At 45.3% G+C, this 135,025-nt stretch overlaps 1 protein-coding gene across 1 annotated transcript; it reads left to right on the forward strand.

Annotated features, from left to right (window-relative positions):
- The first annotated feature begins 47,036 nt into the window (after nt 1-47,036).
- On the forward strand, nt 47,037-93,747 carry MFSD2A (MFSD2 lysolipid transporter A, lysophospholipid). The gene is made up of 14 exons (XM_060258353.1): nt 47,037-47,431; nt 55,638-55,763; nt 57,139-57,263; nt 69,062-69,185; nt 70,217-70,295; nt 72,265-72,440; nt 72,886-72,976; nt 77,165-77,286; nt 78,206-78,289; nt 82,574-82,657; nt 84,036-84,148; nt 86,829-86,972; nt 89,127-89,303; nt 92,942-93,747. The coding sequence occupies exons 1-14, from the start codon at nt 47,342-47,344 to the stop codon at nt 93,003-93,005; spliced, it is 1,599 nt and encodes a 532-aa protein (XP_060114336.1). The 5' UTR covers nt 47,037-47,341; the 3' UTR covers nt 93,006-93,747.
- The last annotated feature ends 41,278 nt before the right edge of the window (nt 93,748-135,025 follow it).

Consider the following 135,025-nt stretch of genomic DNA (forward strand, 5'->3'; position numbering starts at 1 on the left):
TTTTTTTTACATTCTTCTAGGTTTTGTCATTAAAAAATCCATTTCTGCGGCTCGTACAGAAAGGTTTTGATTATTTATTTATACCCACTTTTCTCCTCAACCGGGATCCAAAGTGGATAACAACACACACACACACACACCTTTGTTTTGATGGCACATGTAGGGAAAACTTCCAGTTTTCTTTCAAGTAGAGCAGGTAGGTAAGTAGATGTAAGGAATGGGGGGTTGGTTACATGGGAGTATTGAAAATGTGATTCCCCGAGCTGCTTTTCGAAGGATTACAGTTAGGGTTGTCAAGTTTGGATTGGAAAATACCTGAAGACTTTGAGGGTGGAGCTGGGAGAAGGAGGGGTTTCGGGAGGGGAGGGGCCTCAGCATGGTGCAATGCCATAGAGCAATGCCCTTCCGAGCAGCCATTTTCTCCAGGGGAGCTGATCTCTGCCAGCTGGAGATCAGTTGTAAAAGTGGGAGATCTCCAGGCCCCACCTGGAGGCTGGCAACCCTACGACAGTCCACATCATCATCTCACTGCTGGATCAAGTCTGAAGTCTCTACAGCCTGCCATGTGCTTGCCCCCCAGGGACAAGGCTCAGAATTGTTCTGGCTTTCCTAACCTGTCAGGGAAATAGACAAGGGGACTTGTCTGAAGCAGATGAAGGATCACTCTTGGAGAAGGTGTTTGTTTCTTAATTGCACAGCAACCCTCTTCTCAAGTTCTTTTTGTCTCAGACTGTGCAAACATTTGTTTCTGGAGAAGCCAGAATGTCATGTCCATGAGGCCTTTCATCTTAGGGCATTATGACTTGAAAAGATGGAGGGGGAGGGGACTGTTTAGCTCTCCTTGACTGGAAGACAGGTAGCTCTGACCTGGAGTGGGACACACAGTGTTCCAGCTTATGTTGATCCTGGCCGCTCTCTCCCCTGGCTTTCCAGCTCATTGGCTCCTAGCAAGTCAGCACACAATCTGGGAAGGTGATTGGGCTGCTGTGCTGTGCAGATACTCTTGGGTTGGCGAGCATGAACAATGAACTGCCAAGTTCTCCCCCAAATTGGCTCTATCCTGATGTTCAGCAACCAAGGGCAACTGTCCCAAGCAAATCTCAGACAAGCAAAGCTGGGTTTTGGGGAAAGTGCTGGGCACTTCAAGTCGTTTCTAGTGGTCAGTTTTCTCCAAGTGCCATGGTGCTTGACTCACCCCTCATGTGCCCAAACAGAAGCGTTACCCTTCCCGACAGGGACATTTGTCTGTGCCAACTTGGTCCAGGTTTCCTTCTATAACCGCAGCCACTCCTTCTTCTTCTACTGATGCAGAAAGCCACCTACAAAACTAGGAGGTTTGGGGCAGGATCTGCAGACCTGCAATCTCTTTTTACACATCCATTCATTCAAAGACTTGATGGCAGTAGCTCTAAAGGTGCACCAAATGACACACTTCCAACACAATAAATAATAACAAATAAGATATACAGAATGGTGGCGGAAAGTGTTGTCAAGTTGCTGCTGACTTCTAATGACCCCGTAGGGTTTTCAAGGCAACAGATATTCAGAGGTTGTTTGCCATTGCCTGCCTCTGCGTAGCAACCCTGGGCTTTCTTAGCGGTCTCTCCTCCAAGTACTTCCCAGGGCTGAACCTGCTTAGCAAGATCAGATGAGATCAGGCTAGTCTTGGCCCTCCAGGTCAGGGCAAAATACAGAGTATATCCAAATATATCTAAATCATAACTAAAATCCCCAAAGACGCAGTCTAGTTTTGAGGAATCCCCAAGGAGACTAACAGTGCTTCATTTGGGGACCAGTGATGTTAATGGTTTCAGGACCTGGGGGTGGATCCAACCATGCTACAAAAATTGAAGGGCCCTTGCTTAAATTAGGGCTGCCAATCCCCAGGTGGGGGCAGGGGATCCCCCAGTTTGCAGGCCCTCCCCCCTGCTTCAGGGTCATCAGAAAGCGGGGGGAGGGGAGGGAAATGTCTGCTGGGGACTCCATTATTCCCTGTGGAGACTTATTCCCATAGGAAATAATAGAGAATTGATCTGAGAGTATCTGGGGCTCTGGGGGGGGCTGTTTTTTGAGGTAGAAGCACCAAATTTTCAATATAGCATCCAGTGCCTCTCCCCAAAGTACCCTCCAAGTTTCAAAAGGATTGGACCAAGAGGTCCAATTCTATGAGCCCCTAAAGAAGGTGCCCTTATCCTTCATTATTTCCGATGGAAGGAAGGCATTTAAAAGGTGTGCCGTCCCTTTCAATGTGATGGTCAGAACTCCCTTTGGCATTCAGTTATGCTTGATCTTGGCCCCACCCCCAAAGTCTCCTGGCTCCACCCCCAAAGTCCCCAGAAATTTCTTGAATTGGACTTCGCAACCCTAGCTTAAGCAGAGGGTTTTGATATTTGTTAATCCCCCCCACCCTACTGTACACACCTACTGTATTGTTCCTGAAGGTCTGCTAGCCCCTAAGTCAAAATTTTGGGGGCTAAGTCAGCTAGAATGGGAGGGAGGAAGCAATAATATTTGCTGCCACCCCCACCCCTCCTTAAAAAAACTTAAGGACAAACAAGTTGGATCCATCCGACTGCCCTCATGGGCTGATCTGTCAGCATCTAATCACAGAAAGACTTGAAGCCACCTGTCTGTCGTTGTGACGCCTCAAGAGGACTGAATGTTTCTGTGGCCTTTGGAACAGCGTTTGACAACACAGATGGACTTTGAAGCTCCAACTTGATCCTCCACTCGCCCAGCAGCTGTGCTGTATTTTGCCTCCCTGACTCTTCTTTACCCTCCCTCTCTACCATGTGCCCCCATTTCGTATACTCCAGCATTTCAGAGATGCAGTCTGGGACTCTCTCATGTACTGGCCACACCCCCATTATTGCCCAAAACTCTCCTGTCCTACTGTGGCACATTAGCTGCAGATGTTTCTCCACCGGCAGCACTGACTCTACGACTGCACACTGCCTCTGGATACTGAGTGGCTGTAACTTTATCCTGCCACAAGGAATTCAACGCTGGCTTTGGCTGCCAGTGGACATCGTGATGTCTGCCAGCAGAGCGCAGACAGGTTCATGGAGGAGAGGTCCAGCAATGGCTACTAGCAGCAACAATGAAAAGAAGCCTTCTCATTGCCCTGACCTGGATAGCCCAGGCAAGCCCAATCTTGTCAGATCTCAGAAACTTAGCAGGGCCTACTCTGGCACATACTTGGATGGGAGACCTCCTTGGAATACCAGCAATCAGGAGATGGGGGCAGGCTTTATTCAGCCACCTCTCTGAATATCCTCCCGGCCCACAGTAGGGGTCAGTCACCAGAAGTCCCCTTGACTTCGGTGAACTCACACACAAAAAACAAAAAAATGAAAAAGGGACCTTCGCATCCTGAGGCAATCAGCCTCTGAATCCCAGAGCTAGGGGGTGACATCACGGGAAGGCGTCAACCTCTATGCCCTGTTAGTTGGCGCTCCAGGGCAAATCATATGAAACTTGATCGACTGGCTGGACCACTAGTCTGAATCAGCAGAGCAAGAATTTATGATGGTGCCTTTGTTGTGACTATTCCAGACTAACTGTAGTTCATACCCTATTAACTTTTACTGAGGTGAATCCAACCATGATCCTATCATGCAATGCAAAGTATATTTGCATGAGCCAGTTTGGTGTAGTGGTTAAGTGTGCGGACTCTTATCTGGGAGAACCGGGTTTGATTCCCCACTCCTCCACTTGCACCTGCTAGCATGGCCTTGGGACAGCCAGAGCTCTGGCAGAGGTTGTCCTTGAAAGGGCAGCTGCTGTGAGAGACCTCACAGGGTGTCTGTTGTGGGGGAGGAAGGTAAAGGAGATTGTGAGCTGCTCTGAGACTCTTCGGAGTGGAGGGCGGGATATAAATCTAATATCATCTACCTCACAGGGTGTCTGTTGTGGGGGAGGAAGGGAAAGGAGATTGTGAGCCGCTCTGAGACTCTTCGGAGTGGAGGGCGGGATATAAATCCAATATCTTCATCTACCTCACAGGGTGTCTGTTGTGGGAAAGGAAGGGAAAGAAGATTGTGAGCCGCTCTGAGACTCTTCGGAGTGGAGGGTGGGATATAAATCCAATATCTTCTTCTACTTCACAGGGTGTCTGTTGTGGGGGAGGAAGGTAAAGGAGATTGTGAGCCGCTCTGAGACTCTTCGGAGTGGAGGGCAGGATATAAATCCAGTATCTTCTTCTACCTCACAGGGTGTCTGTTGTGGGGGGAGGAAGGGAAAGGAGATTGTGAGCCGCTCTGAGACTCTTCGGAGTGGAGGGCGGGATATAAATCCGATATCTTCATCTACCTCACAGGGTGTCTGTTGTGGGGGAGGAAGGAAAAGGAGATTGTGAGCCGCTCTGAGACTCTTCGGAGTGGAGGGCGGGATATAAATCCAATGTCGTCTTCTTATTATTATTATTAAAATCTTTATATCCCAGCTTTCCATTTGGTTCAAGTTGGAAGCCTCTGTCCAATCAAAGGAGCTTTCCTCAAATGTATGTGGCCTTTTCATTGGGCACAAGGTTCCTTGGAGGATGGTTGGATGATTCACCCCTTATTTCTGGAGGGAGGGGGCTACAAGAGGGATGGGACAGAAGCAGCCCATTGGCATTCTGCCCATTGGCATTTTGCACCTGTGCATATAGATGTGCTTGGATGGGCATCATGTGCCTCTCAATGACTGGACTCAGAGATTCAAGAAACAGCTTGACATATTTTAGGGTAGCCAGATTCCAGGTGGGGCCTAGAGATCTCCTGGAACAACAACTAATCTCCATGTTACAGAGATCAGTTCCCCTGGAGAAAATGGCTTCTTTGGAGGGTGGATTGTGTGGTGTTGTACACTCCTGAGGTCCTTCTCATTAAACCCCGCCCCTAGACTCGAGTTGCCAGGTCTGCGTTGGAAAATAACTGGAGACTTTGGGGTTGGGTCTGGGAGAGGGTGGGGTTAGGGGAGGGAGTGGCCTCAGTATGGTACAATGCCATAGAGCCCACCCTTCAGATCAGCCATTTTCTCCAGGGGAGCTGATCTTTGCCAGCTGTCGATCAGTTATAAAAGCAGAAGATCTCCAGGCCCCACAACAACCCTGTGAGGTGGGTTCATCTGGCAGAAGGTGGCCCGAAGCCACCCAGTGAGCTTCTTGGCAGAATGGAAATTTGAAACTGGGTCTCTCAAGTCCTAGCCAAACTATGGCTCCTCAGTGGTTCCTTTGCTGGAGTTTCCCATGTCAAATCAAGAACACAGCACTAAATTGTACAAAGGGGTGTGTGGTGTGTGTGTGTGTGCTGAGCCATCGAGGATGTGAGTTCAGCAAATGTATAAATCCCAGAGACAAAAGCTGCCGGGCAGTGCAATCCTAGGCGGAAGCAATTCAGTCTAAACTCTGGCTTAGACCAAAGTAACTCTACTTAAGTTTGTACTGCCAGTCTGTTGTAGCAACCAAGAATGCTGTGGAACAGCTTTACTGAGGCACAAGTTTCTTTACAGATACACAGACTTGTAGAAGAAGAAGAAGATATTGGATTTATATCCCGCCCTCCACTCCGAAGAGTCTCAGAGCGGCTCACAATCTCCTTTACCTTCCTCCCCCACAACAGACACCCTGTGAGGTAGATGAAGATATTGGATTTATATCCCGCCTTCCACTCCGAAGAGTCTCAGAGCGGCTCACAATCTCCTTTACCTTCCTCCCCCACAACAGACACCCTGTGAGGTAGATGGAAATATTGGATTTATATCCTGCCCTCCACTCTGAAGAGTCTCAGAGCGGCTCACAATCTCCTTTCCCTTCCTCCCCCACAACAGACACCCTGTGAGGTAGATGAAGATATTGGATTTATATCCCGCCCTCCACTCCGAAGAGTCTCAGAGCGGCTCACAATCTCCTTTCCCTTCCTCCCCCACAACAGACACCCTGTGAGGTAGATGAAGATACTGGATTTATATCCTGCCCTCCACTCTGAAGAGTCTCAGAGCGGCTTACAATCTCCTTTGCCTTCCTCCCCCACAACAGATACCCTGTGAGGTAGATGAAGATATTGGATTTATATCCCGCCCTCCACTCCGAAGAGTCTCAGAGCGGCTCACAATCTCCTTTCCCTTCCTCCCCCACAACAGACACCCTGTGAGGTGGGTGGGGCTGGAGAGGGCTCTCACAGCAGCTGCCCTTTCAAGGACAACCTCTGCCAGAGCTCTGGCTGACCCAAGGCCATGCTAGCAGGTGCAAGTGGAGGAGTGGGGAATCAAACCCGGTTCTCCCAGATAAGAGTCCGCACACTTAACCACTACACCAAACTTGCTCTGTAGCCCTGTGTGCCAACTGCGGAATTTGAGTATCCAAACCACAATGTTGGGAATTCTGCTCACACACCCATACATATGTGCCATTGCAACTGTGATGGTGATCTCAGCAAGGGGCTTTCAAGGCAAGTGAGAAGCTGAGGTAGTTGCCATGGCCTTTCTCTGCAGAGGCTTCCCTTGGTAGTCTTGCTTCCAAGAATTGATCGTGCTTAACTCCTGAGAACTGATGAGAGAGAGAGACAGAGGCTTTTAATTCCTTCGCTCTTTTCTCCTCCCCCACCACATGCTAGGAGGAGACCGTGATGGGGGGGGGGGGGGGCAGGTTGACTGGAGAACTTGACACATGAACGAAACTCAGCAGCCAAAATCCACACTCCAGTGTGCAATCATTTAGTCTTATCGCAACTGGCTTTTCTGACCTGACCTGCTGGGAGAAACAAACAAACCCTGTCCAACCTGGCTAGATTTCCAAGAATCCTAAAGATCAGCTTCCTCATGATCTGGTGAGAAGGTCCTATAGTGGTATTCCTGTCAGCCGGGCCTGACCACTGGGAAGAAAGAATCAGAGAAAGTAGCTTACTAGGCAATAGGAACACAATTTGAGTTTACTGATCCTTCACTAGAATACCAACCTAAATGTATTCTCCAGCCTTAACATAAGGATCCTTTTGGTTTATTTGTTTGATTGATGACAGACAGTGACCAAATTGCTCCTGTTCAGAAAATAACCAGCATACCAGCTGAAGGTAGTAGAAAGCACTCTTAGTCACCTGGGCATTCAAGAACAGCACCAGATCTGGTATGTCTGCCACTTTCCAAATATGGCCTAGAGCTCTCCTGGAATTATAACTGATCTCTGGACTAAAGAGATCACTCCCTCTGGAGGAAAGGATAACGTCAGAGGTTAGATTCTGCAGCATCACCTCCCTGCTGAACTTCCTCCTCAGATTTTGCCTTCACCAGGCTCTGCCCCCAAATCTCCAAGCTCTGCCCCCAAATCTACAGGTAGAGGGTTTGGACGGGGGGGGGGGGGTGGAGGAGGAGGGAGTGTTTCCTTCATCTGTAATATGAAGTTGCATTTGTTTAAAAATAATATGTATCTTCCATCTTCCATCAGGTTTTCACAGGAAAAACACATAGTCAAAAAGCCAACCTCGCCTTCTTCTTGACTGGCTTTTTTTGTGTGTGTGCAAGAAGTTTTTGTGTTGAGGCGGAGGGAGAACATTCAGCCATGCAACTGCTCTCCTGTAGCCCACAGTTATACTATCCAAGGAAAAAAACCTACCAATTATATAATTTAACCCTTCATTAGACTGTCTTTGAAAACTTAAAAGTAAATTGTAAAAATGTTAATCATCCATTATTATTGGGGTGGGTGCATGCTTCTCTTGTGAGAAGGCATTTCTCACGCCTAAGGTACTGCATGTTGTTTAAGTCGCCTTAACTGATCTGCAAAAAAACAAAGATCTTGCAAATATATCTGATTTTGGTTGCCACTTTTGCTGTTCATGAAAGAGCAGCAAAGAGGAAAGCCAGAGGAAGCCATAAAGAAGATAAACTCTCCAAGTCTGTGTGTGTGTGTGTGTGTGTGTGTGTGTGTGAGAGAGAGAGAGAGCACACTGGGATAAACTGCAGACTGTCTTGTCATATCTACATGATATGTGTGTATGTTATGTGGATATATATGATATGCATGCACACACACACACACACATATATATACACGAAGACATGTCTTCAAGCACATTTTTTCATACGCTGCATGCAAGAAACATTTCCTCGATCAGTTCAAACCTTTATTTGGTTGAAACCCTAAGTCATGACAACAGCAGAGACCTCATGGACAAGAATCAGTAGCAGAACTTGAAACGTAGAATGTTTCTCAACAAGAAAGTTTCCTGCAGTGTCAAAACTGAGATCAGAGAATCTCCTTTGGCAACAGTATTAGATTCAAATCCAGCATCACCTGAGAGGCCAACAAGAGTTTCAGGGTGTAAGCTTTGGAGAAGCAAAGCTCCCTGTGTCAGACACAAGTAGGAATGGAGATCTCTGAGTCTTTATGTCCCAGTTAGAAGATGGGAAGTGTGTTGTGAAGAATGCCTGGTAGATCCAAATAGGCAGCCCTGTTGGTCTGAAGTAGTAGAACAAAATAGGAGTTAATTGCACCTTTAAGACCAACTTAGTTTTATTCAGAACGTAAGCTTCCGTGTGCATGCACACTTCTTCAGACAAGGAATGAGGTACAGTAAGCAGAACCACACATAGCTGGTGGGGTTTGGAATGCCGAGTGGTACAAAGTTAAAAACCAATAGCAGAATAGTAAAATTAACAAATTCAGAAAATCTTTGATCTGGGTTGAATTAGTGTGGGAAACCATAAAACAGTAACATGCCAGAATGTGAGAATGCCTGTTAATTATTCCATTGCTAATAAACCTGGGTCAAAAAGAAGGCATTTCTTTCCCAGAAGTTTTTCCTGTCCGACTAATTTACCTTTTAACATGTAACATAAATATATACATCATTCTAGTTTGCCATTAGGAAAAATACATTAAAATATATAATTACATATATAATTAAAATATATAAAATAAAAAATCCATCTTCCACTATATTTTAATGTATTTTTTCCTAATGGGAAACTAGAATGATGTGTATATTTATGTTACATGTTAAAAGGTAAATTAATCGACAGGAAAAACTTATGGGAAAGAAATGCCTTCTTTTTGACCCAGGTTTATTAGCAATAGAATAATTAACAGGCATTCTCACATTCTGACATGTTACTGTTTTATGGTTTCCCACGCTAATGCAACCCAGATCAAAGGTTTTCTGAATTTGTTAATTTTACTATTCCGCTATTGGTTTTTCACTTTGTATCACTCGGCATTCCAAACCCCACCAGCTATGTGTGGTTCTGCTTACTGTACCTCATTCCTCGTCTGAAGAAGTGTGCATGCACATGGAAGCTTACGTTCTGTGAGCCGCTCTGAGACTCTTCGGAGTGGAGGGCGGGATAGAAATCCAATATCTTCATCTACCTCACAGGGTGTCTATTGTGGGGGGGAGGAAGGTAAAGGAGATTGTGAGCCACTCTGAGACTCTTCAGAGTGGAGGGTGGGATATAAATCCAATATCTTCATCTACCTCACAGGGTATCTGTTGTGGGGGAGGAAGGGAAAGGAGATTGTGAGCCGCTCTGAGACTCTTCAAGGTGGAGGGCGGGATATAAATCCAATATCTTCATCTACCTCACAGGGTGTCTGTTGTGGGGGAGGAAGGGAAAGGAGATTGTGAGCCACTCTGAGACTCTTCGGAGTGGAGGGCGGGATATAAATCCAATATCTTCATCTACCTCACAGGGTGTCTGTTGTGGGGGAGGAAGGGAAAGGAGATTGTGAGCCGCTCTGAGACTCTTCGGAGTGGAGGGCGGGATATAAATCCAATATCATCATCTTCTTCTTCTTGAATAAAACTACCTTGGTCTTAAAGGTGCCACTGACTCCTATTTTGTGAAGAATGCCTGTAAAGGAGACAAGGGTACCATGCACAGTGTAATCAGCTTGATTAGAGCACAAGGGGAAAATGCTTTGGGGCAGAAAATTAGCATCTGTAATGAGATAAGATTCCCATGTCCCTATCTATTCAGTTCTTGGGGGGGGGGGAGGGTCCATTGTTCTGAACTTGTGAATGAACTCATGTTCTTCAATCTCACATGGTAATTTTCCCTTGGAATTTCTTTGTTTGAGAACTGCCACTCCTTAGCAACTATTTGTATCCAGCTTCACAGAATCATCTCTTGTTTTAGCAAAGCACCTACTGGCAGTCAATATAGCAGCATGAGGTTTCATGAGCCCCTTTCGTCAAATGCAAGCAAGCTCCAGCTTGCCAGTGCTTGTGCCAAAATCGATTCATTTGTCTTGATGGTGCCACAAGACGCTTTGCTGTTTTGGTTGCAGCAGACGGATATGGTGGCTCCTTCTGGAATGTCTAATTTTTACATGTCATGGTTGAAAGCGGGGACGCCCATTGCATGACTATTTGCAAGCCCACATTCACTGCCAGCTGCCTCCCCCTCCCACAAGGAAAGCTTGTTGGATGCTCTGCTCTGGTTAGGGAGTGCCCTAACAGTATCCTGCAGTAGCCAGCCTTGAAACAACTGACTTGGAAACAACAGAGTGTGCTTCCGATTAAAGGCATCCTAAAATAAATAACACAGTCATTCTAGAAGAGGTTCTCAAAATAAACCTGCAGAGAGTGCCACAACAGGATGTGCATTACAAAATAAAGCAGCAGCCATGTTTTAGGACTAGCCAGCAGTGAGAACAACAGGCCTGCAGTCATCCAGTGAATCTTCGTATGCCACTGATGAAGCTCTGAGAGCCCTTTTTGGCACTGCTGGAGTACTTGAGGCTACGTCTGGCTTGCTCCTGGCCTCTGGTGACCCTCCTTGACAGCGGCCCATTGGGAATGTTGCTCCTGGAAAGTGAAAGGGACTCCCCCCCCTGCCCTTCAGCGATTTAAATATTAGAATAAGGTGAAACCTGGAGACTGAGACTTCTAACAACCAACACAAATGTGTAAGCCGAAATGCCCTCAAAACAAGGTTGGGGAATTGTCAGGTGGGCACCTGGCTTAATCAGGATCTTTTACCTGTGTATACAGGATTCCACATCCAGAAATTAATGCTTAAAAATATTAGGGACTCTAATTAAGTAAAACAATTAAGATTTATTCCAGAAAAATATAGGCTTACATACAAGATAAAATACTCATAAAATCATTCATACAGTCCTAAGAAAAATAGAGAGAGATATAGAGACAACACATGGGTAGACAAACAGGGTGATAATTACGAATCGTAGTCTTCAAGGAAGGCTCCAATGGCGACGAAAGAGGATGGGGGAAATGGGACCCTCAACTGGCCAAGAATCGGGGATGGATCTAGACAGCGGAGATAGGGTACTGCTTGATTCACACCTGCGTGGAGCTGGCTCAGAGGTTAAATAGATTACCTTGGACCCTCAGGGGATGGGAGGTACGGGAGGAAAAAGGGGAGGCTCTGCAGTGACCATAAGGGCTGGACTTCTGCAGTAGCCAATAGCAGGTTAATTGGTGGCACCTAATTGGGTGCCGATAACTGACCAATGAACAAGCTTGGGCCCAGGTTACCTGATTGGCTGAACAGGTAACCATGGGTCAAGGGGGAGGCTCCAGACTGACAGCTGGGGAGAAGAATGGGAGAAATTACTGGGTGGAGGGGTGCTTAAGATTATTATACTTATCTAAAAAGGTGACAATAGATGACCAAATTACTACCTAGGTAACACCCGGTTTGCACAAAGGAACTTGGCTCTGGCTAAAGATGGTCTTCCTCTTCTTCAGTGTTCTTCTTGCCACCAGTCTTTGTCCTGGGTTCCGTTGGACAAATGCTTGGGTGGTTCGGCAGGGTCCACGCCTGGATAAGCTTGATGGCTCCATGGGTAGGTAACATCTGTTGCGTACATGTGCTTCCCGTTGTGCTAAAATGGATTCTTGGCACTGCTGGAAGATAGCAGGTATTAGCCTCCCAAAGTGGATTCTATGGTCAAGGCTGAAAACCGCATGGCCTGGATAGCTCCTAACGGCGCACTTTCTTCCGCTCCAAAACAGAGATGGCGTTCGCCCAAAGCGACTGGAAACCATCCGTTCTCCTTGCTGGCGCTCTTCCAGAGACATGGAGCGCTGCTTTAGCGTTGTGGCTGTTAGTACTCATAAGTCCTTTCCAGTCTGGTAGGCAAACCCACGTGAGAGCTCTGTCTCCAGGCACTCTGGCAATCAGACGGGTGACTATGATGTTCTGGAAATTAGGGGCATTTCCTTACAAATGTGGGGCTACACTCCAAAAAGTGCAAGAGGGAAATGTGATTTACCAAGGACAGTGGCTGCAGGACAAGTAAATCCCTGATTCAGAGGGTTGTCAGCCTCCACATGGGGCCTCGAGATCTCCCGCTTTTACAACTATCTCCAGCTGGCAGTGATCAGCTCCCCTCGAGAAAATGGCTGCTGGACTCTATGGCATTGTACCATGCTGAAGCCCTTCTCTTCTTCAAACCACATCCTCTCCCAGATCCACCCCAAAGTCTCCAGGTATTTTCCAACACAGACCTGGAAACTCTAATGATTCAGATAGACCATCAGAGCTGGGCCTTAAAAAAAAAAAAAAAGCTCCATTCCAAGGCAATATTGCAGTATCCTGTGTGCACAGGGCCTACCACTGTTTATTATTTATTTCTGGGATTTCTATCCCATGTTCCCACCCATTCTTTCCAAGGTAGGCTCAGGGCAGGTTACAACGTAAAGACATTTACAATGAAATCATAAAATTCCCAATTAGCAACTGTAATCAAAACAAGAATAAGTAATTAAAACACAAGATGGTGGAAGTTTTTGGATCTGCACAATGCCTTCTACTAATCAACGTCAAGTCTTGGGCATTTGACACATGCAAACATAGAAACAACCAGAAAACAGTTCTGGGACAATTTACAGCAGGAGAGTCAGATCATATCAGATGTCTGTTTGCATTACAGAAGGAGGGGAGAAATCTCTCCAGTGTACCACAGAAAGGGAAGGTGTAGCCTGCATGAAATGGAATAATAGCCTGCAATCAAACATTTGATTATTTGTGTGAATCTGGCCTTCCTTCTCTCTGCAGCTCTTGGAAAGGTGTAACTCTCCTTTCTGCACTTTCTCTCTTCCCACACTAATTTCCTCCCTCTAGATTACACCTCCTTCCTAACTTCCCGTCCCAGCCACACACCCTGTCCACCTTTTCTTTGGCCATGCTTCCTTCTTGAGTCTTGTCTTCTCTTTTCTTCTCCCACCCTAGGATGAAGCAGTATCAGCTAGGGTCCTTTAGGGGCAAAAATAGCTCAGCCAATTACAGGCAAGATCCCTCTGCCTCCTGTGCCCCTCTATGACATAAGAGCAGTTCAGCCAATTATCATTGGAGACTTCATCCCCACCATTTACCACCAAATCCCTTTGGGGGTGTGTGTGACAATGTTGGTAAATAAATGGTATCCAGCAACAGAAAGTGCAGTCTCCCTGCAGCAGAAACACAGCTTGTAGGGAAGACACCTGGACTGTGTGCAGCCAGGTAGTAAGATTCACACCTTGACTGCACAACCCCCACCTTAAGCTTCTGGAATGACCTATCTGAACAGAGGCAGAGAGTTCACCTAGTTGTGATCAACCTAAAACTTTCTTCCTAGAAAGCAGAAGCTGAATCAGATGGGAAGTGCTGAGATCCAGAATGTGTCATGTCTGCCTCACTCCCTGGCTGAGATCCCAAATAAAAATGCCTTTCTAACAACACATCTGAAACCTTTTCACCCCGTTTCCGTTCAAAGATTGGCAACACCATCCCTTCAGGAGAACCGATCCCAAAGTCTCTCCCCCCCGCCGCGCCCTGAGGATGAAATATAATTCAAATGTCATTCTTAAAAATTCCAGGGCTTCCTACACGTCAGCAGCCCTGCCCATTGCAAACCAAGCCCACACAGGGCAAAATGAGACACACCCGCCTTCCTTCACATCTTTCCTTGCAGAGGATAAAAAACTAGAGGGCATGAATCCCTGAGGACAGCACAGGGGAGTTCAGGGCAGGAAGAGGCGGAGATATTTACAGTCAAACCAAGCAACAAATAAAGGAGTGTATTTCTGCCTTAAAGATCTAGCATTGCTCAAGACTGCATGGTTTAGAATCTACTTCATCAAGTGCAAAAAGTATGTTTGCAGATGATACATAAACATGACAATTAAGGCTGAAAACTGAAGTCAAATTTCAGTATGACATTGCTGAAGTTGAATTTATTGGAATGATACTATTAGGGCTGTGCTGTGCTTATCTTATATATATTTGAGCTTTGTGCACACTGTACCTCTTGCATTTCATTGCCTTTTGAATGCACTGTTTACATTCTTTTTTCTCCGGGCCTCCATTGCTGTAATTCTGGGGCTGCGTTTGTTTAATCTGCCACCTGAGGACAGACGTCATACATCTGATGAAGTGTGTGAGGCCTTCTGCCTCAGGAACAGTGATTTCCCAAGCAGAGATGTATTTTCTTCAAGTTCAATGTTGTTGGGAAGTGAGTTTTGTTCCCGGAGCATTGTGATGTTTTTGTACATTTCCTGGAGCTGGCTTTCCCTCTGTCTTTCCCAAATCTCATGTATTTCAAAGTTTTGGGAAAGATTGCAGAAAAGCCTGGATGTATATCACATAGGTGGGAAAATTCAGATCTTGCCAACTGGGCAGCCATTTTCCCTAAGCTGTGGTCACTATCCCCCCTCACCTCCAGCGGGATTTTTTGTTTTAGTCAGCAATCAGATATCATTACACTGATGTAACATTATAACGGACTGTATAACAGGTCCTCTGGATTTCCAGCTTTAATTTTTTGGGAGGGGGGGGAGAGAGAGATTCAGATAACATATTACACAAATTGTTATAACATTATATCAACATCATCGAGGCACTGCTGTTGAAGACGCAGCTGCGCTGGGCAGGGCATATTTCTAGGATGGAAAACCACCGCCTTCCCAAGATTGCCCTGTATGGCGAACTCTCCACCGGCCATCGAAATAGAGGGGCACCAAAGAAGAGGTACAAGGACTCCTTGAAGAAATCCCTTGGCACCTGTCACATCAACCATCACCAGTGGTCTGACCTAGCCTCAGATCGCAAAGCATGGAGGCACACCATCCACCAGGCTGTCTCTTCCTTTGAGAACGCACGCATAGCTGGTCTTGAGGACAAAAGGAGATTGAGGAAGAATCGCACTGCTACAGGACCAACCCTAAATCAGACTTTTCCCTGCAGCCGCTGTGGCCGGACCTGCCTGTCCCACATTGGTCTTGTCAGCCACCAGCGAGCCTGCAGCAAACGTGGACTATTGCACCCTTCTTAAATCTTCGTTCGCGAAGCCAAGCCGAGAGAGAGATATCAATATAATAGTTAATTGCAGGTTATTTAAAAACTGGCAAAAGCCCTGAGGGGGAGGGGGGTGGCCACTGTCCGGAGTCGGGCAGGGAAGCTATGGGGAAACCTGCAGTGTAAATCTGTTCATCTTTAAGGGGACTTTTTCGTTCCAGCCAGTAACAGATTAACATAAATCCTCTTCTGGGTTTCGGTGTATTACTCTTAGCACTCCGCAATTAAGAGGAATTTGCACACCTATCTCCAATTTTGACATATTTATTTGCTTCACTGTTTTCCCCCCCCAGCATTAAATCCAAAGAGTGACCATATAAACTTAGCTTGTTATTCCTGTTTGCATCTATTAAAACATCTTCATTGTGTTGTATGCTAATTTGCTGTTCAACCTCTACCTATGTGTATAGACTGGGAACTTCCATTTCAGTGTACTTGAGGAAGTGTGCATGCACAAAAAAGCTCATAACTTCAATAAAAATTTGTTGGTTTTAAAGATGCCCCTGGACTCTAACTTTCTTCTACCTCTTCTGGAATGTTTGCTGTTGTAACTGCTACAAAACATCGCATTTGGCCCTCAAAAATTAGCTATTCCTGTTTTTCATCTCTGGGCTTTGGACCAGTTTTTTTGCAAGAATTTCCCACTTCACCTTCATAGGAAGCCGTATCCTCCTTTGAGATTGAACTCGAAATAGATTCCACACAATTGAGGGTGCTGTTTTTGCAAATCAGGCAATGGGTGTCTAGTTTATATGCTGAAACAAAAGGACTTGTATTCTGGGAATGAAATAAATGTGAAATGATTTTGGGCAACACCATTGTTAGACATTTAATTAAAAACTCTTGTCTTTTAAAAACTTCTCTTGCATTAAGGCTGTTTGCAAACATTTTGAAAAAGATCTATCTGCTGTTATGCTTGTGTGAATTACAGATAAGACAAAAGCAGAAGAATAAACATGAATTCTATGGCACCTTAAAAACAAAAGACAATTTTAGCCCAGCATAAAGCCCACATTATCCTTTTTTCATTCAATTTATAGAGTGGCTTCTTGTTTTTCCTCAATTCTATTTTGGGACTTCTTGTGCTCCATCAGATTATATGATGGCAGAGTTGTTTTTTTTAACCTCCAAAACTTGGAAATTGCTTTTGGGAATGAGACCAAAGATGCATGTAGTCCAGCCTTCTTGCCAAATATATTTTTATTGAGTTTAGGTTTAGGAAGGGGAAATTGGAAGGAAAGGGAAAGTTGGGGGTCATATATCATCATCATTATAGCTCTACAAATTTCCACTATATAATTCGATTATACTATCGTTTCACCAATAATCACAGTAATTTCTATAGTTCTGTTAACAATTTTTCTATCATTAGCCAGCTTAAAGTTCAAAGTTAAGAGTCTCATTCATACCACTGAAAGAAGTTGAGTTCAATCATTTGTATTAATCCAGTGATATAAAGGTTGCCAAAGTTCCTTGATGCTTTGTTCGCTGTTCTCTCTCAATAAATCAGTCAGTATGTCCATTTCAACTGTTTCCAGAATTTTTGCTAGGAGTTCCTCTCTTGTAGGAGTTTCAACCTTCTTCCAATACTTAGCATATGTTATCCTGGCTGCCGTTATTATATGTAAAATCAAGTGTTTGATATCTTTATGTATAGTTTCAGACAATATGTTCAGAAAAAAACAATTCAGGTTTAAAAGGCAACAAGAATGACAACATTTTTTAATCCAGCCTTCTAACAGTCAGCAATTGGTCCAGTGTTTCTTGAGAGTTCACAATCAAAGCATGAAGGTGAAGGTAGGGATGCCAGCCTCCAGGTAGGACCTGGGGAATCCCCTGAAATTACAGGTCATCTCTGGACTACCTCACCACCAATCAGATGGCCAGTGGGGGAGGCGAGTCCCCACAGCCACCATGTGCCTTTACGTCTCCACATGTTTAGAAGCCTGCAAACACCTTGTGTTTTAAAATGTGTGTGTGCACATTTACCTTTGAGCAGGAAGTGAAAGCTGCAACGTTGGGGAAGGATTGGGCTGGCAGGTTGGGAACCTCCCAGGTGGGGGAATCCTTGCCTGGCCTGGGAACTTGGCAGCCCTTGTGTGTGTGAGAGAGAGAGAGACCAATCCTAAATCAGACTTTTCCCTGCAGCCACTGTGGCCGGACCTGCCTGTCCCGCATTGGTCTTGTCAGCCACCAGCGAGCCTGCAGCAGACGTGGACTATTGCACCCTTCTTAAATCTTCGTTCGCGAAGCCAAGCCGAGAGAGATTCATTCCATGTCAACAATTGCACAGTTTGCTGTCTTCCCTACTTTCCCAAGGAACAAGGGACCCTGAGCAAGACTGCGATGCTTAAAACACACACTCAGATTCCAGTCCCATTGATTATGGGAGACACGTGGCACTTCGTCAGATCGACGCACACCACCAGAGGTTGATCTTACGCTCAGAAGAGAAACAAGCATCCCTCAGGCTGATGAACAGATGGTGAAAAAGGATTGGCTGACAATCAGGAGATGCAGGCAGGAAGGTGTAGTGGGAAGAGACTGACACTAAAGTGTCTCAGTATCAGCAGCAACAGCAGGAGGGTAGAAGGTATCTCTCAGTTAATTCAAGCAGGATGGAGGCCTGAGGATGCAAACTTATTTGTGAGAACTCCACCTGTCCAAATCCAAAGGACCAATAATTAGGTGAAGTTGGGTCTAGTTTTCACCACAGGTGGGGTTCACACCACACCTACCGTGCACATGCAAAAGTGCAAGGTAGAACAAAAGGGGGTAGAGACACCACTGCTACCAAGCAGTCACAAAGCTGTTCAACTGGTGCTCTTGGCTGATTAAGGCCAGGTGAGGAGATCCAAGGGGAAGTTCATGAGTGATTGAACTCAGAATGTTCACCTCCCAAGCCTGTCCATCACAAAGTTTGCAAAGCCGCAAGGTTAAGTCCACAGCCCAAACATGGGGATAATTCTGGCCCACCTTACTGCGACATTGTAAGGATTTTTAAAAAATTAAATTATTTTTGGTTTAGTTGTTCTTTTTGTATTTTGTGTATGTGTGTGCACCTGCCCCTGGAAGTCATGGTGACTTCTGATGACTGACCCCTACTGGGGGCCTGGAGGATATTCAGAGAGATGGCTGAATAAAGCCTGCCCCTGTCCTCCTAACTTGGTATTTCAAGGAGGTCTCCCATCCAAGTACTAACCAGACTTGACCCTGTTTATCTTCTGAGATCTGACAAGATCAGGCTTGCCTGGGCTATCTGTCAGACAATGGAACTTCAAATCAACCAGACTCCATTCGATACAAAGCTTAAGGCTTTATTTGAGAGTTCATAGTTTCTGAGCGTGAAAAGATTGGAACTGATACATTTATGTCAGTGAGGAGTTACTTTAAGGAATTGCACATCAAAGGTTTCTAAACAAAACTACATTCCCAAGCATTCTTAGTATAAAGTGATACTTTTCACACAGCAACTTTCTCTTATCTCTTTGAGGTCCTTGATCTCACAGGATTGGCCAAACTGCCATCCCCGGAGGCATTTTATCTTCAAAGGGGAATTGCCTTTGTTAGTTCCAGGGACAGGAATTCACACCAGTGTTAGTAAATACTATGCTTCTACTTTGATATGCAAGGTCTCTTCCCATGGTTAGTAATAGAGGTTAGAAAATGGAGTCAGTTAAGCTAAGCACATTCATTTAAGCTAAGCATTTCATTACAGTATTTTTCCATTGTCTGACATTATCCAGGTCAGGGTATAAGGATTTCTGAGATGTACGTGAAGAAGTTTGAAACATCGCAACAGTGTGTTCTGATTATAAATGATAAGTTCTATTATTAGGTGAAAGAGAAACCTGCTGTCCCATAGCATGTCTCACTATACTACCTCAGAACTGCTGCTGTCTCACGCCTAGCTAGTAGCCCTTTAAAAATATTCCCTGCATGCAGAAAGCTAACTTTTAAGAAAGAAGGCAAACAAGACCAGTCCAAGTACTTTTGGTGCCCTAGTCAAACGATCATCCTTCTCCACATTGCACTGAGGCATGGTAAGGTATTTTCACCTGTCTACCCTCCTTGCTCCCCATCTGCCTCACAGCAAGGCAGTGAGGGAAGCAGGAAGATGGGCCCACTGCTACCCTGCCCCCTTGATGGAAGAAGAGAAGAGAAGAGAAGAGAAGAGAAGAGAAGAGAAGAGAAGAGAAGAGAAGAGAAGAGAAGAGAAGAGAAGAGAAGAGAAGAGAAGAGAAGAGAAGAGAAGAGAAGAGAAGAGAAGAGAAGAAGAGAAGAGAAGAGAAGAGAAGAGAAGAGAAGAGAAGAGAAGAGAAAGCTCCCCACAGCCATCCACCATGGCCATGGGGTGCCTCCAAGGTTGCTGCTTGTCGCAACAATCTCAAGCACTGTGGACAGATGGGAGGAACAGGGAGGGGGCCACATAGCTGGTTGGTGCCCATCCATCTCTGGAGACCCAGGCAATTGCCTATTGCCACCTAGTGGCCAGGACAACTTTGAAGGCGAGCTGATTGTTCTGTGTGCAGGGACTTGAGAGTGGCATCTCATGCCCCTCCCCCCTGTTTCCTCTTTTTCCTTCCCTGAAAACCCCTATAGCTTCCTAGGATTACCAGACCATAGGCAGCAACCTCTGCAAGCAGTGCTTTTTTATAGAAAAAAACCAGCAGGAACTCATTTGCATATTAGGCCACACACCCCTAACACCACCATTGTTTCACATAGGACTTTTTGTAGAAAAAGCTCAGCAGGAACTCATTTGCATATTAGGCCACACCCATGACACAATGCCACCTGGAACGTGCATTCCCACAAAAAAAAAAAAAGCCCTGGCTAGGAGCATCTAGCATGAAAACAGAAGTCATGTGTAATGCTCTAAGGCAGGGGTGTCAAACATGTGGTCTGGGGGCTGGATCAAGCCCCCAGAGGGGTCCTATCAGTCCTGAGAGCAAATCAGAAGTAGGTTTGCAACTTACAGATACACACCTGATCAACACCTGAACAGCATACTCAAGATTGCTACAGCACAGACATTGTCTCCAGTTTTTGATGCAATAATTCAGAACAAGAGGTGCCCATTATCAGAGACTGTTAAGCAAACAAAATACTGCAAGAGTGCTAATGTTTTAAGCATGTTTTAATTAAAAAAAAATCTTTAATTGAGTTTGTCTGTGTCCACTGTCTGGCATTACATTTCATGACACATATGGTCTGGCCCAACAAGGTCTCATTTATGTCAGATCTGGCCCTCATACCAAATGAGTTCAATACCCCTGCTCTAAGGTTTGCAAAACTTCTATGATAAATTATATAGTTCTTGAAAATCCTGATGTATTCCATGACATCACATCTGGCTTTTGCTAGAAGTAACATCTCCCTCCAATTTCCCCCGTGTCTTCTTGATCTTGTTTTTTAGAGAACAGAAAGACGGAGGGGAAATTGGAGGAAGCTGTGGGTCAAAATGCAGCTGTGCAGCAACTGGTGAGGAATCAATCACTTGATCTAGGGAAAGCAGAGAGAGCCCTGGGGGGCAGAACAATTGCTACTGTGGAATCGGTATCAGTTTCATTCACCAAACTGAGCAAGGAGGTTTAAATGAAAAATGGTTATTGGATGCAACTGCATAAATTAAGAAAACCTTTTGACTCACGTGTCACAAGTGACCTCACCCGATTAAGGGAAAAAAGCAGTTTTTTGGTTGTAGATGAAGAATAAATGCACAGACTACAGAATAAATACAATAAAGAAAAAAAAGCATAGTACACAAATCCAAAGTCAAGCTTAAAAGCTTGACTGCTTGGATTCTCCGGAGTAAGACATCAGTGCATAATGAGTTTTAGATAGTTTGATGATGACAGAGAAATATTCAGCCATGTGTCTGCTCCCAGTCTGAAACAGTACAGCTCAGTACAGCTTTCCGTCTCATAAGAACATAAGAGAAGCCATGTTAGATCAGGCCAATGGCCCATCCAGTCCAACACTCTGTGTCACACAGTGGCAACACACACACTGTGGCTAATAAGCCACTGATGGACCTCTGCTCCATATTTTTATCCAAACCCCTCTTGAAGGTGGCCATGCCCGTGGCCGCCACCACCTCCTGTGGCAGTGAATTCCACATGTTAATCACCCTTTGGGTGAAGAAGTACTTCCTTTTATCCGTTTTAAACCCGTCTGCTCAGCAATTTCATCGAATGCCCACGAGTTCTTGTATTGTGAGAAAGGGAGAAAAGTACTTCTTTCTCTACTTTCTCCATCCCCATGCAATGAGAATTAGGAATTCTTCTCATGCACATGACATTGAAGGTACATTTGTGGGCACTGTTGACGGTAACAATGGGTTAGTTTAAAGATTTCCAAGTGATGCAAGAGATTGCTGATCTTGAACTGCTGGTTTGTTTCCTGATTGGGAAATATACACCATGAGTAGCCAACAGATTGCCTTCACCTATTATTTGTTTTTGATTAGCGAGTGACTACTTCTTTAAATCACCACCATCCCTTTTACCTGAAAGCTTTTAGCAGGACAGCCCAAGATGGTTCTGCTTGGTGCCCCACCCAATCAATTTCAGTTGTGAGAACTTTAATTTCTAACATCTTCCAGTGGTACAGAATCCTTCTTTAACTCCCTCTGCTGTGCCTTGTGTGGTCAGGGCACAGAACTAAGTCACAGAGTTGTGACTGAGAAGATAAAAGGGGAGAGGGAAACATTGTGAGGTCCATGTGAATAAATATATTTCTGCTATCATGATTGGCCACAGGTGACCTTTGAATAACCATCCTAAGATTATTTTTTTTTTCTTTTTGACAACTGCTGTGGTAGTTTCTTGCATCTGACCACTTTGTTTGACATGTTAATGTTCCTAGAATGCTCAGGAGGTGGGCTTGTTGCTGTTTTGGTATTTGGTTGTGATTTTATTCTGTGAGCTGTTCAGTAACGTTTTTAATAATTGAATGCTTTATGGTTTAATGCGCTGTTTGGAAACTATCCCAAAAGTAAACTGGATCAAGAGGGTGGAATATAAATATTGTAATAAGCATACAATCTTCGCTCTTTGAGTGCATATTCAGTGTGTGTGTGTGTGTGTGTGTGTGTGTGTGTACATGTAATTTTTTTGTGTTGGTACTAACAAGACTTTTTCAAGGGACAAGTAAATCAACAATAGAAGAATTTAGTGCACATTGGAAAGACCACGAGAAATAAAAGCAGAATGTCCCCAGAATCACTCATGCCATCGTTTTGAACTCACATGTAGCTTTAGGTTAGGCAAGCCATCTCAGACTGCTGTTTACATTCTGGGAATAATAATGCTGATCTACTTTACAGGGTTGTTGTAAGGATTGCCAGATAATGGCCTGTATCCAACCACACAATTATGAAAAACTGTACTCTTTTCTTAAGAGAGAGCAGCGGATATCCCCCCTCTTCTGTTATAGCCCACTGAGCATGTGTGTGTGTACACACACATCAATTGGGTGATGCCTGGCTGGCAATGCATCCAAGGAAGTTTACACTGTAAAATAATTGATCGCAGTCTTTAATAGTCATGATGCAAAAAAGTGGGAGAGTCTGGCAGAAAAAAGGAAAGCGAAAAAGTAGAGAAGAAGAAGAAGAAGAAGATATTGGATTTATATCCCGCCCTCCACTCCGAAGAGTCTCAGAGCGGCTCACAATCTCCTTTACCTTCCCCCCCCCCCCACAACAGTCACCCTGTGAGGTGGGTGGGGCTGGAGAGGACTCTCCCAGCAGCTGCCCTTTCAAGGACAACCTCTGCCAGAGCTATGGCTGACCCAAGGCCATGCTAGCAGGTGCAATTGGAGGAGTGGGGAATCAAACCCGGTTCTCCCAGATAAGAGTCCGCACACTTAACCACTACACCAAACCGGCTCTCCGGAAAGAGGAAAGGCAACCTGATATAGTCCTGTCTCATCAGATCTGGGCAGCTAAGCAGGGTTGGTACTTGGAAGGGAGACCACCAAGGAAGACTCTGCAGAGGAAGGCCATGGCCAACCACCTCTGCTTCTCACTTGCCTTGAAAGCCCCTTGCTGGGGTCGCCAAAAGTCAGTTGCAACTTAATGGCACTTTACACACACAAACAACATTTGAAAATTGATTCCTTGCTATCATTTATTGACTCAGCCAAAACATTTAGCATGCAAGTGTCTATATGTGCGTGTATATAAATTTAAAATAATAATATAATTAATATAACAATTCCAGCATCCGAAAATAAAATCTCAGATAATATTTATTTATTTACAAAACACAGAACCGTCTTTTACTCCCATTGTGGCACCAGGAGGGCTATAAACCACAGTTCCGTCAAATAGTGTAACTTTATCATATAATTACATGTTAGCAAGTTGTTGCTGTAGTTGATTCGCTCACTGAGGTTCTGCTTCTCTAGCTATCCTCTGATGTCCTGTGTTGGTGACTGACAAAATATTTACCATTTTCAACCTATACCAAAGGATGTTATGAAAAAATGTAAAATAAAGAGTGGGGTTAGAAAGTGGGGGAGTATATCAATCACTACCTCATGGAAACAGCTTGGGAGAAGGCGGGAAACAATGAGTCATGAGTCATTGCAATATCCTGGGGGAGGGGGCATTCGAAAAACCCCAATAGTGCAATTTCATCACATAGCCACTTCTCCAAAAGTGTCCTTGTGAATAATCTGTAGGAAACATTTACCACGTACTTTAAGGGGGGAGAACCCTTTGCACAACAATTATTTCTATTTGTGGTGTGGTACCCCCTGAGTCATACATTTTATTTCCATTTCCTCTGCAGGTCATTAGAAGGGCTCCAGATGAAATCTTGCATTTTATCCACTGCAGGACTCTAGGGGAACCTCTGGAAAATGTCTTTGTGTTTCTCTTGTACTGGGTACCTGCCACTCTGCAAGGAACCAAAGTTAGGTTTTACACAAGCCTCTTTAAGCCTTTGAAAGTCTCTGGGTGCATTCTGACTACATTAACTCATGTGTTTTACATCCAGATTTCGGCTATTCTTACACAGTAAAAATCCGGATGTAAAACGCATTAGTTAGTGTGAATGCACCCTCTCTCACACAGACAGACTGGAGTGTGAAATGCTTCCAACTGCCTGGTCCAGGGTGCAATGCTGGCTCTCTGCTTCTTTGTGCAATCCTGGGGGAAACTCTGAGGGTGCGTGAGGATGTGCCACTGACTCCTGAGTGGAAGCTAGTTGTGGTGGAAATGGCAGAGGGTCTTCCCCATCCCCTGAATACTCACCAACCTCCAGATGGAGCTTGGTGTTCTCCAGGAATTACAGTTGATTTCCAGACTACTGAGAGCAGTAGTACCCCTGGACAAATGCAGTGTCAGAGGGCAAATTCTATAGTATGTCATTGGTTCGGGGCAAAATCTTTCCTCAGATTCTCCCCTCCGTAGGCGCCACTCCCTAGGTGCAGGAAGCCTCAGAAGTAGTGGAGATCACAGGGAGAGGAGCGCCTCAGCTCTTCAGGAGCCTCCCTTTTGCTTCAAGGAGTCTTCCTCCTGATTCAAGGAGGGGGCCATGACACACCTGGGCAAGCTTACACATATCCGAACGATATAAAGCTGAACGCAGCTGTTACCACCTGTGCTCCCTTTCATGTGCATTCTTAGACATGTGTGGCCTCTCTAAGTTGGGTTCAGAACCAGAACCAGGTTGGGGGAATTAAGCTTAGTGTTGGGGGGAACCTCTTTCTGCATCCATAGCCCAAATAGCTTGAAAATAGGGTCGGATCTAGGGGGACAGAGGGAGTGGCTTGCCCCCGGTGCCACTTGGGGGGGGCACCGAATTGGGTGCTCCCTGGGGGATGGGGGGGAGCATGCCAGCAGCCCCGCAGATCAGCTGTTTTTGTCACCTCTCTCTCTTGTGGAGAGGCAGCAACTCAGCTGCAGGACTGGAGAAGGAGCAGCGCCTTGTCATCCAGGAATGAATCTAGGTCAGGGGTGGCCAAACTGTGGCTTGGGAACCACATGTGGCTCTTTCACACATATTGTGCAGCTCCTGGAGGTCAAGGAGGAACTTAATATAGGCTTACTCTCAAGTATGCGCACTTAGCATTGGGACCTCAGTAGAGTTGTCAGGTCTGTGTTGGCAAATACCTGGAGACTTTAGGAGTGGATCCAGGAGAGTGCAGGGTTTGGGGAGAGAACAGGCCTCAGCATGGTACAATGCCATACAGCCCACCCTTCAAGGTAGTCATTTTCTCCAGGGGAGCTGACCTCTGCCAGCTGGAGATTGGTTGCAAAAGTAGATCTCCAGACCCCACCTGGAGGCTGACATCCCGAGCAGTCAACCTTTAAGCACTGACCCATAGGTAGGCAACTATTTCCACCATGTGTGAAGTGGGGAAGGAAGGGGAAATAGGCAGGCTTACAAAATTTCCTCCACCACCACAGAGAGCTAGAGAACACAAGAGCCAAGGGAGCTACTGGAAGGGGGGGACAGAATAAAGAGGGTAGTGCAGGGTTCCCTCTTGGTTTCTGTTGTGTATTAAATCAAGAACATTCAAGGATGTTCTGCCAGAGACTCGAGTTTGAAGCTCCATAACAATAGCCACATGGACTATGGATGGTGGCCAATGGGGACTAATGGCTTGGTTATTATACCAATAATTGTGTGTAACTGGGAATAGGGTGTGGGTTTTGGAGGCTGCTTAAGCAGGGCCTGTGTTGCCCTGAGTTCAGTCTTTTGTGTTGCTGATTTTTCTAAATAAAGCAGAGCTGTTTCACTGTTATGCGTCTTGAACCCAGTATTTAATAGTTTCATAGCTCTTGGAGTCAAGGCAAAGAGAGATGCAAACAGTGGTCAGTGTCATATGTTTGTTTCCTTCTCCCACTGGTGCCAAAAAATAATTCCCCAACCTTTCTCTATGCTGGTTTTATGAGGACTGTTATTCCCAGCTTCTTTTTTTTAAGTCTCCTTCTAGCATGGTTGTGTTGTAAAGTGCATACATGCGTATTTTATCTTTCTGTGCAAACAAAGTATTAAGAGTTTTAATAAAGATGTGTGTGTGATATTTGTTCATTTCTTTCAGCTCTGCACATCTGATGTTTATTCTATGTGGCTCTTATGTTAAGCATATTTGGCCAACCCTGATCTAGGTGTAGTCCTCTGTAATGAGAGCTGCAGAACTTGTGAAGAACCCTAAGAATGACTGCATTTCTGGGTGGGTGGATGTGTTTTCAAGCAGGTTTTTAGCCCTCAGGGTTGCCCAGAAGAACCTGAAAGCATGCTGATACATTTGTAGGGTTGCCAGCATTCACAGGAGGAAGGGGGTTGGAGATCTCCTAGGATTATAACCGATCTCCAGATATGAAGTCAGTTCCACTGGAGAAAATGGCTGATTCAGAGGGTGGACTTTATGGCATTATACCCACTGAAGTTCATTCCCAGGTTCCACCCCTCACTCCCCCAGTTCTCCAGGTATTTCCCAAGTGGTAATCCTATGCTGTGTGCTAGAACTCTGTCTCTTAGCAGAGCTACCAGTCTCTCTTGAGCAGCCACCAGTCCCAGAACCTTTCCAAATGGCCTGGAAGATGCCAAACCTGAAGTAAGGCACATGAAAACATGTATTGTTGTGTAACTGCAGAATTATCCAAATTTATACAATGTGTGGTTCTTGCAGTCTTTTAAAACTCAGAACTCCTGCATTTTCTTTTCTTTCTAATTGTACTTCTTTATTCTGCAGCTTATTTATTTATCTTGCAAAATGTAGATCATACATTTTTGCCCTCACAATGAGAAGGCGGCTAACAAATTAAAACATACATGATAAATCACATTTTAAAATCATTATAACCAACCCTTCCCCACTCAGCACACACCATTAAAGCAATTAAAAACAGAGCTTAAATACATACAAAAACAAATACATATGAACAGCAATTAAAATATTGCCCAGGTGTGCCTCTCAAGTTGGTGGGACGTGTCTGCAAGTGACTTCTCCAAACTGTAGTGGAGTTCTGGCCTAGAACCTGTTTTGAAAGCCTGAAGTCAGAGCCTGGAATATGTAAGCATGTGCAGGTCAAACCAAGTATGTATGGGAGGGCATTGTTGTCCACACTTCGATAAACCTCAGCTACATCTAGGGTCAGGGAATAGGAAAGGATGTGTGCATATTTTGTTTGTTTATTTACATTATTCATAAATTCACCTTTCTCACTGGGGAGATTATATAAAACAAATCAATACAATCAACACAGTGATTCTTTTTAAAAATGCAAAATGTGATAATAAATGAGGTCAGCTCTCACTTTTCTGTGAATATCAGCTATCACTTTTTTTTTTAAAGCAACATTTGGATCCCTATGGTTCCAAAGGTATGCTGAAAATGTGCAGGCAATTCCTGCTGAAATCTCAGATTCAGAGGACAATAAACTCTCCAGTGCTTGTGCAAAGTCCCACAATGTCCAGAAAACTTCTTTCCCCTACTCTGTACAAGAAATAATTTGCCTAACATATGCATAATTTAGAAGGTTTTGTTTCCTCTGTTACAGAATTTATGTAGTATTTTGACCCCTCCACTACACAACTCTCCCTGCTTCCCTGTTCCTGGACTCAGGCAGAAGTTCCCCACTCTTCAGGGGAAGAAATTGGAACATGCCAACCCTTTCCCCAGGTGAGCAGAAAACCTCTCCTTGCATCCCAGATCAGGCACACAAAGGGAAGTTGGGGGTCATCTATTTTCTGGACTTAGGGACAATGTCCTGACATTCCCAACACGAGAAATTTCTCTACTGCACTTCAAGGCTCATAGACACAAACCCATGAGATGCAACAGAGATATTTCTCTGTTGCATCCCAGGTGCTTGCATTTCTGTCAGGATGGTCTTAATGCTACCTCGCTGCCCAGAGAACTACTGAGAGACTGCATTCTGACCCCCCTCCTCCAGTGGTTAGATGGGCCAGAATGCAGCCATGAGGAAGAGCCAGGTGATATCACAGAGTGGAGGCAGGTGATGTCATGGAGCTGCTCTCTTAGCTCCATTCAAGATCCATTCTGGCCCAGCTGGAAACATGTACTTGTTTATTCAAAACCCTTGGGCTTCTATTTCAGATTCTGTTTTCACAGCAGGCTCAAATTCTGGCCTCTCTCTTCTCAGAAACCAAATGCAGTAAAAATGTCAGATCCTCACCTTGGACATACAATATACCGTAAACATTTATCTATCTATCTATCTATCTATCTATCTATCTATCTATCTATCTATCTATCTATCTATCATCTATCTATCTATCTATCTATCTATCTATCTATCTATCTATCTATCTATCTATCTATCTTGCTATATTTTCAGTCCACCTTTCTCACTGAGATTCAAATGTCAAAAATCACAGAGGACATTTCTGAGGTGCATGTTGCTATGCTAAACTCTCTTGGCCTGCAAATGTACAGAGCACTGGAAATGAGATGCTGTTCCAGGGCCTCCCCCAACAGCTATTGGCCAGTGGAGATGTTTTGCCACTGTGCCACACGTCTCTTTCCTGAGCAGGCGTACAGCTTATCCTAGTGAGTGTGGCTGCAGTTTTTCTACCCTGGGATTTCACATCCCAGAACCTTTGGAAGTCCTGCAGGTAGCCTGAGTGGAGCAGAGGTTGAAATGTTGTAGCCAAGGCATTTACAGTCTCACTCCTTTGCAAGGAAGGAGATAGCTGCCCTCTCACACACATACAATGCCGCACGGGATTCAGGAACTGCTCCTTAGCCTTTGCTAAGGTGAATGAGGCTGTACACAAGGGCACCTCTGCCAGATGTCAGGGCAAAGGGTAAAGATATGTGCTGATGCTGGCCGGACCAGCATGATAAAATAAGTACATTGACTATCACCTTGAGGATTGCTGTCCTCCCCACTCCATCACAGTTTTCCAACTAGGGTTGCCAATCCCCAGGTGGGGGCAGGGGATCCCCCGGTTTGGAGGCCCTCCCCCCGCTTCAGGGTCATCAGAAAGCCGGGGGAGGGGAGGGAAATGACTGCTGGGAACTCTGTTATTCCCTATTGAGATTTATTCCCATAGAAAATCATGGAGAATTGATCCGCGGGTATCTGGGGCTCTGGGGGGGCTGTTTTTTGGAGTAGAGGCACCGAATTTTCCGTATAGCATCTAGTTCCTCTCCCCAAAATACCCCCCAAGTTTCACAAAGATTGGACTAAGGGGTCCAATTCTATGAGTCCCAAAAGAAGGTGCCCGTATCCATTATTTCCTATGGAAGGAAGGAATTGAAAAGATGGCCAGAACTCCCAATTATGTTTGTCACAGCCTTGATCTTGGCTCCACCCCTAATGTCTCCTGGCTCCACCCCCAAAGTCCCCAGATATTTCTTGAATTGGATTTGGCAGCCCTATTTGGCTCCACCCCTAATGTCTCCTGGCTCCACCCCCGAAGTCCCCAGATATTTCTTGAATTGGACTTGGCAACCCTATTTCCAACCACTGGCTATATCCAGAAGGCAATTGTTTTCTACATTCTTCCCAGTGCAACGCCAGTGCAAAGGCATTTGTGGCACCAACGCAACACCCACATGGGTTATTTCCCCCACACTTCCCTTGCCTTCCTTCTCCTCCCCCCAATATTCCCAAAGTGCTTTTTAAAAACCTATAATTGACATACCACTATAACAAGTCCCAACCAGTGTTCCCTCTAAGCTGAGTTCGTGCGAGCTAACTCATTTTTTTTAAGGAATGGCTCACACGTTTTTGTCTTAGCTCAGGGAAAATAGCCCCAGAGCAAACCAATTTATGCAGTAGCTCACCAATTTAATGTCAGTAGCCACGAAGTAGAATTTTTGCTCACAAGACTCCACAGCTTAGAGGAAGCATCGGTTCCAACGCTATCTCCCTTACCAATTTTAAGATACAGAGATGTGCCAACGACAGTCAATATTGTCTATCAGTTTCCTTTTGGGTCACTGATATCTTGCTATAGGGCTATGTCCATTACTGAATTTTTTTTTAAAAAAAGTTCTTCCGTGACATGGCAGAAGGGAGAAGAAAAGTGGTGACTGAGGAGGGCTCAGACAAGGAAAATGACACTCATATGGGGAAGACCCACAAAGATGTGCTCCTTCTTGCCTACACAAAGCAGGGTGACTGTGCTTTGACTGCTGTCTTACTTATTTGTAAAGTGTATGTGCTGCGTCTCCAGAGAACCTTCCTGAACGATAAAATGTTTCCCAAATGACCATATCAAGCCAGGTTTGTGAAAGCAAAACAGAGCAAAACACTGAGAGTGGATGATGAGGGGATGGCATTGTGTAGATGCTCCACAAATCCGCATTCCAGTTCAGATACCATAGTGTAGCAAAACCTCCACATGGAAGCAGCCCTTGTCGATTAAATGCACTGAGGAAAGAGTTACACTTTATACACAAATCTCTAACATCAGCTTTTATGGCATACCATGTCAGTTTCCTTCACTATGACTCCAAAATCTGAGATTGCCAACTCTGGCTTGAGAAATTCCTGGAGATATTGGAGGTAGGTGTTATGTATTGAACATAAGTGATCAGGCCGCATGGCGATCGCGACTGAAGGTGACCCCTGGGTCCCCGGATGGAGCTTGCCAGACACCCCGCCCATCACGATCTGTGGCAGGAAGTTTCACCAACCCGGATTGGCCTGGTCAGATGAGGGGGCCGTTCCGGGCAATGTATATAAGCGGGGCCCAGCCCGCGTGTTCGCTCTCTTGTAATGTGCTACCTAATAAACTATGTTGCCTTCAAACCGTCTCGGTTCTCAGTACATTACAGTAGGGTTGCCAGGTAGTGCCTGGCAACTGGCAGGAGGGTTGTGGGTGGCATAATGGGGGGAGCTGTGACACCAACTGTTGCATCACATAAATTCCAGTCAAAATCCAGAAGTGACAGAGGGTAGTTCCAGCAGTCACAGTTTTTCCATAGAGTTTCCTGTGATTCCTAGAGCTACTCTCTGTCACTTCTGAGTTTTTGCCAGAAGTGACATCGTGCAGCATGCCTTGCTGCCTTTTTATTTTATTTTTTTGTTCATTGCCACTTGGCATGACAGCAGGCAATAGGAACAGGAGTCAGGGGAACACAGCTGCTACTGGGGTTTGGCAGCCTTATTTTGGGGCAGTGCATGGGAAGGACAGAGTTTAGGGAGGGAAGGGAGCTGAGTGGGAACTTGTTGTTGATCTAGGACTTTCATTTCTCCTGTACTCTATGGTATACCTTAGCTTTGGAGCTCTGACGTTACTAGGGTTGCCAAGTCCAATTCAAGAAAATATCTGGGGACTTTGGGGGTGGAGCCAGGAGACATTGGGGCGGAGCCAGGAACAAGGGTGTGACAAGCATAATTGAACTCCAAGAGAGTTCTGGCCATCACATTTAAAGGGTCAGCACATCTTTTTAAATGTTTTGCTTCCATAGGAAATAATGAAGGATAGGGGCACCTTCTTTTGGGGCTCATAGAATTGGACCCCCTGGTCCAATCGTTTTGAAACTTGGGGGGTACTTTGGGGAGAGGCACTAGATACTATACTGAAAATTTGGTGCCTCTACCTCTAAAAGCAGCTCCCCCAGAGCCCCCGAAGCCTCCAGATCAATTCCCCATTATACCCTATGAGAATCAATCTCCACATAGGGAATAATGAAGTACTCAGCAGAAGTTTCCCCCTCCTCCCCCCCCCCAGTTTCTGGCGAATCTGATGCAGGGGATTGGCCTCTCTACTCAAGAGTTGCTGCCAGCTTCTTCATAGCAACACAGACACACCATCCCAAGAGGTAGCCTTTCAATCAGAGACTGAAGACTCCGGCGGTGCAAAGGCACATGGTCCTCTGGGGGCGGGGCTTCCCCCCGCCACCGGCTGACTGGGGGCAGGAAGCAGCCTGGGAAAGCGGAAGAACCCCCGCTGGGACCTGGGGATTGGCAAGCCTAGAAGTTACCATTTCTTCCAAGGGAACTGATCTCTGTAGTACTGAGATCAACTGCAATACCAGGAGAACTCCAGACCCACCTAAAAGCTGATTTTTATTTTATTTTATTTTTGCTGCCAGTCACAGCCAACTTATGGCAACCACATAGGGTTTTCAAGGCAAGAGATGTTTGGTTTGTCATTGCCTACCCCTGCGTCACTACCTTGGTATTACTTGGTGGTTTCCCTTTCAAATACTGACCCAGGGCTAGCACCAGGGTTTGTGGTGCCCTAGGCCCCACCCCCACCCCCGCATTGGGCAGACCAATGTGAGAGCAGCAGGGTGGCATGTGCACTCAGATCCTGCCCTCCCTTGCTGCGGACTTCCGCAGCAAGGGAAGGCAGTCTCTGAGGAGCACTCACTTGGGGGGAGGGGGCGCCCAGGCCCACACCTGTGGTAAGGTGGTGCCCTAGGTGGCTGCCTACCTGGCCAACTGACACACCAGGCCTGTACTGACCAAGGCCAACTCTGCTTAGCTTCCAAGATCTGATAAGATTGGGCTAGCCTACCTGACCTGGATAGCCCAAGCAAGACCGATCTCATCAGATCTCAGAAGCTAAGCAGAGTCAACTCTGTCAAGTACTTGGATGGGAGGCAGGGGCAGGCTCCATTCAGCCACCTCTCTGAATATCCTCCAAGCCCCCAATAGGGGCCAGTTACCAGAAGTTGGCACCATGACTTCCAGATGCACACACACAATACAATTTTTTTTAAAAAGGAGATTGGCTAGTCTGGGCTATCCAGATGTTTTCAAGGTTGTTAGAACTACCAAAATCAAGAGCTCTGATCCGGGGAATCACTGTTGAGACTACTGATCACCGATTGGTGGCTCTTCTCTTGTTGTAGCCTGCAGGGTAGTTTGAGTCTCAAGAGGCAACCTTGCCAGTTTTCAGTCCAAGTGTGGCTCAGAAGTTTTGTTGTGGCTTTCCTCATAAGTAAAGGGGGGAAATGTGTTCAGGTTATAAGGAACATGATATGCTCCACTTCAGTGTGGCTTATTCCCTTGGATCTTGCATGTAACTTGCTTGCAAGGTGGAAATGTGCAGTTTTGTAGTAATGTTCATGAGCCCCATCTTTTGTTTTAGCCTTCAAATGAAAGAAATCAAGTCAGGCTCACCTCAGGTTTACACCATCACCTCCCACCCAAACTTGAAAACTGAAGTACTGTTGGATGGCCTTTACAGAAACAAACAGAAGTTCTCTGTGTGTTGTCACCAAAGGAATTTCCTCTCTCTGCTGTCCCTATCAGCAGTGTTTTCACACACACTTTGCAATTCTATGGGCCCTGGAATGCTGGAGGAGAAATCTAGACAGGCATACAAATACATAATTGTTCCCTCCCTCCCAAACTCAGGAAAAGATGGCCTGGTGCTGATTTCCTTTGAAGTTATTGCAAATGATGGTTTTAATTGTGTTGGTTTTATTTATGAATTATGTATTGAACTGTATTGATGTTTTATATTGTAAATTGTAATTTTATATGTTGTAAGCCGCTTTGAGCCTGCTTTGGCGGGGAGGGCGGGATATAAATAAAATGTATTATTATTTTTTATTATTATTATTAAGTGGCAACACAGCACCAGAGCAGAGGGTCTCTAATGTCAACAAGCATTATGCTGAAACAGAAACAGGGATTATCCTCTTACAGAGGATCACCAAATTACAGAAAGATGCTTGCGAGTTATTGACAGCGCAATCCTAAAGAGGCCTATTTTGAAGTAAGTCCTATTTTATTCATTGGAGCTTACTCCTGGAAAAATGTGAAGGAGAGCCAGTTTGGTGTAGTGGTTAAGTGTGTGGACTCTTATCTGGAAGAACCGGGTTTGATTCCCCACTCCTCCACTTGCACCTGCTGGAATGGCCTTGGGTTAGCCATAGCTATCACAGGAGTTGTCCTTAAAAGATCAGCTACTGTGAGAGCCCCCTCAGCCCCACCCACCTCACAGGGTGTCTGTTGTGGGGGGAGAAGATATAGGAGATTGTAAGCCGCTCTGAGTCTCTGATTCAGAGAGAAGGGCGGGGTATAAATCTGCAGTCCTCGTCTTATTATTATTATTATTATTGCAGCCTTAACATTAATTTGTTGTATTGCCAACCAGATTTTCATTTCATCTGTCAGTATGGGCCATCAGCTGCAGTTCTCTGTCTCCTTTACCCTGTGGGGTGGGGAATGCAGACAAATGGAAGGAAGGGAAAGGGTTAAGATGAGTCTCTCCCCTTCCTGATAGTCCTGTTTCACCCACCCCAAAGCTGCTTTTCTTGTTAAAAATAATTACTTAACAGGGGAAAGAATTGTGGAACTTCCTCTGAGGTGCTTTTTTGGTCTTCGGTTGTTTAACAGGATGTAGCGCATCTTATTTTTAAAAACTGCTGTTCTAGGTTGTGCTGGTGTCATTTTTATTTCATTTCGTGAGTGAAATTTTTTTGGCTATTACTTTTGCATATTACTTCAGGATCTGGTACTGCAGAGAATTCCCCGAGCATCTTAAGATGTAAGGAAGTGAGAAGTACAGGCTTTTCTGAGCATGAATGCCTGTCATGAGAGAAGAAGGGGAAAGTTAGAATTGGGGTGCAAACAAGTTAATGGTTCAAGCACTTATGTTCTCTCTTATGTTCTTATGCCAGTGTGTGTGTGGCCGCTGTGTGACACAGAATGTTGGACTGGATGGGCCATTGGCCTGATCTAACATGGCTTCTCTTATGTTCTTATGCCACTGAGCGTCTATTTTAGAAGTGCCTGAACTGCATTCATCCCTAGAGTACCTTTTCCTTGCCAAGTTAGTGTGCCATTAGGCTGATCCTCCATGCTAATCACCCAGAATCCTTTCTGTCACCCCCAAAACATTTTTGCACTTTAAAACAATCCTTTCTTTTAGTTAATACGGTGATGAGTGAACAAACTCATGAACAGTCATGTGACTTCTAAAGAAAATGGAGGACAGTGCCATCCACCTTAAGGACAGCTTTCTCAACCTGCAGGACTCACATTTGTCATTTTGCTTGTGAAACAGGCAGGAAACTGGGCTCATCCCATAGCTGGTTGAGAGACATAATGGCTGACAGTTGACACATTCTTCTTTTTTCTCAAATAGAAAAATGCTCATGTATTTGGGGCTCTTTTTAAAGGACTTTATTCAGATTCCTTAGATTCAGTCTTATAGCTCCATCTTGTTATTAAATTTGGTGTTTTGCTTCCATTGGTTTCATTGGAAAGGGGGAAAAACTAATTTCCAGTTGTAGTAATTTTTCATCCCATTACTTGAGAATGAATTAACAGAGATGGTAACCCTTCCCCCAGGGATCTTTCCCACACAAAAAATGTAGACAGGTGGAAGATAGCAGGTCTATTTTACAGGCAATTAAAATGTTTACTTGTGAGAAGGTACAAGGAGACACAGTGCCATCCCTGTGTATTACAGGGATCAAGTGAATAGCTTCCATCAATTTTCTCCCAGTATAGTTCCAGTAATGGAAGTGGAGCTGGCTGGAAGCAAAATGGTGAAAGCAGTGGAGCACTGTGAAGGAAAGCACAGGAGCCGGACATAGTTTGCCTCCCCTTATCCAACCACCTCATTCACAGATCCCTCTGTTTTGTTTTCCCTTTAACTGACTCTCAACCACTCACAATAGGGTTGCCAAGCATGTGTTGGAAAATACCTGGAGATTTTGGGGGTGGATCCAGGAAAGGGAAGGATATGGGGAGGAGAGACGCCTCAGCATGGTACAGCGCTATAGAATCTACCTTTCAAAGCAGCCATTTTCTCCAGGGGAGCTGATCTCTGCCAGCTGGAGATCTGTTGTAAAAGCAGGAGATCTCCAGGCCCCACCTGGTAACCCTAACTCACAACCTTCTGTGTCTCCCAAAACTTGCTCAATCCTCAATGAACTGTTTTAGTTTGATTCACATGGGTAACTGTGTTGGGTCTGAAGCAGCAGAACAAAATTCTAGCCCAATGGCACCTTTTAGACCAAATAAGTTTTATTGAAGGTATAAGCTTTCATGTGCACACTTCTTCAGACAAATTGAAATCAAAGTTATATATAAGCAGGGGGTGAGCAGCAAGTTAGCATACAACATAATGAAGACATATAACAGATTAAAGGACCAAACAGGAATAAAAAGCTTAGTTTATACAGTTACCATTTGTTTGGTTTTAATTCCAGCAGGAAACATAGTGAAGAAGGAAAACAATATGACAAACTTGGAAATTGATGGATGGATGGATCCTCCTTGATTGTGGAATGCTGAGAGTAATTAACTGAGAACCTGACATTATGCCCCATTTGTTTCCTTTCAAGCAAGGATGCAACAGTACAGCCTCCTCTCCTTTGAGGTGGGGCAACTGGTTGAGAAATACATTCCAATCTAACATTCCAAATTCCATTACATTCTACTATTCATAACTTTACAATCTACTTTCAAGTCCACTATTCCAAAGAATGAATAAAATAAAATAAAATAAAATAAAGAGGATGTATGGGTGATAACAGACAATTTTGGAGCAGACGGGAGGCGTCCCAAATTGGGCCACCTCAAAAAGAGCTGCCCCAAAGCAAGGCGGCCCTATCCCTTCCACCAGGCAGTTTGGCGCGATCAGACAGCAGGGTGCCCTAGAAGCTGGACCACTCTCCCCCCGCCCCCCCAGCAAGTTAAGTACTCATGTGCTCCAGACAGTTTTTAAGGGGGTTGGGGGGAGCTGGAAGTGGCTTGGGATGGCTTGGCGGTTTTACATGCCAAGGCGTCTCTCTTGCATCCTTCTGCTTCCAAACAGCAAGAAGGCAACTGGTATACAGCTTAAAAAATTGCTGCCGCTTCCAAAGTGGTCGGTTTTTGAGCTGCTCTTCAGAGGATGGAGGATGGGGTGGGGACAGGTGGCAGATGTTGCTGTTTGGAAGGATTTTTCTAGTAGTTGATTTCTGAGGTGTCTCTGAGTTGACCCAATGCGCTGGTCTGTAATCACCCTATGTTTCCCCCTCCAAAAAAACTTCTCTTGCTTGTGGATGGCTTGGTTCTGCTTCTTTTATGAATGGCATGAGCCACCTGCTTTACCATTAGACATAGAAAATATTATTAATAATATGATTATGACATTTAAAGGGTGGATCATATGAAAGGAGACCTTTCCAGATTTAGATATGTGCTGAAGCATTCTACAGATGCATCCAACTTGCCTAGATTCTGCTTATGCTGTGTAAACACCACAGTGACATTCTTAATGCTACATGGTACTGTTACGGGAAAGATATTCATTGTATGTCACATCTGCCCGTAGAATGACTTTTCAAGTCAAACAGCAACTTGCCAAACTTGGAGTGATGTTGGTTTCTGAACCCCAAGTGGCAGCCTGAGGGGAAATAGTTTCAAAATCTTTACCCTTATATTAGCAAAGGGTTTTCCTCAATATGCTGTTATTTCCTAAATGTCTCAATTTGACCACAGCCTGTCATTCATTAATATTGCACATGTTTTGCACCACTTGTCACCAGATGACCAGGAAGAAAGAGGCAGTTTTTAGAGGTCACAGAATTCTAATGTAGATCAGTGTGATCCTTCCCTTTGCTTCCTTTCTCTTTCTGCTGCCTGCCAAGAGATTAAGTCAGCCTTCTGCACTAAAAACTTTCGCTAAGTGTTCATGTAGGTAGTTGTGTTGGTCTGAAGCAGCAGAATGAAGTCTGGGTCCAGTGGCACCTTTAAGACCAACAAAATTTTATTCTGGGTGTGAGCTTTTGTGTGCATGCGCACTTCAAATATATTGAAACACCAACCATTACATATATGTAGAGGATGGAGAGGGTGTTGCCAGGAAGTCAAGATGCCAAGAAGTTAGAGTCAAGTTAGAGTCAAGATGCATAAGTAACTGAGCAATAAATATGGCTAAAATCGGATTAATCTAAATATTGGAGTTCTTGCATCTGTAAATGCTTTTATTATGCTGTGTGCTAATCTGCTGCTATTTACAGGTCTTACTGTGACAGAATTTTGACTTAGGTGGAGACATGTGAATTTCTGTCCTCAATATACTCTCTAAAGCTGCTAAGGCCCATTTTTGAGTAAGAATTAGGGTTGCCAATCCCCAGGTGGGGGCAGGGGATCCCCCAGTTTGGAGGCCCTCCCCCCGCTTCAGGGTCATCAGAAAGCGGGGGGAGGGGAGGAAAATGTCTGCTGGGAACTCTATTATTCCCTATGGAGATTTATTCCCATAGAAAATCATGGAGAATTGATCTGCAGGTATCTGGGACTCTGGGGGGGCTGTTTTTTGGGGTATAGGCACCAAATTTTCAGTATAGCATCTAGTGCCTCTCCCTAAAATACCCCCCAAGCTTCAAAAAGATTGGACCAGGGGATTCAATTCTATGAGCCCCAAAAGAAGGTGCCCTTATCCTTCATTACTTTCTATGGAAGGAAGGCATTGAAAGAGTGTGCTGTTCCTTTAAATGTGATGGCCAGAACTCCCTTTGGAGTTCAATGATGCTTGTCACAGCCTTGATCTTGGCTCCACCCCTAATGTCTCCTGGCTGCACCCCCAAAGTCTTCTGGCTCCACCCCCAAAGTCCTCAGATATTTCTTGAATTGGACTTGGCAACCCTAGTAAGAATGGACTTTGGTTCTGCCACACTTATCAATTGCCTTAATCCAATTTTAAGCTATATTTATTGCTCAGTTAGGGTGGGTCCAGACTGGCACTTTAAACTGACACAGGGACAGCTGGCAGGCGGATTTCAAAATCGTCAAAATGTGCATCCCTGCTGCCCGTCAGGCTCCCGTACTCACCCTGTCCCCTGGTGTTTCTGAGGCAGCTCAAAGCTACTACTTACAAAGTGGTAGCAAATTCTTCTGCCGCACACCATCTGCCTTTCCCAGAGTCTGAACGTGGGAGCTCACAACCGAGGTGGATTGGCAGTGGGAACTTGCCAGGCCACCCCAAGCCACTTTGGGCTTTTTGAGAAAAACATATCCACTGAGCGCACGAACACATATGTGCATGGCCACTAAAATGAATAGGAGGGGGGGGGGAAGAAACCCAAACTGTACTAAGGGGATGATGCGCAACAGCCATCTGATCATGCCAAAGCACTCCCCATGTGGAATAAGGGTGACTCATATGGGAGCATCTGACTGGGAATAATCCACTCCATTTTGAACCAGCCCGATTTGAGATGCCTCCTGTGCGCCTGAAGCTGCCGGTCTGTACCCAGCCATACCCATGCATCTTTACTCTAGTTAGCCCTTCCTGGCAATACCCTCCCTATGCTCTCTCTACCTATATGTAATTGTTGGTGAGTTTTGATTCAATATATTTGAAGAAATGTGTATGCACAGGAAAGCTTATACGCAGAATAAAACTTTGTTGATCTTAAAGATGCCACTTTTCCCACCAAGCATTATTTAGGAACTCTCGAGACAGAAACTATGACCATCTCTTATCCAAATGAATATTTAGCCCTGTCTTTGTGCTGTCTTGCAACAAACACAAAGACCTGGTCAGCTGAGGGAACAACTGTTGAGGGAAAGAACTTTAGTGTTGGATGAAGGTGACGTCTCATGGAAACTTGAACACCATAAAGGAGTTGCAGGACCAAATACCAGAAAGAATTTGACCTCTAAACCCCAACAGGTGAATAGAGCATAGAATGTGGTTGTTGGCTTGCAGAGAACTAATACTCAAAGATGCCCCAGAGTCATGTTCTCCATCAGAAATTCTCTGTCGGATTCCTGCACTCTGATTCAGCTGTCAAGGATATATGAGAATGAACTCCCCCCAGGAGTTCTTATGCTCAAATTCCTTTTGTTTGAGAAATCAGATTTCCTAAGGTTAGGATGCCCTTGGAACCCTATAGTCATCCTGATCTAGAGAAAATTAGCTGCTTGTGGAAGCAGGACTGCAAGAGTAAATTGGCTGTTATAGCTCCATAAGAGCCAGTGTGGTTTAGTGGTTAAGGGTGGACGACTCTAGTCTGGTAAACTGGCTTTGATTCCCCACTCCTCCTCCACATGAAGCCCGCTGGGTGACCTTGAGTCAATCACAGTTCTGAGAGAACTCTCTCAGTTCCACCGCCGTCCTCACCAAGTGCCTGCTGGGTGGAAAGGAAGAGAAAAGCGATGGTAAGCTGCTTTGAGGTAAAGAAAAGTGGGTACAAAAACGTACTCTTCTTCTTCTGCACAGTTGACTATGACTTTCCATGAGATACAAGTACACAATGCCATCAGCAGTTGAGTGGAGATGCACATTGGAACAAACACCTCATTGAATGTCACACAATGGAGATGGGCACACAACAGGGGAAACCACAGTGTAAAGGTTTGCCAAAACAATGAAGCACTGTGTTACAACAATCTCAATCTCAATAAACGTCAACGAAGTTGATTTCAATCCATTGTTTCAATTTTGGTATTCTACTTAAAGCAACAGATCCATATATTTGGCCAATAGTTCTCATCATTGAGAGCCCTTGATGCCAATGAAGTTTAGCGTATTGCTGGTGTGAACTGTAGCCTTGAGCACTGCTTCCCATTGATAATTGTGGCCAGAAGATTTCTTTGTAGAAACATGCCTTAGAGCCTGGGGTGCATGTCGCTGCATGTTGTAAGAATAGGGTTGCCAATCCCCAGGTGGGGGCAGGGGATCCCCCGGTTTGGAGACCCTCCCCCCGCTTCAGGGTCGTCAGAAAGCGGGGGGAGGGGAGGGAAATGTCTGCTGGAAACTCTGTTATTCCCTATGGAGATTTATTCCCATAGAAAATAATGGGAGAATTGATCTGCGGGTATCTGGGGCTCTGGGGAGGCTGTTTTTTGAGGTAGAGGCACCAAATTTTCAATACAGTATCTAGTGCCTCTCCCCAAAATATCCCCCAAGTTTCAAAACGATTGGTCTGGGGGGTCCAATTCTATAAGCCCCAAAAGAAGGTGCCCCTATCCTTCATTATTTCCTATGGAAGGAAAGCATTGAAAAGGTGTGCCGTCCCTTTAAATGTGATGGCCAGAACTCCCTTTGGAGTTCAATTATGCTTGTCACAGCCTTGATCTTGGCCCCACCCCTAATGCCTTCTGGCTCCACCCCCAAAGTCTCCTGGCTCCACCCCCAAAGTCCCCAGATATTTCTTAAATTGGACTTGGCAACCCTATGTAAGAAAAAGATTCTCAGCACGCTGTGAGTGAAGGAAATTTACTACTACTGTATTCATCACCCACATTAGGGTTGCCAAGTCCAATTCAAGAAATATCTGGGGACTTTGGGGATGGAGTCAGGAGACTTTGGGGGTGGAGCCAGGAGACATTAGGGGTGGAGCCAAGATCAAGCATCATTGAACTCCAAAGGGAGTTCTGGCCATCACATTTGAAGGGACAGCACACTTTTTCAATTCCTTCCTTCCATAGGAAATAATGAAGGATAGGGGCACCTTTTTGGGGGCTCATAGAATTGGACCCCCTGGTCCAATCTTTTTGAAACTTGGGGGGTTTGGGGGGAGAGGCACTAGATGCTATACTGAAAATTTGGTGCCTCTACCCCAAAAAACAGGGCCCCCAGAGCCCCAGACACCCAAGGATCAATTCTCCATGATTTTCTATGGGAATAAATCTCCATAGGAATAATAGAGTTCCCAGCAGACATTTCCCTCCCCTCCCCCTGCTTTCTGACAACCCTGAAGCGGAGGGAGGGCCTCCAAACCGGGGGATCCCCTGCCCCCACCTGGGGATTGGCAACCCTAACCCACATTGTTTGGATTTGCCTAGAATTGCTGCAATCAACATCAAACATTGAGTAGGTTGGTGATTGGAAGGACATTTCTGTGTTGAGTGTTATGGATTGTGCTTACAACAGATACAGATATAAAAGACTATAAGTGTTGTTGTAAAATATATATGGATCTATTGCTTTAAGTAGAATACAAAAATCGAAACAATAAATTGAAATCAACTTTGTTGAAATTTATTGATATAGAGATTGTTGTAACACAGTGTTTCGTGATTTATGGTCAGGGGCCTGCCTATCTATGGGACCACCTTTCTCTGCATGTTCCCCAGAGAGCACTGTATTCAGGGACACAAAATCTACTGTCCATCCCCGGACCAAAGGAGGCCAGGCTATGCTCCAGCCTATGCCAGGCTAGGGCCTTCTTGGTGGCAGCACCAGAAATGTGAAATGCTCTCTCAGAGGCCATAAGGGCCCTCTGGGATCTCTCTACTTTCCACAGGGCCTGCAAAACTGAGCTGTTCCGACAGGCCTTTAATATCTAACCAGGAGAGGACTGTCACCCCTCATCATTATAGAGCTACGATACCATATGATCACTATCAGGAAAGAAGAACCCGCCTAAACTGAAGTGACACAGCACCACGAAATAGTTTTAATTGTAACTGTATTATATTGATTTTAAATTGTAAATATAAATGTCTGCTTGCGGAGAGGGCGGGATAGAAATTTAAGGACATTTAAGGAAATAAATGGTTTACACAATGGAGATGGGCAGCTTCCAAATTCAAACATGCATGGTTTGAGTCTGAGACACGGACATCCAGTTCATGCACATGATTCCTTATCTATGAGTAGGAAACTGGATGGGCCATTGGCCTGATCTAACATGGCTTCTCTTATGTTCTTAACCTTCTCAGGACTGCCCAGTGTAACACTGGCAGTGTTGTAGACAAGAATTACAATCCCAGCAGGCAGATGAGTTTTTGAGGTTGATGCTTCAGTAGGATAAGCAGCCATTAAAGAAATACTTTCCATTGCATGGATTTTAACTGGCTACTTTAGTTAATTCATTAAACTTTCATCTGCCAAAGTGTAGGCTTTTCCCCACATCACACGGGGTAGATAATAGGACATGCCCAGAAGCATCTTGCTTTTTGAAAAAGCAGGAGTCAAGTTGCCCCTTTAAGACCAACCAAATTTTATTCAGAACTTGGTTGGTCTTAAAGGGGCAACTTGACTCCTGCTTTGTTCAACTACCTCAAACCAACATGGCTGCCCGCCTGGATCTTGCTTTTTGAAAGTTGTCTTCATAAATTCAGAGGCACCCAGCTTAAGCTGCCAGCTTCTTGGAAATGAATGAAGCAATCCTAAACCTATGTACTCAAATATAACTCCCGCTTTATTCAATGGTGCTTATTCCCAGGAAAGTGTTCTTAGGACTGTAATTAAAAAGTTGCAACAGTAAGAGGGGAAAGGGCAATGAACTCCCTCTTTAAAAGATGTGAGAATCCCCACTACTGAAATATTTCCTCTTGAAAACTGGCCATATCCATCTGCCACAGAGAGGTCCACTTTCCATCTGAGAAGCAGAGCAGCTACACTGTTTGAACTTAACACCAACCATAACTTTCCATAAACACAAACATGCCATGAGCCTTCAGGCCATTGCGGGAATTTCTTCTGCTTTCAGTGTGGGGAGTCCATTGAGTTCAAAGTGTTCTTGACACAATCGATGGCAGGGGAGCATTCAGAGATGTTTAACAAAAACATGAACATTGTGTACACATAACGCACACATACAGTGGCATAATTATCAGGCACTAACATGTGTTAACTGACTTTTCTTTCAGCTCTGCAACAACCCCCCTCACCGATTCCACCCTAAGTGGAAAACAAAAAAAAATAGTCAATGTTGCCCAGGTTTATAATAAAACATAAAACCGTATTTCTTCTCTGCTGCTTAACACTTTTTTGGTGATGGTTTATCTAGACAACTATATCCGGCTTTTCTACCCAATGGGCACATGAAGAGCATAGCTCTCCCTTCCCCCATTTTATCCTCACAACCCCATACAATGGTCACCTCCAGATTAGACTACTGTAACTTGCTCTATGCAAGGCAACCCTTGAAATTGATCCAGAAGCTTCAGCTGATTCAAAATGCAGTGGCATGTGTCTTTACTGGGACACCACAAAAAGCACACATACAGCTTGTGCTCCATCAGCATGGAATCCTTTTTCCCATACCATTTTTTAAAAAAACTATAATGACTTTTTTACCACCCGGAGCTGCTAAGTGAAAATACACAGTTACCAGTTACTTGCATATTCTCTCCCCCTCCCTGTGAGGCAAAGTCCAGCTCCAAGGATGATTTGCATCAGAGAAAACAAAGCAGGGAGAAAGAGTTACGTGCATTTATTTATTTTTGTTATTTATTTACGTCATGCCAGGTTGCCAGTGGGGCAGGGAACCCCGCCCTGTCCTTTTAACAGAGGTTTGATAAATGGAAAGGGGCAGTGAAGCTTTTCATGGCCTGCAGCTCAATCACATTACCTGATAATCGCTGCAGATCATATTGATATTAAAAGGACAGGCAGACCTGTTTAGAAGCTGGCAACACTATGTATATGCTACCTGTCACAATTTTTTCTCTGTGTGTGTTGAAGATTCATTTCATGCATTGGAAGAAGCTTCTGGTTTAAGACATCTGTCCAGGTTGAGTGGTGGTGGAGTGTTCATTCATTCGAGTCAGTCTGCGCTGGGTCATTAGGGGAGGGATGGTGGCTCAGTGGTAGAGCATCTGCTTGGTAAGCAGAAGGTCCCAGGTTCAATCCCCGGCATCGCCAACTAAAAAGGATCCAAGCAAATAGGTGTGAAAAACCTCAGCTTGAGACCCTGGAGAGCCGCTGCCAGTCTGAGTAGACAAGACTGACTTTGATGGACCAAGGAGGGTCTGATTCAGTATAAGGCAGCTTCGTATGTTCATAGGTCATGCCATCCTGTAGCAATTTGATCATTCAAACTTTCCCAAGGCAGCCTTGGAGGACGAGGCAAAATAACTAGGAATCTTGCAGCTCCTTAAAGACTAACACAGTTGGAGGCTTGCCATATCATCTCTGTAAGCCTTACTGCTTGCACAGTAAAGAGGGACCCCTGATCCACTGGAGTGTTTCAGCTCACCCCCAGCCATCAGAGGCCCAGGGGAAGTGTTGAAGCGTACCTTGAGTATCTTGAACCAGCCCTGCATCTCTGATCCTAACAGGACAGAACAGGGACTCAGGCAGAGACACTGGTGCACCCTTTGAGAGGGACTAAGTGAGACTATCAAAGGAACCCTAAAATGACATTTACTGTACATATTTTATATGTGTTGTATTCTCTAATTTTAGTACTACCAGGAATCACTATCAATATAGCAGAGCGCGCTAGGTTAACCAAGCAGCAAAGCTTTGGTATTTATTTATTTATTTATTCCGTAACTTATACCCCGCCCTTCCCACAGAGTGGCTCAGGGCGGCTCACAGCAAACGATAAAACAATAAAACAGGAGCAAAGTTATTACAATTAAAAAATAAGCATTTAAAGACCTAAAAACCTTAAAATTTCAACATTAAAACTATACTGTATAAATCACAAAAATCTAGTAAGCTACATTTATCCAGTCAGGCGTAGGCTAACCGGAAGAGGGTTGTCTTACAGGCCCTGCAGAACTGAGTAAGATCCCGCAGGGCCCTCACCTCTTCCGGCAGCTGGTTCCACCATGTTGGGGCCATTGTGGAGAAGGCCCTGTCTCTGGTTGTCTTGAGACGAACTTCCTTAGGCCCGGGGATGGTGAGAAGATTTTGAGTCCCAGACCTCAGTACTCTCTGGGGAACGTATGGGGAGAGACGGTCCCTCAGGTAGGCAGGTCCCAGGCCATATAGGGCTTTAAAGGTGATAACCAGCACCTTGTACCGGTACTGAGTGTGCAAGCAGATTTATAAAGCTACACAGAGCCAGTGGTCAAGTTAAAAACTAATAAGAGTTCTTTATTATATGGAACTCCAGTCTAGACAATATAGATGAGAGACAGAGATCTATTCTAACTGCCTAGGATGAGTATGCATGCAGGGAAGAGTGCCCCTGTATCCATTGTTCAATGATAAAGAATAATGTATTCTTTTTGTGTATGTGTGAAGTGTGAGGTTAGAAGAGAGGAAATTGCTCCCTAAGAATGTATCAGTCTACGCATCAAAGGGACAGAGGCCGAAGAGTAAACAAGGATGTGCATTAGGGCTTTTTTTGAGTAGGAACACACAGGAACAGAGTTCTGGCTGGCTTGGCGTCAGGGGATGTGGCCTAATATGCAAATGAGCCCCTGCTGGGCTTTTTCTACAAAAAAGCCCTGTGTGAAACAATGGTGACATCAGGGGGTGTGACCTAATATGCAAATGAGTTCCTGTTGGGCTTTTTCTACCAATAAAAGCCTTGTTGCCCATAGTTTGCCTATCTGATTCTCTTGTAACCCCTCTCTGGAGGCTGAGACAAAGGGACAGCGCCAAGTCTTTCTCTTCCAACAGTTTTTTTTACTCAAGGGGGAGGGGCCAAAGTGGCTTACAACCTCACTTCCCCCTCCAATATTTTATCAGCATTACAACAGCCCTGTGCGGTAGGCGAGGCTGAAAGAGAGTGACGAACTCAAGGTCGCCTAGTAAGCTTCCCTAATCATTACCCACCACCAGTGAAGCCTGGTTGATCTGGAAAACTGGGATTGGGTCAAGTTTCTCACTTTGAGCCATCCCCCTCTTTCCTTTTCCTCTCTCCAAAAGGGATGAAATCAATCTCAGATGCGCGCAGGTTAGCTCGGCCAGCAGTCAGCAGATCCCACAGCCTAAAGCTCCCAGCAGGTGGAGAAGCTAAAATTAGGCCGGTCTGAGCCGGGCAATCTCCCTCTGCTTTCAGCAGACGGCAACTCAGCCCAAGCGTGACGTCAGGAGGTGGGGGTAAAGCGGAGGTGTTTGCAGCGCCGCCGCCGCCGATTGGCTCCAAGACATCGGATGCCGCGCGCTCCAATTAAGGACGCCCCGCCCCTTCCCCGGAAGAGAGGAACCACTTTCTCCCGCCCCCCCACGCTGTCCCTCGTCGGCATAGGGGGCGGGGTCTGGGCAGGCGGCGTGGAATGAAACTTGATCAGCCGCGACTGAACCGAGGGAACTCATTCATTCTTTTGCATTGTGGCGGCGCTGCTTTCTCCTTTAGCCTTACCAGAGAATTCGCCTGCAGCTTCTCACGGGCGCTCTTCTCGGGAGCTTTTTCTTTCTGCTGCAAAGGGGGAGCGCGCCCGAGAGAGAGAAAGAGCAATTCCGCAGGAAAGAAGAAAAAGGAGCGGCACTGGGTCCCCTCCCCCCCAATACACCTCCTCTTTTAACTTCCAATGGCCAAAGGAGAAGGCGCAGAAAACGTTTCGTCGGCGGGACTCTTACAGCAGAGTATTCTAAAGCAAGAGGAGTTAATGCGTCCTAAGGTAGGAGAAGGTCTGGGTGGGAGTGTGGGTGTGGTGGGATGAGTTCCTCCGAGATGTGTGGGGCAGGCGTCAGAAGTTCCCCGAGCGCCCTGGACGGGAGTCCGGTGGAGGAGGCGAGGGCTTGATTCCGACGAGAGACAAGTGGGGAGCTGCAGGTGGAGGAACCTGGATGCGTTCTGAAAGAAAGGCGGGGAGAGAAGGGCAAAAACCTGGTTCAGGTTCGGGACGAAAAGGAGTTGCTTTGCAGGCAGGGGGGGGGGGGGGGTCAAGGGAAATGTCCCGGGCGCGTCTTTCCCGCCCTCGTTTTTTTCCTCCCCTCCCTGCTGCGGGATGGTGGTGTCGACACGGGCTTCGAATCCACCGAGGGGGCGCTTTCCTTATAAGGAGCCGCTTCTGTCTTCGTGGGAGAAGGGCTGGTTGGGCGGGTGAGACCTGTCTCTCTGGCTGCGGGGTGGGAAGCGCTCGGCAGCCGCGGGGATCGCCTTCCCCGGGGGGCGGCGGGAGGGGTGCGCCTCCTCGGCTTCAGCGTGCAGCGGCAGCCCGCTCGCTTTCCCCCTTCCCCGCTGGCGGCGTGCCTGCCTGCCTGCCCCCCGCACTCATAGCTGGAGGAGGTGGCCTGGGGGGCACTTGGGCTGAGCGGGGGGTCGCCCTCGCCTCCCTCCGGGAGTAGTCAATGGGCTCCGGCGCTCGCTGAAGTTCATTCATAGAGGCCCGAGGAAACTTCTCTTAAAGGGGACGCGCCCTGTGTGTTTCTAGCGCGCGTTTCCCTTCGTCTTCCGGAGCTGGGGTGGGGGGAAGGAAAGCCCCCTGGCGCGGAACGAAGAAGGAACAAACCCATTCCTCGCTCGGGTTGCTCAGAAAACTCAGCGGAATCTGTTGAACATATATGAGCATATGAAGCTGCCTTCTACTGAATCAGACCCTCGGTCCATCAAAGTCAGTATTGTCTTCTCAGACTGGCTGCGGCTCTCCAGGGTCTCCAGCTGAGGTTTTTCACACCTCTTTGCCTGGACCCTTTTTGGGAGATGCCAGGGATTGAACCTGGGACCTTCTGCTTCCCAAGCAGATGCTCTATCACTGAGCCACCGTCCCTCCTACATATGAAGCTGCCTTATACTGAATCAGACCCTCGGTCCATCAAAGTCAGTCTTGTCTACTCAGACTGGCAGCGGCTTTCCAGGGTCTCAAGCTGAGGTTTTTCGCACCTCTTTGCCTGGACCCTTTTTTGGAGATGCCAGGGATTGAACCTGGGACCTTTTGCTTCCCAAGCAGATGCTCTACCGCTGAGCCGCCGTCCCTCCCTCAAAAATCCCCGTTTGGATTACGAAGCATCCCTAGGAACTCGCAGCTCTCTTCTTGTGCATGTTTTACTTGGAAGTAAGCCCCGCGGAATCCGATGGGGTTTATTCAAGACCAATGTGCACAGGATGGTAACAGTCTTTTCTGGCTGTTGTGTGGGTGGGTGGGTGGCGGCTACCCTTAAAGATCGAGGGAACTTTCAGGAGAGTTTTATGCCGGATGTTAACTCAGAGTGTACTGTGCAAATGCTACGAGGAAGTAACAGCAGTAACGGTTAACCTTGAGACTTATCGTACAGTTGTAAACTTGGATATAAATTCCACTGATTCGATTAGTCTGACTTCTCTAGGAAGTGCAGTTAGCTTCGGTTTCCCCAATCTGTAAAATAGGGACACAAACGTTATCCTCCTCCTAGGGTTGCAGTGAGGAGGAAATAAAGGCCTTTGAAATGGTGAAAGTACTTGGATGGAAGACCACTGAGGAAGTCCAGGGCTGCTATGCAGAGGCAGGCAGAGGCAAACCACCTCGGCTCATTCCATGTGTTGAAAGCCCCATGGGGGGTCCCCCCTAAGTTGGCTGTGATTTGATGGTGCTCCACCGCCAGTGCTGGGGGGAGTCATTTCAGTTACGGCGGTGCCAATTTCTTAGCCAGGCTTACGGACCTGTGTGCATGCAAAGCTAAATAGGTAGCTATAAAGCAATTGCAGAGGTGTTTTTTTGAGGTAGATTGCTTTTTAAAAAATTCTCAGCAGGTTACAGTCACTTTTTGCTGGTTCAGCGGAGGCATTTGTGTCCTTCATACGGCTGCTTGGAGGTCATTGCACCCATTGCATCGTTTACACTGATCATGCACACAATGAAAGCACTGGCCTGGAATATGACTGCTGCTCAGAAGCAACCATGTGAGATCTGAAACGGGCTATGGTGGGGGCGACAGCTCCCCTCCACACGAGCAGCTTTTCTTGTCTTCTGTGAGCTATATGGTCAGATTGGTCTTGCAACTTCCCTGCTTCATGTCAACAATTCACAACAGAAGGGAAACCAAGGTTCAGGGGGGCCTGTGGAATGTGTCAGGAATGGTGTGTGTGATGGAATGCTGATAGCAACCTTCTGTTTGGAGAGCCTGTTTGGTGTAGTGGTTAAGTGTGCAGACTCCTATCTGGGAGGACCGGGTTTGATTCCCCACTCCTCCACTTGCACCTGCTAGCATGGCCTTGGGTCAGCCATAGCTCTGGCAGAGGTTGTCCTTGAAAGGGCAGCTGCTGTGAGAGCCTTCTCCAGCCCCACCCACCTCACAGGGTGTGTGTTGTGGGGGAGGAAGGGAAAGGAGATTGTGAGCCGCTCTGAGACTCTTTGGAGTGGAGGGCGGGATATAAATCCAATATCTTCTTCTTCTCCTGAATCTTCCTAAAGCAGGCTCTCTTCTGTTTATGACACCCAGAAAGGCAGGGTGGAAGGAGCCATGGCAGCCTAGTTCCTGTAGAGGCCAGGCTGCAAAGCCTCCAAAACATGATGACACTGGTCTGGTTGGCCTACGCGTCCTGTTCAGCCCCTCCCTCTCTTCTCTGAATTGCCAGCTTTTCTGCAAAGCTGCCTTAACTCTCTTCCCCGCCCCCCGCAGAGGCAGCTGTGCTCTTCAACTTGAAGTTGTTTCATTTTATGTCACTGATTCTGAATCGCTCTTCTTTTTCTTGGCTGCCTCTGGTTCTGATGCATATCTTAAATCTCCTTCATTGGTGTTGCTTTCTGGACTAGGGATGAATCTTTGTGCATGCTTCTGTACTTCTGACTTGCTATAGTTTCAGAGGTTGCACAGCCAGCCATGTGGATCTTACCTTGAGTTCCTGGTGGAAGCACACAGTTGGTGAAGTGCAATGGCAAAGAATGTGGAGCCGGGGCATTTCCTCTCCACCCCCCATTCCTTCCAGTTCAAATTATACTTCCTTTCTGGGTTGACTTAAGTGGTTTTTGTTAAGCCATTGTTTTAAAACCACTGTCCTCTCTCTCATGTGCGGTATGGGGCTCGTGGTGGCCTTCCTTACAGGGCTGTTGCTGATTAATATGAACACCAAAGCTCTATATTTGGGGTATTAAGGAAAGACCTTATTTTTGCAATAAAAATAATTGCTCACTTCAGAGAAATCATGCACTTTCTGTAATGATATCTGTACTGAAGTAGACGGTTAATCCTTGCAGGGTCATGCATGACTGCAAATGCTCTATGGTTAGCAACCAAACCCATTCTGTTCTTGTGAATGTTTTATCTGCTGGTTTATGTACCATAAGTTTTTTTGACCGCAGACCAAAGGGTAGCACAGGTAACCTCTTGGGTTAATTTGGCACCTGGAAGGTTTACTGATGGAAAGATGGCCGTGTAGCAAACCTTATGACTATATTTGAGTTTTATTGAGAATGATGGATCTGACAACTGTGTTCATTAAAAAACAAAACAGTGCTATTTATCAGGAACTGATCAGGTGAGAATTCTTACCAGGATGGGATTTTTAAAATACTTTATGTATAGTGCCTCTATTCCCCACCCCCATTGCTCAGGATGTAAGTTTACATGCTCTGTGTTGCTTGTGTTTGTTTGTGTTTGTTTTTTTGGGGGGGGGGCTCATTTGCACAGAATTCTCAATTACATTCTGCTGTTTATAGGCCAGGTTGGGCAAAAGTTTTGGCCTGAGGGCGACATTTGCAAGGTCTGCCTGAATTTGGGGACCCTAAAGCACAGTGAGAGACCCAAAGGTAGCTCCTTGTTCTCTTTGTAGCTCTTAAATTATCCAGCCATTTTTCTTGAGAATTGGGCTGCTAACCAATCCTGGAATACACTGTGCTGATGCCGTGGACATGTTGTTGAGCAGGCTGGAGGTGGGATGAAAAGATTTGGGGGGAGGCAGATGTAGCCCCAGACCTCGAGAAGAGCAGGATCAAAATAGAGGGACTGATCTTGAAACTGCCCCCCCCCCCAATTAATTCCCTCTTAAGTTCCATCTGCAGTTAGGCTTGAAACTTTCTCTGCTTCCAAAAGAACTACAGTCTTCTTAGAGAAGTTGAAATCTGAGACTTTGTACGTTGAATGTTCCATGCTGTCATTTCACTTTATTTTAATTTTAAAAAAGACAAGTTATACGTACAGTTAAATGTCTTGAGAAAATGCTTGAGAAATTGCTTGGTTCTCCCACCCCCTGCTAAACTTTTATTCTGTGAATCTGGAATCTCTGTGTAGGTTTAGGGAATCAAACCTTTTTTTTTTCATGTAGTAAAATTTCCTTGCAGCTGTAAGATAAATAATCATCATACGCTAAACGCTGACTTCAGAACTGCTCTTAAAACTGTAGCTGATGGCATGGAGCTGAACCTGTGCTCCCATATTGCATCTTGAGGTGCATTGCAAGCCTGTGAAAGAGTGGTTAATGTGCTGTGTGAGAGAGCGTGGCAAGCAGTGCCTCCAAGGCTGGGAATAGGCATCTGCTGTTTCTCTGCGTCATATAATTGGCTGAGTGCATCACATCTGATGCAGAGTCACACCAAAATTATGTAAATGGAGGAGATATCATGTGAGTCACTGAGCAGGGCAGGCTTCCTTCCTATCAGGAGGCCTGTCAAGATCCACGACTCATTCAGAAATGTGGAAGCTCAAAAGCTGCTGTGAGAAAACGTGTTGGTGGCTTCTAGCCCACAAAAGCTAATGCTATAGTCTAACCCCCCCGCCCCTCCCCCAAATGGAGTACTTTAAAGACTGCTGTTTACTCTTGCATTCACAGAGTAAACATTTGGGGGCACAGTTTTCCCTTTTGGAAGACAGAAGTATGTCTTGAGCTTCAATTTAGGGTGTTTTTGTGCAAATTTGGTATTGTGAGAACTTGAAGGTGCACTGCTTCATAATAAGACTCCCAACAGACTGTGCTGGGTCTGCAGATGCTTTATAGATCCATGCTGGCCCAAATTGCTTAACATTAAGACCCATATAGGATAAATGTCTGATGTTTGAAAACCGCAAGACATGACTGTCTGGTGTTTGAGAGCAGGAAGGAAGGAAAGCAAATAGTTAAGGTTAAGGGGGATGGAGGTTGAGGTGGAAAGAAAGCAACTTTAAATGCATTCTCCAAGACGCAGCTGGCTTGGAGAAATGATTTAAAGAGACAAATGCCTTCTCCAAGCTGGCTGACAGGACAGTGGGGCTTCAAGAGCCACACAATGTGTGTGAAGAAGCCACATTTGGTTCCCAAGCTGCAGTTTGGGCACCCCTCGGATAAATTAATAATCAACATGTCAGTTTTTAGTCCCTCAAGTTGTATATTTTCTGTTATGCAGACAGGGTTATAAAGGCCCTTCGTTGATCTCCTGCTCTGAATTGTAACGTTGTCTTGTCTGGCTCTTACAAAGTTATAAAAGGCTGATGACCCCTGTTCCAGACTTTCCTTCTCTTGGTTTCCCAAATAGGCATGAAATAAATGGCTGAGACTGTGGAGGGGCCTAGCTGGCAGGCTGGGTATTGCAAGAAGCAGAGTTCAGAATAGTCTCGGGGGGTGTCGCTGGCTGCACACACAGATTCTGAGCCGGGCGGTTGTGCTTCCTTGGCACAATGCCTTGTCTGTCTGAGGCTAATCACCCTCGAACAATGGAAGAAACAGACCTCTGCTAGTAAAGATGAGCTGGGAGCTGTGCAGCAGTTAGTGATCTAAAGCAAGCCTCTCTCCGGCTGACACAGGCTGATGTTGTTGAAGCTCCTTGGAGGGCATCCAAGGAACATCTGGACTTTGCCCTTATCACCATATTTTAAAAAAAACACTTGCAAGGATTATTGGCTGCCCTGTTGATCCTATTTGTGACTCTTCGGAGTGGAGGGTGGGATATAAATCCAATATCTTCATCTACCTCACAGGGTGTCTGTTGTGGGGGAGGAAGGGAAAGGAGATTGTGAGCCGCTCTGAGACTCTTCGGAGTGGAGGGTGGAATATAAATCCAATATCTTCATCTACCTCACAGGGTGTCTGTTGTGGGGGAGGAAGGGAAAGGAGATTGTGAGCCGCTCTGAGACTCTTCGGAGTGGAGGGCAGGATATAAATCCAATATCTTCATCTACCTCACAGGGTGTCTTCGGAGTGGAGGGCGGGATATAAATCCAATATCTTCATCTTCTTCAATTATCCATTGAGAAGAATAAGTTATACAGCCGTGCAAAGTTCAAAACATGAGAAGAAAATCCGTATAATATGTTTTGTTAGGAGAGCCAGGTTGATGTAGTGATTAAGAGCGGCGGGCTCTAATCTGGAGAACTGGGTTCAATTACCCTCTCCTCCACATGAAGCCGGCTGGGTGACCTTGGGTCAGTCACAGCTCTTTCAGAACTCTCAGCCCCCCAAATAAGTTTTGCTTGCCGCAGAAGAGCTAGAACTTAAGGCTGCCAGATAGTCTTTGGTGAACTTGGTTATACTACACACAATCTCATATGATAATTACGAATTAATTAATATCAGGACTATCCAAATCAATGCACAGCCTTGTGCAAGCTTTTGAGCTTACCAGAACTCTTAATGAGGCTGGCTCCAGAGTGATTTAGGTGCCTTTCTACTGATCTAAATGGCTCATAGGCCAGGATTACAAGCTGTTTTGTTTAGTTACTTTGAGGTGGCTTAGTTGCACCAAGCTAAATGTCACCCTGCCATGCTCTTGACAGAACAAAAATCCTGTGGCTCCTTAAAGACTTAACAACATAAGATGCTGCTGGATTTCTGTTCTGTTCCTCTGGATTTCTGACTACCCCTTTGCAATGTCCTCAACAACTTTTCCTGTATTCCTTGCAGGAATGTGTAGCAATACATGATTGCATTTGACTTGATGGGGTGTAAATTGCTGGAATTGACCCTTGTTAACTTCTAGATCTTGCAGTGAGGGTGGCTTTCTTCCACTCTTACAGTGCATGTGCTATAGGCTTTGGTTGCAGAACTGGGAAGTGCTGGCTATTCCATGTTTGCTTCTTATAGAATAACATTTTCTACATTGTTTAACATGTCGTGTCTAATACTTTATTCCAGATTTCTGTAATCCTAGTCCTATTACATTGTTTGTTATCTGTCTAATCCTAATGGAGTGCATTGAGTCTAAATGAGAAAGGTGGACAATAAATAAACAAATAAAACATGCATTCCAATAATTGAAGAATGTTTGGCATGTCAAGTGCCCTGAGTTCAGCCCCTCCATTTCTGATTTACATGGTGGTACAGCTGGGAATGACCCCATCTTTCTTTTTGCTTTCTTTCATGGTAGACTACCTAGTGGCCTTTTTCATATGCTTACTATGATTTTATTTAATGATGCATGTGGAGGGTGATATTAGATCCATTTTACTTCAGGCTTTTAAAATTGTCTGTCCTGATAGCAGTGAAATAGGTGTGAACTGATTTATCCTCCTCCGTCCATCATTGTCACTGAAATACAATCAGTTTCCAGCAGTGCAGGTGGGTGGGTAGAAGAAGAAGAAGATGATGATATTGGATTTATATCCCGCCCTCCACTCCGAAGAGTCTCAGAGCAGCTCACAATCTCCTTTCCCTTCCTCCCCCACAACAGACACCCTGTGAGGTGGGTGGGGCTGGAGAGGGCTCTCACAGCAGCTGCCCTTTCAAGGACACCCTCTGCCAGAGCTATGGCTGACCCAAGGCCATTCCAGCAGGTGCAAGTGGAGGAGTGGGGAATCAAACCAGGTTCTCCCAGATAAGAGTCCGCACACTTAACCAATACACCAAACTGGGTAAAGGTGAAAATGATGTCTTGTGGGGTTTTGGCTGCTATTAACTACATGTTGCTGGTTTGCCTTGGGGAAAACTTGATGGCTGGTTATCAGTAGCACTGAATTATTGTGAACTTTTTATCTCCCCACCCCCCTACTCAATTTTTCCAGAGAGAGAGCAAAGGAAGACTATCAGTATGCAGTAAAGTTTGTTATGCCATCGGTGGAGCCCCTTACCAGATCACTGGCTGCGCCTTGGGCTTTTTCCTGCAGATCTACTTGCTAGATGTGGCACAGGTAAGTCCTGCTGCTCAGGTGCACTTCTGTTGAGGGGGAAATCGGGGGCAGCTTAAACGTGCATTTATGTGTGGTTACTGCAGTCAGCTCAAGGGCACCCAGCTACTGGCTTGAACAGGTTGGCATCGAATGCAGTTTTTCAGAAATGCAAATGTGAACTCTGCCCCTCTTCTGAACATGGATCTGATTCTTACAAACATCTGATGGCTAAATGCTCTTTGAAAAAGGAATCTGTGTGTTTAAGAAAAAGAGACATAGAGGGACATTTGGACATGTGGATCTGTTCAGTTTGAAACAGCATAGAAAGGGCAGCAGGCTTGCTTGTATTCTGTTTGTTGAGAATCAATCCAAACGAATCCCCTGGCTCTACTGATCATCTCATTAGCAAGCGAGCCTAGAGAATACTATATGCTGTTTTTCAGGTGTGTCTGTTGTATGTATTGGAGCATGATTGGACATCCAGTTCTGATTCCACTGTTGGATGAATTCCAGAAGCCACAATTCTCCTCATGTAATGCAGTGTGCTTCTTCTAAGTCCAGCTATCCGCTCAGTTCTGCCAGTATAGGAATGACAGAGAGCTGGTTTAGGTAGTGGTAGGTCTCCAAGCCTCTGTGGGAGAAAGGGTTCTGTCACTGGTTTTGTCCCCATGCAGAAGCTGTTCTTCCCTTTCAGGACCGAAATAACAGTCTGTATCCTGTGGATCGGTCTATCTTCACTTAATGCTTAATATGCATCAAGCAAATGGTGAGGCTCAGAACACATTGCTGTCTTGAGATGGCACACTGTGTACTTTTTGAGCTCAGCATTTCAGCTGTCGTTTTTCTCCCAGTAGAGAGTTTCTGCTGTGCTGGCAAGAGATGGTCAAATTGGCACTTTCCTGCAGGTTCTTTGGAGCAGGCCTGTGCCAGTTGTAACCTTCCAAGCGGGACTTGGATTGTGCCCAGCTTCTGCTAGTACAGGAGTGTGAAAAAGAGGTGGGCCGGGGATTATTGCTGCCTGCTTGGCAAAACATCATACCTAGTTACTACTCTTGCAGGTTTAGAAGGCAGGAGCAGCTGAAAAGAACTGTGTAAAAGACTATGGCCCCGCAGGGGAGCATGTGCCTTGCACACAAAAGGTTTACCAGTTCAATCTCTGCCATTTCCAGTTACAGGATCTCTGAGAGGGCATTGAGAGAAAAACTTCTCTTTGTTTGAGAGCCACTGCCTGTCAGAGTAGACAATAATGAGCATGACAGACCATTGGTCCAAAAGTTTCTGGTGGTCACTTTAGGAGTTCTGAAAGTGCAATCAATGTGGCTTTCTTCTTTCATGTCGTGGAAGAGGGCTCTGTGCCTCTGGCCCAAGTGACTAGTGGTGTCATTTTTCTTAACAGCTGGATCCTTTCTATGCCTCAATTATTCTCTTTGTGGGTCGTGCATGGGATGCTGTCACTGATCCGTTGGTTGGCTTCTTCATCAGTAAAACCTCATGGAGTCGCTTAGGACGCCTGATGCCCTGGTAAGGAAAGCTTGCTGGAACACCTTCCCTATGAAGAAAGGTTGAAACGCTTAGGTCTCTTTAGCTTGGAGAAACGTCGACTGAGGGGTGACATGATAGAGGTTTACAAGATAATGCATGGGATGTAGAAAGTAGAGAAATAAGTACTTTTCTCCCTTTCTCACAATACAAGAACTCGTGGGCATTCGATGAAATTGCTGAGCAGACAGGTTAAAATGGATAAAAGGAAGTACTTCTTCACCCAAAGGGTGATTAACATGTGGAATTCACTGCCACAGGAGGTGGTGGCGGCCACAAGCATGGCCACCTTCAAGAGGGGGTTAGATAAAAATATGGAGCAGAGGTCCATCAGTGGCTATTAGCCACAGTGTGTGTGTGTGTGTGTGTATATATATATATATATTTGGCCGCTGTGTAACACAGAATGTTGGACTGGATGGGCCATTGGCCTGATCTAACATGGCTTCTCTTATGTTCTTATGAGATGGCAGCAAAATTCCTGGAAGTGCGAGAGTGGAGAGAGACGGCTCATATCTTGCTAGGAATTTTTTGTGAATGCAATCAGTTCCTGTGTGCACGAACTCTAGACATGCCTTGCACTGCTCTGCAGGGTCCTTGTCTGTGAACTCCAGGCAGACCAGTGTCCATGGTCCAAAGGCAAGTTCTGCTTGGGCTGAATTTGTATCTCTGAATATAGAATTTTTAAAAACTTTGTAATATAGAAGAATGGAAAAGAGACTATGTCAGGGAAATGCTAGACTTTGAGAATCAATGCTATCTTCTTAACCTCCATCTTGGGACCTGCTTTTGTTTATGCTGCAATATGATATAATATAATAATAATAATAATAATAATAATACTTTTTATTTGTAGGGTATTTGTATGATAGGATGTTGGGATGTATGATAGGATGTTGGGAACTGAATTTTATTAGTGACTAGAGCATTGGACTATGATCTAGGATACCCGGAATTGAATCCCCCATTCTGTCATGGAAGCTTGCTGGGTGACTTTGGGCCAGCCACTGTCTCTCTCCAGGCTTGCTCTATAGCTGTGTGGATAAAATGAAGGAAGGGAAATGGATGTATGGTGCTCGGAGTTCTGTGGAGGAAGTGTGGGATGAAGAATGTGCTAAGCAAATAATCCAAGCCAGTGTTGCTTCTGATGGGGACATCAGATTGTGCTTGCTGCGGAGCAGTTAGTAGCTGCTGGGGTGACACTTTCAGAAAGCTTTTGAGTCTGCCTGTACTTGGATTCAGGCAGTGTAGTTGCATACCGGTGGATACCCCCCTTTGCAAAGAGGGGCAGAGCTTCCCCTTCCCCACCTAGTGATGATCAGTGTATGAACATTTTCCTCCATTGTCTGGAGACAGTGGTTATTGCTTGACTTGACTCCGAGTAGACTGAGCTGCATGGCCTCTAGCCACCAGCTTTTGAAATCAGGCTGTGTGCTGCCTATGCTTTGGGTGATCATACTTATCCATGGTTGTCTTTGTGTTTTGGGTGTGGAGAAAGCAGATTCTACTATTTTGCATTTCAATGCATGTAGGAATTGCAGGCATTGAGGTGGAGGGAACAAAGCATGAAGAAGAGAAGGGCATCAGTATGGGCCTCTTTCCTCTGATTTCCCATCTCTCTTCAGATTAGAAGACCACTCTTTCTCATGTGCTACCAAGGCACCCCTCAGATTTTTATCCAAGAAGGAGTTGATTAGGATCCTTTAATGTTTTGTCTCCTCGCCTCCTTGTCAGTGTCAGTAATTCTGATCAAATCATGTAGAGAGCCAGTTTGGTGTAGTGGTTAAGTGTGCAGACTCTTATCTGGGAGAACCGGGTTTGATTCCCCACTCCTCCACTTGCACCTGCTGGAATGGCCTTGGGTCAGCCATAACTCTGGCAGAAGTTGTCCTTGAAAGGGCAGCTGCTGTGAGAGCCCTCTCCAGCCCCGCCCACCTCACAGGGTGTCTGTTGTGGGGGAGGAAGGTAAAGGAGATTGTGAGCCGCTCTGAGACTCTGAGATTCGGAGTGGAGGGCAGGATATAAATCCAATATCTTCTTCTTCTTTGAATACCTAAAGGCCTTTCAAATGGAAGAGAGCATGGGCTCTTGCTTTTCTCCCTTTTGGGGCCTAAAGGAGCTGACACCATTGTTTTCCCTCCAGTTTAGCCTCCTAATGGCAACCCTGTGACTAGACTAGACTAAGTAAGAGCAACTGGCTCAAGGTCACCCAGTGATTTTTTTCCATGATGAATTTGAACCTGGGTCTCCTAGGCCCCAGTCTGACATTCCATTGCTTCTTGAGATAACCAAAAAGGCTCCTTCCAACTCCAGGACTCTGGATTTTTCAAAAACGATGGTGTTGAATAGACCACCGGCGTTGTCTGGTTTTGTATGGGAGATTTCAATGCTGTAGACAACAGCCTCGTAAAAAGCAGCCAGCTGCTTGAAATCCCCATTATTCTTCTTCCACAGTAGCATTTGTGAGTCAGTGTTAGCCGCAGGAGTCTGGAAAGCATTGCTCTGTGGCTAAAGGAATTAATTTTTTGGACCTTGGAATTAGGGCTAAAATGGTGGGAAAGGGTTAGCCTGAGAGGAACTCTGCAACTGAAGGTTACAGAGTACTTTCCTTAATTATGGATTATTATATCTCCTGGTCAGTGTTCCCTCTAAGTTGAGTTAGTGTGAGCTAGCTCACAGATTTTTAGCCTCCAGCTCACACATTTTTGTCTCTGCTCAGGAAGGATGACCCCAGAGCACACCCAGTATGAATGGAGGGAAGGGTTTGTATACTGCAGAGATTCCCTGAAGGGGGTTAACGGTTCTTGCTGTCCTGTATTATTGTGTATTAGTGGACAAAGGCATGCACCCCCCCCCCCTTGCCCAGCAAGGGCTTGGGCCATCCTGTATCACAGGAGGAAGACTGCACTGGCTGCCGGTGGTGTACCGAGTCTGTTACAAGGTGCTGGTTATCACCTTTAAAGCCCTATATGGCCGAGGACCTGCCTACTTGAGGGACCGTCTCTCCCCATATGAGCCCCAGGGAGCGCTGAGGTCAGCCGGGAAGAACCGGCTGAATATCCCTGGGCCAAGGGAGGCCAGATTGAAGACCACCCGGGATCGGGCCTTCTCCATTGCAGCTCCACTGCTATGGAATCAACTCCCGGAGGAGGTACGGGCCCTGCGATGCTTAGATCAATTCTGCAGGGCCTGTAAGACCTACCTCTTCAAAATAGCCTTCACCTAATACCGAGCCAAGAAAGTGCCGCTGGATATGTTTTTTTAGCCACTGAATTTATTACAGATTTAAGTTATAGCACCAAAATTAATTTTAATACAATTTGTAAACTGATTTATTTTATATTTATAAGTGTAATTACTATGTATGATTTTATTGTATTATATTCGTATGTTGTGAGCCGCCCTGAGCCTGCCCTTGCGGGGAGGGCGGGATACAAATAAAAAGTATTATTATTATTATTTTTGTCCATAGGGCAGCAGAATAAGGAATAAAATGTTTTCTGAGCTGTTTTCTTTCCTTTTCACCCTCCGGTGATAATGAGGGCAGTGGATTGAGTTGAAAGATGATGGGGGTAAGGCTTTTTTGGTAGAAAAAGCCCAGCAGGAACTCATTGGCATATTAGGCCACACGCCCTGACACTAAGCCTGCTGAAACTGCATTCGTGTGCGTTCCTGCTCAAAAAAAGCCCTGAGTTGGCGCCACTGAAAATGCTGTTTATGAATCTTACAAACTCTGTGGGCGTTCTTGTCATTTTAAGTCTTGATCTGTGCGTGCAGAAGAGGGTGCTGAAGGGTGTGCTGAGTTGACCGCCTGACCTGTGCGTGGAGCAGAGAGTTCCTGCCCTCGAGGAGCCCCTGTTCCCAAGAAGCAGTTGAAACTTCTCTACCTGACAATCTGTTCATTTGAGAAGGGGGTATGAGATCAGCAAGTTCTCCTCTGCTTATGGATTGTGCTGATGAGATTGAACGGAGAATTTAAAAGTTTCATGAGCTCTAGAAGCACAGGGATTGAAACCAGCAACAGTTTGTTGACGGTGTGTTTGGCAATCCGGATGGGAAGCGACGTTAGTGTGCAACAGCAAAATAAAGCAGGAGTCCTGGGGCACCTCAAAGCCGAACAGGTTTTTCTTTCCAGCAAAAAGTTGCATGAGTTGGAAGCAGTCTGTGTGAAACAGTTTGTTAATCTTTAAGGTGCCACTGGACTCCTGTTTTATGTTTAGCAATTCAGTTGTGATTTAATCATGATTAAAAGCTTTCAGACCTTTTTTGGGGGGGGGGGCTGGTTGCAGACAATGGGTATTTTCAGTGTAATTACAATATTTATATATTTTTTTTGTTCATTTGACATGGATCTACTATTAGTAGAACAAGAATTATGTTTGCGGTCACCATACTGGCTCTACCTAAAAGGCTATGAAGATGTGAGCCTGGATCTCATCCAGTTTTACCTGCAACCAATGCATAGCAAGATCTTTTGCAAGCGGAGTTATCGCAGAACAAAGTGATTTGCTGGTTGTTACACTGCAAAGCCTGGCTATTGTCAGATATTCTCTGACGTTCTGCATACCCAAATAACGTTTACTCAGAAAAGAGGCCACCGTAAGTTCTTAAAAGCTGTCTGCGTTTTGAGTTCATGAAAGCAGGCTAATGAAATTGATGTATGTGGAAGAATGTGCAGCCATCTGTCACGAAGGTTACGTTTAACCATCCCTGAAGCAAGAAAAAAGGTCAAGTCTTAGGAGGTCATGCCCTTAGAAATCTGGATCTGTTTTTGTGTCTCTGCTTTTGGCCTTCTTCCTGTTCAGGTTCTCCTTGCTGAAGAAGTACCTTGAATACTATTTGTCATTTGAATTTAGCCCACCTTTCTCCTAAAAAAGAACTAAAGTTCACAGTTTACAATAATTTTAAAATGAATCTCAGATCCATTAGAACCCATACAACAAAGGAGCATGGATTCAAACAGTCATCGTTCAGTCATAACATGGCACCTGGTTTTTTTGGCCACTGTGTGACACAGAGTGTTGAACTGGGTGGGCCATTGGCCTGATTCAGGGGTGGAATTCTAGCAAGAGCTCATTTGTACATTAGACCACACATCCTGATGTAGCCAATTCTCCAAGAGCTTACAAAAAAAGAGCCTTGTAAGCTCTTGGAGGACTGGCTACATCAGGGATGTGTGGCCTAATATGCAAATGAGCTCCTGCTAGAATTCCACCCCTGGCTTCTCTTATGTTCTTAATAATTGCAGATAATTGTCCTTAAAAGATGGCTTTCTCACCAGTACCAATCTTCTTCGACGTGCTGTCACTGGCAGTGTTCAGGGTTTGTATTTTAGCCCACAGACTCTTAGTCACAGAGAGACCATGAAAGCCAAGTGGTCAGTGCATATACGACTCACGTGTGCTGCAGAACATGCACCCAATTCCTTTGTAACATGCAGGGCTTTTGTGGCAGATTGTCTATAATCTATTGTAATATTCTGATGGGTGCATCTTGTGGAGTGGAGGGAGTTGTGTTATGGGGAGTTTTTGTGCATTGGACATGCAGTGTTTAATAAGGATCTAGGCAGTTTCTTAAAAAGAAATTGCAGTGAATAGGTTGCCCTTCTTTGGCATTTTTTCTTCCCTCAGGTTACAAAACCATTTCCTTGTGTGTAGATGAGAAGGGTGATTGTATAGAGGGAAGAGAATTTGGGAGAAACACTGCAGTGACCAAACAAATGCATAAGTTTCAGGGTTTTCTCAGCAGGTGAATTGCCTGTTGATAGTAGAAAGTTTGAAAACACCGGGGACTTAACAGAGTGAATGTTTTAGCACTCGTATACACACACGAGCCCTGTAGATGTGAACAAAAAGGATTTCCAAGTAAGCATGCTTCCAATTGCAACCTTGGAGGGAAGGTTTTTCCCCTTCTCACTTCCCTTTCCCAGCTTCACCCCGTCATTGCAACATCCTGTCCTCGTGGCAACTTCTAGACTTGCACAAGAGCATTTCTGGAAAAGGAAGCCATGCGAAGCATGTTGAGGAAATGGTTAAAGCTTAGTGAGGTGGGAGAGGGGTGTGTGTGACTTGCTGCTGAACACACCATCCCGGATCAGCCAATGGCAGCTCGATATGCGTGTGCCTACAGTCTAGCCTGTTTCATATATCTTTGCAAATCGCCGAGCTGCTGCAGGGAGGAGGTTACTAAGAGTCAAACAGGGTTGGAGATCCAGTTGTTCCCAGGGTGGGGTAGATGGATGGATGCCAGAGAAGAGGGAGAAGCTAAGTTAGCATTATATTCTTAAATGTGCAGCTGCCCTTGTCAGACTTTCAGATCCCCAGGTTGCTTATTGGAATACCCCCCTTCATGTGCACACAAACCATCTATCTTGTGGATCTTATCAGCAGACTGTAGAAGAAGAAGAAGAATTGCAGATTATACCCCGCCCTTCTCTCTGAATCAGAGACTCAGAGCGGCTTACAATCTCCTTTATCTTCTCCCCCCATAACAAACACACTGTGAGGTGGGTGGGGCTGAGAGGGCTCTCAGAGCAGCTGCCCTTTCAAGGACAACCTCTGCCACAGCTATGGCTGACCCAAGGCCATTCCAGCAGGTGCAAGTGGAGGAGTGGTGAATCAAACCCGGTTCTCCCAGATAAGAGTCCACGCATTTAATCATTACACCAAACTGGCTCTCAGATTGTAGTGTGTGTTTGTATAAGGGCTTGGTGAAAGCCCTGATTCTACCTAGGAACAACAGGGAGGAACATTATTAAGGGTTTTGGGGCATCTGGTCTTTCCTTTGCTTCCTCAGCACATCCCACTGACTTCCCACATCACAGGAAATAACAGATTGTGGGAAAAATGTCCAGGTGGCTAATCAATAACCTTTCAGCCTCCCTCCACCCCCTTTTCCTTCCGACCTCTGTATAAAATGCCAAAAGTTTAAGTCAGCCACCCAGCAGCATGCAGAAAGAGAAATTATAATTCTATTTTGCTCTGAAACCTTCCTACATTTTGTCCCACTTTCCCTGTCTTTTTGTGAGACTTCCACAGGCCTGGCCTGGGCACTCACTGATGCCCATTTAACAGCAGCAGCATTCTGACCCATTCTGCCCCAAATGTTGGTGTATGCACCCTTCCGGAAGTACTACACAGAACTGCAGGGAAGTTCTCCTGTTCAAACCTGACTGAAATGGCAGGAACTGTGCAGAACACAGTGTGTGTAGTGTAGTGACTAGGCCTGAAAGTGGAATATTGGGTTCATCACACTATTGACCTAGCCTACTTGCAGGGTGGTTATGATGAAAACAGAGCCATATATGTTATATTGAGCTCCTTGAAGGAAAGGGTGGGCTAAAAAGTAAGCAGGAAACTAATGGCCTTGCCTTCTTGCTGCCTAGAGAATTATTTAATGGGTGGGTGTGGAGCACAATGATATTAACCCAGAACTCTTGTGGCTTTTTTGCTACTCTGAACTGAAGTGGAGAGACTCAACCAGTTTTTCTGGATGGACCTGTGACAGGCTGCGTTTTTAAAAAGTTTATAAGTGCAACACAAACAGCTGAAGGACCGTGAAGGGTTAATTCTTCACAGAAACAGTCTTGAGTGACAGGCTGCTCCAAGCAATGATTGGTTAGTGTCAGCTGAGCAGAGAAAGACTTGAGAGCTGAGGAGAGTCAGTCAGATTTCTGCCTTGACTGAGTTTTCATTTTCATGATGTGGATGCTCTCTATCAGTTTCTATCTCCTCCTGCATAATTTTAGCGGATTCTTTTTCTTTTTCTGCTTTGACATTGGCTTTTTATCTGCCTGAATTTTAGCTAACTATATTTGTTGTTCTTCTTCAGTATTGGCTTTCTCTTTTTTCAACCTGAACTCTGGCCTTGTCTGTTTCCATTTTCGCCAATTCAGTTTTCATTTTCATAATTTTAACCTCCTGACTAGGATTCTCCTCAGTGGATGTTTTCTCTCCCTATCCTCCATGTGCCTCTCTATGTGTACGTGGTGGCGACATTTCTGACAGGAATTCTGTGGTAATTCCTCTCAAATTTATAAAATATTTTCTTATAATAGTTTGTATCTGTGGTGAGACAAATAAGTTGTGGGTTTTATTTTCGTGTCCCACCATAGCCACCAAATATGACAGCCCTGTCCATTTCCCTCCCTCAGAGGCAAAATTTTCCTTCTGTTCATTTACCTCTCCCTTTCTGACTTAGCAGCCCTAGTGGTTTGTTTTCTTCTTTTCTGAAGAACTCTGACTGCCCCACCTTATCTCAATATATTTTACTGCTGACTCAGGCCAGGAGCCTGAGGGAAGCATCTGGATCATTCTTTAACTTAAACCACTGAAAATGGCACTTGAAACATTTTGAAATTCAAAATTAGCAAAATATTTTTATTCAACATAGAGGGGAAAGGTCAGGTGAAATCAGTAATTGAAAGTTCTGAAGTAACTCAGTATAGATAATTGAGGAGCGTTGAGGAACGCCAGCCATTGATGCTTGACTCTTTGTATTCATGTATTGTTAAACCTGGTTTATGAGTCCCTGAAGTATATATGCGCCTGACGAAGAGGTTTGAAACAGATACTTACCGGTGTCCTGTTGCGCTGGTACATCTGAGCCTGGACTGTGGGACTTTCTTTGAACTACGTCTGTATCCTACTTGGACGGTTTTTCTGAGCTTTTGGAATATCGGAAGCGTGTTGCTCCATATACAGTGCTCAAATTGAAGGCATTTCAGTCAGCACATGTAATACATTTCAAGTTTTGGTATACTGACATTAAGCATTGTAAATATTGTGCAGTTTTGTATAATAGGTTGTTTGCCTTTGGGCTTTTAGTGGGAGTATACACCATCAGAATTCTTCCATCAAATGTGAATTAGAGGAGTATTGGCATTCACCGACATAAGGGGCACCTACTTCATTATACAGAGTGGTAAAGCTGCAGCGCTCTGCTCACAACCTGAGTTCGATCCCAGCGGAAGCTGGTTCAGGTAGCCAGCTCGAGGTAGACTCAGCCTTCCATCCTTCCAAGGTCGGTAAAATGAGTACTCAGTTTGCTGGGGGGGGGGAGTGTATATGACTGGGGAAGGCAGTGGCAAACCACCCCATAAAAAGTCTGCCGTGAAAACGTGAAAGCAACGTCACCCCAGAGTCGAAAATGACTGGTGCTTGCATAGGGGACTACCTTTACCTTTTTTGCTTCATTATACAAAGGGCCTCAAATGAGAATGACTTTTCCCCTCTTCAGATTCCACCCCTAAATCTTCAGGAATTTCCCAGCCTGGAGTTGGGGGGGGGGGTGCTTTGAGGCAAATTCCCTCTTCTCCTGAGCACAAACCTCTATGATGGCTTCAGGGACTGAAATGGTGCTGAGGGAGCCAGCTCATCTCCTTCATAGTCTGCTGCTTGAAAGGCACTTGGTGTAATTAGTAGACTGATCAAAGCCACCAAGTATTACACCATTTTTCAGTTTGCAAAAATATATTACAAGGCTTGTGTACAACACATAATAAACAATACAATAATGATAAAGGCCGGAGGTCTACATCTCCATTATAGTGGCTGGGGAAAACCTTACTTCCTGTGCCAGATGCTTTCAGTGACTTCGTAGGTCTATCATCTGTATTACATAGGGCACCAGGGGGGGACTAGTCCACAGACGTTCTCTCACAGGAATGCACTGCAATAGATCAATTTAGCAGCCTTTGACCTAAAAGAGGAGGAAGGAATGCTCTTTTTGGCAAAGTCTGCCAGTGAAAGATTGGAAGCACATTTGTTCTGGCCTCCTGTTTCTTCTAGAGGCCAGCTAGAAGAACTCAAACGCAGAGAAATAGACTAATGCCACTCCCCTTCCTGCAACTGGCATATAGGAATAAACCTCCACTGATCATGGTTGTGGGAAGTCACTCTTTTTGTCTAGAGGTAACCACATAAATGACTATTTATTCCTGTCCAGAGACTCATAGAGAACCAGTTCAAATAACTTTTTCCCCCCTTGTCCTGTAATGGTGCTTCAGTTCCTCATTTTATTATTCTTGTTTCACTCGCATGTCATGCAAAGTTTCCTTGCCTCCTTTAGTCACTGGGCGGTTTGCCAACACCTTTATTGCTCCCAATGGGTTTTAAAGCTTGCAGGCCTGCATCCCGTTGCCTTGTTTGAAGGGGATTTAGTCTTTGGGATCAAAGCCCCACTCCGTAACAAATTTACTCAGCTTTTTAAAAAATGCTTTCTGGACCTCTACAACTTTCCCAGCTTGGACGGGCCTGGGATTAGACGTTTGCAGGGCTGTCAATGAATTTTGAAGGTCATTGGGTCCTTTTGGGCTGCAGCTGGATTGTGTTCTTAAGGTGGGGCTTGAAGGCAGAGCCACTGGTGTTCAGAGGAGGAAGGAGAAAAAGGAATACTATTATTGTTGCTAGAACAAAGTTTGAGCCCAGTAGTAGCACCTTTAAGACCAACCATGTTTAATTCCAGTTATAAGCACCCTCAGGGCTTTTTGAGCAGGAACGCACAGGAGCGCAGTTCCAGCTGGCTTTGTGTCAGGGGTGTGTGGTCTAACATGCAAATGAGTTCCTGCTGGGCTTTCTCTACAAAAAGAGCCCTGAGCACACTTCATCAGATATGATTCAGGTATCTGTAGCATGCATGCGCATGAAAGCTTATATCCAGAATTAAACTTTCCTTGTTCTTAAAGGTGCATATGGACTTTTGTTCTACTGCTTCAGAACAACATGATTACCCACCTGTTGCTTTTATATTATCTCCGCATTTCAAGTACATGTCTACCCAAGCAATTTGAGTTGGAATATGTTTATTGGGAAATGTTCAATGCATATAATTTATGGGTTGTAATTCATAAAGGGTTTTTTTGTGTTGTGAGTCACCTCAAGAGACTGCTTTGCCTGAGGGTGCAGGAAATAAATGCTTAATAACAGAGTCCGTAGGGAAATATTTCCTTTCCACGACCTTGTAATGTAGGCCAGTGTTATGTAGTCTGAGAGTCAGTATATTATGTGGCTGGAATGTTGGATTAGGATCCGGGCAAACCACATATGAACCCCCGACTCTGACATGAATGCTTGCTGGATGACTTTTGGCCAGTCACACACTCCCAATCTCTCCTGTGTTACTGGGTGGTTGTGTGGAGAAAATGGAATGTGGGTGAAATGATAAGCAGCTTTGGGTCCTCATTTGGGAGAAAAGCAGTTTATAAATATGTAAATAAGTGAAATTATCCACCTTATATTTTCAGGTTGGGTACTGTGTGGTGCGTTTTAGGCCTCACAGTAAGCTCATGGTTGAAGTTAGACTCAATCAAAGGACTTCACATGTCAGAATTTTTAGCTGAATGAGAGGCGAGAACCATAATGTAGCAGTTACTGGGAGCAACTGGTTGTGTACTTATTGTGGGAGTTACCAAATCTCCTATGACCTGTGATACCTGAGGCTATCTACTTAGCACTTGGTGGAAGACAGGAGGGCCTGGCGTGACTTTGTCCATGGGGTCGCAAAGAGTCAGATTTGACTGTGTGACTGAACAACAACACCTAGCACTATCAGAATGTCTTCCCATTGTGGTGGATGTGTGTGCATATGTTTCTAGCAGGGATTAACAATGGTAAAATGAAGCCAGATTAAAACTTTTGCACAGAATGCCCATGGATGGGGACGGAGGGCCAATTTCCTTGCCTATTTTTAACTGCCCTAAAAGGGCCAAACTGTGTGACATACTATTTGGGTGCAGGAAGGAAAACAGAGAGTGTGTTAAATCTTGCTTTAATATCCCACAGGATTATATTTTCCACTCCTTTTGCTGTGACCTCCTACTTCTTAATATGGTTCGTGCCAGACATCTCTCGGGGGCAGATGATGTGGTACCTGTTCTTCTATTGCATTTTCCAGACCCTTGTAACGGTGAGTTTGCCTGCCTTTGTTGCCAAAATCAGCTCTTCAGTGTCGAGCCTTTTCTCTCTCTCCCTATCCCACATATTGCTCTGCACCTCACTTTGTACGTGGGTTTTTAAAATGCATAGACCAACAGCAGGAAGCATTGCTAGACTGGCTGTAAGGTCCTGTAATAAACTGTATGCACTTTGCATTTGATCATGAGATTAATTTCATAAGCAAGTTATTGCTTATTTCATTAATTTACTTTCCATACTTAATGAAACTGAGGGGGGAAAGGCTGCAACTTGGTTTCTGTGCAGATGCCTGTACGTATTCATCCCACTTTTCTAAATCCACATCTGATATATGCATGGTATGGGTTCCTGAGCAGTTACGTTTTTTCTTGTATTTTTGCCACCAAGTCACAGCTGACTTATGGTGACTCCTGGTGGGTTTTCAAAGCATGAGAAGTCCAGAAGTGGTTTGCCGTTGCCTGCCTCCATATCATACCCTTGGTATTCCTTGGAGGTCTCCCATCCAAGTACTAGCCGGAACTGACTCTGTTTAGCTTCCATAATCTGATAAGATCGGGCTAGCCTGGTCTGTCCTATACTTAAAAAACAACAAAGACTTCTGGTGTTGTGGGAAATTTACAATCCCTGAGAACCCCGCATTCTGCTGCAGAACTGATATGCAGCTTTGCCATTTGGCATCCTGATACATGCAAAATATTCCATAGCTGGGAAAGTGTGTGTTTGTCTTGGAGAAAGATTCCAGAGAATCTAATCAATAGCCGGATCTCGATTCTGCAAGCTGAGTGTTGCCTAATTTTGAAGTCGTTCTGTTCTGTCCGGTTGTTCTGTTCTCTTGGTCTTGAGAAATTGGTCTTGAGAAATTTGGCATGTGTTCAACCGGAAATCCTTGCTTAGCTTTGTCTTTTTATACCGCACCCTTGAAAAAGGCTAGCTTCTTGCACATGCCTGTCATGCGTCTAATGCCGCCTAATGACAGGTTGAATGGTTTCTGCATGACTTAATTCTTCCCTCTCTCCTTTGCAGTGCTTCCACGTGCCATACTCGGCCCTCACCATGTTCATTAGCAGTGAGCAAAGCGAGCGGGATTCTGCCACTGCCTACCGTAAGAACCTCTTCTCTCTCCTCCCTCCAGTGCAAAATAGTGGTCCAAATGCTTCTGTTTCTCAGTTTCCCGCTTGACCCAACCAGTTGGAAACAAATGTGATCTAGCTGAGTAAACTTAATGGGAAGACTACATGAAATTTGTTTGCATATCCCCTTTTTGAGTACATGTGCTGCCTTGAGTGTGAGGCATTTTCCTCTGGTTGCCATGACTGGAGGTCTGAAAGCTTGCGAAGGGCTGCATTTGTGATGGAACATACTTGAGCACCAGGAAATAGCTTAAAAATAGAAAGCTCGTAACAGACTGTTCCTGTCCAGCCTTTTACTTCTGGTTCAGGAAAGCCACACCTCCACACAGCCTGCTTGGTTATGTGTGTGATCTAGTGATCCTGGAAGCCCTTGGGCTTTAGACCCTAAAAGGCAAGAGGCATTTTGGATCTTGCTGCATCCATAATGGACATATTTTGCAACCCAGATTTGCCTGCTGCTTGAAGAATAATTTTTGATATTTGAAGCCCGTGTTGAAACCCAAGCAAGCATTTTTCTTGAGTGCACCAATTTCTTTAACTTCAGAGAGTTCATAGCCCCACATGGAATCTATGCCAGTGGGTTTCCGCATAAGATGCCTGCTGTGGAGAAGGGAAGATGAGTGCAAACTGCTTTAAGATTCCTCAAAGTGGGATTTATAAACCAAGCTTTCTATTTGCATTGATTGGAGGTTCTTAATGAACTGCTGACACTCTGTATGACTGTAGGTGGTGTGGGTGAGCTTTTACACGTAGAAGCACTTAACACTCCACATGTAATGTACGAATACATTTGGAAGAGGGCTCAACTCGGCTTTCCTCTCTGTTATGTTAACTTTGCTGTATTTGAGGATGGCCGTATTTGTACAAACTCTCTGCGTGTGGTAAACAGCAGACTGGGTCTAGCCTGCTCTTTGGTACCTGGTTTATACATAGAGGGTGCTGGTTTTGTTTTAATATGGGGAAGTATTCAAAAATATTAACTCATTTCCCTACCCCACCCCCACCTCCCAGTGCAGTTGTACAGACTTGAATTTAGTGTAATGAGCAGAATGACTCCCTATAGCAGTAGATGCAGACCAAGGCCAGCCAGAACTAGGGTTGCCAACTCTGCAGTGAGAAGTTCTTGAAGATCTGGGAGCAGACCATGGGGAGGGTGGTGTTTTGGGAGGGGAGGGACCTCAGAGGCATATAATGCCCCCTCAAAGCAGCCATCTTCTCCAGAGGAATTGATCTCTGTCACCTAGAAATCAGTTGGAATTCCAGGAGATCTTCAGGCCTCACCTGCAGGGTTGAAGCCTTAACAGGTCCTTAACAGACTCTTCTGGTTTTTCAAAAGCTTTTGAGTTTTCCCATCAGGCTGGCTTCAGTTACAATACCAATTATGGATCTACTTGATTACTGCAAAAGTATTACTGGTTAGGAAATGGAACGAAAACCAGCTATTCAGTTCTCTGGTTTGCTACAAACTTGCTTGTCATGAATTGCAATGAATTGCATTCTTGCAATGAATTGCTTGGAAATAGCTTCCCAAGAAATCTTCTCATGGTGACTCTGTGCTTTTTTTTTGGTAAACCTTTTGGTTGGGTAGTAAGTGGCTTTAAACAGAAATGGCTTAATTAACCACTGCTTAGATTTTGCAATGTTCAGCTGGAGTTTGCATATACCACACTTGGTAGGCTCACATGGGGAGGGATGGTGGCTCAGTGGTAGAGCATCTGCTTGGTAAGCAGAAGGTCCCAGGTTCAATCCCTGGCATCCCCAACCAAAAAGGGTCCAGGTAATAGGTGTGAAAAACCTCAGCTTGAGATTCTGGAGAGCCATTGCCAGTCTGAGTAGACAATACTGACTTTGATGGACTAAGGGTCTGATTCAGTCTAAGGCAGTTTCATATGTTCATATGTACACAGTAGCCTCACTGTGTGTTTTGTGCATGGCCTACAGGTATGACGGTGGAAGTGCTCGGTACCGTCCTGGGAACAGCTATCCAAGGCCAGATAGTGGGCAAAGTTGACACACCATGCATTCCAGACCCACTGCTGTTGAGCATGGCCAACTCTTCATCAGTGGTTATGGAGGAGGTGAACATTACCCATGAAACAGGCTCGCTCACAGATACGGTATGCACCTATTCAGATGGTCCCAGTTGTGTGGGTGGGTAATATAAGGGGAACAGCAAGAAATCATGCACCAACTCCTTGTGCTGCCATGTGACCTTTCTTCTCCATCCAGCTACTCCTTATGGGGATGCCAAGAGATTTGCACCTATGTACTTTGTGCATGTGCGCTAACTAGCAGCAGGCCCTTCCCGAAAGTAGCCCCCAGAATGGCAGCTCTGCAGGGGCTCAGGAAATGTGGGTTGAAGACCACTGTCCTAAAGGTTGTTCTCCAGTCAGCTGACTAGCCAATGATGCCGCTCTTCTGAGTCTGCTGAACCTGAATAAATGCCCTGGATTGGAGACCCAGTTATCAGAGCTGTAGCCCTGCATCCAAGTTCAGGGGGCTTCACATTTTTCTGCTCTCAACATCCGTTCATCTTTTCCCCTCTCTCTACCCAACATACAGAGGAATGCCTACATGATTGCTGCTGGTGTCATTGGTGGGATTTACATTCTTTGTGCCATCGTCCTGTTTGTCGGTGTACGGGAAAAGCGAGGTGAGCAAAACAGACTGACTTGTTCATTTGTCTTTTGCCTTTCTTGTTGAGACTAAAGGTGGCTTACAGAGTCCATTCATTATTCATTTTCTTTTTATTCCTGACCTTTCTCCTCAACAGTTTAAATCCTTCTTGTCTCCTCCATATTATCCTCACAACAGCCCTGGGAGGTTGGTTAGGCTGAGTGTGTGTGGCTAGTCCTGGGTCACCCAGCATAACTTCCATGGCAGAGTGAGGATCTGAATCTGAGTCTCCCAGATCCTCGGTTGGCAATCTGACCACTGCACCACACTGAGAACTATGTGATAAAGATCAGTATGGAACAAACAAATTACTATATAATACATCTGGATTACACAATGAAAATACTGTATAGTACATCTCTGTTTAAAACAATTTTATTTAGTAAAATATGGTAACAATATCTTTTTCCTGCATCATTAATAACTTCTTTTTATCTACCCCATATATTACTTTCTAACCACCCCTCCCCCCACTACTTGACCCCCGCTGGTGTTATTTACTTATAATACTAATATTTAAAGGTACCCTTAACAAATAAAAACAAAAATTAATATTCTTCTTCCTTCTAAGACTTAATCATTATCAAAAATTGTCCAATGTCCTTTTATTTTCCACTTTTTCATATCTTCTAAACTTTTTACACTCCATCTTAAACTTCTAAGTCATAGTCTCTTAAAATTCTTGTTAATTTGTCCATTTCATTCCATGTCATAACTTTTACAATCCAATCCCATTTCTCTGGTATTTTTTCTTGCTTCCACAACTGCGCATACAATGTCCTAGCAGCTGAAAGCAAGTACCAAATTATAGTTCTATCTTCTTTTGGAAATTTTTCCATTTGTAATCCCAACAGAAAAGTCTCTGCAACTTTCTTAAATTTGTATCCCAAGATCATAGAAATTTCTTGTTGAACCATCTGCCAATACTTTTTTGCTGTTTCACAAGTCCACCACATATGGTAGAAAGAACCTTCATGTTTTTTACACTTCCAACATCTATCTGGCATGTTATTGTTCATCTTTGCCAACTTTTTAGGAGTCATATACCATCTATACATCATTTTAAAACAGTTCTCTTTAATACTATGACACATCGAAAGCTTTATAGAATTCTTCCACAAATATTCCCAAGTTTCCATCTGTATTTCTTTATTTACATTAATTGCCAATAATCATTTGAGATTTCACTACATCTTCCGTAGACCATTTTAAAAGTAATTATATAGTTTTGAAATTAATTTTTCATTGTCTCCAAGCAGAACTTTTTCCATTTCTGTTTGCTCTTTTCTTATTCCTTCAGTTTTAATATCATTTTCCACCAAGCTCTTTATATGTTGCATTTGGAACCAATCATATTTATTATTCAGCTCTTCAGCAGTTTTCAATTCTGTTTTGCCACTTTGTATTTTTAATAGTTGATTATATGACAACCACTTTTCTTCACCCGTCTCAGCTGTTATTTTTATTCTGCTGGCACTATCCGCTGTATAGTACATCTCATTAACTGAGTTTCATAATTGCTGAGTGTAATCCAAATGTATTTCACAATTAGAGAAAAATGAAATAATGACAGGTGTTGCAGGCAAGAAAAATGCTATATTAAGGGGAAGGAAAAAGAAAAGGGCTTAGCGTTTTCATATGTTCTTAAAATGTCACCACCATTACTGTCTATAGAAAGTGCCATGCTGCAGGTCCTTCCATAAGCTGACAGAGAGGAAGGGCTTCAGAAGCGGAAGGCCAAGCCTTATTTGCCTGTGAGGAAATTCACGTCAGCTACTACCCAGATGCAAACCAGGAAGTTAAACATCCTGGTTGCAGTTACGTATAAGAACCCACAACGGTTTTTGTAAAGTAATAGTTATGTCTTTGAGCTTGGTGTGTCATCACCAAATATTTAGTTGCTAGGGTTGCCAAATTTTGGTTGGGAAATTCCTGGAGATATGGGAGTGGAGCTTGGGGAGCATGTGTTTTGGGGAGCAGAGGGACTTCAGCAGGCTATAATACTAGAAAACTCTACTCTTCAGAGCAGTCATTTTCTCCAGGGGAACTGATCTCTGTAGTCTGGAAATCAGTTGTAATTCCAAGACCTCTCCAGCCCCATTGAGAGACTGGCAACCTTAGCTGCTACTAACTTTTTCAGAAAGTAAGGATTACAAGGCCTTCTGATACAGCAGGAATCCTCCCATTAATTACCCATGATGTCTGCTGCTGCCTTGGGCATCATTGAGAGGACTTGAGTGGGGAGACCTGGCATCCGGGCAACACCATGGTGCACCTATGCTATTTCCGTATTAAAACAGAAGTGATGTGGGATCCTCTAGCTTTCTGTAAAAACTCTTGTGGTAAAACCAGTTTTTGTGGAATGCTAGACTGTCCCTGGAGACATGCTGATATCAGTTTCAGGGACATAGGAAGTGATGTCAGTGTGTGGCCGGAAAACTAGGGTGGGGTTACCAAGGCACAGGAATCATTATGCTGAATCCTAGGATAATACTTGGTTTCAGAGAGCTCTGGAGTCAGCCTACTACAAAAGCCTCCATCCTTCAAACAGATAAAACCAGGGGTTTTTTGGTAGAAAAAGCCCAGCAGGAACTCATTCACATATTAGGCCACACCTCCTGATGTCACCATTGTTTCACAAAGGGCTTTTTCTATAAAAAGCACAGATTCATTTGCATATTAGGTTACACTCCCTGACACCAAAACAGCCGGAACTGCGTTCCTGCTCAAAAAAAGCCCTGGGTAAAGCCATTTATGACTTGCAGACTAAAACTCCAACGGGTGTGTGTGTGGGGATCCTAAACAGCACAAGTCCTAACAGGATAAGCAGCTTTCTGAATGTCCCAATGCTATCAGCCTAATTGGTGTGAGATGGTAGATTGATTTGAGCCACCATTGCTGCAGAGGTTGGCCACATTGGATTTTAGCCTAAAGCTCTTGTGAAAATACTAGTTACATTTATGGCTCAGCAGTACAGTTAGCAGCCAAAGCAAGAAGGACCTGGTTCAAATCCTGACTCTGCCAAAGCTACCCTCTCCTCACAGTGGCATCTGGATGGGAAATACCAACCTACCTTTCAAGGTTGTTGTAGCAGGACACTTATTGTCTGCAAAACACTGAACACTGTGTGGTATTGATATTGTGCTTTGTAATGGTGGTATTGAATGAAATTTTTGCAGAGGAGTTGCTGTGGGCCACTTCCTCCTGTACAATGTGTAAGCACAAAAACTCCCTCTTATATGAGGCAAACTTTTGAGAGTCCCAGTGGTCACATGGAGGAGTTCCATCCCATGACCCATGACTTCTGTTCCCCAGAGGAAAGACCCCGTAGTTTCAGGTTTCAGCCAGCCCTTTGGAAGAAGCTGGTTCCCCTAATCTCTGCCCTGTATTGTCCTTAGCAAACTAATTGTGAGGCAGTTCCTCTTGAATGCTTAAACTGAGAACCTGTCTATCCCACGGTGTGTGGGGCGGGGGGGGGGGAGTGCTGTTCTTGGAGGAGCTTTTTCTGGAAGCACCTCCCCTGCTGGCAAGCATGGTTGCCCTGTGCTATCTACACCCATTCTCACTGGATCCTTCCCCCTTCCAAACTCCATTAGGGAAGCCAAGCCAGCATCTTGCAGTTCCTCATCTTAAACCTGTTCGGATTGGAGATTTCAAATCACCTGCTACTACCTGATTATTTTAACTGGAGATGCCCCTTCCTTCCTTCCTTCCTTCCTTCCTTCCTTCCTTCCTTCCTTCCTTCCTTCCTTCCTTCCTTCCTTCCTTCCTTCCTTCCTTCCTTCCTTCCTTCCTTCCTTCCTTCCTTCCTTCCTTCCTTTTATTCCTAGTTTGGATAAATTAATACTGTTCCAAGACCCGTAGATCAGAGGACTAGGTAAAGAACAAACTGGAGGTGTCAAGGGTCAAGCCTGAAACCTTCTGCATGCAAAGTCTCTCACAACAGATGCAGAAACTCTCACTGCAGTAATTTTTTCCTCGATTCCAGTGTCTCTTCCATGGCTAACCCAAGTAGCGAATGAACAGAGTTCACGCCAGCATCTTTCGCTTGCATAAGATGTGCTGAATTCTAGTTTTCAGTGTGCTGGTTAACCTTTTTCCTGTGATGCACACACTGCCCAGTCTTATTGCCCTGAAAAAGTCATTTCTCTCTTGTTCCTTGTAGCATCCATTGAGCTCCAGTCGGATGAGCCTGTTTCTTTCTTCCAAGGATTGAAGCTGGTGATGAACCATGGCCCCTACATCAAGTTGATTGCTGGTTTCCTTTTTACATCATTGGCTTTCATGGTAAGGAAGAGAGCCTTGTGGAACAAGAAGCACGTTACTTGTTCTGTTGCAAGGATTGCCTGCTTTCCTAATGCAGTATCTTGCAGCTTGGATTCTTCTGCCCCCCCCCCCATAAGCCCTTTAACTGCTTGGATTTGCTCAAATATCAGGGGCACCTGTTGAACACATTCTCAAAGGGACAGTGGCCACTTATTTTCCTTCTCATAACCAGCAGCCTTGGGCATCTCAAAACCTGCTTAACACCCACCACTGTCTAAACCACCACTGTCTGCAGTGTGGTGGGTGGAACATGCCCCATGCCCCCTTAGGCAGTGCTTCTGGAATTTGATTTTCCAGCAAACAGCAGCAGCACCCCTGTGTTAGCAACTCAAATGCTTCGGGGGGGGGGGGGGTTGTTTTGCTTCCAGCTCAGTTGTGAATAACAATTTTTTCTTCTGTGGCTTCAGAGAATCTGTGGAATCCTTCCCTCTAGCTGGCCTTCCTCCTTCTCTTCCTCCATGGTCTTTATCCACTAGCCTTTCTGTGTGGTTAGGACATGCATTCTCTTTGGAGCATGTGAAAGCAGAATCTCCTATAGCAGAATTCTGTCAGCTTCAGTAGTGTTTCACAAAGGTGTGCTTCAATGACTGCTTCAAAAGGGGAAGCACACACAAAAACCAATACAATCCACCTCAAATGTAAATAGTATTTGTGAGGCAAGGCAAGTACCTTGCATATTGTAAGACACAAATTGCACAAAACTGAATTGCATCTGATCGATAATAATGAAGAACGCAAAATCTTTCACCAGCCACAAGAAAGCAAAACAGTGTTTAATGGTGCATGGACAAGAAGCTGGATTTCCTACCACCCCACCACATGAGGTAGTTGGGACAAGTACCATTTCCAGGGCACTTCCATATTCTCCCTTCTTTTTCAGCTGCTGGAAGGCAACTTTGCTTTGTTCTGTACATACACCTTGGGCTTCCGCAATGAATTCCAGAATATTCTGCTGGCCATCATGGTATGTACTCTGGAGCTGATCTGCTTCCTTCTCTCCCATGTTCTTTTTCCTAATAATATAATTTACTACATTGGCTGCTGATTGTTGCAATATGCTAATACTGACCAACCTTAAGGGCTGTTGTAATAGTGTCACAAGCAAAGCATTTCAAAACTGTGGTGAAACTGCTAGAAGAGAAGCATCTATAACGCCAGTAATCATGGAAATATGTTTGTCCTTATGGAACTGTAGAACGTGTTCAGTTCTGCCTGCAGTGTCGATGCTATTTATTTATTTTATTTTATTTATACCCCACTCTTCTCCCCAGTGGAGACTCGGAGTGGCTTACAACATTATCCCCTTCTCCATTTTATCCTCACAACAACCCTGTGAGGTGGGTTAGGCAGAGTGTGTGGGTGGTTTAAGATCACCCAACAAGCTGCCATGGCAGAATGGTGATTCAGATCCAGGTCTCCCAATTCTAGTCTGTCATCCCCTCAAGCTGGCTCTCATAATGTGGAAATGGCTGTACGAAGCCTTCCTCCATCTTAAGTGGCTCTTGTATTGGAGTGAAGGTGGCCAGAATCACCCCAGTAAATCTTCCAAGTTCACTTTGCAATGGCAGGATTTGAACCGAAGCCTCCCCTGCTGGTTGGTCTAGCCTCTGTACCCCCCCCATCTGCTTTTTTCCCATTGAGCGTCCTATGGAAGCAGCAAGAAATTTTTATTCAATTTGCCAACAGTAATTTAACACCATATGACCACTGGTCTTCTGGAAACTTAAACAACAGAGGTGCTTTCCGAACAGCTAGTTGATGGTAGACTGCCGGCATAAATGCAGTCATAAGAATAAACAGAGAAGTTAGGTATGTCCTTTTTGAAGAACTACAATGAAAGTTCTTGTGTTGAGCTGAAAGATGCGTAACCTTAGCAGAGAGGAGCATTTCCGTAACATGGTTCCTGAAATGATACAGCTTTGAGGAGAACACTGCATCCGTTGTTCACACTTGAAGCTGGCTATGAAAAGGGGTGGAGGATAACAAGCATGCAAGTCTTTTCTGTCCAAATGCTGCCATTTTTTTTTTTTTTTACTCTTAACCATGAGAAGAAAAAGGCTTGAATGTTTATCAGAGAGAGGCACTGAGTAAAAGGAACGGAGCCGATTTGTCTGGGAAAAGTCTTTGCAAGCTAATAGATGGAGGGGACAGACAGTGGAGAGGGGGAGCATTGTGTTTTGAAATGCTTTGCCAAGGCAGAAAGCCCATTGCGTGTGGGGTGGACTGACACTCTCCCTGCATATAAGGCTCTTGAGAGCAATTGAGACTGACATGGAACCCATGATCCTTAAGAGAAGAAAGCCTGCGAGTCTGTTAATTCATTCCCACTTGTGAGTCAACTGTGGCATGTTCCATGGTCTTTGGAAGGCCTGCTATTACCTTGATGCTCGGTGTTGTGGCTAGAGTGTCTGGCTATAAATGAAGTAAATAAGCTGTGTGTTCCCTCATGCTCCCATAATTCTTGGGGAGGGTTGCATACTTTGCCATGTGTGGTAAAATTATCATTACTACTTGGGAGGAGCTCAGCTGAGCTACCAAAGAGTGAAGATGATCACCTGAGGTTAGCTTAGCCTTCTGCATAAATTTCTCTATTGAAGCAGCTTCAAGGTGAGCGCAGTCCAGAATGTGCTCAAGTTTAAAAATTCCAAATTTGGGTTCCTTTCTTCCTCAGAGTCCCATGCAGCATAAAAGATAAAATCTTGTAGCCTAAATACTCTCAAGACATGCCAAATCTGCTTTGAGACCCATCACTTTGCTGGAAATGTGCAATCCTAACCTGCTTTGACAGAGGAAGGGAAACAGATGGATCTCCTGATTGAGCCAAATTAACATGAGAGACCTGTGCGGTTGGAGACCACACACACAGTAATTTGGCAACGGCAATTTTAAATCCTTCTGTATGGGAATGTAAAATCAACCTTCACTGTACTGCCTGCACACATGCCAGTTGGCCTCAAGGGTGCCACACACAAAGGCCATGGAGTGCATTGTTCAGGTATTGCAGGGTCTCTTGTCATCACAAGTACCTCCCCACCCACACCCATCCTACAGGAGTTCAACTAGCCATCATTCCAAACAATCTGCTGCCTTGTTTCCATTATTCCTCCACAGGGGCTTGTGTATGCTCTTTCCGTTTGGGAATAGGAATGGTTATTTGAAGGGAAGTGAATTGACTTTCTGCTTTCTACCCATTTCTCTAGCTTTGACTGCCACCTTCCTCAAAACTTCAGTCTTAGTTTGCTAGCTGGGCATCAAGAAGAGGCTAGCTTGAAAGCTGTGGCCTCTATCTGCCATGTGGCAGAATGAGAACTTAGAGTTGTGGATCTGTATACTGTTTCAGGTTGCAATTTGGGGAGGGATTGCAGATTTTAAGACCATTGTATGGTAGAACTAGGGGCTTTCCAGCATTTAGAAAACTAGATTATCCAAGGAAAAGTAGCATTTTTCCTGATGAGATAGTTTACCATATATGGGTACATTTTATTTATGTGCAAGAACTTGCAATATTATGCATCCCTCCCACAACCAGTCATGTTGGGGTCCAAACCTGTCTACCACCTGATTTGCTGTAATGTGGATACCAGCTCAATCTATAAGGCATCTGGAGGTGGCTACTGCTGCATAATTTTGAACTTGGGGGATGATTTATTAAAAGAGGTCTTCTGTAACTGGATATCTTGCAAAAAAGTGGTTGACATACATTGCACATGGAAGTTGTTCCAAGAGATGTGCAAGTCTTCTGAACTGAAACAGGAGTTAAAAATAGCCATGTGTGATTTGCAAAGCCTGCATAAAGGTGAAATTGTTGATATCTTATTATCATAATCGGCAAGGGACTGGGGCACGCGCATTCCATGCAGAAATCTCCCAGGTTCAGTTCTTGGCATCTTTGCTCTAAAGGAAATCAATCAGAAAAGCTCAAACAACGCTTTGCTTTGGCTGTGTCTCTGCTGCTTATAATGGGCTGGAGCTCAGGGGAGGGTGGGAGAGGGTCTGAGCTTGGCTCTGTAGTCTATTCAGATTTTCCCGGGCAAGAGTCCAGGCTGCTGGTACTGGCCATTGCCTTTTTGTGTGTTCTGTAAGGACTGTGAAATATGTTCTAGTGGATAGTGGAGGAAACTGCTCCCAGTTTCTGTCTTCACTGTGGAACTGGATCTCCTTCCAGTCTCCTGGCACATAACACAGGGCTCCTCTCCCTCCATTCTAGATGGGTGGGAATGGAGGGAAGAATTTTGACATGACTGAAGCAGATTCCTGGCTTGCTTTAAAAATAGGTGTGGTTCAGACTGCTACTCCGGAGGGATGGGGTGGGGACTTGAGGCTTGCGAAGTCATAGCGGAGAAATTCATGCTTAGTTTTGAAGTTACAACACTGGCAATTGCTTCTCAAGGTTTCAGTTTCTCTGAGGAAGAGACACTGGGTTGGCTGGGAAGAAAATAATGGAAGGAGAAGATTTCCAAGTTAAGCTAAAAATATATCAAATTGCCTCACGAGTATTATGTATAGCTGATGGTATGTTTGGTCCTTTTTCATAAGTGGAAAAAGTTCCTCCCTCCACACACGTGATATAAACCTCATGTGGTAATGGTCACAACAGAGAAGAAGGAGGGAAAGAGAAATGAGTGTGGCCCAGCTTTTGGACTTCAGAAGGAAATGGAACTGAGGGGTGAAACCAAAGATGCTGGGTCTTAAAGAGGGATTTGAAAGCTGGGGAGGGACCTCTCCCTGGGAGGGCATTCAAGGTAAAAGAGGTAGTGAGGAATACCAAGTACAGTCCTTTGAGCATGATAGAGCTGGAGGAGTTGCCAGCCGGGAATATTTCAGGAAGTCGGTGCTGGTCTTCACAGAGGATAATGCATGGATGCTGAGTATGGAAGCTAGTGTAGGAATTGGTGACCAGGCAGCCTGTAGTCTGAACAGTCAGTGGTTCACAGCTGGTCTCTGACCTTGCCATTATAGGATCAAATAATAATGCACGGTGGCTGTGCACGCTTTGATTCCTGGTTAGGGTTGCTGTGAAAATAAAGCATTTCTGACAATCCTTTGATGCGTGCACGACTGGGACTGAGGACTGGCAGCTGCTGCTCCAGATTAACTTGTGTGAAGACAGAAGAGTCTGGTTTCACATAGGCAATATGGCAGGTTGCCCTGCTGTTCCACCAGAAGGGTTGCTGCAGAGATTGCCATTTGCCTGATGCGTGTAATAATGGGCTCTTCTCATCCTCTCCTCCTTTCTGCTGTCTTGTAGCTCTCTGCCACACTGACCATCCCCTTCTGGCAATGGTTTCTCACTCGTTTTGGAAAGAAAACAGCGGTCTATATTGGAATCTCGGTGAGTAAATGCAATCTGGAGGGGAGGAGATGGCTTAAAGAGGGCTTACGGAACTAGGGCCAAGCATTACAAGGAGCTGTAATGGGCAGAGGGGGTCTGAAATGGCTTGCTTGGTGCTGCCAGGCCAAAAACAATGTGAAAATACCAGCTTTGATGGCCTGTTGGGCAGCTTCTAAATAAGCTGGGGTAGGCCTTGGCAAAGCTACTAAGAGCAAGAGTTGAACAGCATGAAGCTATGAATGAATGAGCCTAATAGGCTTTTTTGAGAGTATTTTCTGCAGTTGTTATGAGTCTCATTGGCAGTGCAGCATTAGCCTTGTTCCTGTCTGTTCCTTGCTGCTGTTGCTTTTCTGTGGCTGGCTGACAGGACACTGCTGGGCTCAGGTGTGGCCCTTTCACTCCTGCCTTCCTAGGCTTGCCATCCTCCTCAATGAATAAAAGGACTGTGATGGGATTGGTTAAATCTGCCCCCCCCCCATTTAGTTAAATTAGGCTATCTTCCGTCCCACAGAACAAAAAACAGAATAGATCACGTATTTCAGATGGCATATACATGTTGAAATGCAGCTGAGACACTTCGGTGAGAAGGGCGGGATATAAGTCCATCAAATAAATAAAATAAATAAGCTTAAGACTTCAACAACTAAAAGGACTTTTAGAAATTACCAAGGTTATAATATATTGACCCAATGTGTCTAAACTGTTTGGACATGAGCCTGGAAGTCCCTAGGTAATAAATGGCCTTCGGGAAGTCACTGGCCTGGTTTAGGAGTGTCATGTTTGAATGGCAAATCAGTGAACCCCTCCTGTTCTCACACATTCTTCCCTCACCCACCCTTGAAAATTTGTCCTTCCTTTGTTTAGCTGTCACTGTGGCTCAGTGCTGAAGCTTCTCTTTCTGGCTTCACTCTCTGGTATAAAAATCACTTAATGGTAAAAGCAGAAGTCGTAGCTTCAGTCAGGCATGATGCTGTTCAGAGAGGAGCCAGGCCTGTATGAACCTGTGATGTTAGAGGAGAGATGATCATGTGGGGTAATCCAAGGTATGGTTTGGTCATTGGGAGTAGTGTTGCCAACCTCCAGGTGGGAGCTGGAGAACTTTTGGAATTACAGTTGATCTGCAGATGGCAGATCAGTTTCCCTGGAGAAAATGGCTGCTTTATGGCGTTCTACCTTACTGAAGTCCCTCTTCTGCCCAGGCTCTGCCCCCAGAAGAATTTCCCAAACCAGAGTTGGAGACCCTAATTAAGAAGCATGATGTTTGAATCCGGCCTGTGGGTCTCTTACTTGCCATTGTTAGGAAAAAAATGGGAGCCCCATGTATGCTGCCTAGGAGGTACAATAAAGTAATAATAATTATCTCTCTCTTGTTCTGCAGTCAGCCACACCATTCCTCATCTTGGTTGTGCTTCTGAACAGTAACCTTGTTGTAACCTACATTGTGGCTGTCGCAGCTGGGATCAGTGTAGCTGCCGCCTTCCTTTTGCCATGGTAAGTGTAGTTAAATTGATTACAGAGCCCTGCTTTCGGTGCTGAAAACAGGTAGTAGGCTTCTCTAGACACTTAATACTCTTATGGAGGAATTCTAAACTCTGTCATCTCCAAGGAGGAGAAGGAGGAGGACCCAGGTAACTACCGACCTATCAGCTTGATGTCTGTACCTGGAAAAGTTTTAGAAAGAAATAATCAAACAGTCAGTCCTTGAGCATTTAGAAGGATGGCTGTGATGACTTAAGAGCCAGCAGGGGTTTCTCAAGAACAAGTCATGTCAAATTAAGCTTATATCTTTTTATGAGAAAGTCACTACCTTGAGGGTTCAGGGAAATGCTGCAGACATATTGATTTCAGCAAGGCTTCACATAATATTCCACATAGGATTCTGCATAATATTCTTATAGACAAGTTGGTAAAATGTGTTTTGAATCCTATTACTGTTAGGTGGGTCTGTAACTGGTTGACAGATCACACCCAAAGAGTGTTTGTTAATGGTTCCTCATCCTCTAGAAGAGGAATGACAAGAAGAATGTCTCAAGGATTTGTCCTGGGATCTGTTTTGTTCTGATCTTTATAAATTATTTGGATAAGGGAATAGAAGGAATGCAGATGGTACTAAATTGAGAGGGGTAACAAATATGGTAGAATTTGTAGAATCTTTCGGGCTCAAGTGCCATGTTCTACTGGAGAAAGTTTTCCTTCCAGACGTTTCGTTCTCAGCTGCGGAGAACATCCTCAGTGGCGTTGCAGCCGGAGCAGTCGCTCTGACCTTCTTGGCTGCTGTGCATTGAGTGAGGCGAGGGCTGCTGGAGAGCTGCTATTTATAGGCAGCCTATAAATAGCAGCTCTCCAGCAGCCCTGGCCCCACTCAGTGCACAGCAGCCAAGAAGGTCAGCCAAGGTCTGACCCAGCCAAGAAGGTCAGAGCGACTGCTCCGGCTGCAACGCCACTGAGGATGTTCTCCGCAGCTGAGAACGAAACGTCTGGAAAGAAAACTTTCTCCAGTAGAACACGGCACTTGAGCCCGAAAGATTCTACAAACCCTAATGATGTTACCAGCCGTGAAAACCTGAAATCTTTGATAAAATATGGTAGAGTTAGGATACAGGATGATCTTGACAGGCTGGACAACTGGGATGAAACAATTTTAATGTGGATGAATATAAAGTTCTGCATTTAGGTAGGAAAAATCAAATGCATACTTATAGGATGGGAGTGACTTGTCTCAGCAGTAGTATGTGTGAAAAGGATCTAGGGGTCTTAGTAGACCATACACTGAACATGAGTCAGCAGTGTGATGTGGTAGCTAAAAAGGCAAATGCAATTCAGGGCTGTATCAACAGAAGTATCATATCCAGATCATGCAAAGTGATGGTATCACTTTACTCTGTTCTGGTTAGACCTCACCTAGATTATTGTGTTCTGTTTTGGGCACCACAATTTAAAAAGGATACAAACAATCTGGAATGTGTCCAAAGGAGGGCAACAAAGATGGTGTGGGGTTTAGAGTCTGAGTCCTATGAGGAAAGGTTGAAGAAGCTGGGTATGCTTAACCTGGAGAGGAGAGGAGTGAGAGGTGATATGATCACCATCTTCAAGTACTGGAAGGGCTGTCATATAGAGGATGGTGCAGAGTTGTTTTCTGTTGGACCAGAACCCATGCGCTGAAATTACATCAGGAGTTTTTGAGCTAAGCATTAGGAAAAACTTTCTGACAAAGCAGTTCCTCAGTAGAACAGAGTTCCTTAGGAGGTGGTGGGCGCTCCTTTTTTTGGAGGTTTTCAAACAGAGGCTAAATGGCCATCTGCCAGCAATGCTGATTCTGTGAACTTATGCAGATCATGAGGGGGAGGGAGGGGTGCATCAGTGCTTAATTCTTGTGGCCCTTTCTTACACACCCAGGAAAATGCTGATTGCCACTTTGGGGTCAGGAAGCAATTTTCTCCAGGCCAGTTTGGCCAGGGATCCTGGAGGGTTTTTTTTAAACCCTTCTTCTGGCCATGGAGTTGGTGTAACTGGGTGTGGGGGAGGGAGCTGTTTGTGAATTTCCTGCATTGTACAGGTGGTTGGACTAGATGACTCTGGAGGTCCCTTCCAACTCTTATGATTCTATGTAAGGGCCACGGCTCAATGGGAGCATTTGTGTTCTGCGTGGAAAAGTTCCAGGGTTAATCCTTTGATACTTCCAAAAGGATCTCTGGTAAAGAATGAGGGGGAAGACCTTTCTCTGCTTCGGGTCCTGGACTCTTAGAAGATAATTCCGAGCTAAATGGATCAATGAGGATCCTTTTTAAAAAGTTTCTCTTTAATTCTTCACACAACACAGAGTTAACTTGCAGCCGCAAGATACAGTGACATCTGCTAATTTTCAAGGGCTTTCAAAGCCAGTTCATGAGTCCATCAATGGTTTCTATGTTTGGAAGTGGTAGATCTCTGTGGGAAATGAGGTGCTAGACTATATGGGCTGTGTATCCAATCCAACAGGGTCGATGTTATGTTCTTGTGTGAAAATGTTTACACCGAATCTTATACATGTAGTTCAGAGTTGCCTGGTGTATTTTGCTTTCTTTACACCCACTCCAAAGAGATTTAGATGACTAACATTTCTCCCAGCCAGTGATCATGTTTCACCCACCTATAATTTGGAAGACTAATGAAGTCCTTCATCTTTGCACAGGTCCATGTTGCCAGATGTTGTAGATGACTTCAAGCTTCAGCACCCAGATTCCGCTGGGCATGAAGCAATTTTCTTCTCCTTTTATGTCTTCTTCACCAAGTTTGCTTCCGGAGTGTCTCTTGGGATCTCCACCCTCAGTTTAGAGTAAGTCCCTCTTTCTCTGTGCCGGTTATTGGCATTTTATAGCAATTTTGAAATAAGCCATCTGGCTACTCTTGGTGTGTGGAAAGTACTGTTAGCATCTTCTCTTGGAAGATAGTAGAAGAGTGTCTTGTAGCACCCTGAAACCTGGCAGATTTATTGAACCACCAATCTGCTAGTCTTTAAGGTACCACAAAGATTTGCTTGGTGGTCTAGGATCAGATTAAAATTGTAGGGTTAATAAGTAAATGTTGAATTGAAATCTTGGTGATAAGAGGTACAAATATTAAATATGGAAGAAGTTTAAATCTGTTGGGAGATAGGTATGTAATAGATTTATTGGGGGGGGGGACATATTTTTGAGATATTTCTGGGGCGATTTTTAGAATGTGCGTAGCTTGATGAAGATATTTAGTAAATAGTTTAAAGTGAGAAATACATTGAATCAATAAGATCAAAATAAGAATGATTTATTAGACTTAAAGAAGTAATACTTTATTATTGAATTATTTTTAAAGACCAGTATGCCTAGATTTTATAATATAAAGTCTGTAACAGAAATAAAACATATATTGTTAGAAAAAATAATAATAATAAGTTTTTATTTATACCCCGCCCTCCCCGCCGAGGCAGGCTCAGGGCGGCTTACCGAGCATGATACAGTATCGTGGTACGACAATAACAGATAAAATCAATCAACAATATAAATACAAAATATAAATTAATTTTAAGAATAAGCTAAAACAATACAGTGGTGCTACAGTCTCGGTGCCGGGGATTGGCATATGTTTGAGGTCCAGAAGAAATATTAGAACTTGAGATATAGATGTTTTACTAAATATTGGAAATGTATGCAAAATTAATAATGATATGTTTAAGACTTAATAGTGGTGATTTTAAGAGAAAAGATAATTATATGTAGAACTTACAATGCTCTTGTCCTATCGTGTATCCCACAACCCCTTTCCCTTACTGTGTGTAGTATGTAGAAAAAAATTAATTAAACTTGTTATTTCAAAAAAGATTTGCTTGGTGGTTTTACAGCAATGGAGAAACAGTTTCCAAAGGAGTAGCCAAGTAGTGGTGGTCTCTATTAGATGCATGAGAGTTAGTGAGGTCTGTGGTAGTTGTCTTCAACCTTTCCAGGCCTGGGAGCCATCTTTAATACATAAATGGAAGCATGGGACCCATTGAGCTGCAAGCACATGACAATCATGTGACAGGAAGAGGAGGGGTTAGAGTTGTGACCTAATCAGTGGGGGGAGGCTGTAATGATGCAAGCGTACATGAAACATTGCAAGCACCAAGTGGTAAGGGCAGGCCAGACCCGGGGAAGAAAAGACACAAGAGGGGGGGGGGGGGTTGGGGGGGGCATCTGAACCTGCCTGTGTTGAGTTTTCTGCACAACCAAGGAATGGTGCTGGTTATGTATGTGCATGTATGTAATGATACAGGAGACGTAGTGCCCTTGTCCTCACCAGAAATCATTCAGAAAATGGCAGCTGTACAGGATGTCATGACCCCAAAGAAGGGACTCCACAATCCACCTGTGGGTCTTGACCTGTAAGTTAGATTACTGGTCCTGTTGTGAAATGTTGTGCTTAGGCCCTAACAGAAGTATGTTCAGATCACAGTTGAGTCTTGAATTCTCCTGACTCAGGAGCTTCATTTAGCTATCATGGCATTCAATTCTAGATGTAGCCTGCAAACTATGCAGCTTTTTGCTTCAAGTCTCCTGGCTCCCACTGCCCAGGTCCTTGCAAAAACAAATTATATTTAGAAAGGGGATGGGGGGAGAGAGCTCACAAGGAAAAAGAGACAATGTTGATATTTTATTGGAAGCACAGATTTGTGTGGCATGGAATATGCAAAGCCACCGTTACTGATTTTCATAGCTCAGTGTTTCTTTTGACAAGGAGCCAGTGAGGCTGCCTTTTGTGATAAATTACCTTTGGCTAAGAAGTAACATTTCAGAATGAGCTTTGATTTCTTGATCTAGTTGAAAGCTGGCTGCTTACCTTAGAGTGGCTTGTTGCGTGTGATAGAACGATAGCCAGGAAAAAGAAAAAGTGAAGGTCAGTTTCGGGTAAAGTGGTGTGTGTGTGTGTATTATTTTCAGGTGCTCCAGAACTAACTGAATATTTCTTGCTGTCACAGCTTTGCTGGATACAAAACTCGGGGTTGCAGCCAGCCAGAGAGGGTGAATTTGACCCTGAAGCTGCTCGTCTCAGCTGCCCCTTTGGCTTTGATCATTCTTGGCCTTCTTCTCTTCAAGTTGTACCCCATTGATGAGGAGAGACGAAGGAAAAATAAGAAGGCCCTGCAGGACTTAAGGTGAATTCTTTACTTGCAACCAGAGAGGGAGTGGAAAGTATAATGCTATAGAACAGCAGGGGAAGGCAGCTTTCTGAGTGAGGCTCCTGTCTGGGCCTCATGTTCTATGAGTTACCAATCCACAGGAAGGTAAAGGAGTGATGGTTTGCATGCAATAGAGTATTTGGTTCAGATGGTTTGCATGCAATAGAGTATTTAGTTCAAATAGGGGAGGGACGGTGGCTCAGTGGTAGAGCATCTGCTTGGGAAGCAGAAGGTCCCAGGTTCAATCCCTGGCATCTCCAAAAAAGGGTCCAGGCAAATAGGCGTGAAAAACCTCAGTTTGAGACCCTGGAGAGCCGCTGCCAGTCTGAGAAGACAATACTGACCTTGATGGACCAAAGGTCTGATTCAGTATAAGGCAGTTTCATATGTTCAACCCATCAACACAAGTTCTGTGTTGCTCTGCGCCTTTTGTGAAATGCACTGCCCTGTCCTAGTTGCACAGACTGGATACAGAAAGGGCATCAAGAGACCGGTGACTAGCAAAGGAGCTATAATTCTTTGCCCAGTGTTAAGGATATGAGATCAGTTGTGTTCGTATGTTTCCTTTTTAAAAAAAGTTTTTGTTTAACAATAGGAAAAAACCCCTGTGGCTAGTGTTAATATCCATTCCCCGCCCACCCCAATACATTGCTTCTTCATATCATTATTGAAGCAACACATTGTAATTATATCAGGATAAACATCCTGAATAGCCCAGGCTATTCAGAAGCCAAGCAAGGTTGCCCCGCTCAGTATTTATGTGGGAGACCACCAAAGAACTTCATGGTCACTACGCAGAAGCAGGCAATGGCAAACCGCCTCTGAATGTCTCTTGCCTTGAAAACCCTACATGGTTCCAATAGGTCAGTTGCAACTTGACAGCAAATAAAATAAATATGTTGCCTTGCATTTGTTTTGGTTTTTCTCAAAGTTGAGGGTTTCCTTGCAAATGAAAAGCAATTACAGGCCTCCATAAAATGATCCATTCTTTGTCCTGCTTGCTGAGTCCTGACTTGTTATGACAGTTCATTAGCCATTGTAAAGTCTCGCAAGGTGCCACCGGACTCGCTTTGAATCCAGTCGCGTGGAGGTTGGGGTTCTGGTTTCTCCCACTGCTGTGTTCTAAAACAGGCAGCTGGTATTAAAGCTTCTTTGTAACCATGACAGCAGCATAGCTAACCTCCCCCACCTCAAAAAAAGTGTTCTGTTTTTAAGGTTCCTCTGTCTGGTAGGGGGTTCAGATCCTGCAAGGACAGGTGGTGCTTCTGAAGTCTTGCTCATCATGACACGTTTTATTGCTGAAAATACAGCTGGCATCTGATGACACGTTGCCAAATGGGTGTTGAGTGTCTCTGATGCAGCAATGGAAAAAATGTAGGGAGGCTAAATATAAAATGCTGAGTAATCCTATCTAAGTTAGCACATGCATTTCTGTACTTTCCTATTTTGACCTGTGGTGCTTTTTTCATACTCCATCTGTACCTACAACAAATACCAAGCAGCATGCAAGTATCATGGAAGTTACACATGTAATGCAAAGGTGTCAAGTCTCATGCTAGTAAATAAAAATGAACCCCACCGCATTTAAGTGTTACTGTCAAGAGTGAAATCCATGTCATACCTTTAAGAGGATCAACCAAATGTACACAAAAGACTTCAAGTTTTTGAGCTCATCAGAGCTCTTCATCTGGCTGGAGGTTAGCAAAATTAAAAAGATAGATGTTACATGGGTTCTGTTTTTGGATTTTGGGTGGCTGTCCAACTTTTTCTATTGTCAAGAATAGACATTAAGAAATGCAAATCTACCAGAACAACACACAACCCCTAAACATCAGCTGTGGAAATAGCTATATCTGCTAATAATACTGAAACTGCATCTACAGACAAGTAACCAATTCATCTTAGCAGTGTTTTAAAGAAGAAATGATAATCCCCATGCAAATACTTAGCTGTTGTGTGTGGCCTGCCTGTAATATTGTGTGACAATGTTCAAATAGGGAATAACTATCTTTGTCCCAAGTCCACAGGCAAAATTCAAATGAATGCACTAAGATGCACATCAAATTAAGTTCCTAATAATTATAAAAGTTCCCTGACATCATTGCCTTGTCCACTCTCCTGGACATAGATGTGTGCTGCTGGCCTTCCTTGGGAAACATCATTTTAGGATCCTTTTCAAAAGAATCTTGAAAGAGCTGAGTACCTGGCACATAAGCAGTAGGTCCCTGAACTCCTTATCTGACAAGGAGAAGCTGATGTGGGAAGATTTCAGAGTGACTTACCTGGCAAGGGACCATTCCATCACGAGGGAAATGATGTCATCTCAGAAGCCTCTGTGATGAGACAGAAGTTGGGCAAGGTTGCCTCGCCAGCTCAAAAGTGGCATGTGATCAGAAGGGCATTTTTCCAGTGTGAAATGGGCTGTAGTAAAATGAAATGTGTACAGTTCTGGTCACGGCACCTCAAAAAAAGATCATAGCATTGGAAAAGGTGCCAAAAAGAGCAATTAAAACGATTAAGGGGATGAAACACCTTCCCTATGGATAGGTTAAAGACGTTATGGCTTTTTAGCTTGGAGAAATAGCAACTGTGTAACGTGACAGAGGTTTGCACAATTATGCATGGGATAGAAAAGGCAGAGAAAGAAGTTCTTTTAATCCATTTTTCATAATAAAAGAACTTGTAGCATCCAATGAAAAAAAAGCTTTAAAAAATGAGCCCCGTGGTGCAGAATGGTAAGCTGCAGTACTACAGTCCAAACTCTGCTGGGGGTAAAGTGTAGATGACTGGGGAAGGCAGGGGCAAACCACCCTGTTAAAAAAAAAAGTCTGCCATGACAACATCATGACGCGACATCATTCCAGAGTCAGAAACATCATTCCAGAGTCAGAAACAGCTTGCACAGGGGACTACCTTTTTTAAGCACTGCTACAAAAAGTGGTTGTGACTACCGGCATTAATAGCTTCAAGAGGGGACTTGAATAAACATGGAGCAGAGGTCCGTCAGTGGCTATTAGCCCCAGTGTATAGATGGAACATGAAGTCTGAGGCAGTGATGCTCTGTATTCGGGGTGCTTGGAGGGCAACAGTAGGAATGCTTCTGGAGTTCTGGCCCTGCTGGTGAACCTCCTGAGGGCACCTGGGTTTTGACCACTGTGATACAGAGTGTTGGACTGGATGGGCCATTGGCCTGATCCAACATGGCGTCTCTTATGTTCTTATGAGACACAGAGTGTTGGACTGGATGGGCCATTGGCCTGATCTCACAGGGCTTCTCTTATGTTCTTATGTGACGCAGAGTGTTGGACTGGATGGGCCATTGGCCTGATCCAGCATGGCTTCTCTTATGTTCTTCTGTGACACAGAGTGTTGGACTGGATGGGCCATTGGCCTGATCCAACATGGCTTCTCTTATGTGACACAGAGTGTTGGACTTGATGGGTCATTGGCCCAATTCGACATGGCTTCTCTTATGTTCTTATGGAATTGTTCAACAAAGAGACAAGGGCTGTACTTTATGGCACTGTTCGTTGTATGCCTTACTGTATGTTTTGAGTGTGATTTTTTTGTTTGTTTTAATCTTGACTTTATTCTCAATTCCTTTGTTTCCCCAGAGAGGAAGAGAGCAGTAACAGCAGCTCTGAGTCGGACTCCACAGAGCTAGCCAGCATTGTTTGACCCTGGCTTTCCTTAAATTCACTTGTTTACACACTGGGGGACCTTCAGGCAGGAAGGGACGGATGCAGCCTTTGTCGCACAGGAGTGATGCTGACTTACTCCCATAGAAGGGAGTGCTCTACAATATTCTTCCAGAATGTTCTGGAGAAACAGCCAAACACTGGTCTATGTTGTGCCTACATATGGGATTTTTCACTGAACACTGGGTCGTTATGTGTGTACAATGCAGGACAGTATTCAGTGCTGTGGTAAAGGGTACCTCTTGAATGAAATAAGCACTGACGTCAAGCAGATTTTAGTTTGCACATGACATGAGTCTTTTGAGTGATAAGAGTTCTGGGGGTGGTTGCCACTCCTTGCCAGCCCCACTAATCCACCTGATACCATTAGCACTGAGTGCGGTGCAGGTCTCTGTGGTACCATTAACTTTTTATTATTATTGTTGTTATTATTATTTGTACTGTGGACTGACCCATATGGTGCTGCTTAGTGTATATTACACTATGGACATGACCCTGCCATACTGAACCTCATACTGGTTTTGTAAATCAGACATGACTGATGTAAAAGTATCCTGTGTTTTGCTGTTTTTTATGTGGGTGTGTATATATAGAAAGAGCCTAATTAAAATAACTTAATTTTGTTGTAAATACAAATGTTTTTTTCCCCCTATTTGTATATGACTGTACAGCAAGATGATTGGAACTATTAATACAGTTATAATTAAAATGCAAAAATGACACCCATGTTGTATGTGTATGTCTGTAGAAGAACTGGAAATTATTTTATTTACTTCCTATGAGAGCCAGTTTTGTGTAGTGGTGAAGTGCGCGGACTCTTATCTGGGAGAACCGGGTTTGATTCCCCACTCCTCCATTTGCACCTGCTGGGATGGTCTTGGGTCAGCCAGAGCTCTGGCAGAGGTTGTCCTTGAAAGGGCAGCTGCTGTGAGAGCCCTCTCCAGCCCCACCCACCTCACAGGGTGTCTGTTGTGGGGGAGGAAGGTAAAGGAGATTGTGAGCCGCTCTGAGACTCTTCGGAGTGGAGGGCGGGATATAAATCCCATATCTTCTTCTTTTCTTCCCCCATGGGGGCTCCAAGAAGCTTACATCATTCTGGGCATGGAGCAAGTGTCGCTGGGTGAGTGTGTGTGTGCGGGGGTGGGGGAAGGTATTTGTGAATTTCCTGCATTGTGGGGGGTTGGACTAGATGACCCTGGAGACCTTTTCCAACTCTGATTGTATTATCCCCCTCCTCCATTTTATCCTGAGTCTGTGACTGACCCAAGGTCACCTAGTGAGCTTCTGTGGCAAAGCAGAGATCCAGACCTGGATCTCTGAGCTCCTAGCCACTATGCCATGCTGGTTTTATGAAAATTTGGCAATTTTGCAAGTATTTTAGAGGAGTTGCCTCTCTACCTCGTTGTCCTGGGCTGAAGAATAATTTGTCCTGGGCTGAAGAATAATTTGCAGCAGGATGTCAAAAGTTCCCAGCCTTGAAGCTTGATGGTTTGGACCTCAGTGACAAAGATCCCAGGAATGGGGGTGGGCGGGAAAGATTCTTACACCATGGTGCTGTCTTCCGCAGGGATGCTAGGTATGTCTGCCAGGACAAAGGGTTAGTTTGTTTTCATTCTTTAATACAGAATAGCAAGTAGAATCCCAGGGTGTGGGGCCACAACCAGTGGAAGGAGCAAGCTATTTTTGTAGCCGGTGTGTGCACAAAAATACTACTCTGCAGTGTGTTAGTAGTTTTCCTTATGTATCCTCTTCTCCATCTGTACCTGCCAGTTCCAAAACTTAACATCTTGGGAGTCCTAAATAAGGGGTATCTTTGCTCTGTTATGTGTTGGAGGAAGTGTGAAATACAGAAACTTCGGGTTGTGTTCTATGAACTTCAATTGTTCTGCAATAAGGGCCACAGTCCTTAAATAGAATTACACCTTTTTTAAAAAATTAAGAGCCAAACTAGATTCAAAAACAGATGTGTAGGTACATAACATTCCCAGACAATCTTTTCTTACTGGCTGTGGTGCATCTTTTCCCCTAGGAGTGGGGAAAGCCAGTTTGGAACATAACAGCTAATAGGAAAAAGGGCTAAAGCAGGGATGTCAAACACGCAGCCTGGGGGCCTGATTCAAGCCCCCCAGCAACTGGCTCCTCTCTGTCTCCTTCTCCCTCTCTCTTGCTTCCTTCTGCATCTCGGCTTGCTCTATTGCACAGGAGTTACAGAGCAAAACCTTAGTTTTCTCCCTTTGTTGAGGCTCCTCCTAATCTCCTGGGGAGGGAAGGAAAGAGCCAGAGCTTCCTTTGCCCAGTTCCCTGGATCCCAGTGCAGAAATACAAAGAAAGCACCTTTAGACCAACAAGTGTTGATGTTTAATTGTATTTGTCTGTGTCCTTTAAAAAAAATTGTCTCTGCTACCTAATCTTAAATAGGTACACACATGGCTAAGTCCGGCCCAACAAGGTCTCATGTCAGATCCGGCCCTCATAACAAATGACACCGCTGGGTTAAAGCCTCTCATTTTCCACAGCTATGTATGTTCAAATTCTCCCTCCGAAGTCTCGTTTTAGTGCTTTAAAATGAAACGGATTTTGCAACTCTTAAATTTATATGCCACTTTCATTCATTTCAAGGCTGCTAGCGATTTCACAGTGAGCGGCAAGGGAACATGTGTGTCTGAGTGTTAACTGGCGAATGTCCCATGTGCTCACATGCTACATGAAGCTGCCTTATATGAAGTTAGACTACTGGTCCATTTAGTACTTTTGACTGGGAGTAGCTCTCCAAGCTCTTTGGCAGAAAATAAATCTTGAAATGCCAGTGGCTAAATCCTGGCTTTTAAGATGATGCACATATGCACTGTTGTTCGGCTTTGTATCTTTCTAGGTTAAAGAACAAGCTTTCTAATTCTGCTAAGACTAAATGCGCCCTCCTCTTGCTGTCTCCCCCAACCTTTGCCTCGTGCATTTTAGTGTACTGGAATGTCTTAATGTGGATCTCATCAATGTGTTTGCTGTGTGCATGTAACCTCTTTGCCTCTGCCTTTGATTTCCCTTAGGAAATCAACAAAGCGCCTATTCTTTTGAGGCTGCCATTTAAAAAAGAAAACAAACTTCAGGCAATGAAAGCTTTTGTTACTGAGATTCCAAACTGGCCTAGAGGCTGCCCCCAAATGGTGCAAAAAACTAACCTGACCTCTCAATACCGGGAGACTTAGTTTAGTTTATTTACGATTTATATCCCGCCCTTCCCACCAAGGTGGCTCAGGGCGGCTCACAGCACATAAAATCTAACATAAAAATATTAAATTTAAACATTTTACACAGTTAAAACATTAAAAACATAAGAGTCTAATAAAACTACACTCAGTTTCCAGTGCCGGTTAGTTATAAGCCAGCCCGAAGAGGGCTGTCTTGCAGGCCCTGCGGAATTGAGCAAGGTCCCGCAGGGCCCTCACCTCTTCCGACAGCTGGTTCTACCAGGAAGGGGCCATTACAGAGAAAGCCCTGTCTCTGGTAGATTTCAGGTGGGCTTCCTTTGGCCTGGGGACAACGAGAAGATTTTGGGTTCCCGATCTCAGTACTCTCTGGGGAACATGTGGGGAGAGATGGTCCCTCAGGTAGGCAGGTCCTAGGCCATATAGGGCTTTAAAGGTAATGACCAGCACCTTGTACCGAACTCGGTATATTATTGGCAGCCAGTGCAGAACCCGGAGCCCCGGCCGAATGTGCTCCCTTCTTGGGAGCCCCAATAACAACCGGGCGGCGGCATTCTGCACTAACTGCAACTTCCGGGTTCGGCACAAGGGCAGCCCCATGTAGAGGGCATTGCAGTAGTCCAACCTCGAGGTGACCGTTGCATGGATCACCGTTGCTAGATCGTCACACTCCAGGAAGGGGGCCAACTGCCTTGCCCGCCTAAGATGAAAGAATGCGGACTTGGCAGTGGCTGCTATCTGAGCCTCCATCATTAAGGAAGGCTCCAATAGTACCCCCAGGCTTTTGACCCTGTACGCCGCTATCAACGGCGCACCGTCAAAAGCTGGCAGGGGGATTTCCCTTCCCGGACCCCGACGACCCAAGCAAAGGACCTCTGTCTTTGCCGGATTTAGCCTCAGCCCACTCAGTCTGAGCCACCCAGCCACAGCCTGTAACGCCCGGTCCAGATTTTCTGGGGCACAGGCCGGCCATAAGCAGATAGAGCTGGGTGTCATCAGCATACTGGTGACAACCCAGCCCATACCTTCGGGCAATCTGGGCAAGGGGACACATATAGATGTTAAATAACATCGGGGAGAGAACCGCACCCTGAGGCACTCCGCTATCAAGCGTGTGTCTCCGGGATAGTTCACCCCCAATCGCGACCCTTTGTCCCCGACCTTCAAGGAAAGAGGAAAGCCATTGTAAGGCCAACCCCTGAATCCCCACGTCGGCAAGGTGGCAGGTCAGGAACAGATGGTCGACCGTATCAAACGCTGCCGATAGGTCCAACAGCATCAGCACCGCCGAGCCGCTCCGATCCAGATGCCGTTGAAGGTCATCTACCAGGGCAACCAACACCGTCTCCGTCCCATGGCTTGGGCGAAAGCCGGACTGAAGGGGATCAAGGATGGAAGCATCCTCCAGGAAGGTCTGTAACTGCATCGCCACTGCCCTCTCAATAAGTTTGCCCAAAAAGGGCAAATTTGAGACCTTATTGTTGAACTGTACAAGCAATTGTTTGGATTCCCCTGTGCAGGCTGGATCTACGGTCCCTGGTGTTTATGGTGATAGAAAGGGAGAAGCTCTCAGTCTTTTTTTTTTTTTTTTTTGGCAAAGCATGCCTTGATGTATAGTTTTGAAAAAGACGAGCCACTTGAGTGTGCAAAAAGGGCAAGTGCACAATCTTGTATGGGGACAATTGATGCAACTTAAAATAAACGCATGGTTTCCCTTTCACATAGGCTTTCTTAGCATGACAAACTAGCTTCCAAATAGTCCTATAAAAATTGATTTTTGTTACGTGTGTAGATTGGATGTTCAACTTGTATTAGCATCAGTGGCTAACCGAGGGTGGAATTTTCCTATGTAGCCACCGGTGAAGTTCAATATCCATTTTCATAGCTGTTTAATACTTCTAAATGGAGCAAAATTATTAAAAGAAAAGTTGAAAGAATGACAACAGAGTCAATACAGGATTTGTTGCCCATGGCCTCACAGAAGAAGAACGTTTGTGTCAATTTCACATATAAATGATGGTACATGCCAATAAAGGCTTGTCTGATGATGATGATGATGATGATGATGATGATGATGATGATGATGATGATGATATAAATGATGGGGCCAAATGTGTTCCTTGGAGAAGAGTGTTCCACAGTAGCCGGGCAACCAGTGGAAAGGCTCCACTTCTATGGATACCAAGTGCTGGAAGTGCAGAAAAGGAAAGTTGAGGTTGGAGGTGGGTATATTTTTGGGGCAGGCATGCTGGCTAGTAAAAGAAACTACAGATTTTGTTTGTTTTCCAGATTTTTATTCTGCCTTCCCCAAATGGGCTCAGAGCATATTTCAACAAAACCGAGTCAAAGACTCATTACAATAGATATAAAACATTAAAACAAAAACATTCCAGAGGTGACAGCAGTTACAGAAAAGAAGCTTATTAAGGCCACATAAGTGGAGTCAGTGGGTACTTCAGTAAGTTGGGAATTGGGGCAGGGATGTCAAAAGCAAGTTACAGCAATCAAGCCTGGAAGCAGAGCCAGTGTCAGGGTTTTTGGCACCCTAGACTGGGGCCCCCCACCCCTGACTTCCTGCTGCCACTTGTACCCTTCCTCCTCCCCCCCCCAGGCAAAGCCAGAACCCAACATGCCACTGTGGCACACGGGTGGCCAAGACTGAAACCAAGCCATCGTCATCAGCACAGGGCCAGCCCTAGACTGGCTGGCACCCTAGGCGAGGCTAACATCCGGCACCCCCTCCTTACACTGATAATGTCACTGAATCACGTGGGGGCACCCAATTTGACACCCCCAGAAGGCTGGCACCCTAGGTGTCTGACGTTGGAGCTCAAAGTAAACGGACCATCTTTCGTTGCAAAAGTAGTAGCGTTTATTTGGTATCTCAAAGTTCTGAATAGGCAGTCGTTGGAACTGATAGCAAACATTGAAACATACATGGGTTTTAAGGCCTTACATCAAAGCATTCATAAACAACCCTACATTCTCTCACACTAATGTTGCAAGTAACACTTTCCCTACTTCTTATCGCTTGCGGCTCCCTTTCTCACGGAGGAGCCCTGCTGGCTCTCCTTGATGCTTGCTATCTTCAAAGAGCTATTGCTTTGTTAGTGTTATGCAGAGGAATGCACAGCATGGGTTAGTAACATTTCTAAGACCGTTTGATATGCAAGGTCTTCTGCTTCATAGTTAGTAATAGAGGTTCAAAATGGAGTTAGTCATGTCAAGGAACAAGTTACAGAATACATTCAGCATAATGACACAGTAATACTCTCCAATGTCTGACACTAGGCAATGGCCTAGTTTGCGTAGTGGTAGGGCCAGCCCTGTGTCGGCACCTTTGACTGCACACCTCACTGCAGCTGGTTCCCCTTCTGGAGAGCAGGAGATGAGTTCGTTTTCCTCTCCTGCAGCAGCCGGGCCGTGCTGCTCTTAAAGGCACGGCATCAGGCTTGTCGGGGGACAAGAGATACATTGGCAACCCTGCCCCTCGGCTAGTCCACCTTTATATGTACCTTTATAGAAAGGAAGGTTGGCACAAAGCCTCTAAAGTGGGTCTTAAAGGATGAGAAAAGTTTCCTCCTCTCCCTTTATAATTCAACTTAAAGGGGATTGTTGCCCCCCCCTCTTTCATGACACACAGCCTTCCTCTGCTCTGTGCAGCACCTAGCACACTAAGGGTCCTCTTTGTTAAGAAGCAACAGTCAAGAAAAGCTGCCAGTCCATAGGAGAATAGCTGCAGCCACCTTCACCAGCCCTCCTTCGCGTTGGCCAGAGCGTGGTGGGTGAGAAGCAGCAGGCAAAGGAGTTGCACTCTGGGCCTTCTCCCAGCTCCTTACCTGCAGCTCTGGTGTCTTCTGCTCACATTTTGGCCACCCCAAAAGGGACCATAAGCAGCACAATGAAGAGAGGAGGTGAGGGGGAGCAGGGAAAGAGGAAAGCCCTTCCCAAGCAAGCGCCATTGCCATGGAGAGGTCCCTCAGGTGGCTTGGCCATTTCCTCTTTCTCCCTGACACTGGCCGTCCTCTCCAGCTCAGCCTCCTACTTCCACCGCCAAGTCCCCACACAGCACTCAGCTCTGGGTGGAAAAGGCCACAAGCACGCTGGTGGAAGCCATCTTCTCAGGCAGGGTCACGCAATTGTCGATGGTGGACACGTCTTGAGCTGCAGCCGCCAGAGCCTGCCATTGGAGGTGCTCAGAAGCCTTTTGCAGCAAAAGAGGGCAGGTTCTGAGCACACCCGCTACCCCCATTCAGCCCTGCCTCCGCTGTCCACCTGCAGCACTGGATGGATGGCAAGGCAGCAGATGTGGGCAACAGCAAGGATGAGCACATCAGCAGCAAGGAACGGACACCGGGGGCGGCCGGGCACACATGGAGAGGGGGGCCCGCCACCTGCCCCTGTGGCTAGGTGATGCCCTAGGTGGCAGCCTACCTGGCCTTCTGGGACACACCAGTCCTGCCTGGAAGTGACCATTGCATGGGTCACTGTAGCCAGCTCCTGGAAAGAGAGGTAGGGGGCTCATTGCTGGCTCTGCCAAAGAAAGAATAAGGCGGACCTGGCAACTGCGGTAACCTAGGCCTCCAGATCACCCCAAGGCCTTCTGATCACCTTCTGAGCCAGCCCAAGTGCTGCACCATCCCAGGTGGCAACCCCATCTTTGCCTCAACCCCTGCCCCCCTGACTCAGATACAGGACTACTGTCTTTGTTGGATTAAGTTTCAGCTGGCTCTGCTGCGACCAACCAGCAATGGTCTCTAATACCCTGGCTAAATTCTCTGGGGCGGATTTCGTTTCAGGCAGCCATCCAATAACAGATAGAGTTGGGTATCATCCCAGACATTGGTGACATCCCCCAACCCAAACCCCTGGATCAACTGGGCGAGGGGGCGCCTGTTGATGTTAAACAAGGGCAAGAGGATCACCCCCTACAGCACACCACACTTAAGTGAGTGTTGTGGGGACACCCTCTTTCTGAGTCCAATCCTCTGTCCCCATTCACAGAGAAAGGAGGAAAACCATTGAAGGGCAGTCCCCCCGGAGGCCGGACCTCTATGTCAGTGAGGCAGTGGCTCATGAGATCATAATCGACTGTGTCGAACACCGCCATTAAATCTAACAATAACACCCATCCCGATCGAGGTGGCTCCAGAGGTCATTTGTAAGGGTGACCAGCTCTGTCTCTGTCCTGCTACCAGGGTGGAAAGCAGACTGGAAAGGGTCGAAGGTATTTGTTGGGGGGCTGATAGAAAAAACTCCAAAGGCAACGGCATCCTTCCCTTTGCCGCATCTTTAGCATGGTTCTGGCACCTTCTAAATAGCATTTCCCACGAGCAGACATTCAGCAGGGTGAGATTAGTACCCCATTATTGGTGGTGGATGGGAAGGGTGACTCATGCACTACTTGAATGTCAAACAAAGCCAAGGGGCTGGGAGGAGGAGTGGGTGAAAAATGACAAAAGGGATTAACCCTCAGATGGGAAAGTGGATCTGCCCTCTGCATAAAACATGGGAAAGCTGGCCATTGTTTGGGCCAAGAGGAGCAGGGCAAAGCCATTGCCCCATGTCAATCATGAAGCAAGGCAAATCCCCTCCAAAAGAGTAGTCTGTCAGGCCTGATGGGATGAGAGGCCGGGCCATTGTGTGGGGGTTCTGGATGGGTCTTTCTCCTATTGAGAATGGCCTTGGTTTTGCAGTCAAAAGATGGGAAGCATCTCAGGGCTTCTTAGACTGGTAACCCAGGAATTCCTTCATCCATTAGGAAAGAACTGATTGACAGTCCCAGATGCTGAGGATTTGGCAAGCTTGTTCAGAGAAGAGATTCTTTCTCAAAACAAAGTCAGGCAGGGAAGAGCAACTGGGGAGGGGGTGTTCAAGCATGGGACGAGCCAAAGAGAAATATTTCTGCACCCCGTTGAACGACTGGGCGGATCAAATGGACAAAGGCAGCAATAGAAAAGCCTTGCTGAATAGGTGGGGAGGGGGAAGCTCAGAAAGAAATGGAAAGGAAAGCCATGACCTTGCACATGGAAAAGGGAAAAGTGGATGTCCACTCAAGCGGAATCTGATTAGGTAATTTGGAGGGGGGGAGAGCATGAGCATGAAAATAACACTGCACATTCCCTGCTTCCCTGAGCTGCGAGAGGTCCTGGCAACCGTAGTGCTATGGCATCTGCAGAGCAATCCTAAGCAGAGTTGTACCTTTCTAAGCCCGTTGACTCCAACGCCCTTTGAAAAGTGTAACTCTGCTTAGGATGGTGCTTTTGGTTGTGTTTGGAGGAGAAAGCACTCTAGATTTACACATCTGGGCACTGTTTATAAATATACTAGTAATAAAGCCCATTGTGGGGAGAAATACAATGGGCACTAGAAATTTGCTATGGGTGAGTTTCATGGCTGGGGAGGGAAGGGAAAGGTAGAGGGAGGCAAGGTATGTTGAGAAGGCAGCTGTTGGGAAAAGAAATGGAGAAAGTGGGGAAATGTGGGGTAGGTTATCAGAGAAGGGGGGTATCATGAAGGAATGGGGGGCAAAAAAGATGGGAGTAGATTGCTTTCCATCTCCTCCCTCCTCTCTGCAGTCTCTTAGGAAAAGTGCAATCTTTCTCTGCAATGGGGACCAAAGCAACTTACATCATTCTCCTCTCCCCCCTTTTGATCTGCACAACAACCCTGTTATGCAGGTTAAACTGAAAAGTCTGTGACTGGTCTGAAATCACTCAGTCAGCTTCCACAGCAAGAAGCTGGATCTGGCAGACCCTGCTCTGAAGTGCCAACTGCCACATCACACTGGCTGTAGGGCTGCCAGGTCCAACTCAGAAAATACCTGGGGACCTTGCGGGTGGAGCCAGTAGGCTTTCCCATCCCCCCCAAATAAAAATACAATGCCGTTCCCCTCAATACAGTCTTCATTTCCTTGTCCCCCAGCAGCTGACTGCACTTCCACTAAATGAAAGTGAACTCTCTCTCTCTCTCTTTTGTGATCTCACTGGATCAATTTACTCACCGGAACTGATGAATGTAACCATCTGCTGTATTTCACCAACTTCTTAAGACGAACAGGACAATGAAAGCATAGCAGCTCCAAACAAACAGAGGAGCTCTGCTCACTTCTTTTCCTTTTACACACTCACCAGGAAGACCCAGGAGTCCTCAGGCAATTGGGGGAAGGCTTTCTGTGGCTGTTTCCCTCCTCCTCCCACCCTCAGCCAATGGAATGCAACAGACCTCAACTGATGGTTAAATGGACCAAAGGCTGATGCAGCACAGTTTCAACCAATCAGGGTGTTCCATTTTGCCACCATGAAAGGATAAGCATGCCATAAGTGGATGCAATGAAGCAGTTCTACAGCAGGGCAACAAATCTGCTTCCTGGAAGAATCTGGGCTGCCACACAACTAGCAGGAGACTAGAGGGACAGAGATATGGGGTGTGTCTCTCAGTGATGGTGTGACATCAGTTCCAAGAAAACTCAGATATGATGTCAGTTATTTTAGGAATTTCTGGATTCCTAGAAAGGACTGGTGTCACTTCCCCCGGAAGTGACATCACACTGTTGGCCTGACAGACTCCCCCCCCCCCTGCAAAGAGGGATTAGTGGGGGATCCCCTGCCTGGTGGTGGTAGGGTTGTCAGCTCTGGGTGATGAAATACCTGGAGATTTTGGAGGTGGAGCCTGAGGAGGGTGGGGTTTGGGGAAGGGAGTCTTCAGTGGGGTATAATGCCATAAAGTTCACCTTCCACCTTTCTCCAGGTGAACTGATCTCTGTCACCCGGAGATCATTTGTAATCTCAGGAGATCTCCTGCCACCACATAGAGACCAGCAACCCTAGGTGGTGGGCAAGTGCAAGCCTAAGAGAGATCCAGCATTCTGAAACACTTCACCTTCAGCCAATTCACAGTTCTCGTGGTTGTGTTCTCCCTCTCTATCTCCATTCTGAATCCAAGCACCCATAAACCATTAAAGGTCATTCTGTTTCATTTCCTTTTTCTGGTTTCGCTTTAAGCAAAACCATAATGATAGCCCCACTCACAGAGATCAGGAAGTAATTTAATGTGGGCAGCTCAGATGCCGACTTTGAAAAATCTGAAAGGAGGGGAGGTTAGGCTGTTTTCACCATCAGAAACCTGTACTCTGAATACAGACTGGGTGTGTTGCCAGTCAACCACAGATCCAGTAAGCAAAACACCAGATGTCATACAGTCGTCACCATGGCTTAGTGGCTCTTGCTGTGCTCAGTTTGATCTTTGGCTGCTTTAACAACCTATTATCTACCCCATCTACTTCTTTCATGGAGAGGGGCCATGGTTCAATGGTACAGCATCTCTTTGGCATACAGAAGGTCCCAGGTTCAGTCCCATCATCCCCAATTAAGGAACAGGTCATGGGTAACATGAAAGCTGTCTGGAGAGTCACTGGATGCATCCGCACACGATAATGTGCTTTGCAACTAGATTTTTACTGGATAAAAATAGCAAAATTCACTTGCAAACAGTCATCATGGGAAAGAACCTACTGACCATCTGAGCAGACAACACTGATTTTAATGGATCAGCGATCTGATTCTGCAGATGGCAATTTCATGTGTATTTCTGTGAGTCCAGTAAAATTAACCAGAGTGACTGTGGAGGTTCTATTCCTGACAGCAGGAACCTTATGCAGTAGCAGAGATGGGTGATTCACAAATCAAATCGCCATCATCATCAACAACAACAGAAAGCAGAATAGGCCTTGAAAAGTTCCCTGTTGCTCACCGTCACGTTCCCATCCTTTTATATGCGGATGATGCCATCTTACTGTCATGTTCCCAAACTGGATTGAGGCGTCTATTATACCAAGTTATGACCTATCTCAATAACGAGTTATCCCTGGATTATGGGAAAACAAAGATTTTAGTTTTCTCTAAATCTTGGAAGCAACAATTATGGTCAGTCCAGGGAAACCCTATTGAACAGGTCAAAACTACCAAATATCTAGGGATTAATTTTTCCTACAATGGGAGCTGGGCAACCCATCGCAAGTGCGCTCTAACAGTGGCAAGAACTAGTGCCTTGGCTATTGCCCGTTTTTTTTTTAATCTGAAAGGGAACCGATATGTCCCTATGGCCCTAAGAGCTTTCAATGAGAAATCTAGCCCCCAACTCTTATATGGTGCCCCCATATGGATCAGTGCCTTCGACTACACCACTGAAGGCCTACAATCCTTTTTTTTAAGGAAAATACTGGGATTACCCAACTGTGTTCCTTATGCTGCAATTTGCATGGAAACTGGACTGTTGCTGCTGGAAACTCGCGCCTGGCTTTTGGCCTTTAAGTTTTGGCTGCGCCTTTTATTTAACTCTGATCAGAATTCTTTCACCTTTTTGATGCTGATGGACCATCATGCATCCAAATGGTTGACCCTGATCCAAAAGAAAATCAAATCCATAGGAATTTCCTTGGAAGCATTTTATCTATCCTCTGCTCCTGCGGTATTTCAATCCATCAAACGCAGACTACTAGATATCCAGTTGCAACGTCTAACTGAGGCAGCTCGGAAAACTTGCTCCCCAAGCTATCTGGGTTTATCCCAGATTCCTGGGCTTTTAGCTCCCTATTTCCTCTTTTTAACTGATCCTCACCAAAGAAGAGCACTCATGCTGGCTAGATTTAATCCATTACCATCGGCCATCCTCTCCGGAAGATACCACAGAATCCCCCGCAATCTTAGATGATGCCCTTGTAGCCAAGGAGTCATCGAAACGGTCCCTCATATTCTTCTGGACTGCCCTTTCTATAGCAGTCCACGAGCAAGATACCTAGATGGTCTGCTCTCTGACCATCAAGGCCTTTCTGACAATGCCAAGGTTCGCTTTTTACTCCACGGGAAACACAACTTTGTCACTACTCACGTTGCTTGCTTTTTACAGGTTGCGATTCAAATCAGAGAGGCTTTTACTCATGCATAGCCCACAGCTATTTTATGTCATTTAACTTTTGCTGGGGTTTTTTAAGGTTTTATTATATTCTATAGTGTTACTGTTTTAAAGTATACTGTATTCTTATATTAATGCCAATAAAGGTGTATGGTATGGTATGGTATGGTATGGTATGGTATGGTATGGTATGGTATGGTATGGTGTATGTGGACTAATGTTAAGAACATAAGAACATAAGAGAAGCCATGTTAGATCAGGCCAATGGCCCATCCAGTCCAACATTCTGTGTCACACAGCGGCCAAATATATATATATATATATATATATATATATATATATATATATATATATATATATATATATATATATATATATATATATATACACACACACACACACACACACTGTGGCTAATAGCCACTGATGGACCTCTGCTCCATATTTTTATCTAACCCCTTCTTGAAGGTGGCTATGCTTGTGGACGCCACCACCTCCTGTGGCAGTGAATTCCACATGTTAATCACCCTTTGGGTGAAGAAGTACTTCCTTTTATCCGTTTTTATATATAGTTCTTACATGTAGCCTAGAATAGGAAAAAAAAGAAAGTGCTCCCACCAAGCACTTTCCTGTTTCTATTCCATCAGTCTGCCTAGAGCTAAGGAGATAGATAGCTTTGCACAGAAGGAGGCTAAATATAGTCAAAAATTAAACAGCCCTTTATAACTGCCATGTGTGTTGCACTGAAATGCCTTCCGTGTTTTAAATCTATTCCCTCTGGGGCTGCCACCTGAGGACAGAGGATCTGTGACTTTAAGAGCTATAGGAAAAATTTCAATAGATGTTGTTTCCCCCTATCTTGAAGATGGAGTGATGATTTTTGTCTGACAGGCTATGGCCGGTTAAACATTTTATTTATTTAAGCACTGCTTTGCTTCCTCATGGGACCCAAAGCAAGGTATAGCATTGTTCTCCCCTCCTTCATTTTAGATTCACAACTACCCTGTGAAGTGGTTTAGGTTGAGACTGGCCCACAGTCACCCAGAAAGCTTCTTGGCAGAGTGGGGATTTCAAACGAGGTTTTCTACATCTTAGTCTAACTGGAGCCCCTTTCACAATACCACTCTAAACTGATGTTATCCATTGTTGGCCATGTTCTGAGTAAAGCAATACAAGGATGAGGTTTCATATACTCAATTTCATTCCATTAATGTGCCATTTCTGAAACGATGTGGCCATTTCAAACGGCACTGCACTTCTCCCCTGCCTTTTTCTGCTGCTTGATCTCATTTTTTTTTTAATTAGAGGAAGATGACATGGGGAAAAAAGGGCAAGGGGAAAGCACAGCACTATTGGAAGTGCTGCAGACATTTTCAGCAGCACACTACAATGATTCAGAAGCGCAAAGAAGAGGTGAAAACAGAAGAAATCGGTTTATCTCGAAAACGACTCAACCATGCTTTGCTAGCCAGATGCGAGAGGCTTTGCATGAAAAGGTAAATTATCCATTGGCAGTCAGCTGCTAAAACGGCGTCTGAAATGACACAAAAATCTGTTCGCAGCTGGCTATCAAAATGGATTGTCTGAAAGGGGCCTAAGACTCGCCTGGGTACTTGAGTCCACCTTCCTTCCAACGTAGTTTCTCCTTTCTCATCATATTTGATTACTCTGATGGATGCAGAGGAGAAAAAGTCTCATGTGTCTGTGACAGCTGGCTGCTGGAAGCATGAATTTGGCAGGCATAACTATTTGTTGCACCAACTGATGTCTCTTTTGAAGGCCCCAGTCAGTTTTACTACAAGCGTGAGAACAGACTGAAGGGGCTGCAAGCCAAAGCCTTGTGATTAGGGATGGGCACAAACCAGGGGGAAATGGTGGTTCATTTTGTTTTGTGATTCATTTGATTTCTGACCCAGTTCATGTTTCATTGGTTTGTTTGGTTCAGGAGGTGCAAAACTCACCACGAGTCTTTAGCAGACTCTCCTCCACCTGCCATACAAGTTTGACAAAAATTGGATTTGAAATGTCCGAGTTATAGCCCACCCCCTCCCAAAGCAGGTGTCCCAAGGAAAGCTCAGCAACAGCTGAGCATGCTGCCGAATGGGAGCTCTGTTATTGGCTCCTGGAGCTACCAATCAAGCTATGGATAACTGCTATGGATGTTTCTAGGGCTCCCAGTAGTCCATCCCCAGCATTACCTAGGAATTGATTGAATCTCTGCCTGGCTGTCTGGGAAAACGAACCACAAAAACGAACCAAGTAAAGCACCAGGGTTCAGACTGGCTCCGACCAAACCACAAATTGGCTCGATTCGTGCACAAATCACGATTCATGGTTTGGTTCACACCCATGTCTACTTGTGATCCAAACAGCCACTGTGAAGCTAAATGTAGTCCTATCCTGTAATTTTGCTCATTCACACCTCTGATTTACCTCAGGCATTGGCAGTTGGGGACAGTGTTTCCTCTGAGTTAGCGTGAGCTAGCTCACAGATTTTTAACCTCCAGCTCACACATTTTTGTCTTAGCTCAGGAAATATGGACCCAGAACACAATAATGTATGCAGTAGCTCACAACTTTCATACCAGTAGTTCACAACTTTAATACCAGTAGCTCACAAAGTAGAATTTTTGCTCACAAGACTTTGCAGCTTAGAGGGAGCATTGGTTGGGGATCAGATGGCCCCACACACAGGATGGACTGGGACCAGAGTTGCCAACTGTTGATTTCTACTTGAAAGGACCTCATTAATATGATGTATGATTCTTCCTAGCTAATAACATTACTGAAGGTAAGTCTTCCTCCACATCTCTAACATAAAATCTGAGTAAAAGCTATAGTGGAGGATCCATTGTGCATTGATTCTCTAGGGTTGCCAACTTCTAGGTAGGGTGTAACTGATTTGGAGAAAATGGCAACATCAGAGGGCAGACTCTGTGGTATATCATAGATTCTGGGGGAAATCCATTTCCAAACTGTGCCTTCCCTGGGCTCCACCAAATTTCCAGGAATTTCCCAAGCTAGAGTTGGCAGCCATAAGTGAACCCCTTTTCAGCTGCGTGTTTTCAAACATTTCATTATCTCCACACCCATGAAAATCAACCACAAGGGGTGGGGGAAGAAATATAAAAGGAAATTGCTGCCTCATAATCTCAGAAGACAAGAAGCCCTGGTTAGGGTTGCCAAGTCCAATTCAAGAAATATCTGGGGACTTTGGGGGTGGAGCCAGGAGACTTTAGGGGTGGAGCCAGGAGACGTTAGGGGTGGAGCCAAGATCAAGGCTGTGACAAGCATAATTGAACTCCAAAGGGAGTTCTGGCCGTCACATTTAAAGGGACGGCACACCTTTTCAATTCTTTCCTTCCATAGGAAATCATGAAGGATAGGAGCACCCTCTTTGGGGGCTCATAGAATTGGATCCCCTGGTCCAATCTTTTTGAAACTTGGGGGGTATTTTGGGGAGAGGCACTAGATGCTATACTGAAAATTGGGTGCCTCTGCCCCAAAAAACAGACCCCCCCCCCAGAGCCCCAGATACCCGCGGAATAATTCTCCATGATTTTCTATGGGAATAAATCTCTATAGGGAATAACAGAGTTCCCAGCAGACATTTCCCTCCCCTCCCCCCGCTTTCTGATGACCCTGAAGCGGGGGGAGGGCCTCCAAACTGGGGGATCCCCTGCCCCCACCTGGGGATTGGCAAGCCTAGCCCTGGTCATGCCTGGTGAAGGTATTAATGTGAATGTCGGCCATCTTGAAGCAGTTTGCTGGCTTCTTTCACTATATCACTTGACCCAATTCCTGATTGTCCTCTCCACAGGAGGAGGGAACTGAGTGTTCTGGAGAAAGTACAAACACCTAGAAACGAACTTTCTGTGCCAATTTTTTGGTTCATCCTAGACCTGAGGTGGAAAGATAGTATCCATAGCAACAAATGAAATGGTGTTGAATGTGTACAAAGAAAGGAACAGCAAGGTGCCCAGATATATTATCTCTCTGTTGCCACCTGGAGATTAGGATGACAGCTGGTGATTACTGACTTGAGTAGTTGCCAGGATGTAACAATTATTAGCAAACACTTTTTCCATCAATGGACTACAAGTTGTTGTTGTCATTATTATTATTTATGTATTACCTACTGTCATCAATGCACATAGTGCTTCGCTGTGAGGGATACTTAAACATCTGCCAGGTTGACTGACATGTCCCATTTGCCAGTTGCAGTCTGGCAGCCTTTTTGTTTGCCAGACTCTTTGTCAGCCCATTCATGGCTGTTCAGCGGATTGCTTCAATGATCCTTAATGGTACGGTGCTGCAATCCAATTAAGCTTTACTCACATGTGCATTCCCAAAGAGCCTGACAGAGTTCTTCTTGGAGAGAGGCTGTGGCTCAGTGGTAGAGTATCTGCTTGGCATATTGAAGACCCTGGCTTCGGTTCCTGGACTCTTATTTTAAAAGATCAGATAGTATTATTTATTTATTATTTCTATCCCACCCTCCCTGCAAGGGGGCTCAGGGCGGTTAACAACATGATCAAAAACATTAAAAATCAGTTAACATCAATTCTAAAACAATTACACAATTGAAGGCAGTTTCAAAGATGGTGAGATATAAATCACAATCCTACTATAAGCCCGTACACTGAACAAAATAATATGGAGTCAAGTGGAAATGGTGTCGGTGTTCCGTATTGTCAGGCTCTGTTCATTTATAGTATTATTAAAAGCTGCGACTAACCATAACCAACAATGCATAGCAATGCCTACTAACATAGAAGCTGGGGTAGCAAGGAGGGAGGGGGGAAGAGTAGAGATTAACTGCCCAGGAATATCAAAGGTTGCCAAGGTCCCTTTGAAGTAGGCAGTGTGTGCCAGATTCTCACCTCCTCTCCGGAGGCCCCAAGGACGGCGCCTCCGGGCAAAGTAACCACCAACTGAAAAGATAAGGGGGGAGTGCTGGGAAAAGTCTCACATGCAAAAGCAGCCTTTTGTTTTGGGAAATGAGGGGTACAAACGATTGCTTTGAAGTAGAAGAATAAATGTCCATAGCTTGAATTGATCTCCATCAGTTCCAATACCTGCCTCGCTGGAGTAACACTGATGTATCCAATAAAGGCAACTTTGTTTTGAACTACTAAGTCTGCTTTCTTGTGAGCGTCAATGAACCCACGCCTGACACGGATGGGCAGATGGATGAGCCAACATTGACCGGGAGGCCAGATACTTGAGTGCCCACCGCCTCAACTGAAAGCCTGGCAGAACAGCTCCGTTTTACAGGCCCCGTGGAACTGCAACAAGCTCCCCAGGACCCTGATCTCACTGGAAGCGTGTTCTACCAAGTGCGGGCCAGCCAGGACAGAAAAAGCCCTGGCCCTGGTTGAGGCTAAGTGGGATATCTTTTGGGGCAGGGATAACCAGAAAATGTTGCTCAGCAGAGCACAAGGCTCTCCAAGGGGATATATGGGGAGAGCCTAGATATGCTAGTCCCAAGCCATTCAGGGCTTTACAGTTAGAACCATCACGTTGAAACGAATCTGGTACTCAGCTGGTAGCCAGTGCAACTGGCAGAGCACCGACTGGATATGCGCCCACACAGGCATCGCAGTCAGCAGGCATGCCACTGCATTTGGACCAGCTGCAGTTTCCAGGTCAGGTTCAAGCAAGTTACAATAATCTAACCTAGAAGTAACCATTGTATGCGTGGAGAGGGAAGGAACCAGTTAACTGACCTGCTGTAGATGATAATAGGCAGACCCAACCACCATGGTTACCTGGGCCTCCATAGAAAGTGAGGTGTCCAGGATCACCCCAAGGCTTCTAACCCTTGGCGCTGGCACCAACAGCACCCCACCGAGGGTTGGAAGACTGATTCCTAAACCAGCTCCACCCTGGCTCAGATACAGTATCTCCATCTTTGATGGATTAAGTTTCAACCAGTTCTGTTTGAGTCACCCAGCCATGGCCTCCAAGGCCTGGTCAAGGTTTTCTGGGGCAGAGTCTGGGCAGCCATCCATCTGCAGATAGACCTCTGCAGATAGGCCTCTAGTAGGTGATGTGATTGTGAAAGATCTCTGCCTGAGACCCTGGATAACCACAGCCAGTCTGAACAGACAATAGTGGCCTTGATAGTCAGGTGATCTTATTCAACGTAAAATGGCTTCATGTGTCCAGGTGTACTTCTTTCCATCCTTGCTGCCCACTAGCTCTGCTTTGTAGCACCTGTTTAAATAGACTGTTAAATCCACTACTAAACTCCTTTTTAAAAGAAATCCACTTGGTGTTAATCTAAGCAGTCCTTAGTGATGTTTTGAGTGGCCTGTCTGTTTTGACAGGCAGTATTTTATGCATGCACAGTTTTAGAAAAAGAAAACCAATGATGCCCAGCACACCTTTTTGCCAGACTTTCTAACCAGTGAGCAGCTCATGTCTGATCATCATAGGCCCTTTCTGACTTTGTGTTTACTATGGCTCTCGCTTCCCACCTCCATTGCTTCCAAAACCTGCTTCCATATTCACTCGCACACTCACCCCACTCTCCCATCGGATTTTGAAATGCCTTCCACATCCTTTTCCCAGCATTCTGTTGTTATTCCGCTGTATCTTCGTAGTTTCCAAGAGTGGTTTTTCAAAGCAGTATTTCCCCCTTCTCCTCTTAATTCGCTTCCAAGCCTTCCATTTCCTCTTACTTTCCCCCTCCCCTTCCCTGGCAGGCTAATTGATCTGTTCTTATTGACCAGTTTCACACTATGCATGTCTTTTGAAATAAGAGATTAGGAAAGTAATTGCCTTTGTTTGATATCAAGTTAGCTTGGTTGGTTAAGATGTTGGGCTATTTTGTATTTGGAAAAAAAAAGGTTTCCTTTTAAATTGACTCTGACCACAAACATTTCAAACATGAGAATAATGCTGTGGAACCTACTTTGTGGCAGCAGCAGCCTTTTAAAAAAAGTCTTGTCCATCTCAACATCTCGTCGTCTTCCCCTTTTGTCATCCCATTTCTAAATAACAATGAACTCAGGCTGCAATGAACTGACTCCTCTCCAGCCAAATAGTCAGCATTGACTCTCACTAAATTTTTAAAGCAGTGCCTGGCAGTGTTTTTTTTTTCTCCAGCAAACTCCTTGGCTACTGATGGGGGGAGGCCCTAATAGCGACCCTACAGTAAATTCAGCTGGAAGACTCTCCTATTTCAAAATACATGCCCACTGTGAAACTAACTAATCAGGAGAAACCAACCCCAGAACACTACCCAGGTTTTCTCATTGGTATGTAGAATATATACACCAAAATTCTCAATAGAAATTGGAGAGAAGGAGAAAGATGCAGAATACAGGCACAGCTTTCGAAGTAAACCCCAACCAACTTGACTTCAGTGAAAATCAGAAGTAAGCTGTGCATGCAAAATAGACCTCAGTCAAATACTGTAACTTTAGCTCTCACACATTTGCCATGAAATTTGCAACATCCCAGTTCACAACATAAGCAAAGACTGCTCTCTGTTCCCAGGAGTTTACAGACCTATACTTAAGAAGAGAGTTTGGACTGGTTGCCACGGTATGTCCTCTTGCAGAGGACAGATCACCAGAGCAGGGGAACACAGGCTGTGGCAAATCAAATGCAAGACTGTGATCAGGCAGGCAAAAAGGGACTATGAGGAGCATATTGCAAAAAACATAAAGACCAACAATAAAACTTTCTTCAAATATATTAGAAGTAGGAAACCAGCCAGGGAGGCAGTGGGGCCCTTGGATGACCATGGGGTAAAAGGATTACTGAAGGAGGATAGGGAAATGGCTGAAAAGCTAAATGAATTTTTTGCCTCCGTCTTCACTGTAGAAGACGAGAACTTTTTGCCCGCCCCAGAACCACTAATTTTGGAAGGGGTGTTGAAAGACCTGAGTCAGATTGAGGTGACAAATGAGGAGGTCCTACAACTGATAGACAAATTAAAAACTAATAAGTCACCGGGTCCGGATGGCATACATCCGAGAGTTCTGAAGGAACTCAAAGTTGAACTTGTGGATCTTCTAACAAAAATCTGTAATCTTTCATTGAAATCTGCCTCCATTCCTGAGGACTGGAAGGTAGCAAATGTCACCCCCATCTTTAAAAAAGGTTCCAGAGGAGATCCGGGAAACTACAGGCCAGTCAGTCTGACTTCAATACCGGGAAAGTTGGTAGAAACCATTATCAAGGACAGAATGAGTAGGCACATTGATGAACACGGGTTATTGAGGAAGACTCAGCATGGGTTCTGCAAGGGAAGATCTTGCCTCACTAACCTGTTGCATTTCTTTGAGGGGGTGAACAAACATGTGGACAAAGGAGACCCGATAGATGTTGTTTACCTTGACTTCCAGAAAGCTTTTGATAAAGTTCCTCATCAAAGGCTCCTTAGAAAGCTTGAGAATCATGGAGTAAAAGGACAGGTCCTCTTGTGGATCAAAAACTGGCTGAGTAATAGGAAGCAGAGAGTGAGTATAAATGGGCAGTCTTCGCAGTGGAGGACGGTAAGCAGTGGGGTGCCGCAGGGCTCGGTACTGGGTCCCATGCTTTTTAACTTGTTCATAAATGATTTAGAGTTCGGAGTGAGCAGTGAAGTGGCCAAGTTTGCGGATGACACTAAATTGTTCAGGGTGGTGAGAACCAGAGAGGATTGTGAGGAACTCCAAAGGGATCTGTTGAGGCTGGGTGAGTGGGCGTCAACGTGGCAGATGCGGTTCAATGTGGCCAAGTGCAAAGTAATGCACATTGGGGCTAAGAATCCCAGCTACAAATACAAGTTGATGGGGTGTGAACTGGCAGAGACCGATCAAGAGAGAGATCTTGGGGTCATGATAGATAACTCACTGAAAGTGTCAAGACAGTGTGCGTTTGCAATAAAAAAGGCCAATGCCATGCTGGGAATTATTAGGAAGGGAATTGAAAACAAATCAGCCAGTATCATAATGCCCCTGTATAAATCGATGGTGCGGTCTCATTTGGAGTACTGTGTGCAGTTCTGGTCGCCGCACCTCAAAAAGGATATTATAGCTTTAGAGAAGGTGCAGAGAAGGGCAACTAGAATGATTAAAGGGCTGGAGCACTTTCCCTATGAAGAAAGGTTGAAACACTTGGGACTCTTTAGCTTGGAGAAACGTCGACTGCGGGGTGACATGATAGAGGTTTACAAGATAATGCATGGAATGGAGAAAGTAGAGAAAGAAGTACTTTTCTCCCTTTCTCACAATACAAGAACTCGTGGGCATTCGATGAAATTGCTGAGCAAACAGGTTAAGACGGATAAAAGGAAGTACTTCTTCACCCAAAGGGTGATTAACATGTGGAATTCACTGCCACAGGAGGTGGTGGCGGCCACAAGTATAGCCACCTTCAAGAGGGGTTTAGATAAAAATATGGAGCACAGGTCCATCAGTGGCTATTAGCCACAGTGTATGGAGCACAGGTCCATCAGTGGCTATTAGCCACAGTGTATGGAGCACAGGTCCATCAGTGGCTATTAGCCACAGTGTATGTGTGTATATAACATTTTTTGCCACTGTGTGACACAGAGTGTTGGACTTGATGGGCCGTTGGCCTGATCCAACATGGCTTCTCTTATGTTCTTATGTTCTTATTTGGGGTGATCTGGTGTAGCCTGGCACCAATGTCTGCCTGTGTGATTGTCCTGGGGGCACCGTTTTGGAGCAGCTGGCACAAGAACTGTTCTTTGGACCAGGAAACAGCACATGTCTCCTAGAATGGGAGAGTCCCCTGAATGTGTATGATATATGATGGTCCAGGCTTTAATCTGGGGTTTAGAGCAGGGGTGTCAAACTCATGAGGGCTGGATTTGACATAAATGAGACCTTATCGGGTCAGGCCATGTATGTCATAAAATGTAATGCCAGGTAGCGGACATATAAAATTTATAATGGGCACAGACAAACACAATTAAAGGTTGTTTTTTTTAACTTAAAATAAAACATGCTTAAAACATTAGCATGTTTGCAATATTTTGTTTTACAGTCTCTGATGAATGCTATCTCTTGCTATGGATTATTGCATCAAAAACTGCATACAATGTCTGGGCTGTACCAATCTTGAATATGCTGTAAACCCACTTTTGATTTAGAGATCTCATGGTCAATGCTTTGAGCCTAAGACTCAGAGAAAAACATGAAGCAGCTAGGCATTGTGAGCTTTTGTACATAAGCTGCTTCATGTGCTGGTCAAGAACATGTGAAAGCACCATGGCAATGACTGAGGGCTATGTGCTTGTCTACAAAACTATAGTTTTTCCTTCACCAGAAAAATAACTCAAGCTCCTATATGGCAGTGCAAGAACAGAAAGGCAGCCAGGTACAGGGGTCAGTATCAGCCTACTATCTGGGAAATCTAAGTTCAAGATCCCCAACTAAAGGAAAGAAAAATCAAGGGAAATTTGCTGGGTAAACCTGGGCTGGACACACATTCTCAGCCTGATTCTGGCTTGTTATTTCTTTTCTAAATAGTTCACATGGTTTCCTATTGAGAAAGACTGGAGGGCATGAATACAGTGAAAAAGAGGAAAGGAACCCAGTTATACCCATAACAAGCCCAACCAAACTCTCTCTCTCTCTCTGTAGCAAAGCAAAAAGCTCACACCTTCAAAAAAACATCACTGGTCTTAAAAGTGCTTTCTTTGTATCTCTCCAGATGGTGGGGACTAGGCAAATGAAGCTCTGGATGTTTCTTTCCTTCCGCAAGGCACGAGGAGGGGGAGGAGCCTTAGCCACTACAAGGAAGAGAGGCTTGGCTCAGTAGCTCTGCCCAGGGCTGGAGCGTGGGAGTAGGCCAAGTAGGCGGCCTCTCCCCACGCCCTGCAGCCACGCCGCTGCCATCCTGACTTTGCCGAGGTCTCCTGAGGCTGGGGAGGCTGTGGCAAAGTGGGAGGGGTGTGGCAGGGCAGTGAGCATGCTCTAGGCACGCCTACTGCCCTTCCGAACTTTGCCAAAGTCTCCCGAGGCTCAGGAGGCCACAGCAAAGTGGGGGGGATGTGGCAGGGCAGCGAACGTGCTCTAGGCACGCCCGCTGCCCTTCCGAACTTTGCCAAGGTCTCCTGAGGCTTGGGAGGCCGCTGCAAAGTGGGATGCGAGCGCGTGGCAAGGCAGTGAACAGCAAAGGTGTGTGTGCATGTGAGTGATGTCATTATGATATCATCAGCGCACGCACACTATGCGCGTGCAAAAAAAATACAATGGGGGCGGAGAAGCACGGTTCAGCCTAGGGACGCAGACACCCCTAGTCCCGGGACTGGCTCTGCCATGTGATTGATGGAGCCTGGCAAACTTAATCAACACAGCAGAGCTATAGAGCCAAACTCCTTCATTGGCTGATGTTCCTCCTCCTTCCCCCTCCCTTTGGGAAAAGGTAGAGGAAAGAGGGGAAAAGCCAGAAGAGGCTGCTTTGCTGGCTGGCTTATCCGCAGAGAAACGCAAAATGGCATCTGAAGAAAGGAGGCACGGGAGAAGGAGGCAGACAACAGCCAGTTGCTGGAGGGCCTGATTGGAGCCCTCTGGGGGCTGGATTCAACCCGCGAGTCATATGTTTGACACCCCTGGTTAGAGCTTTCAAACTGTCCTCAGTGTTTTTGGTTGAATTCATGAATAAATCACAAATAAGGAATGCAAAAGGAACTGGGAATAAGGAATCAACTTCAACCTCATGGAAAGGCCGGCTTTTGTTCCAATAAAACTTCCAGTCCTTCTGGCACAGTGTGCTTGTGGAATTATTACACAATTAATTAAACTGCAAGCAGAAGAAAAAATAAATTAAAGGCCAGTAGTCTTGCAAAACTTTGGACAAAGAACTCTAAACAGTCTGGTGCTATGGCTGCATTTTACATTTTTTTTAGAATGCCCCAAATCTTCACTGGCACAATGCAAAGCTTAAGGAATTCTTACATTACTTCATGTTAATTAGGGTTGCCAAGTCCAAGTCAAGAAATATCTGGGGACTTTGGGGGTGGAGCCAGGAACAAGGGTGTGACAAGCATAATTGAACTCCAAGGGAGTTCTGGCCATCACATTTAAAGGGACAGCACACCTTTTTAAATGTCTTCCTTCAATAAGAAATAATGAAGGATAGGGGCACCTTCTTTTGGGGCTCATAGAATTGGACCGCCTGGTCCAATCGTTTTGAAACTTGGGGGGTACTTTGAGGAGAGGCACTAGATACTATACAATTCGGTGCCTCTACCTCAAAAAACAGCTCCCCCAGAGCCCCTGAAACCTCCAGATCAATTCCCCATTATACCCTATGAGAATCGATCTCCACACAGGGAATAATGAAGTGCTCAGCAGACTTCCCCCCCCCCCGTTTCTGGCGACTCTGAAGTGAGGGAGTGGCCTCGCTACTCACAAGTTGCTGCCAACTTCTTTCAAGTAACACAGACACACCATCCCAAGAGAAAGCCTTTCAATCAGAGACTGAAGCCTCCGGAGGTGCAAAGGCACAGCTGACTGGGGGTGGGAAGGAGCCTGGGAAAGCGGAAGAACTCCAGCTGGGGCCTGGGGATTGGCAAGCCTAATGTTAATGATTATATTAGTCATTACTCAGTTATGGGAATCAAAAGGAATTTTACAATATAATTATGAAACATGTAAACAGGAATAACAGAAAAATGTACACATTAGGGATGGGCTCACAAGTTGAGATCTGGGGAAGATGCCTTCCCCAGACACTCATCCTGAGCTTTTTAGGCGGACTAGGGATTACGTTTGGCATGACGTGTGCCTGCCAGTTCCGAGTAGCATTGGCCCCACCCCCAGTGTGCTGGCATTCTCCAGAAGTGATGCAAGTGCAACATTGATGTGCTTGTGTCACTTCTGGAAAATGTGGGCATGCCAGCGGCTGGAACTGAAGCTACCTGGAACTGGTGGGCTCACATTGCTTCTAGGTGACATGGGCACCCCAGAGGCAAGGCCTGATGCCACCTGAACCAGCTCTGTTGGAGCAGGGTCTGGAATTTAGTCCAGGGCTGCTTGGTTTGCAAGCCTCAGACTGAACCAAAAATTTCCGTCTGTGCCCATCCCTAGTATGCATCAAGTTAAATTTACTAATGGGTAAACTAGCCCAGAAAACTGTATATGATTTGGCAACACCCAACAGTCTGTCACCAGTACACATATATTCATTCTGGTCAATATTAATGACCTGTAGGGATGGGCACAGATGGAAAATTTGCTTTGGTCTGGGGCTCACAAGCCAGGTGGCCCTGGACCAAACCCCCAACCAAACCCTGCCTGAACAGAACTGGTTTGTGTAGCATCAGGCCCCACCCTCCAGCATGCCCATGTTACCTTGGTTTCTTCTTCATAATAGTTATAATTGCTTTATTTATTTGTTCACAGTTTTGTTTGTGATTTGTTGTTCATATACTGATTGGTTTTCGAAACATTTTTAATTCACAACAGAAAGGCAGGGGGAGAGATGTTACAAAGAGGGACAGGTTTGAGAACCTACTTTTTGACTTACAAAAGTGTAATATTGGTTCAGCTTTCTGATATATAACAGCTGAGTCTCCTGATTTAGTGCTATCAAGCCAGTGTGCTGTGGTGCTTAGAGTGTCAGACCAGGACCTGGGAGACCCAGATTCAAATCCCCACTCTGCTGTGGAAGCTTGCTGGGTGACCTTGGGTCAGTCACATACTCTTAGCCTAAAATCTAGATCACAGGGTTGTTGCAAGGATAAAATGGAAGAGAGAAGAATAATGTAAGCTGCTTTCTGACCCAATAGAAGAGAAATACCAGGTATAAATTAAATTGTTGTTGTTGTCGTCAACAACATCTTCATCGTCATCATCATCATCTTTAATGAAAACCAGTAAAATGTCTTATTTTTAAAAACAGACACAAATCAAGGCTGCAAAAAGATAGGATACAACAGAATAAACACCACAATGCAACAGGTTGCCCGTTATGAATTCTCCATTAACATTTTAGCAATTCCAGTCTAAATGGCTTGTATAAAAGCAACCAAGTCTTACATTTTAGTGGACAAGGATGTGTAGCATTTTGAAGTCTTGTCTTGTAGCATTTAAAGACTATCATTTATAACTAGAGCCTACTCAGGTAAAATCTGGGACAGGATGGACAGAGGTAACTGTTAAGGATTGAACTAAAAGTCTCATAGTCTTTAAGGTACCAGAAGGTTCTTTTTGTTTTGTTGTTAATAGGTTAACATGACTAGTTCCTCTGGAATTTGTAGTCTTGAAGAAGAGCTCTGCTTATTAACAGAATAATCCAAGCATTGGGCTTGCTGTTCTCTGTGTGCAGCCAAAGTAGTTCTTATATATAAAGTTCTGCTTCCAATCCATGCAGCCATGCAATTTGTTCTCATTCCAGTGGCAAAACATATTCAGTCCTGCAAAAACATAGATTCAGGTTGGTAGCCATGTTGGTCTGAAGCAGGGGGTGGGGAACCATTTTTCTGCCAAGGGCCATGTGGATATTTATAACATCATTCGCGGGCCATAAAAAATTATCAACTTAAAAAACAGTGCTCCGCTGAGGGAGAATGATTCAGGCCAGCAAAATTAATGCAAATAATTGTTTTTCTATTTGAAGTCATGTGGGGAGAGCCTAATCTGGCACACACACACACACCTGGCCCGCCGCCCTAGGCAAATGCCTAGGTCCAGGGCTTGTTTGTAGAAAAAGCCCAGCAGGAAATCAGTAGCATCATAGACCACATCCCCTAATATTAGCATATCAGGTCACACACTCATTACCATATTAGGCCACACCATCTGGGATAATCACATGCAAACTGAACTGTGACAGTAACTTTTCCAGGCCCTGCAGCAATTCTGGCCGGCTGGCCAGGCCCCAGGGAGGCTGCTGCACACTACATCTGGGCCCTGTGATCCCTGCCTGGCCCTGGGGAGCCTGCTGCACAGCGCGTAGGGTTGCCAAGTCCAATTCAATAAATATCTGGGGACTTTGGGGGTGGAGCCAGGAGACATTGAGGCAGAGCTAGGAGCAAGGATGTGATAAGCAGAATTGAACTCCAAGGGTGTTCTGGCCATCACATTTAAAGGTACAGCACACTTTTTAAAATGCCTTCCTTCCATAGAAAATAATGAAGGATAGGGGCACCTTCTTTTGGGGCTCGTAGAATTGGACCCCCTGGTCCAATCGTTTTGAAACTTGGGGGGTATTTTGGGGAGAGGCACTAGATGCTATACTGAAAATTTGGCACCTCTACCTCAAAAAACAGCCTCCCCCCAGAGCCCCTGATACCCGCAGATCAATTCCCCATCATTCCCTATGGGAATTGTTCACGGAGGTGCATAAAGGCTGTGGGGGAGGGGCTTCCCCCGCCGGCCAGCCGGCTGGGGGAGGGGGGAAGCCTGTAAAACCGGGGGATCCCCCGCTGGGACCTGGGGATTGGGAAGCCTAACAGTGCGGCTGGGCCCCACGATCCTCGCTGGCCAGCCAGGCCCCAGGGAGGCTGCCACATGGCTCAGTTCGGCCCGGCAATCCCTGAGGGCCACACCGAGTGACCTCGAGGGTCGTATACGGCCCTCGGGACGGAGGTTCCCCACCCCTAGTCTGAAGCAACAGAACAAAGCAGTAGACAAGTGCACCTTTAAGACCAACTCAATTTTATTTAGAACGTAAGCTTTTGTATGCTCTTAAGCAGACTTCTTAGTTGGCCTTAATGGTGCGCTTGTCTACTGCTTTGTTCTGTTGCTTCAGACCCACGCGGCTGCCTACTGGGATCTAAACAGAACAAAGTTAGAGTCCAGTTTTATTAGGGTTGCCAAGTCCAATTCAAGAAATATCTGGGGACTTTGGGGGTGGAGCCAGGAGACTTTGGGGTGGAGCCAAGATCAAGGCTGTGACAAGCATCATTGAACTCCAAAGGGAGTTCTGGCCCTCACATTTAAAGGGACGGCACACCTTTTCAATGGCTTCCTTCCATAGGAAATAATGAAGGATAGGGGCACCTTCTTTTGGGGCTCATAGAATTGGACCCCCTGGTCCAATCTTTTTGAAACTTGGAAGGTGTTTTGGGGAGGGGCACTAGATGCTATACTAAAAACTTGGTGCCTCTACCCCCAAAAAACAACCCCCCAGAGCCCCAGATACCCGCGGATCAATTCTCCATGAGTTTCTATGGGAATAAATCTCCATAGGGAATAACAGAGTTCCCAGCAGACATTTCCCTCCCCTCCCCCCGCTTTCTGACCACTCTGAAGCGGGGGGAGGGCCTCCAAACTGGGGGATCCCCTGCCCCCACCTGGGGATTGGCAACCCTAAGTTTTATTCAGGGTTTGAGCTTTCTGTGTGCATGCTGTTCAACCTCTGCCTTATACATATGAACCGGTAAGTTTCATTCCGGTTTGTCTGAAGAAGTGTGCATGCGCATGAAGGCTCACACCCTGAATAAAACTTTTGTTGGTCTTAAAGGTGCCTCTGGACTCTGCAAAAATTCGGGGCTGAGAAACGGAAAATTTGCAGCAGATATTAGAAGAAGGGTGACACCTACTGGACACCAAGGGGAAATGGCAGTTCAAACTAGCTTGGGCAACTGCTTCCAACTGAAAACTTTGGATGAGTTATTTGCTTCCTTACTGAACAACTCATTATCTTACTCAACCTGAATAAATATACATGTGAAGGAACTTTAATTTTTTTAAAAAAGTCAGTGATATTGTGGTTAGAAGGTCAGACTAGAACCGGGAGACCCAGGTTTAAAATCCCCCCTCTACAGAGGAAGCTTGCACAGAAGGGTGTAAATGACACAGACAATACATAAATTGGCCTGGATTGGCCTCTCCTGCTCCGCTCCTCCATGGGTGTGTTTTCCTTGTCCAAACTGACTGACAGGGAAGTGGGGGTTCAAGAGCCAAAAAATGTGGCTCCCAAGCCTCAGTTTGGCCACCCTTGCTATAGGGTAATTGTAATGTACTGAGTGACGAGGCGTGTTGAAGGCAACATACTTTATTGGCGAGTACATCACAAGAGAGAGAAACGCAGGCCGGGTCCCGATTATATACATGCCCCGGAACAACCCTCCGTCTGGCCAGATCCAATCCTGGCCAGTTAAACTTCCCGCCACAGATCTTGATTGGCGGAGCGTATCAGCGAGCTACATCCGGGGACCAGTGGGTTTCCACTGGTCGCCTCTGTAGCGTTCGCTGTGCTGTACATGAAGACTTGGATGCAAGACATAACAGTAATAATAGATCTATGCGTATCTGGGGCTTTGGGGGCTGTTTTTTGAAGTACAGGCACCAAATTTTCAGGATAACATCTAGTGCTTCTCCTCAAACACCACCCCCCAAGTTTCAAAAAGATTGGATCAGAGATTCAATTCTATGAGCCCTATACTCCATTATTTCCAATGGAAGGAAGGCATTTAAAAGGAGTGCAGTCCCTTTAAGCTTGATAGTCCCTTTGGAGTTCAATCATGTTTATCATACCCTTGCTTCTGGCTCCACCCCAGTCTCTTCGCCCCATCCCCAAAGTCGCAGATATTTCCTGAGTCAGACCTGGCAACCCTAGAATCCCCTCTGCCCACTACCTCTGTAACGGCTCCTTACTGGTGGAACCAGCTGCCAGAAGAGGTGAGGGCCCTGCGGGACCTTGGCCTGTAAGACAGCCCTCTTCCGGCTGGCCTATAACTAACTGGCATTGGAAACTCTATAGAAGGTTGTAGTGTAGTATTCTGATAGATCGCTTGTTTTATATGTTTTATTATGTTATTGTTTTAACTGCTGTAACTTGATGTATTTTAAATCTAAAATTTATGTTCGATCTTATATGTTGTGAGCCGCCCTGAGCCACTTCGGTGGGAAGGGCAGGATATAAACTGAAATAAACTGAAACTGAAACTACCAGGACTCCAGCTCACATCACCCTTTCTGTCCATGCTGACAAGTCACCTGCATGCCCTTTCCTTAAAAGCATTGGGTGATGTCTGCGGCTGGGAGGGCCGCCTGCTGCTGTGACCTCAGGAGCACCCTTGCATCACCTGCACACTCTTCTGTGATGGTGTGGGGGCAGTCCAGGAGCACAGGAGGTGGAGCACTTGCAAGTAGGGTTGCCAGCCTCCAGGTGAGCTGGAGATCTCCTGAGATTACAACTGGTTTCCAGGCAACAGAGATCAATGCATCTGGAGAAAAGGGTCAACTTTGAAATGTAGACTTGATCACATTATACCCCACTGAAATTCCTCCCCTCCCCGCCTTCCCCACCTTCCTTCTTCTGAGGAAGAAGAACAATTGAATGACCTGTTTTTATCCAAATTCTTAAGCAGGGCTATGAGCAAATTAGTAGATTCTCAGTGGTTCATAAGATCCTCTCTCTCCATGCAACTAAAGAAGCATGATACATTCAGGTCATTCAATTGTTGTTGCAAGATGCTGGGAGGGGGGGGGGGCGTGAGGCAGGCAGATAGCCTTTCTCTCTCACCGCTAGGATTTCCAAGACAAAAGAGCAACTGATAGCCCAGTGCTGGTCATCCCCCAAAGGAAATAGCAGGAATTGGAACAGCAGACATTCTAAGAACAAGCATTGCCAGAAGCAGAATGCCAGCTAGGCTCACATATGTGAAAAACTGATAAAGGTTCATTGCACTTATTCATTGCATTGAGTACAAAGAAATTCAAAGGCAATCAAAGAAGGGCCCCAGCAGAGCTAGTGAAATCTCAGGACAGCAAGCTCTTGGTGACAATAGTGTAAGAGAAAACAGATAAGGACTGGAATTAGAGGAGGATATTGCAGGCCTCATAGGCAGAGGACTTCAGAAGCAGTGTTCCTTCTAAGCTTAGTGTGAGCTAGCTCACAGTTTTTTAGCCTCTGGCTCACACATTTTTGTCTTAGCTCAGAAAAAAATGGCCCCAGAGCAAACTCATTGATGCAGTAGCTCACAACTTTAATGCCAGTAGCTCACACAATAGAATGTTTGCTCACAAGACTCCACAGCTTAGAGCAGGGGAGTCAAACTCATTTGTTATGAGGGCCAGATCTGACGTAAATGAGATTTTGTCAGGCCGGGCCATGTGTGTATCTATTTAAGATTAGGTAGCAGAGATATAAACTTTATAAAGGACGCAAACACAATTAAAGATTTTTTTTAAAAAAAACCCTTAAAATAAAACATGTTTAAAAAATTAGCACTCTTTGGTCTTAAAGGTGCTTTCTTTGTATTTCTCCCATGGGATCCAGGGAACTGGGCAAAGGAAGCTCTGGCTCTTTCCTTCCTTCCCCAGGAGACCAGGAGGGGGAGGAGCCTCAACCAATAGAAAGAAGAGAGGTTTGGCTCAATAGCTCTGCTGTGCAATTGAGAGAGCCTGGCAAAGCAAGCTATCCCTCTCCCTCTTCTTCCCCAAGGGAAGAGCCTCAACCAATGGAGAAAATAGAGGTTTTGCTCTGTAGTTCCTGTGCAACTGAGCAAGCTTTGCAAAGCGAGCTGTGATGCAGAAGGAAGCAAGAGAGAGGGAGAAGGAAGCAGATGACAGCCAGTTGCTCGGGGACCTGATCGAAGCTCTCTGGGGGCCTGATTCGGCCCCTGGGCCGCATGTTTTACACTCCTGGCTTAGAGGGAGTATTGCTCAGAAGTAGAGGACAGTTTTGCATGCTTATGGTTCACAGCCTAGTCCCTGACAGTGCTGCTAATTGCCAGCCTTCAGGTGGGGACTGGAGATCTCCCGGAATTACAAATTATCTTCAGACTACAGTTCCCCTAGGGGAAAGACTGCTTTGGAGGATGACCTCTATGTCATTATACAATACTGAGGTATCTCCCATCACCAAACCCCTCCTCCCCAGGCTCCACCCCCCCAAATCTCCAGGTATTTCCCAAGTGGGATCTGGCAACCCTACATCACATCCCTGCCGAGTTCCCTCCCCTCCCCAAACTCCACCCTCCCCAGGCACTGCCCCTAAATCTCCAGGATTTTTCCAATCCAAAGTTGCCAACCCTAAGCTCTGCAGCAAGGCTGCAGATATCAGGACTAGTCAATGGCTGAAAACGTGGAGAGCTCTTCACCCAGTAGCCAACCAACTGCCCTAGAAGGCCAACAAGCAGGGCACATAGGCCTAGGTTTCCCCCTGATGTTGCCACCCCTTGCAGCACTGGTGCCTAGGGCTGCCAACCCCAGGTGGGGGCAGGGGATCCCCCAGTTTGGAGGCCCTCCCCCCACTTCAGGGTCATCAGAAAGCAGGGGTGGGGGAGGGAAATGTCTGCTGAGCACTCCATTATTCCCTGTGGAGACCGATTCCCATACGGTATAATGGCGAATTGATCCGCGGGTATTTGAGGCTCGGGGTGTGTGTGTGTTTTTTGAGGTAGAGGCACCAAATTTGCAGCATAGCATCCAATGTCTCTCCTCAAAACACACTCTGAGTTTCTAAAGGATTGGACCCATGTCTGTGTGAGCTGCCCTGAGCCCACCTCGGCGGGGAGGGCAGGATATCAGTGGAATAAAATCAATAATAAATAAAAGAAGGTGCCCCCATCCTCCATTATTTTCAAAGGAAGGAAGGCATTTAAAAGGAACACCATCCCTTTAAATGTGATGACCAGAACTCCCTTTGGAGATCAATTGTGCTTGTCACAACCTAGGTCCTGGCTCCACCCCCAAAGTCTCCTGACTCCACCCCCAAAGTCTCCATATATTTATTGAATTGGACTTGGCAACCCTAATGCTGCCTCTGACTCCGGAGGCTTGCTTTAAGCCACTAATGGGCCTCTCCTCTGTGAATCTCTCTGACTCCCTTTTAAAACCATGCCTGTGGCTGTCATCACTGCATCTGAGTGTGAGCGTGTATGACGTGTGGTGACCCAGCCCTAATTTCAGTATACAGAGGGCATGCAGTCGCTCCAGTTCCTTATTCAAATCTCCAGGTGACAGAGATCAGTTCTTATGGAGAAAATGGTCACTTTGGAAGTTGAATTCTGGGGCATTATGCCTCAAATAAGAGCCCCGCGGCGCAGAGTGGTAAAGCTGCAATACTGCAGTCCGAACTCTCTGCTCATGACCTGAGTTTGATCCCAGCGGAAGTTGGGTTCAGGTAGCTGACTCAAGGTTGACTCAGCCTTCCATCCTTCCGAGGTCGATCGAATAAGTACCCCATCTTTCCAAGGTCGATTGAATAAGTACCCAGCTTGCTGGGAGGGAAGTGTAGATGATTGGGGAAGGCAATGGCAAACCACCCCGTAAAAAAGGCTGCCGTGAAAACGTCATGATGTGACGCCACCCCAGAGTTGGAAACGACTGGTGCTTGCACAGAGGACTACCTTTACCTTTTATTTTTATGCCCCAAACCTCATCCTCCTCCTCAGGCTCCACCCCCAGTTATTTTCCAAGCTGAATCTGGCAACCCTAAACCTGGGCTCTGGGCCCATTTGCGTGATTGTCCTAGGAGCAGCTGGCACAAGAACTGCACTTTGAACCAGGAAACAACATATGTCCCTTCGTGGGAGAGTGTCCCTTGATTGTGAGGGTGTATGATTTATGGTGGTCCAAAGCTTATTTTGGGGTTCAGAGCTTTTAAACTCTCCTCAGTGCTTTTTGGCTGAATTAATAAATAAGAACATAAGAGAAGCCATGTTGGATCAGGCCAATGGCCCATCCAGTCCAACACTCTGTGTCACACAGTGGCCCAAAAAAATTATATATATATGCCGCCCATATATATATATATATGGGACCAGAGCTGCCGCCACCACCTCCTGTGGCAGTGAATTCCACATGTTAATCACCCTTTGGGTGAAGGACTTCCTTTTATCCGTTTTAACCTGACTGCTCAGCAATCCTGTGGTCCTAAATCCTGTTTAGTCCTGGGGTCATCACTACATCACCTGGCAGCAAATTCCACATTTTAATTTCTCTGCGTAAAGTCACATCTTCTTTTGTCTTCTGTCACAAATAAGGAACGAATAAGGGACTGGGAACCAACTTCAGCCTCCTTACAAACAAACACAGCTACCCATCTTGTCATGGAGACAGATGTTCAGATCTCTCAATTTAATCAGTTTCCCAGGAATTCTTACACTGATAAAATATCAACTGCTTTGAATTCCTTAGAAGAGAATGAGATCAGTGTGAGGAGAAGCCAGTGTAGCATATTTGTCAGATTGTTGTCCTAGGGTCCTGGGGGGATCTGCATTCAAATATTCACTCTGCTCTGCAGCTTGCAGGGTAGCCCAGGGCTGATTCAGCCACCGCTCTGCTATGAGAACCACTATTGTGTTGTGTTGGTTAGAGAGTCAGACTAGGACCAGGGACACTCAGGTTGGAACCCCCACTCTGCAGTGGAAGCTTGCTGGGTGACCTGGGACAGTCATACATGCTCCGCCTAACCTACCTCGCAGGGTTGTTGTGAGGATAAAACAGAGGAGAGGAGAATAATGTAAGCTGCTTTGGGTCCCCGTTAGGAAGGCAGGGTATAAATGGAACAAATAAATAAATGGACATCACTGGGTGAGCAAGCAAGCTAGGGAGCCCCAGGGTGAAAGTTACCCCACTGTGGCCTAGTTTCCCAAAGGGCTGCTTGTGTGAAGAACCAGCCCTGAGGTTACCTTGGAATAGTCACACTGTCTCAGTCTCACAAGATTGCTGTGAGAATGAAATGAGAAGAAGGCCTTTGCATGGTAATACAACTAACCTACAGTAATGGTTCTTCTGGTTTACTCATGCAAAGGGCTAGGAAACTATGTATTTTTTTTAATGCAGCATAATGTTGAATGATGCAGCATTCCTGTACTTTTCTTCTCAGCCTTATAAATGCAAGGATCTCCTGCGCCATACTTGCACTCTGCTTCAAGATGTGTGTCTGTGAAACAAGGTGACTGCATCATCAGCAGAAGGAGGCATAATCCTCCCCTTTATAGCTCTTGCCATTATTCAAATAGGAGCATCACACCACCCAATACAATGGCATGGTTTAGCTGTGTGTGCAAGTCTGAAAAGGAGGGCTGTGAAGTAGACAGATGGAGGACACCTCCTCTAGGTCCTGATGGGTGCTTGAACAGAACCATTTCCAAACACAAAGCCCAATGACAGCTAATCAATACTTAAGAAATTTTGCTTCTTATGGTATGCTGGGATGTCTTCAAAAGCATGCTCCTTTTGCCCAAAGCTGTATGACAGAACCATCCCCTGTAAATTCCCAATTCGCTTATTTGATTTAGTGGAACAAAAGGTGGTCCTTAAGACAGAATCACCAGCAGTGGAAAGGACCTTTTGGTGCTAAATACCCACACTAGCACAGTTAGAATTAGGCAGGATTGGCCCAGTTTAGCACTTGGATGGGAAACTACCAAGGAAGTGCTACAGTTGCTATGCGAAGGTAGACAAGCTCATTTCTTGCCTTGAAAACCCTGTGGGGTTGCCATAAATCAACAACGCCTTGATGGCACTTAACATCACCAATTGATATGCTCCATATATGTGTGCATTAGCAGTAAAGTGAAACCTGCAGAAAGGCATTTCTAGAGGGAGGCATCATGAATAAACAGTCTTACGCAGGAAAGCTTATAACTCAGAATTAAACTTTGCTGGTCTTAAAAGGTGCCTCTGGAGTCAAACGTTGTTCTGTTGCTTTGTTCTGTTCTGTTCTGAGAGCCAGTTTGGTGTAGAGAGCCAGTTTGGTGTAGTGGTTAAGTGTGCGGACTCTTATCTGGGAGAACCGGGTTTGATTCCCCACTCCTCCACTTGCACCTGCTAGCATGGCCTTGGGTCAGCCATAGCTCTGGCAGAGGTTGTCCTTGAAAGGGCAGCTGCTGTGAGAGCCCTCTCAAGCCCCACCCACCTCACAGGGTGTCTGTTGCGGGGGAGGAAGGTACAGGAGATTGTGAGCCGCTCTGAGACTCTTCGGAGTGGAGGGCGGGATATAAATCCAATATCTTCTTCTTCTGCTTCAGACCAATAAGGCTACCACCTGAATCTCTCTTCAGAGGACTAAGAATGGTTTTCTCTTTTGCAGCAAAAACTAGGGTTGCCAGCCTCCAGGTAGCGCCTGAAGATCTCCCAGAATTACAACCGATCTCCAGACAACAGGAATATGTTCAGCAGAAATGGCCACTTTATAGCTTGTGGGGTTCCTCTTCTCCCCAAACCCCACCCTCTCCAGGTTCCACCCTCAAATCTCCAGGAATTGAACATATGAACATATGAAGCTGCCTTATACTGATTCAGACCCCCCTCGGTCCATCAAAGTCAGTATTGTCTTCTCAGACTGGCAGCGGCTCTCCAGGCTCTCAAGCTGAGGTTTTTCACGCCTATTTGCCTGGGCCCTTTTTAGTTGGAGATGCCGGGGATTGAACCTGGGATCTTCTGCTTCCCAAGCAGATGCTCTACCACTGAGCCACCGTCCATCCCCATTTTCCTACCATATTTGGCATTAGCTGCAGAGGGAGGCCCTTGATGAGATACAGAGATTACTTTGCAATTGGGGGTGGTTCTCCAGCAGAACGTAAAATGCTTTTAGTTGGGAGGTGTCATGATGATAGTCTTCTGGCCATGCCATGGTTATATCCTGCATAGGCCCAGGGGGTACACTGCTCCACATGAAGTACTGATTTACTCCACCTAAAGATTTCGTTTGTTTTGTTTAAAATTCAGCCTTTTAAATTCAACTTGTAACAGTTCTGATTTAAAGGCCAAGAGCTTGTTTTTTAGAAACAGATGTCTTCTGGTTTTAAAAACACTAGTGACAGATAGCGTCACCAGACAGTGCTCCAAAGTCTTCTCAAGCTGACCAACATCACTCTGCTGACCAAAGACTCCTTTTGTGGTGCTGATGGAATTTTCAGTATAATTTTTCATCACATTTTATCTGGAGGGGGAATCTATTATTATGAATGTGTCGGTATGTTTACAGAGGATAAAGGATAATTGCTACACTTTAAGATAACTGTTCTTCGTCATCTTACACATTTCTGAGGTTAATATTACATAGTTGTGAAAAGTCACAGAGACAATTTAGATCTGGTGACAGGAATCTAGGGGCATCTATTGATTATGAAGAAATAATAGATTTTACATCTATTACTTTGAACTCTCATCCCTTCCGAACAAGTAAGCTATAAGCCCTGCTCTAGGTTCTCTTCTGTGGTTTCACGATTCACACAATCGACACCAAAATGAAGATGCTACACCTATTCTACATCCTTGGCTTTCATGCACGCATAAGCTCCTTTCTGCCTTAGCAACAAAACAAATCCCTTCCAGTCACCCATTCCTGAATGCAAAAAATCCTAGAAACAGAGCTGCCGTCTCTGTGGAGATGTTTGAGCATTACATCTGTTTTGTTTCCAGTTCCCACATGGCAGGGAAAATTGTGACTGTGCACGTTACCATCTATGGTAAAAACAAGAAGAAGAAGGCAGGAAGTGGTGGTAAAAGCAACCAACCTCAGGGAAGGGGGGTGTCTTCTCCTTCCTCCTGAGGACGTGTCCCTGCAACATGATCCCTTTGGGGCAGGGGGGGGGAACAGGCTCCTTCCCAAAAAACCGGGCTTGATTTGAATAAAGTTGTTTGCTTTATGACTGGCTGGAGGGCCAGGTTTGAAACAAATGGGTGGTAGGAATTATAGCTGGGCCAGTATTCCAAATGGACAAGGACTGTGCTTGGAAATAAAGATTTGAGAGGGGAGTTTTCAAAACTTAATTTGTAAAGAAGATTCAGATCTCCTTCGTTATGGAAATACCTGGAAATTTGGGGGGTGGATCTGGGAGAGGGTGGGTTTGGGAAAGGGAGGGGCCTCAGCAGGGCTTTTTTGTAGAAAAAGCCTAGCAGGAACTCATTTGCATATTAGGCCACACTCTCTGATATCACCATTGTTTCACACAGGGCTTTTTTAATACAAAAAGCGCAACAGGAACTCTTTTGCATGTTAGGCCACACCCCCTGAAGTCAAGCCAGCCAGAACTGAGTTTCTGTGCGTTCCTGCTCAAAAAGAAGTCCTGGGCCTCAGCACGGAGTCCACACTTCAAAGCAGGGACATATTCCTTCACTTACATATACTGATGGGTTTCCAACTGCCTACTTCAGGAGGTGGCAGCAGCTGCAAGCATAGACAGCTTCAAGAGGGGATAGGATAAACATATGGAGCAGAGGTCCTTCAGTGGCTATTAGCCACAGCGTATTGTTGGAACTCTCCATCTGGGGCAGTGATGCTCTGTATTCTTGGTGCTTGGGGGGCACAGTGGGAGGGCTTCTAGTACTCTGGCCCCACTGATGGACCTCCTGATGCCGCCTGGGTTTTTTGGCCACTGTGTGACACAGTCTTGGACTAGATGGGCCATTAGCCTGATCCAGCATGATTTCTCTTATGTTCTTATGTTCAGCTTGGGAAACTCCTAGAGATTTAGGGTTAGCACCTGTGAAAGCACAGTTTCTGGAGGGGAGGGAGCTTGGCTAGTGTGTGTATATACATCTCATTTCCTCCAGAGTAACTGATCTTTGCAGTCTAGAAATCAGTTGTAATTGCAAGGGAACTACAGCTCTAGCTGGTAACCCAAGATGATCTATGCCAGGGGCTTATGACCTACAGCTGTAAAGCCAAATGGAACTCCCAGAGCATTCTGGTCACCGCACCTCAAAAAGGATATTATAGCATTGGAAAAGGCCAGAAAAGGGCAACTAGAATGATTAAAGGGTTGGAACGCTTCCCCTATGAAGAAAGGTTAAAACGCTTGGGGCTCTTTAGCTTGGAGAAACGTCGACTGAGGGGTGGCATGATAGAGGTTGACAAGATTATGCATGAGATGGAGAAAGCAGAGAAAGGAGTACTTTCTCCCTTTCTCACAATACAAGAACTCGTGGGCATTCAATGAAATTGCTGAGCAGTCGGGTTAAAACGGATAAAAGGAAGTACTTCTTCACCCAAAGGGTGATTAACATGTGGAATTCACTGCCACAGGAGGTGGTGGCGGCTACAAGCATAGCCAGCTTCAAGAGGGGGTTAGATAAAAATATGGAGCAGAGGTCCATCAGTGGCTATTAGCCATCAGTATGTGTGTGTGTGTGTGTGTGTGTGTGTGTGTAATTTTTATATATATATATAATTTTGGGGGAGGTCACTGTGTGACACAGAGTGTTGGACTGGATGGGCCATTGGCCTGATCCAACATGGCTTCTCTTATGTTCTTATGAAAAGGGAATGATAGAGCTGAATAGCTGCCAGGAATCCAGGTTCAAACCATGCACATATATATGACAGTACACAGAAACCGTTGTTCTGGGTGTTCTTGTGAGACCTCATGAGCACTGCTTCCTGATAAAGGACAGGCAACAGTCAGTGTTTGGCCTGTGGAAACTATATCCACAGGTCTGTCATGAGTAACATTCAGTTTTTGGTTCTTAATTATAAATAGCTGCTGCTACATGTTTGTGGACATGAGCAGAGTTTCCCTAAGAGGACAAATAGCAGTTTCCTAGGGCTGTTTCAGTTCAGGAAAACGGCATGAGGTGGGGAGGTTTAAGCCTCCTTCCACTGTACACTGCAGTCCCTATCTAAATCTGGCCCCTGAACACCAGAAAACCAGGAACTCCCAGCACCTGTCCACTGGACAGGAGCCAGGGCAGACTTGTAAACGCTATGTACATGTAGGTCTTTTCAGCTAGTGGATATAGAGTTACCAACTTCCATGTGGGACCTGGAGTTCTCCTGGAATTGTAACTGATTTCTAGACTATGGAGATCATTTCTCCTGAAGGAAATGTCAGCTTCAGATGCTGGACTCTATGCAATTACATATCTGCTGAACTCTCTCCAAAATCCACCCTCCCAAGTCACCACCATCCTGGATTTCCAGGGATTTCCAAAGCTGAAGTTGGCAAACCTAATTATGTTTTCTGAGGAAGGTCACTCATGCTGTGAAGTTATGTTTGCTTGGGCACACTTCCAGGAAGGAAGCCCTTATCCTCAGAGACACCAAAGGCCCAGCGATAAGAAGCCCAACCAGTTAGACGTTGGGGGTGGGAGTGTAGCAAAAACATCAGGGATCCCTTGGATCCTCCTCGCCTGCTACTGATAGTCCTACCCCTCCCAGTGTCCTATCACACCTAACCAGTGCTCCAACATTTTGCTGGTTTCATTGGGTAGAGAACAGGATGGACTCGTGGACTTCAGATATCTATTTTATTTACAAATACATTAAGGGAATAGACTGGATGGACAAGAGCAGTTTTGAAATTCCAGAATAGGCAGGATCTTACCCAGCCAAGCATACTTGCACTGACGGTATGAACCACTTTGGGAGTTGGTTGAGCTAAGACAAGGTGCTGTGCCAATAAATTAACATGAATGGCTATTCTTGAAAAATGTGGAAACGATAGAATGTGCCAATTTTCTTCAGGATAAGGTCAGGCCACTTGCAAAATAGAATTCCTGAACAGCCAACTTTACGCAGAAGTAAGTTCCACTATGTCAAACGAAGCTTAGATGCACAGGATCTTTCTCTGGAGTGATCTGCCTTGATTGTGCAGCTTGATTTTACACAGGTATAGCCAAAAGCCAGTCCTGTTGATGTCCAAAGGATTTAACTCCATATAAACCCACTTAACACTGAAGCAAAGTGCTTTATAAGGTTTATCTTCACAACATTCCAAGTTGCTCTTCTTCAGAATCTTTTCCCTCATCTTGGAAACGGCAAATGGAAAAGCATGGCATTCTCCTAATGTTTATCCTTACAATAATCAGGATTACTGCATGGAGAGGATCCTATTCTTTCACTTTGAAAAAGAGGAAATAGCTTTTGAATTGCCCCAGTGCCTGATCGATTTAGTAATTTCGTTATTTTTAACTCTTGATTCAGCAGCTTGAGCATTAAAAAGCTGCAGGTTCGTTTTTAACTCGTCGCCATAGATGCACAAATCCCAGACAACTTAGATCATCAAACT

This window comes from Heteronotia binoei, chromosome 17 (genome assembly GCF_032191835.1).
Source record: "Heteronotia binoei isolate CCM8104 ecotype False Entrance Well chromosome 17, APGP_CSIRO_Hbin_v1, whole genome shotgun sequence".
NCBI lineage: Eukaryota > Metazoa > Chordata > Lepidosauria > Squamata > Gekkonidae > Heteronotia > Heteronotia binoei.

Bases quoted from the DNA above. Each gene is read 5' to 3' on its own strand.
- MFSD2A (XM_060258353.1), top strand. From the start codon at position 47,342: ATGGCCAAAGGAGAAGGCGCAGAAAACGTTTCGTCGGCGGGACTCTTA. The intron at 82,658-84,035 runs GTGAGTAAATGC...CTTGTTCTGCAG, and splicing joins CGGTCTATATTGGAATCTCG to TCAGCCACACCATTCCTCAT. The intron at 89,304-92,941 runs GTGAATTCTTTA...TTGTTTCCCCAG, and splicing joins AAGGCCCTGCAGGACTTAAG to AGAGGAAGAGAGCAGTAACA.